General features: G+C 39.5%; 1 protein-coding gene across 1 annotated transcript; it reads right to left on the bottom strand.

Annotated features, from left to right (window-relative positions):
* Window positions 1-25,730: 25,730 nt before the first annotated feature.
* LOC136864963 (ankyrin repeat domain-containing protein 16) lies at window positions 25,731-85,298 on the bottom strand. Its single transcript, XM_067142371.2, has 5 exons — window positions 84,907-85,298; window positions 84,500-84,627; window positions 48,751-49,011; window positions 27,694-28,080; window positions 25,731-27,594 (listed from the first exon to the last, which is right to left on the bottom strand). Exons 1-5 carry the CDS (start codon window positions 85,119-85,121, stop codon window positions 27,518-27,520), a joined length of 1,068 nt encoding a protein of 355 aa, XP_066998472.2. The 5' UTR covers window positions 85,122-85,298; the 3' UTR covers window positions 25,731-27,517.
* Between the last annotated feature and the right edge of the window lie 58,881 nt (window positions 85,299-144,179).

The following is a 144,179-nucleotide window of genomic DNA, read 5'->3' as shown; positions in this document are numbered from 1 at the left end:
AAGGGCGTCCTTTTGCTTCATGACAACACTCGCCCACATGCGGCTCATCGAACCCAAGACCTCATCACATCATTTCGCTGGGAACAACTCGATCACCCTCCATACAGTCCCGATCTTGCGCCCAATGATCCGCTTGTTCGTGCATTTGAAGAAACATATTGCCGGCAAACACCACAACGACGATGATGGTGTCAAGATGGCCGTGTTGCAGCGGCTGACAAATCAGGCGGCCAACTTTTATGAGGATGGTATGAAAAACCTCGTTGTACGATATGAGAAGTGCCTCAATATTAGTGGGAATTATGTTGAAAAGTAGAGTAATGTACAGGCTTACATATAAAAATAAATTTGTTACAAAAATCTGTCTTGCATTTATTTCAAAACGGTACTTACTTAAAAAGCATGCCTCGTATTTAACATCATTTTCGAAGCATTTCACCATCAATCACTATCAGTAGTATTACCACTTTTAATCTTTTCAACTGATACATATCGGTGAATTACAATTTAATTTTATTGTAACTTTCATTATATTGCTGTTCATAGTGCGAATTCAACCTCACCTGTTTTTAAGTAAATAATCTTATATTTCTGTGAAATAATACTGATTCTTATTGAGATTGTTCTTTTTGTCTACTACTTTCTATACAAATAATGGCATTATTTTTAATACAATCAGCCTAGTCCACTACGTACTAAGGCAATAATTTAATTTGTTAGTTTCTTTTAATGTAATCTATATCAAAAATGATTCTTCTTCTCACTAATTGTACAAATTTACAATTATTATTTCATTATTATACTTGTTCGTGCTACTACTGTCCAACTAGCAATCAAATTTTAATTATGTTACTAAGGTATTCTGTCCAAGAGAAACAGTGCAGATCATTTTAAGTTGTTATACTTTACAGCAGTGCTAAACAGCAAAAGAAAGACTTAAGTTGATTTATTATTTGTACCTGCAAAATCATACTGTAATCTTTCTGTAGGCTGATTTTTCAAAACAAACGGGGAATAGTGGGGGACAACTACTGGGGGGGGGGGGGTGTGGGGTGGAGCAGGCCTTTCCTGTAGTTCCCTTGGGATTGCAGTGATTCCCCATGCTAGGGTATTCTAAAACCCGTCTTAAAGTTTGTGCAATACACACATTTCATTTAAATTAATTTTCTACAGTTGTCTTCCTATTTCGCAAGGCGTAACATCTGCTCGTACGACCGATGGCACGCCTACTACAGTAGTGGTAGGAATAGAAATAACCCATTGCTGCTGCTCCTCCACTACAACTTTACACCTCTGGAAACCAGGTTTAAATCCCCGCACCTGTCTCATTTTTGTAAATGAGTCAGTCTTCAATGAATTTGTACAACCATCAATGTTGCCACCATAGTATGTATACAGTAGATTTGTAAGTATATAAAAAGAACAGTTTTGTAACAAAGTAGCATACTTCCATATTTATCTGTATGCTTCCATACCTGGAATTCCAGGCGTAGAATACAATGGCAAATTTCATTAAATCCGTAGAATTATTGTATTTCCAAACAAAGATTTACCTAAAAATAAAAATTGTATTGCTATATATTACAAAAGTAAACTACTTTCCTCTTGTATGAAACAAATAAAATAAAATAGTAAAACCCTTAGCCAAGGGGGCGCAACCTTGGCACATCTCCTCCTCCTTTACATCCTTTTATCCACATCCTTCCTCATTCACGTCTCTCCAACCTGCCCGCATCTCTTGGCCAGAGAGAGGCCGTAACCCTCAAGGTGGGCCGCCCTGCCCCATCACTGTGAGGAAGTAAAATTTTGATGATGATCTCTACTATATGCAGTAGCTATCCGTCTTGGTAGGTGTGATGAGCCCAAATTGGCACACTGGGGCAAAATGCTGGCAACCCAAAAATGAATTAGCCAGAAAAATTTATAATTTCCAATAATGGACCATTTATATTGTAATTATGAATTTACTCATTCAGGACAAATATCTCAGGCTCCCTATGGGAATCAATATCTGTATCATCTGATGGTCTAGCAGTCATCAATTTTTGCAAAAGAGACGAAGTTTCTCATAGTGCACTGGCATTGCCTGTGGCTCCAACTAGCCTATGCAGTGGCCTCCACTACATATATAGTCGGTTTGTGGAAGCCGTTTGTTCCGTACTGCAGAAGTTCTAGAAACATCGCGATGCCCCGAAGAGTGGAAGCTTCTAGTTTCATGATGAGTTTACCACCATCATCAACTTCACCGAAATCGAGAGATATGGAAGCGGATAATATTAAGCAAACCAGAAAGATATCACCACAATTTGATAGCGAGAGGAAGAAGCTCTGTGCCGGTGCTACATCATCACCTTCTTCCACTCCACATATACCGGTACCTCTCCAAGTTCGATCCTTCACCAGCCTTCTGTTTCTTCGACTCCAGCCGAGTTAGGTATTTTACCTCTAACTTGGAAAAGGCCAATATTGTGACCCCTTTTCCATCTTCCTACACGCTCTCGATCCACGAGCAACACTTATATAATGTATATAAGAAAGTATTTATTATTTTGCCAACTATTCAATAGAATGCAAAATGTTAACATGAGTTAAAACATTGTTAAAACATAAATATAATCTCATTACGGTGTTTCCTTGGCATGCTTCATTTTTATCACAGGCTCATTCCAAGTAGTGCAAAATTGATGATGATGATGATGATGATTATGACGATGCTTGTTGTTTAAAGGGGCCTAACATCGAGGTCATCGGCCCCTAATGGTACGAAATGAGATGAAATGAAATGACAAATTAAAAGTCCAAAATCCTCCACTGACCAGAATTCAAAGCGTGAGGAAAAAGAATGAATGGATGAATATGAATTTAAAACGATCAGTGCCTCACATGCACAGAAGCTGGCACAAAACAATAGTATTACTGACCAAGGGACTGCTTCTATAACACGATGCTGAATCGATTATGCTTGTAGTCAAAACGGGTCCAAAATCCAGGTCATCGGCCCCTCATAACGGTACTTATCGCTAGGAAAATAGAACCATGTTATTTGTCATGTTGTGGTACTAATCAAAATTAACACAGATTTGAGGTATTCCACACATTATGGTACTACGCACAGGTAGTGTAATGCGCACATGTAACACAGACCAATGGTGTATCGCACATTGCGGCGCTATTTACAGGCAAAATCCCCTGGTAGTCCTCACATAGTGAGAACTAAGCATAGGCAAGGCAGAACCATGGTGTCGCGCATATAGCGGTACGAATCACAGGTACTGTAAGTCCATTATCCTGATTCACATACTGTCGCTACTAATCACAAACCTAGTGCGTACCTAACATAGTGGTACTACTCGCAAGTAAATGTGACCCATGGTGTACCCTGCATGATGGTACGAATTACAAGTAGCCTCATGGTTCTCATTTGACCATTCCTTGGTTGCCCCTTTAAGTCACCTCCTACGACAGGCAGGGGATACCGTGGGTGTATTCTTAGTCTGCGTCCCCTAACCACAAGGGGTTAGTGCAAAATTACAGCAGCCACTAACCACCATGTTAACAGGACACAAGAAAAACAGCACCAAAGCACAGGAGTGGACTGCAAAAATAAACAAGGCACCTTCCACGCAAGCCTGGCAACTGCAGTATATTTCAGTGCTCACCGCAGACATAATAATAATGTTATTTGCTTTACGTCCCACTAACTACTTTTTAAGGTCTTCGGAGACGCCGAGGTGCCGGAATTTAGTCCCGCAGGAGTTCTTTTACGTGCCAGTAAATCTACCGCCACAGGACTGTCGTATTTGAGCACCTTCAAATGCCACCGGACTGAGCCAGGATCGAACCTGCCAAGTTGGGGTTAGAAGGCCAGCGCCTTAACCGTCTGAGCCACTCAGCCCGGCACCACAGACAAACACATCTCTGGAGTCCAGAACGTGGTTGCAGATGCAATGTAGCACATAAGCGCCATTGATTCAACTACACACCTCAACTATGATACCATGGCTGATAAAAACAGAAAGATGATTTAAAACTGCTTAAGAAAAGTAACTCCTTGAAGATGACAAAACTTCACATGCCTGATACCGCTAAATTTATCTACTGTGATATATCAACTGGTCACTTTCATCGTTACATACCCCCAGACTTCTGCAAGACAGTATTTTCTAAAATGCATGGAATCCAGATGACAACGAACATGGTCACTGAAACATTCATTTGGCCAAACATTGGAAACGTTTGCTAGGCATGGGCTAGTGTGTGTTTGGAATGTCTTAAATGTCAAGTCAACAAGCACACGCAATCAGGCTCAATAGACTTTCCTGTATGTAATGAACGATTTTAACAGTTTTAATTACTGCGTTGATAGCGTGAAAGTTCCTTTTGGGGATCATTGTAAGTACCTAGGTGTTAATAAAAGGAAAGATTTTAATTGGGGTAATCACATAAATATTGTAAATAAAGGGTACAGATCTCTGTGCATGGTTATAAGGGTATTTAGAGGTTGTAGTAAGAATGCAAAGGAGAAGGCATATAAGTTTCTGGTAAGAACCCAACTAGCGTATGATTCCAGTGTATGGCACCCTAGCCAGGATTACTTGATTCAAGACCTGGAAAAAATCCAAAGAAAAGCAGCTCAATTTGATCTGGGTGATTTCCGGCAAAAGAGTAGCATTACAAAAATGTTGCAAAGTTTGTGCTGGGAAGACTTGGGAGAAAGGAGACGAGTTGCTCGACTAAGCGGTATATAATACCAATGTAGTTGGTCCGTTATTGGACATTATAATTTTTCCAGCTAATTCATTCTTGGTTTCCAGCATTTCACCCCAGTGTGCTAAGTTGGGCTTATCAGTTGGTACATAGCACGCCCACCATGACGCATGGCTAGTGCATACCGTGCAGGCTGTAGGTTCCGGCATAACTGATCACCGCAAGTTCATATGAAGCAGTATTACTCGAATTCTTGCTCTCTGTGGATTAACAAACAATTTTAAGATCACAGAAAACGCATATCCCATACCCTAAACATTCGTAAAATACGTTTGTACCAGAATCGAATATGTACCAACTGATGACTCCAACTTACTGTAGCACTCTGGGGCAAAACGCTGGCAACCAGGAATGAGTTAGCTGAAAAATGTATAATGTCCAATAACGGACCAACTAAACTGGTATTATATGTTTACTCATTTGGGACAAATATTTTGGATTCCCTATGGGAATCAACATCTATATCATAAGTGGTATGTTCCGAGCTGTCAGTGGAGAGATGGCCTGAAATGACATTAGTAGACGATTAACACTGAGTGGTGTATTTAAAAGTAGGAAAGATCACAGTATGAAGATAACGCTGGAATTCAAGAGAACAAACTGGGGCAAATATTTGTTTATAGGAAGGGGAGTCAGGGATTGGAATAACATACCAAGGGAGATGTTCAATAAATTTCCAATTTCTTTGCAATCATTTAAGAAAAGGCTAGGAAAACAACAGATTGGGAATCTGCCACCAGGGCGACTGCACTATGTTCAGATCAGTAGTGACTGATTCACGCACATCAACATGGGCATTGTTGGCCCCTTACAACCTTGCAGATTTTTCCGGTATCTCTTAACAGTTGCAGATGGGTTTACTGGCTGGTTGGAAGCAAAACTCTTGGAAGACCAAACGCAGAAACTGTAACAAGAACCTTAAGTTAGTGCTGGTTCTCAAGTTTTGCTATACCTGTCCACATCACAACAGATCGAAGTCGGCAATTTGAGAGCGAGCTCTGCAAAACCGTTGCTATGTACCGTATTTTCTTGCATAAGTAACGCCCTTGTATAATTTACGCATCCCGATATTTTGGGGACCAAAGTGGAGAAAAAGAAAGGTCCACGTATTTGACGCACCCACTCCGTCCCGAGGTCCTTCATACTTTCATTTACGTAATAATATCAATTTAAGTCTCACTGGCATCTCACACCGAAGTTTTCACATAACATTTCAAGCTACAAGGAGTTAACTGAAGTAAAAGCGAAAGATTCAACCCGCAACATATTCCCAATAATAAAATTACCTACAAATAACTGCCATCATTGTTGCCATTCAAATGCACCGTTTACTCAGTGACACCCAATGAGTCTCCGTCCACGCTGACCAAGTTCACCGTACCGAACCCGGGACTTCAACCAGACAACTTTCAGTTTGATGCCTATAGAACCTCATTTGGCTATGGAATATCTTCCCTGCCCCCTGTGATTATAAAATAAGATTAAACCACTCTGCATATTTCTGATATGTCAATGCTGCAATCGTCTTCCAACGATTAAAACAACGGGACGCACTTGGTGCTAGACATTGTTATATCCTTGCCCACCAAGCGGCTCTCTTGTAAATATGTATATAAACTGTAAATTCTCAACCGTTCAATTGGATAATGTAAATTTACTGTATAGTTACCAACCATTGACAGTAATTTTTGTTACAAACATTGACGCCGAGCACTATACCCTTTCTCCCCTGACTGTTATAATGTAAATAATTTGTAAAAACGTTATAATTTCCTATGAGTGCGTCAATTATTCTTCGGAGCACCACTGCTAGCTCTGCTAAAATTACCCAGTAATTTTACGCATTGGTGCCGACTACTTAGTCTATAAACTTATATTGTCAACTATCACAATTGTACAAGTGTTTCTCGTACTTAATTTTCCCATTGTAATGTACATTAATGTGTGCATGTTAAATACTAATCAGGTACCTGATTTTTGCCTTGAGGAGGTGATTTGACTGATGATGCCCTCAATGAAGGGCGAAACATGTCTCAAGTGAAATTAATAATAAATTCCTAAATGTATAAATGGGTGACAAAATAAACCATTTAGCATCCTACATTCAGTATATTCAATACGGATAACAATGATTTTTATCACTTGCAACGTGCTATCAGCCGGTAGGAAATACCACTACATAGTTCAGTGAGAGAGTCAGTGCAGAAGTGACTAGTGACGCTCTATTCGAGTCTGGTACAAACGTATTTTACGAATGTTTCGGGTATGCTATATGCGTTTTCTGTGAGCTCAAAATTGTTTGTTAATCCGCAGAGAGCAAGAGTTCAAGTAATAATGCATCATACAAACTGACGGTGATCAGTTACGCCGGAACCTACGGGCATAGAGCAGCGGGCCGCAAGTATTCAATGCCCGAATGCAGCGTGCGCTACCGTGGCAACAGGAAAGTGCACTTCAAGCGACCAACGAGTCTCTCAGAGCATTTTGTGGACCAAAAAGCGGCAAGTTTCCGAAAGTAGAGGAGGATCTGCTTCAATACATGATTTTGGTACTCAATGTTGGATATGCCTTTCTCACAAAATGCTGTATTTTAAAGAACGAGAAATAGCTGCTGTACATGGAATCAGCGTCTCGGATTTGAAGGTTAGCTGAGGCTGGATGATTAATTTTATGAAGAGAATTGGACTTTCTCTTTGATGAAGGACATTACCGGTATGCCAAAATTGGCCGAATTATTTCAACCAAAAAGTAATTGATTTTCATCGCTTTGTCATTGAGAAAAGTTAAGTGAAGAAATATTTGCTCTCCCGAATAGGAACCTCACAACAGATGCCAATCAGTTTCCATATGGAACAAAGTCGAACAAGCGATAAGAAAGGGAAATCAACGATGTACTGCAATGCTTGCTGTAACAGGTGATGGTAGAGAGCTTGCACCTTACTCTGTTCTAAAACGAAAAACAGTGCCTAAAGGAAAATATCTGTGGGTGATCCACGTTCGTATCAAACGTCACTTGTACAAGATTGGATACGGACAGTTTGGGAAAAACTAGCAGGGCCCCTCCTACGATGCCCGGCCCTTCCCAAGTCGGACAGTTTTCTTTCTTGCCGCTATGCCATTATTATGGACTTACATGAATTGTACTTTTATTAGTTCACAGGTCGTATTGCCAGTTAATAATGGGAAGAATATTTTCCAGCGTCGGTACTTCAAACTGATGTACCCTTTTTGACATTTCAGAAAAATCTCACGCCGGAATTTTATGTCCAAATGGTGATAACCGAAAATGAGTTGAACCGATTGTGTGTATATTATATTTGATGTATCTTTTAAATGTCAATGAATTGTAAGTCATTCTCTTAATATCCGAAATCCTTGAATAATTTATGCATCCAAAGTTTTCGCCTGTATTTTTCGTCAAAAAGTGCGTTAATTATGTGAGAAAATACGGTATTTAGGTTCTCAGAGCAAAATCACTAGCACCAACTACCCTCAGGCTAAGGGATTAATAGAACGTCTACACCAGATATTAAAAGCAGCATTTAAATGCCACCTGCTTAAATCACATTCTTGGGTGGTGTCACTTCACCTAGTCCTCCTAGGTAGCTGTATCGCAGTCAAAGAGGACTTGAGATGTTCGCCTGCCGAGTTAATCTACGGTACAACCATCTGACTTCTAGGTGAATTTCTATCCCTAGATCTGTTCCTACATCAAAAGATGGGAAGAGGAAAGTTTTGTCTCCCAGGATCTGATAAAATATGTTTACATGCGTATTTATACAAAAACGCTGCATCAACTCCACTACAACCAGCTTGCACAAGCCTCTACAAAGTGAAGAAGTGCATTCACAATTATTTTGAAGTTGTGGTCAATAGAAATGTTATAAAATCGATCGCTTGAAAACAGCCTTCATATGCAAGGAACATTTTTCAACACAGCACTTGCAGTCAGGCACAGATAAAAAACAACAAACAGATAATAATAATAATGATAATAATAATAATAATAATAATAATAATAATAATAATAATAATAATAATAATAATATTTGTTACGGTGATTTGGTGGATCAGCAGAGGTGAAAGAAGGTGCTGGGATGAATAGGTCTCAATATACGAAATTAAAGTTAATTTAAAATTTAACAAGGTTATATTTTCTTTTCAAGATCAAGAAATAACAAATATAACAGGTACACAGTAGCCTAGCAACAAAATAAGAATGTACAATTACAGTTTATTAATGTATATTGGGCTTCAAGTTCCAGAAACACAATCCCTGAGCGATGAGCCCAACTTTACTTATACACAAGGTTTTTATTTATTTATTTATTGTGCTTCAGACAGGTACAAACCTAATGATGTGAAACACATATACATATACTATTACATTAGATAAAAACAAATATTAAATTAAAATTATAATACCTCTTATGAAAGTCCTTGTAAAATAAAGTCATAAATGAAATAAAAAATACACTTTTCTTCAGTAACATAGTATTACAAATATTCAGTTACATAAGCGCATATTATAACAAGGTATTTAAAATATTACAATTAAAATTATTTACGAACTGCTTTAAAGCTGCATTAGTACTGTAATTATACATGATGGTAGTGATGTTATCGAAGATAATAATGATGATGAGCTAGATGGTATAACTAGAAACTAGAATATTAACTAAAGTTATGAGGCTAACAATGGGAATCAGCAAAGTGGGATTTTAACTTAGAACAGAAAACAATTAAGTTATTTGTTTACATTGTTTTACTATGGATGTGTATGTAGTTGCAAATATATCTATTCTATACTCATTGCTATATTTATTAAATATTTTCATTGAGTTTAACACTGGTGAATTATTATGTTGTTGGGTTCTTGATCTAGAGCAGTAGAAAGTAACATATTTCGGGCGTGTAGATGGATTAGGGACAGACAAGTTGAACAGAGAGAGCAAGTTAGAGCTACCAATAATATTGTTAAATAATTTGTAGACAAATAGAAGAACTGCAATTACTCGTCTTTTTGCTAAGGACTTATAGCCAAGTTGTTTCATTAAGACATCATACGAATCAAATTTAGGATAATTATTAGTTATTTTGTACGTAAGGTATCTAAGAAATTTGTTTTGCACCATTTCAACTTTGTTTTCATATAGTTTAAAGGTCGGATTCCAAATGGTTGGTGCATATTCCAGCCGACTTCTTACAAAGGAGTTGTATAATAGCTTTATTGCCTCGGGATTTGTGAAGTCACGTGTGCATCTCTTAATAAATCCTAATATTCTGTAAGCATCTGCAACTACTTCGTTTATGTGCAGAGAGAACGTCAATTCAGCGTCAAAATGCACGCCAAGATCCTTGATAAAATTCACTGATGACAGATTAGTATTCAAAATATTATATGAGTGACTAATTTTTATTTTTATTCCTGGAAAATACCATTACATGACACTTGTTAATGTTAAAATCTAACTTGTTAATAACGCTCCAATGTGATATGCTATTGAGGTCTTTCTGAAGAAATCTACAGTCCACCTGTGAACGAATGGTTCTGAAAATTTTTACATCGTCTGCGAATAGCAATATGTTTGAATACTGTACGCATTTAGGAAGATCATTGATAAGGAGTAAGAAGAGTAATGGTCCAAGATTTGAGCCCTGTGGGACACCAGATCGAGTATTGTAATACTCAGATTCAAATCCTTTATAAGACACAAATTGTTGTCTATCAGAGAGATATGATGCAAATAATTTTAATAAGCTGTGAGAGAGTCCATAATAAGCTAATTTATTTAAAAGTACATCGTGATCAACTTTATCGAATGCTTTTCTAAAATCTGTGAAAACTACATCCACTTGGCCTCCTGTATCCATGGCTGCCGACACTTCATGAGTGAACTCCAACAAATTTGTCGTTGTCGATTTCCCCGGTCTGAAGCCATGTTGGGTGTCACTGATGATAATTTCTACATGTTCGAACAGATGCCGATATAGGGTTTGTTCGTAGACTTTTGCTAATGCGGAAGAAATTGCAACGGGTCTGTAGTTATTAATTACTGACCTATCCCCGGATTTGTGAAGCGGACTAACTCGCGTTGTCTTCCACTTTGTAGGAAAAGTTCCAGTTTTTAGCGAAATGTTAAAAATAATTGAGAGAGGTTGTAATAAAATATCTCCACAGCCTTTAATTACATACGGAGGGATTAGATCTGGGCCTGCGGCTTTTTTAGGTTTCATCTTGCGTATTGCGTTTTGAATTTCGGTAGTACTAATTTCATTAACATTTAGTACATTCATCAATGGATCTATTTCCGTATTCTCATATTTCGGTAAATCATACCGCGCCCGTTTCTCTGAGTATACAGATGAGAATTAGCCTGCAAAACTGTCAGCAACAGATTTGTCGCTTATTAGTTCTTTTCCATTGTATTTCATTACACTGACATAGGGGTTCCTTTGCTTACTTTTAACGAATGCCCAAAAGTTCTTAGTATCTACGCCTATTTCGTGCTCTACCTGCCCGATATAGGCTTTATACGCGATGCTTATATCTTTCTTAACACTTCTTCTCAATTCTTTGAATTTCAAAAAATGGGAAGTCTGATTTTTCTGCCCTTCGCGCATTTTCCTGTGATGGTATGCTTTCCGCCTAATATTTCTTATTATCTCTTGCGTAAACCAGCAAGGGTATCGTTTCTTTTTCCTGACGGTTGCCGGAACACAGACATTTAAAACAGAATAAAATTTAGAATAAAATATATCTAGTGCCTGGTTTACATCAGTGTAATTTTCCAGAAAGCTCCAATCTATGTGTGAAAGTCCTCTGTATAACAATTCAAAATCTGCCTTGTTATAATTGTATACAATTTTATTTCCCGCATCATTACATTTTTCTCCCTTCTTTTGGTAACAAAAAGTAATGTTTAAGGCCGGATGATGTTTGTCCTCTGGTACGAGAGGATGAAAGTTTTGGTCGACAGTAATGTGAGTGATATTCGACAATACTAGGTCAAGCATTCTGCCATTGTTATTAACAACGCCGTTAACATTTCTTAATCCCATGAATTGTAAGAAATTATTCATGCGTACGGATGTACACGTTATATAGTTTTCTTCAATAATTTGTGGTAAATTAAAGTCTCCTAATATTACTAACTGTTTACTATTTAAAATAGGACTGGCTTCAATACCTTCGTAAAATTCATTATATGCAGCCAGTTTAGTACTAGGCGGAAAGTATACCACACAAATAAAGATACTATCAAGATTTTCCCTCAGAAGTTTAACACATACATGCTCAGCCGAAACATCTATGTCAACCTGTGAGGCCTTATATTTGTTGCTGACAGCCAGTACAACACCTCCGCCAAGTTCTTTACCTGTAGATATGTTATTACGATCGCATCGAAATACATTATATCTCTGATCAAAAAGCTCATAATTGCTAATAGAAGAATTTAGCCAGCTCTCCGTTAAAGCCAACAGATCGAAGTTCTCACCTAATAAGTTTGTATAAAATAAATCAAGCTTGGTCCTTAGACCTCTACAGTTTTGGTAATACACGTTTAATGACTTACTTCGAGAGAATTCTTCAAGTAATGCAGGGAGGAATGCCGGTAACTTTGAATAGAAGCCCTTGCAAAGTGAGAGTAAAGAAGATTAGGCCCGCTGCTCTCTGAACATACCGGACTCGGAGTACACTCACTTTCCTAATAATACAGACAATACAAAGGACATGAAACATAACTGAATTCATAGCTGGCATTTCTAATTCAACTTATTCAAGTCATCAGTTTCATTAATTACACATATCTTTGAACCTTCACTCTTTCTTAGTCGTATGATTCCATTTCTTACCCATAGATACCTGTAGTTGTGCTCCGTCTTGAATCTGCGAGCGAGTGCTAACAGCTTCCTCTTCTCCGGCGCCAGGCTTTCGTTCACATAAATGATGTTGTCGTCCGGAAGTCCTAGGTGTCGTGTTGATAGGTTGTATTTAACTCGCCTTCTCTGCATGAAGTTCTCCTTGTCGGAACGTCGAACAAACTTCACGATGATCCCACTGTGAGACTGGCCGGGTAGTCTAGGTAACCGGTGACAGGCATCAATCATAAGTTCTTCTATATGAAGGTCCAGAGCTCTCCCTATGCCCTTTAGAGTTTCCAGCACGTCTTCGTTGGCTTTCTCTGGAACACCAAATACTTCAAGTGTGTTCCTGCGAGAATATTGTTCAGACTCTCTTAATCGAGTACCGAGACTTTTCAACTGAGCTCTGAGATTAGAATTCTCGACCCGGATTGCTTCCGCCTGTTCACTAATTTTCCTAATAAGGTCGTCTTGCTCAGCAATAGACTTAGTTGCTGTCTGTCTTTTCATGGCAGAGATCTATAGACTTCCCTAGCTCACACCCTCTCTTCATTTGCTCAGATTTGAGTTCCCTTATTTCACTTTGCAGCTCTAGTAGCAACTTTACCACGTCCTCAATAGAATAGCACTGCTTTTGACTCGTACTTGCTCCACAACACTTGCCATTGTTCATTTCACTACATTTACCGTGAGCCCATTTTTCACATAGTCCACACTGTACTTTCTTCTTCTTGCCAAGCTCCTTGTCACACACAGCACAGGTTGCCATGTTCTTGTGTTTCGTTGGCTCCACAAAGAAATTATTAATAATAAATGAAACTGCCGTTCTTAACTAGTTCTAGTTACGTTTATACGTTCACGCTTGCAGTATTTCACATTTACACTGGTTGCACAGGATACGTATCTTTATGTTACACACGATATTACACAATGTTCAGGAGCCGATCATCACACCACTCTTACTCTGCCGCCATTTAACAAAGGGGCAGAAAACCCCAATCATGCCCAGGAGCACTTGCTCCCTATTACTCAGTAAAGCCTCCTCGAGGCACACAGAAACCAAATTTCGGAAATAGCAACCCGCTCTCAAGGTTCAAGCCTATCAAAGGCCACGCCAAACTCCACCTTCAAGCTGTCCTCTAAGCACATGAAAACAGGGGTAAAAATACCCAACCTACTGAGGCCTATTAAGTAAAGAAACAGGTCAATTACATGGCCTCCAAAATACCAACTTGAGAGGAGGCGAAACTGCACTCCTAATACATTTCTTTAAAAACCTATTTGGCACCAGGCCGCTTATGCAAGGGCTAATCCCATACTAAAGAGGTGACTTATATAAGAAAATCATTTATATTACATTAGGAAGGGAAGAAACGGTTGTGAAAATAAGTTCACCTCAAAGCAATAGGAGTGGGAGCTCGAGAGGTTAAGCACTCTCTATCCAAATATGTAGTTTGAAGAGATAGAATCTATCGAACCTGCCCCGAGAGTTAAACTGCTGAGCTAGCAAGAAAAGAAGTTACTAAAAGGCCATTACCTTATTGATGAACCGCTGCCCGAAGAAAAAGGCGCTTCCCGCCCCCTGCTACATCATTTACACAATGATAGATGTTACTGAAGTGGCGAGGAGACCAGAAAATCAGCAGTTTATATACCCTCGCGGAAGATTCGAGACGTTTCATGAATGATTACACCCGCCCACAAAATTTTATTGGTTACCGAACACAGTTACAGAGTAGGTTGGGGAAGAAAGCCCCGATTGGTCGAAAATTAATTTAAGAAATTAGGGATTGGCTAATTTCAAAACTGGCGGAACGAACGAATTAACACTGCCAACTCAAACAATGACAGAAAGAAATTTAGCAAAGAGCAAACTTATGACTACAAAATTTCTTCAAAGAAAGGTTCCTTCACTTTGCACTAGGGTGCACAATTGTAGTTCTTAAGTGGTGCCATCTAGAAGAGAATGTTCACACTTCTTGCTACAGAGAAAACAAATATAAATCGAAAGAGACACAGTTCAGAACTCTTCAAAATTTACAATAGCGACATCTTCTGAGAAACTTTAGAATTAACATGGTTGTTAAAGTTCAGGCTTCCTCCAGTAGAGGAATTTCAACAGGCGCAAATTTTGAATTAACGGCGTGGAGGTGTACCGCCCGGTACAATAATAATAATAATAATAATAATAATAATAATAATAATAATAATAATAATAATAATAATAATTGCATGTGGCCTCCGAAGAGGCCCGATTCAGGTCCTTAGATCTGACACCATATAGGCGACCTGGACGCCTATGACGATGGAGCCATACCTATGATGATTCTAATGATGAATATGCCACACTCACCCAACTGGAGAGCCTTCGGATTTAACCAATTAAGGTTAAAATCCCCAGCCTGACAAGGAATCAAACCCGGTACCATTTGGATCAAAGGCCAGCATGCTAACCATACAGCCATGGAGCCAGGCAAAAACAGACTACTATCCACTAACCCATGTACCTGTAGGAACTGAATATCCTTTGCAAAGAAATAGATTTTGTCAAACAGTTCACTTCCCTGAAGATTCGTGGACTCTCTTGGGGTCATTTAGGTGACGGAGTGCGTAGTGGAACTAGAACCTCGAAATATGCATAGAATAATAACACTGCCTACATCATGGAGCAAATGCCACTTTCATTGGTTTTATATAAATACTCGTGTTGTTCCTTTTTACCTTTAGAGTTCTGTGTAGGTGAGAAAAGGTAAACAAATAGTTCCACAACTCGTGTGCATCTTGTGGATAATTAAGTTTTTCCCCAAGAACACTGAAATATCATTTAGATGAAAATGAGGGGTTCTGGCTTTATTATTACGATGTCCCAACAAAATCCCAGAACAAGGTGTGGCTGTTTGAAGATGAGGGTACTCCTGTGACTGTGCGAAATTCAAGGTCATTGAAGAAAATTATGATTGCAGTATTCTTAACTAAACGGGGCATCCTGATTCGGGTTGTGCTAGAAGCACAAAGGACAGTTACTGCGAAGCGGTACAGTGAGACTTGTCTGCCTCAGGTCATCCAGGATCTCAAGCAGCTCCACCCAAGGTCACGGCTTAACACTTGGCTCTTGCATCACGACAATGCTCCAGCACATCGTGCTAATGTAACAATGGATTTTCTTGCCAGATCAGGGTGACTGTGCTCGATCACCCTCCATACAGTCCTGATCTTGCCCCAAGTGACTTCGCTCTCTTCCCAAAAGTGAAGCTGAAAGGGCGGCATTTTGCATCCGACGAGGAGCTTCTGGCAGCATGGGATCAAGAGTACGAAAATGTAACCGAAGAAAAGAGGCAGAGTTGGTTCAGTAACTGGTTTCAACGTATGAAGAAGTGTATTGAGTGTGGTGGAAATTATTTTGAAAAAGTCTAAAGCGTTCACTCACACTGCAAAACTTTCCTAGTGAGGTTTGTATTCGCAAAAATATCAAAGGATGGTTCTAACCACTTATGCGGATATCTTTATTCAACAGTTACTAAAGCTATGAAACTCAATAGCCCACCTCCAGAAGTAGAACTGATTGCAGTCACAGAAAGACAGCCAACCATGGGTGTTCAGCAAGTTTTAATAGCTGTTAATGTGTAACCAACTGTAGAGTTGAAACTGGTTTTCATACTATTGGAACAGGCTTCAAATATAGGTCACATTACCAGTCGGAATATAGCGGCAATACACACTAGATATCACAGAAGACCAGTTATCTGGGAGACAAAATCAAGAGACCATAATGGAGATCAAAGAGGAAGAAATTGGAAGACGCAGGAATTTCAGAGAAGAGGATACCGACGGATGTCATGAACCAAATCAGAAGAACATGAGCTATGGAGGAAAGAGATGACAAGGAAACCGATATCGTCATGGGTGATTTGGAGAATCATCATCAGTATGACTTAAGGAGAAGGGAATAATAGCCCCAGAAATGCGGGGAATGACACGACAGACATTGAAGAACATTGGAATGATTCCAAGAGCAATGCTGAAGGGCTGGCTGTTAAATGGACATTGTCAATTAATTAGAAGAAAGCTATACAGAAGGAAACTGAGACTGGTGTCGTGGGGCAGAAGGTCTTGAATATCAAGTCAACAGACGAGACAATATAGCAGAGTATCTTGACCCTAATGTGCCAGGATTTTCATATATAGGGAACCAGACTAACAAAAGCACAACACTAAATAATGGAAATCGTTAGATTTTGGGAGGTACGGACCAGACTGAAGATGGATGGACAATTGCCACTATTGATGCTTCGAATACGTGGACAGTGACAACCATTCAAATTTAAATACAAATAACGAACTCCCAATAATATACGTCAGCATAGCTAAGCTACCTGACAACTATCTCGTTGATATGGGAGCTAGTACAGTATAAATGTGGAATCTCAAACGTTAATAAATGAACTTCAGAAGACATCTAAAATTCACGTAATTTCAGTCGCATCAGTCAAAATTAGAGGTATCATAAACAACAAGGCTACGATATGCATGAACCACGCATTTGTAGCTACTGAAGTTGGAAACGATGTCATATCTAATCCATTCATTATAAGAGAACACAAATATAATTTGACAATTGGTTCAGGCTTCGTAAGTGAATATGGAGCAGTTACTGACATGGAACAAATATAATTAAATTTAAAACTAACTCGTATCAGCCGAAAATCAAGCTAAATTAACCAACGAATGCCGAGGAAGGAGAAAGGATTTGGATGGCAGGATCTTCAATGGATAGAGAATGGGAGGATATATCTCCAGATTGGAAGCACAATCAGGAAGTTATATTGGAAGAATTTGAGGGAATGATTTTTACATTAGAAGAGTATGGTGACATACCAAACTTCAGAGATAAAGTTAAAGAGAAGGTGTTGGAAGCAATGATAGGAGACTAAGACAGATCAAAATTGAGGGGTATTTTGTGTCATCAAAGTACAGTTTTCGCACCAAAACCTGGCAAAATTCCAAATTATCATTATCAGGGCTCGGATGTTTAGGAAAAGTCATATTTTTTCTTTGTCCCTATTTTGTTGCCTGATTGGATTTTGGTGCAATTCAGGTGATTATCGTCACAATCAAGTGATTTTTATTTGTCATATAAATGCATATTTTGGCTGTTTTTTGTCATAAGGTCATATTTTGATATATTGTCGTAGAAACGTCATATTTCTGTAATATTTCGGCGGTCTGACGACAGCTGTAGATGCGGAAAATCATCTTCAACTTATCGAATGCGAACTAGTGTTCACAAGACTGCTTCTCGGTATCACATCTGCAGTTAATACAAGTGGAATACCGTTTGTATAGAATGCAGGCCATAGACTTCACTGCACCTTTTACGCGATTTAAATATGCACCAATTACCTTGTGACATAGAAAGGAGCTTATGTTCTTACAAGAATGTGTTAAGTGATAATCGGGGGTCTTTCGCGCCTGATGATTTGAAGATGAATCTTCAATTCGACCAGCGAAGAAGAATGAAAAAGGTATGGCAGTTTGCACTATAGGCCCTGCCACCCTACCATAATGTATTGAAATACATCTACTTAATTCGTTTCGTGGTGCTCAATTTCAACTTTAACCCATTTAATAATATTAATGAAATCTGGGCTTGAACGTTCCAAAATATTTTAAAAAAATAGATTCATTTATAGTTTTCTCGTATTTCAAACCACCACTACAGGTGCAAACATGTTTTGACTTTTAAAATGTTGTGTGATCTGATGTTAGTACCGGTACTTTGTAGTAGTGGTGGGCAGTCTGAGACGAGGTCTCGAGATTTCTCGAGACTAGCGGAGGCACTATTTCTCGCGAGAAATTTCGAGAGATCTCGAGAGCGTTGTCCCCGCATTGTGCGGCGAGCAGCGTGTCGTAGGCCTACAGGTAGTCGGAGCTGAATGTTGTTTGTGCCGAGTATGCGAATAGTCAACCACGGGCCTTCTCAATTGCGTACATACGTGCAACAAGCGATTAGGGCGTTCACTTCTACGCAGGTCTATTTTGACGTAGTATAACATAATTATAAAGGATACGAATTCTGGCACTGTATGCACTGCTAGGTACTTGAATGAGTGGTTTAAGTACAGAACCTGACTGCTACTGTAGGTACATGTTCCTGGATACTAGAGGCGTGCATTATTCGAACTCGAGACGAGGCAACATGCGCCTTGCTACATATGCAACCACAATTACGCATGACTGGAACGTGTAATATAAAATGCTTCAGTTTGCTCCAATTCTTTCGACAGGTAGGTGTACATCGTTATCAGAACCCACATTCAATAACATATGACCACTGCTTGTGTTTACCGATATTTTGGTGACGAAGGAAATAATTCCTTACAATTTTATAGAGTATTCGCGTCATAATTAGGTACTTCGATACATGACGGTGCAATGTGAAATTGTGTCTAGTTGTACGCGAAAACTTGAAGATGTCCAAAACGCAACGTAAGTTGTCGATGTCTGTTATTTTGAAGAGATGTCACATAGCACAGCCCGCTGTGTTCCTTATTCAAAAGAAGTAAAATACGTCAGCAGAAATACTTCTGGGATGATCCGGCACTTACAAACGCATAATATGAATGAAGAGGAATCGTCACAGAACACCTCCCCGGTCTGGATCACAAGTAGCTACCCTGTCGACTAGTGATGGGCAGTCTGAGACGAGATCTCGAGATATTCCGAGACTAGCGCAGACACTATTTCTCGCGAGATATTTCGAGAGATCTCGAGAGCGTTGTCCCTGCATTGCGTGACGAGCAGCGTATCGTAGGCCTGCAGGTAGCCGGAGCTGAATGCTGTTTTCGTCGAGTATGCGAATAGCAAACCACGCACCTTCTCCATTTCGTTAGACTATAGCGTTCATTTCTGCCTAGGTCTATTTTGACGTAGTATAACATAATTATAAAGGATACGCATTCTAGCTTTGTATGCAGTGGTAAGTACACGAATGAATAGGGCAAGTACAGAAAATGACGGCTACAGTAGGTACACCTACCTGGATACTAGAGGCGTGCATTATTCGAACTCGAGACACGACAAGATGCGCCCTGCTGCATATGCAACCACCATTACGCATGAATAGAATGTGTAATCTAAAATGCTTCAGTTTGCTCCAATTCTTTCGACAGGTAGGTGTACATCGTAATCAGACCCCACATTCAATAACATATGACCACTGCTTGCGTTTACCGATATTTTGGTGACGAAGGAAATAATTCCTCACAATGTTATACAGGTTTTTTTTTTTGCTATTTGCTTTATGTCGCACCGACACAGATAGGTCTTATGGCGACGATGGGACAGGAAAGGCCTAGGAATGGGAAAGAAATGGCCATGACCTTAATTAAGGTACAGCCCCCCCTGCATTTGCCTGGTGCGAAAATGGGAAACTACGGAAAACCATCTTCAGGGCTGCCAACAGTGGGGTTCCAACCCACTATCTCCCGGATGCGAGCTCACAGCTGCGCGCTCCTAACCGCACGGCCAACTCGCCCGGTGTTATAGAGTATTCGCGTCATAATTAGGTACTTCGATATATGACGGTGCAATGTGAAATTGTGTCTAGTTATACGCGACAACTTGGAAGACGATGTCCGAAACGCAACGTACGTCGTGGATGTCGGTTATTTTGAAGAGATGTCACATAGCACTGCCCGCTGTGTTGCTTATTCAAAAGAAGTAAAATACGTCGGCAGAAATACTTCTGGGTTGATCCGACACTTAAAAGCACATATTATAAATGAAGAGGAATAGTCACAGAACACCTCCGGACGGTGTGAATCACAAGAAGCTACCCTGCCGACGATTGTGAGGCATCCAGGTAGGTTTGCATCCTAATAACAGTTATTACCGGTAATAAATTATACGGGTTATTCAGCTAAGAAGTCCACCTGACATAAATCGTGAACACTTTTGTAAATGGTATCAAGGAGCTCATAGTTCAACATGCAGTGCTTTCCTAGGCTTTTGACAAAATTTATTGTCACACACGTTTCCATATGAGAACTGATGATGATAACTATCAAGGTTATACTCGAAGTTACTGGGACGTCGCACAGCTCGCAGCATTCGAGAATCGGTCTCGAGAGCGTTGCCCATCAGCCCTGCTGAAAGAATTGGAGCAAAGCCTTGGTATTTTAGATTACACGTTCCACTCATGTGTAATAGGGGTTGCATACGTAGCAAGCACATCTTCCCCGTCTCAGGTATCCAAGTAGGTGTACATCCTATCTACAGTTATTCACAAATTATGCAAGGTTATTCAGCTAAGATGTCCACCACAAATAAGTCGTGAGCAATTTAAGATACTGACACTCTGTTTTCACTTTCGTTAATGGTATTAAGGGGCTCATAGTTGAACATGCAGGACTTTTCCAGGCTTTTGACAAAATGTATTGTCTCACACGTTTTCATATGAGAACGTAATTTCACGCAATTAATTGCCAATAATATACTATCATGATTACAGTCGTAGTTGCTGGTACGTCGCACAGCTTGCACTACAGGAGGATCGGTCTCGAGATTCTCGCGAGAGCGTTGCAAAACACTACTTCGTAGCTATGTATTCACAAATGTTATTTGCTTTACGTCCCACTAACTACTTTTACGGTTTTCGGAGACGCCGAGGTGCCGGAATTCAGTCCCGCAGGAGTTCTTTTACATCCCAGTAAATCTACCAACACGAGGCTGGCGTATTTGAGCACCTTCAAATATCACCGGACTGAGTCAGGATCGAACCTGCCAAGTTGGGGCCAGAAGGCCAGCGCCTCAACCGTCTGAGCCACTCAGCCCGGCACACAACTGTTCTATAAGTGAATCAAGAACAATAGACTGTGAATAACTGCTAAACATGTATATTCAGAAAATTAATATGAAAGTAAGAATAAAGAATTAAGTTAACAAATATGTATGAAAAGTGGTTCATGTTTGTGGGTTACTGTAGTCACGTCCTAGTTCGTGAACATGGTCAACGGCTGAGTGGCCCAGTAAGTGGTCCTGAGAGTCGGGATACCAGTTGCTATGGAATGGGTGTGGGCATCTCAGACATATTCCGAGTCGTGGCCCTCCTTGTGCTCAGGCGACTAGGACTATACAATTCACCGGTGGTCCATAACCCGTTAGAGGAGAGATCCTCACTTGGACTATGTGCAAGTAGGGTAGCATCCTGCTTCATGAATTTACCGAGCTCAGAACACTTTAAGCAAGCCTCGGACCTATGGGAGTAATGGAGTCCCACTCCCAATTGACAGGCGAGGGACTCCTTGGAAACAACGAAATGGAATTCGATAGGGAGCTGACAATATTAATGGGGCTTATGGAAGAAAGAAGGTAGAACTGGCTGAGTCAGCAAAGATGATGCATCTGGATGTGCTAGGAGTAAGTGATATTCGGGTAAGGGGAGATAATGAGGAAGAGATAGGAGATTATAAGGTGTACTTGACGGGTGTTAGAAAGGGAAGGGCAGAGTCTGGGGTAGGGCTCTTTATCAGGAATACCATTGTACGCAACATATTTTCTGTTAGGCACGTAAATGAGCGAATGATGTGGGCAGATTTGTCAGTGGGAGGAATTAGGACAAGAATTGTGTCCGTGTATTCACCATGTGAGGTTGCAGATGAGGATGAAGTTGACAAGTTTTATGAAGCATTGAGTGACATCGTGGTCAGGGTCAACAGCAAGGACAGAATAGTGCTAATGGGCGATTTCAATGCGAAAGTTGCGAATAGAACTGAAGGATACGAAAGGATGATTGGTAAATGTGGGGAAGATATGGAAGCTAATGGGAATGGGAAGCGTTTGCTGGACTTCTGTGCTAGTATGGGTTTAGCTGTTACGAATACATTCTTCAAGCACAAGGCTATTCACCGCTACACATGGGAGGCTAGGGGTACCAGATCCATAATAGACTATATCTTAACAGACTTTGAATTCAGGAAATCTGTTAGGAATGTACGAGTTTTTCGCGGATTTTTCGATGATGCAGACCATAATCTGATCTGTAGTGAACTAAGTATCTCTAGGCCTAGGGTAGAGAAAGTGAAATTTGTCTGCAAATGAATAAGGGGTAGAAAATCTCCAGGACGAGGAAATTAGACAGAAGTACATGGATATGATTAGTGAGAAGTTTCGAACAGTAGACAGTAAGCAGGTTCAGGATATAGAAAGTGAATGGGTGGCATACAGGGATGCTGTAGTAGAAACAGCAAGGGAATGCCTAGGAACAACTGTGTGTAAAGATGGGAAAAGGCGAACATCTTGGTGGAATGATGAAGTGAGAGCAGCCTGTAAACGTAAAAAGAAGGCTTATCAGAAATGGCTCCAAACAAGGGCCGAGGCCGACAAGGATTGGTACGTAGATGAAAGAAACAGAGCGAAACAAATAGTTGTTGAATCCAAAAAGAAGTCATGGGAAGATTTTGGTAATAACCTGGAAAGGCTAGGTCAAGCAGCAGGGAAACCTTTCTGGACAGTAATAAGGAATCTTAGGAAGGGAGGGAAAAAGGAAATGAACAGTGTTTTGAGTAATTCAGGTGAACTCATAATAGATCCCAGGGAATCACTGGAGAGGTGGAGGGAATATTTTGAACATCTTCTCAATGTAAAAAGAAATCATCATGGTGCTGTTGCAAGCAGCCAAGCTCATGGGGAGGAGGAAAATGATGTTGGTGAAATTATGCTTGAGGAAGTGGAAAGGATAGTAAATAAACTTCATTGTCATAAGGCAGCAGGAATAGATGAAATTAGACCTGAAATGGTGAAGTATAGTGGGAAGGCAGGGATGAAATGGCTTCATAGAGTAGTAAAATTAGCGTGGAGTATTGGTAAGGTACCTTCAGATTGGACAAAAGCAGTAAATGCACCTATCTATAAGCAAGGGAACAGGAAGGATTGCAACAACTATCGAGGTATCTCATTGATTAGTATACCAGGCAAAGTATTCACTGGCATCTTGGAAGGGAGGGTGCGATCAGTCGTTGAGAGGAAGTTGGATGAAAACCAGTGTGGTTTCAGACCACAGAGAGGCTGTCAGGATCAGATTTTCAGTATGCGCCAGGTAATTGAAAAATGCTACGAGAGGAATAGGCAGTTGTGTTTATGTTTCGTAGATCTAGAGAAAGCTTATGACAGGGTACCGAGGGAAAAGATGTTCGACATACTGGGGGGCTATGGAATTAAAGGCAGATTATTAAAAGCAATCAAAGGCGTTTATGTTGACAATTGGGCTTCAGTGAGAATTGATGGTAGAATGAGTTCTTGGTTCAGGGTACTTACAGGGGTTAGGCAATGCTGTAATCTTTCACCTTTGCTGTTTGTAGTTTACATGGATCGTCTGCTGAAAGGTATAAAATGGCAGGGAGGGATTCAGTTAGGTGGAAATGTAGTAAGCAGTCTGGCCTATGCTGATGACTTGGTCGTAATGGCAGATTGTGCCGAAAGCTTACAGTCTAATATCTTGGAACTTGAAAATAGGTGCAATGAGTATGGTATGAAAATTAGCCTCTCGAAGACTAAATTGATGTCAGTAGGTAAGAAATTCAACAGAATTGAATGTCAGATGGGTGATGCAAAGGTAGAACAGGTCGATAATTTCAAGTATTTAGGTTGTGTGTTCTCCCAGGATGGTAATATAGTTAGTGAGATTGAATCAAGGTGTAGTAAAGCTAATGCAGTGAGCTCGCAGTTGCGATCAGCAGTATTCTGTAAGAAGGAAGTCAGCTCCCAGACGAAACTATCTTTACATCGGTCTGTTTTCAGACCAACTTTGCTTTACAGGAGCGAACGCTGGGTGGACTCAGGATATCTTATTCATAAGTTAGAAGTAACAGACATGAAAGTAGCAAGAATGATTGCTGGTAAAAACAGGTGGGAACAATGGCAGGAGGGTACTCGGAATGAGGAGATAAAGGCTAATTTGGGAATGAACTCGATGGATGAAGCTGTACGCATAAACCGGCTTTGGTGGTGGGGTCATGTGAGGCGAATGGAGGAGGATAGGTTACCTAGGAGAATAATGGACTCTGTTATGGAGGGTAAGAGAAGTAGAGGGAGACCAAGACGAGGATGGTTAGACTCGGTTTCTAACGATTTAAAGATAAGAGGTATAGAACTAAATGAGGCCACAACACTAGCTGCAAATCGAGGATTGTGGCGGCGTTTAGTAAATTCTCAGAGGCTTGCAGACTGAACGCTGAAAGGCATAACAGTCTATAATGATAATGTATGTATGTATATGTATGAAAGGAATTGCCCTTTCGATTCATAACATACCTATTAAAAAATCTCCGTATTTCGATTAATCATTTTCCGGTCATATTTTGTAATTATTACGTCATATTTCTCCACTTTTGAGGTCATACTTGCTTGCTTGTTTCGGCTATTTTTAGGTCTTAAAGATCCGAGCCCTAATCATTATGCACTTATGGTAAACATGTGGGAACCAATTAACCAGTGACCATACCCTATCGCATGGAAATTTTATCCACAGGTCAGGACAGTAATTAAAAAAATTGAAGAAAATGGTCTTATTTCTAAAACACCAACATAGTTTCTAAACCCCTGGTCAATGTAGAAAAATCCAATGGAAGCCTACTTGTCACTTTAAATGCCAGAGCTATCAATCAGTGTCTAGTATCAGATAATGATCAACATCAGCCAATGAAGAATTTTTAATGAAGTTCCCATGGAAGTATTATTTTACAATAGTTAACTTTATTTTCATATCACCATATCCAACTAGCAGTAAAACTAAACTTCTAACCAGATTTCTGTTTGAACAGACATATGTATTTTATATATTGCTTTTTGGTTTAAAGACTACATTGATTAGAGGACTTGAAAGGAATTTAAGATAAGTAAAGGATTCTACTTTCAGATATGTCAATGATATTTTGATCGTGAGTGAAATGTTGGCAGAAGATTTTGAAACTCTAAACAAACTTTTGAAATTCTGAATAAAGCCAATTTCAAAGTTAATCTTGGTAAATCATATTGTTGACAACATAGTATTTTATTTCTGTACAGATCCATGCCATTCAGAATTTACGAAAACAAACAAAGGTCACTCATATACACTTCCTAGGGATGTGCAATTTCTTTTCTAGCCACTGCCCATCATATACAGATACTGTGGCACCACTCTGAAACTTACTCAAGAAAGAAAATAGAGAAGTGACAAAACTTGTGAGGAAGCATTTCACAGGATGAAGAAATTGTAAGCACAGCATCAAACTTGGATATCCTGATTACAGAAACAATTTATTGTACAAGTATATTCATAAAAATCACTAACATTAATATAAAATTCCTAAAAAATGCACCAAATAGTTGCAATTTTTCTTAACACAAGAATATCACAGATCTGTCTGATCACAGTTAGTTTAGTATACATAAATCACCTTGACTAATATGAGTGATGTTCCACCATTCAACATATTGTAAAATTATTAAATTAATTGGGCGAAGACTGGTTTTGACTTCCTTGGAGTCATCATCAGTTCTTGTTGAATATCAAATCAAGGGGAATCTGATAACAATCATCATTAGGGTTGCCTACATACAGCTCAATTGGTTAACGTAAGACATCATAATTAAAATTATATACATAACGGCGATTGCCTGAAAACACATCAATGGGTCGCAAAACATTACCTTGAATTGTAACGTACACATGGTGAGCAATACTTGGAACTTACAAAGTTCATAGGTCTGGCTTAGACTGTCGTGTGTTCATGGAACACGGAACACATATGCACTGGTTGAAAATATACACAAATCGACATGAAGCACTTATTATGATATGAAACACATGGCATTTTAAGAATGTTCTTGGACTTGATAGTCTTGTTTCTATCTAATTAATTTGGATGAAATATATATACATTGAAATGAAATGTACAAAAACAAACTACTTGGCACTTAAAAATTTCTTGAATTGGGTTTAAAAAACTGCCGTGTGTTCTTGTTTCAATCTATTGGAAACAAATGCACTACCGTAGATGAGAATATATACACTGACTGAAAATTTATACAAAGATATGAAACACATGGCACTTTAATGTTCTTGGATTTGGGAAAAAATACTGTCGTATGTTTGTATAACTCGGCATAGACTTATCGATCGGTCTTGCCACAATCATCTGAAAACATGTGAACCTTTTGAAACAAAACTTCATGACTAATTATACCACACAATGACGTGAAACGCTTGGTAATTTATGAAAGTTCTTGGATCTGGGCTAAAATACTGCATGTGTGTTTGAAGAATGCGGAATAGACTTGTTGGACCTTTCATCTACATGGATACATGAATCAGCTGAAATTATACACTGGCTTGAAATGCTTGGTATTTTAAGAAAGTTCTTGGATCTGATCTAAAATTATTGCTGTGTGTTTGTGGAAAACAGAACATAATTGTCGGACCTGTTTCAATCAACTTGAATATATGGCATAGTTGAAATGAAACACGTTTGACAATGAAACGTTCAGAAATTGCTGGTTTTAGTTTACGTAATCTTGCAGTGTTTTAGGATAGTATGGAATAAACTTATTGGTAGATTTAAACTGGTTGAAGAGCTGGGGGAATATCCTTCATTATGGAACACTTGCTTATGCAGATGTAACTGTTGTCAACTACTGTTCATGTGGAATGATGATGGTATGGCCTTGGCTTATGGAAACATGCATTCTTTTCATTTTCCTCAGACACCCGCCTTCAATGGTGGACATCCCTCAAACTCCATCATATTAGTTATACGTGAAAACCGAAATGAAAAATCATAACCTATGAATCACCTTGATGTCGAAATGCACCAAATTCGGTATTGTTTGCTATCACTGCAACACATTAGGTGAAGATATTCATTACTTCTTCAAATACGTATCTCAACTCTTCCTCTTCTACACCATACGATGCACCAGCAACTGTGAAATCAAGGAGGAGTATTAATTTAAGTTCAGATAAAGTTAAAGTTGTACAAGACTTCAGTATCAAGAAACATAAAGATCTTTGTTTAACAATACCTGTGCGCCCACGAGCAAGCAAATTCACATCAGCGCCTAAGTCTAGTAAAATCTTTGCAGTGGCTTTTTGATTAGCTCTAGAAGCACAGTGCAATGGGGTTACAGCTGTACCTTCAGCCTGAAGGTTGACGTTCATTCCACATTCTTGGATCAAAAATTTTACCATACTGTCATGGCCTGATTCAGCAGCCAAGTGTAAACAACTTAGGCCCATAGCATCTACTTGATTTACACATGCTCCTTTATTTATTAACAGACGAGCAATTTGCTCACATCCTCCAATCGCGGCATCAAGGAGAGGAGTTATACCACACATGTCCTTGTCATTAACACTAATGTGATAATTATTTACAAGCAATTCCACAGCCTTTACTTGAGAATTCAAAGCTGAAAGAAAAAGGAAAATAATATCATTAATTGCACAGATTAACATACTTTATTATGGTATAATACATAATTCAATTTGGACAGCTAACATATTGCATAATTCGAAGTATACTGTATATAGAAGTAAAAGGCTGGCATTTCAAAAACACGATATCTAAAATATGACAATTTTCAGGAATAGAGAGACTTATAAAAGGGTAGATATTCAGTAAGTGCAGCATAAGTTTTAAAGCATTATAATGGATTTTTTTTTTTGTTATTTGCTTTACGATGCACCGACACAGATAGGTCTTATGGTGATGATGGGACAGGAAAGGCCTAGGAATTTGAAGCGACTGTGGCCTTAATTAAGGTACAGCCCCAGCATTTGCCTGGTATGAAAATGGGAAAGCACAGAAAACCATCTTCAGGGCTGCCGACAGTGGGGTTCGAACCCACTATCTCCTGGAACCCACGCCCCTAACCGCATGGCAAACTCGCCTGGTTTATAATGGAATTTGAAATAGAACAAATCTTATGTGGAATAACTTGCAGAGGAGAGATGTGTTCACTGCAACAGCCAGGGACCCACAGACCAGCCCCCAGAAGTACATTTACTTTTAAAACCTAATTTAATTTAGCTCACGCCATTCTCCATTCCTGAAAAACACACTAACATTTTTAATTGGCTGTGATATAATCGGGCATGACATTATTCCCAGCAATAAAAAAAAAATACATTCCGACACGAAACCGTGCACAATACAAAGACAACTAAATGCAACCTGTAATCGCTCTATGGATTGCTAGAGGCCTAAAGCCATTTCGCAGCCCTAACCTGGAGCCTTATGTCCAGATCACCGTTGCTTGATCACAGTTCAATGATTTTGTCACTAACCGGACCTAACCAATCCAGACCAGTGGTTTTGTCACTAGCCAGACCTAATCAATCCAGACTAATGGTTTTGTCACTAAATGGATAGTTGTGTTCCAGGACAGTGAATTAAGTGTAAATGTACTGGGGAGTCCAGAAAGCTGTAGATGCTACTTGGGTGTTACAGCAGTTTAGTTTACATAATGATATTAATAATAATAATCATGTTTGTGGGTTACTGTAGTCACGTCCTAGTACGTGAACCATGGGCAACGGCTGAGTGGACTAGTAAGTGGTCCTGAGAGTCGGGATACCAGTTGCTATGGAATGGGAGTGGGCATCTCGGACATATTCTGAGTCATGGCCCTCCTTGTGCTCAGGCGGCTAGGACTATACAATTCACCAGTGGTCCATAACCCGTTAGAGGAGAGATCCTCACTTGGACTATGTGCAAGTAGGGTAGCATCCTGCTTCATGAATTTACCGAGCTCAGAACATTTTAAGCAAGTCTCGGACCTATGGGAGTAATGGAGTCCCACTCCCATTTGACAGGCGAGGGACTCCTTGGAAACAACTTGGCGAACGAAACGGAATTCGATAGGGAGCTATCAATATTAATGGGGCTTATGGAAGAAAGAAGGTAGAACTGGCTGAGTCAGCAAAGATGATGCATCTGGATGTGCTAGGAGTAAGTGATATTCAGGTAAGGGGAGATAATGAGGAAGAGATAGGAGATTATAAAGTGTACTTGACGGGTGTTAGAAAGGGAAAGGCAGAGTCTGGGGTAGGGCTCTTTATCAGGAATACCATTGCACGCAACATAGTTTCTGTTAGGTACGTAAATGAGCGAATGATGTGGGTAGATTTGTCAGTTGGAGGAATTAGGACAAGAATTGTGTCCGTGTATTCACCATGTGAGGTTGCAGATGAGGATGAAGTTGACAAGTTTTATGAAGCATTGAGTGACATCGTGGTCAGGGTCAACAGCAAGGATAGAATAGTGCTAATGGGCGATTTCAATGTGAGAGTTGGGAATAGAACTGAAGGATATGAAAAGGTGATTGGTAAATGTGGGGAGGATATGGAAGCTGATGGGAATGGGAAGCGTTTGCTGGACTTCTGTGCTAGTATGGGTTTAGCTGTTACGAATACATTCTTCAAGCACAAGGCTATTCACCGCTACACATGGGAGGCTAGGGGTACCAGATCCATAACAGACTATATCTTAACAGACTTTGAATTCAGGAAATCTGTTAGGAATGTACGAGTTTTTCGTGGATTTTTCGATGATACAGACCACTATCTGATCTGTAGTGAACTAAGTATCTCTAGGCCTAGGGTAGAGAAAGTGAAATCTGTCTCCAAACGAATAAGGGTTGAAAATCTCCAGGACGAGGAAATTAGACAGAAGTACATGGATATGATTAGTGAGAAGTTTCGAACAGTAGACAGTAAGCAGGTTCAGAATATAGAAAGTGAATGGGTGGCATACAGGGATGCTGTAGTAGAAACAGCAAGGGAATGCCTAGGAACAACTGTGTGTAAAGATGGGAAAAGGCGAACATCTTGGTGGAATGATGAAGTGAGAGCAGCCTGTAAACGTAAAAAGAAGGCTTATCAGAAATGGCTCCAAACAAGGACCGAGGCAGACGGGGATTTGTACGTAGATGAAAGAAACAGAGCGAAACAAATAGTTGTTGAATCCAAAAAGAAGTCATGGGAAGATTTTGGTAATAACCTGGAAAGGCTAGGTCACACAGCAGGGAAACCTTTCTGGACAGTAATAAAGAATCTTAGGAAGGGAGCAAAAAAGGAAATGAACAGTGTTTTCAGTAATTCAGGTGAACTCATAATAGATCCCAGGGAATCACTGGAGAGGTGGAGGGAATATTTTGAACATCTTCTCAATGTAAAAGGAAATCATCCTGGTGGTGTTGCAAACAGCCAAGCTCATGGGGAGGAGGAAAATGATGTTGGTGAAATTATGCTTGAGAAAGTGGAAAGGATGGTAAATAAACTCCATTGTCATAAGGCAGCAGAAATAGATGAAATTAGACCTGAAATGGTGAAGTATAGTGGGAAGGTAGGGATGAAATGGCTTCATAGAGTGGTAAAATTAGCGTGGAGTGTTGGTAAGGTACCTTCAGATCGGACAAAAGCAGTAATTGCACCTATCTATAAGCAAGGGAACAGGAAGGATTGCAACAACTATGGAGGTATCTCACTGATTAGTATACCAGGCAAAGTATCACGGGCATCTTGGAAGGGAGGGTGCGATCAGTCGTTGAGAGGAAGTTGGATGAAAACCAGTGTGGTTTCAGACCACAGAGAGGCTGTCAGGATCAGATTTTCAGTATACACCAGGTAATTGAAAGATGCTACGAGAAGAATAGGCAGTTGTGTTTATGTTTCGTAGATCTAGAGAAAGCATATGACAGGGTACCAAGGAAAAAGATGTTCACTATACTGGGGGACTATGAAATTGAAGGTAGATTATTAAAATCAATCAAAGGCATTTATGTTGACAATTGGGCTTTAGTGAGAATTGATGGTAGAATGAGTTCTTGGTTCAGGGTACTTACAGGGGTTAGACAAGGCTGTAATCTTTCACCTTTGCTGTTCATAGTTTACATGGATCACCTGCTGAAAAGTATAAAATGGCAGGGAGGAATTCAGTTAAGTGGAAATGTAGTAAGCAGCTTGGCCTATGCCGACGACTTGGTCTTAATGGCAGACTGTGCCGAAAGCCTGCAGTTTAATATCTTGGAACTTGAAAAGAGGTGCAATGAGTATGGTATGAAAATTATCCTCTCGAAGACTAAATTGATGTCAGTAGGTAAGAAATTCAACAGAACTGAATGTCAGATTGGCAATACAAAGCTAGAACAGGTCGATAATTTCAAGTATTTAGGTTGTGTGTTCTCCCAGGATGGTAATATAGTTAGTGAGATTGAATCAAAGTGTAGTAAAGCTAATGCAGTGAGCTCGCAGTTGCGATCAGCAGTATTCTGTAAGAAGGAAGTCAGCTCCCAGACGAAACTATCTTTACATCGGTCTGTTTTCAGACCAACTTTGCTTTACGGGAGTGAAAGCTGGGTGGACTCAGGATATCTTATTCATAAGTTAGAAGTAACAGGCATGAAAGTAGCAAGAGTGATTGCTGGTACAAGCAGGTGGGAACAATGGCAGGATGGTATTCGGAATGAGGAGATATAGACTAATTTAGGAATGAACTGTATGGATGAAGCTGTACGTATAAACCGGCTTCGGTGGTGGGGTCATGTGAGGCGAATGGAGGATAGGTTACCTAGGAGAATAATGGACTCTGCTATGGAGGATAAGAGAGGTAGAGGGAGACCAAGACGACGATGGTTAGAGTCGATTTCTAATGATTTAAAGATAAGAGGTATAGAACTAAATGAGGCCACAACACTAGTTGCAAATCGAGGATTGTGGCGACGTTTAGTAAATTCTCAGAGGCTTGCAGACTGAACGCTGAAAGGCATAACAGTCTATAATGATAATGTATGTATGTATGTATGTATGTATGTATGTATGTATGTATGTATGTATGATAAAAATAATGGATGTATGAGCATTACCCTGCGCAATGCAAGTTTAAAATGTATTTTTTAAGTTTGAGTCCTAGTTAGCTTGTGATCACGTTGTGGAGCTTGTGTTTGGTTGGTAGAAGTACTAACTTCAATGATAATTGGTACAATTACAAACTTCAATGATAAAATGCCACAGTACCATTTACTATTTCAGGGTATATCTATCAAATGGATTAGTAGAAAAATAATTATCAAACTACTCTACACCTCCCATTATTTTATTGTGTATCACCTGAATGTTCGGTTTTAATATGTCATGTTTCCCTTCTTTGAATTCACTTCCACCTATTGTATCACAGCACTACCTACTATAGCAGCATTTGCTATGTGAAGCCCAGCATAATTTCATCTTGTGTTATCCATGTTCTTGGTAAGTCTCCCACTGAGCGAGTTGGCCGTGCAGTTAGGGGTGCGCAGCTGTGAGGCTGCATTCGGGATATGGTGGGTTTAAACCCCACTATCAGCAGCCCTGAAGATGGTTTTCCGTGGTTTCCCATTTTCACACCAGGCAAATTCTGGAGCTGTACCTTAACTAAGGCCACGGCAGTTTCCTTCCCACTCCTAGCCCTTTCTTATCCCATCGTCGCCATTAGACCTGTCTGCGTCGGTGCGACGTAAAGCAGACAGAAAGAAAGGTAAGTCTCACCGCTTCATTTTCACTACCTTAGTACTTTCTAGTAGGCTCTTCTGATTGATCCTAACAGTGTCACAAGCACAAGTGCCAGTGCCTGAATCCAGTAAGTTGGTAAAAAGCTGTACTGTTGTATAAAAATTGTCCATGCAAAGAAATGTTCTTTATGTTTGAGACCAGACATCAGTTCCTTTACAACTTGCGAAGTCAGCTTATCACCTGGTGCTACCTGTAACTCACATTTACCAGTGTACATATTGTGTTTCAAAATATAACCTGTACGCGAGTTCCGTAATGACCAAAGTTTTTCTTCCCACTTAGATGTTGTTTTACTGGGTAGATATTGCCACAATGACAGCCAACCTTTAAATTTTAGCAGAGAAATCTTGCCCACACTCACAAATATCACTGTGACTGTCTTTGGTTAAGTCCATAAATGTTCTGATCTTTGAAAGGGAGTCATATCTGTCAAGACCTATCGTTATTTGATTAGCATTATAGTCGAAATGCAAATATGACCATCAGCAGGTATTGATTTAATGGAAGAACTTCAGAAATCCAGTAGTGGTTAGCCAAAAACTGTCTTGAAAATATGATTCAAGGGAGGGTTTGCTACATATTCCCTGCGGAACCTGTGTGCTGTCGACACGATTGGTGGCCTCATGGTTGCACCTTGCGCTCAAACCAATGCAGCAGCAGGAAGTGCCTGAAGTTATACCTTCTGTACTATAGTTGTAGTTACTAATATATCCTTCTGGGGATTACCCTGGACTAGATTTATGGAAATATACTAGGCAATGGATAGTCAACATTTTGGGAGGCCAGTCAAGGGGAGTGGATTACACTGAAAGTTGTGATTTACTGATATACTTAGTTTTGCCATCTACTGTCAGCGAGTCTGAGACTCAATGGTCACAAATTTGCAGAACTTTAGTTAGTCAGGCATAATTTCATGAAGTATCAATTGGGAGAGAAACGTGTCAAGAATGTCAATGAAAGTGCCAATAGTTGTTTTTCTATCTTTCTTTCTAATATGCCCTTACACAGCACAGATGAATTCGTCAATCACTAACGATGGTCACCCATTACATTTCTCACTGTGCGTATTGTTCTGCTTTTTGTTAAATTATTCCACTAATTTCTACACCATTGAAGAACTCATGAACTGTTCTCCAGGCAGCTCACCAATCTGATTGTGGAATTCAGCTGTGAATTTAAAATAAATAACCGACCAGACCACACTTCAACAATTGATGAATTTCTTCGTGTTCCTTATCTGTGTTGACACTATTCAATTCTCAAATGAAAGGATCTACCTGTTCAACACCTTATCTCATATACTGAGTTATTACTGGGAATACACATACTACCTTTCACAAGGGTACAGTGGGGAAGTGAGTAACATATTTAAAACTTATCCATAACAAACCTCATTTTTATTTACACAATACTTATACTCCCCTTTCTCTTATTTCTATACTCAACACTCTGGAATTGTCATCGGATTACACATGCTCCATATAAACACAACTGTCACCTGAGAGGAGTTTTCCTTTCAACATTTTACTCATATTAAAGAAAATTTTAATACCATAGTCAATTCGTACAATTGAATTGCTGTAAAATCATTTTACGATATCCGACAAGATTATACCGTATACGATTGTGTAATAATAATAATAATAATAATAATAATAATAATAATAATAATAATGTTATTTCCTTTACATCCCACTAGCTACTTTTACAGTCTTGGGAGACGCAGAGGTACCGGAAGTTAGTCACGCAGGAGTTCATTTATGTGCCAGTAAATCTATCGACACGAGGCTAACGTATTTGACCACCTTCAAATACCACCGGACTGAGCCAGGATTGAACCTGCCAAGTTGGAGTCAGAAGGCCAGCGTCTCAACCGCCTGAGCCACTCTGCCCGGCATATACAATTTTAATTCTAAGCGTGTGTTCAAATAGACAATAAGCTTGGTGCTCTTGGTACAATTAAGCTTAAAGACTTCATCACCTATGTAAGTAACTTTAAAGTCGTCTTTACAAGATCTGAATTCTAACGTGTGTCCACGTAGACTGCAATTTGGTGCTAGTGATAAAATTTGAGCAAAAGACAATATCCTTTAAAAAAACAAACATGTAATAATATTAAGTGATGTCCTTGTAATCTTATGCTCATCTTTCAAGGAGCTGAGGATGTCCACATAGGGGATGAAACATGCATTCTCAATATATGAGAGAAGTGCTGAACAGGTGGGCCCTCTCATTTGAGAATTAAAACACACTTCACACAGCTGATGCCTCGATTTTCTTGAACTACTTTGCAACCAAGATGGTGGCTTGTCATATTCATGTATCGGTTATCTTCGAGTAATACTTGTGTTGTATAAGCAATAAATTTCATGTTTGGGCCCATATTGATGGATATGACTGGCTTCTTACAAAAACTTTAGTTTATTATCCAACTAATCTATATAGTTTACTGTCAAACAGTACTAGTTTCGACCGTATATAGCGGTCATCCTCAGCTATTAATCATAAAATTAGAATTAAAACATAGTGATGTTATAAATGAAGAATGGGTGGCAGTGGCGTATGCTGGTATCAAGACGTGGGCTACCACTAGACTTAGGCTACCCCTTTTCGACAGTTGGTTTAGGGAACATCAAGCCTTAAGCATTTTGAGCTGCAGCCAACAGCCAACGTAGCAGCCCGCTGTGTTGTCAAGGCTGCTTCACAAGCTACTGCCCTGGCCTCTGCCACCGCCAATACTCAACAGCTGATCAATCGAGTTGGTAGAAGGTTTAGCAAATTGAAGTCCAGCTTTGAGGCTAAATGGATAGAATGCTTACCTTTGGTCCGACGGCCCCGGTTCAATTTTCAGAATCAACCCCCTCATACTGTTAATTCCCCTGGCTTGGGAACTGGGTGTTTATGACGTCTTCGCCATTCATTTTATCCTTATTAGGTCACCACCAAGCCTATGTAGATGCCATGCACCATTATTATTATTATTATTATTATTAGTATTAACATCATCATCATAATCGTTAACACGTTGGGTGCCACGTGCCGCCATATGGCGTCACGGTGGTCTACAAATTTGAGATGGCGTGACGCCATATGGCGGCACACCGTTCTTGAAATCAGAGTTGGCGTGACGCCATATGGCGGCACAGTTGAGTTTCAGACGATGCGCCGTAGATAATCAGCTGTGACATCTATGCGCGTAAAATTGGTACTACGTGAAGGGCGAACTTCAGGGTCTATTCCAGCTATGTATTTTTACTGTATGCCACCATGTGGCGCCACAGTATTCTTCCGAAGCCACTGACTGGCCAGTGGTCTTTGTCACAGGTGAAAGCGCGCCAGGCTTTGTTTATTCCTCGTTTACGTACGTATTATCACTCAGTTTATATAGTTGTGCAAAAATATAAAAAATTGAAGATATTGGTAATAATCTTACGAGGGAACACATACATGTGTTACACTCGGATTCGGTTGAAATTTGGTAGGAATATTCGTGGGAGGCAGTAGAATGCCAAGGTGAAAACTGCATGTACCCAGCGCAAGTTTAAACGCCAAAATTGAGCAAATAAATAGTCATAAAATTAGAAGTACCACGGGAGTATCGGGGTGTGGCGGAGAGGTAGGGAGGAGCGAAACATCGGACGTGAACCAACCGGGCTGCGTCGAGCTGCGCCAGCAGCCAGGTAGCGTACAGTTAGCGCGTTTCCCTTAACTTCCCGATCAGATGTGCAAAACGTAAATATGAATACAGCACATGAAACAAGTGTACAAAGGACGATGTTTGAACAACGATGCCAATAAGGTTTGAAAAATTACAACGAGTAACAAGAACTCGGGCATGCCGAGACGCATATTTTCATTGTTTAGAGTTATCAGAAAACTGTTCACAACAATATGTAATGCAATATAAGTACTTGTTTTGCATTTTACTAGGTTTTCATAAATATTGCGTTAATTTGAATTAGGAAATAAATATCCCGTATTGGAAATTCGTATTGAACATTCCATGTCAAAAAATTCTGTGACACCATATGGCGTCACGCTATATTTTATCTTTCCTAAAAATTGATGTGACACCATATGGCGTCACGCATGACCATGGTATGGTGAGATAAAATTTACTTAGTACATCATATAAATACATCCCAAGATTATATAAACAGTCTACAACGCGTACAATTGCTTTGGCACCAGCGGAATGCAATTCAAAAACATGCCTGGCACCAGTGGAATAGTGTGCTACAATCGGCTCGGCACTCAACGTGTTAAATAACAATGTTGAATTTTACAGCGGTCGTACCCATTGTTCAATGGTTAATTATCTTCCTCGGAAGATCAGTGGTGGTGTCCGACCCATGATCACGGGTTCGATTCCAACCAACAAAAGAGAACATTAAACCTGAAAGATTTTAGCAGATCTACCAATAAAAAGAAAACTATATTACTCCTATAACAGCAGCCCTGCAGTGTCTTCCTACAAGGATGTAGAAGTAAACGGGAGTGAAATACCAGCACTCCGTTATCTATATATTTAAGACAGAAGGATGAGGTGAGGAAGTATATACGATGAGTAACGCATGGCGATAGCAGTGGCGATCTGACGGACCGAAGCCTAGCACAGCTATCCTCCGCCGGTCCCCGCACCTGTAGGCAGACAGCAGCAAGCCGCGCGAGGCGAGTCGATGGGAAGTGGCGAGAGTCTGGGCTGCAATATCAGTCTCCGATGCCTTGTTCTCAGAAATACGCGCGACGTGTTTTCTCATTGCTTTCAAAGTTTGCAAATGGAACGTGTCAGATGCTTACAATATAATGTGCTTTAGATTTCCATCGCTCGCATTTGAGGTTTGGGCTTCACTGATAGCCTTGGTAGCCCTCAGTATACGCCAGTGATTGGTGGGGTTAAACCTCCTGAAGATAACCGCTATGTACGGTCAAAACTAGTACCGTTTGACAGTAAACTGTATTGATTAGGTGGATAATAAACTGAAGTTTTTTTGTAAAAAGTAAGTAATACTTGTGTTGTTTTTCTTCATCCATTCCATTTTCCAGATTCTTTCTGGGTAGGGTAGTGTACCAAAGCCCTCCACCTTACTCAATCTTTCCACCATTCCTCTTCTAGTACTTCATTGCTATCGACTCCTTTATTTGCAATACAGTCCACAACAGAGCTCCTCCATCTCATTCTACACCATCCCTTAGGCCTCTTTGCAGTCTCTGTATCCATGAAAGTTTTCTTTGGTATTCTCTCTCCTGGCATTCTCATCATGTGTCCAAACTATTTTAGCTTTGCCATATCAATCTCTTCTTGAAGTTTACACACTCCCACGCTTCTTCTTATTTCCTCGTTTTGTATTCTACCTCGTCTTGTCTTTCCCCGTACGCTCCCCAAGAACCTCATTTCAACTGCTTGTATCTTACTTTGGTTCCGCTTAGTCAACGTCCAGGCTGCTGAAGCATAGGTCAGTATAGGTTTATAATAGGATGAGCATAAAACCTTCTTGCCCTTCATTGGCAAATCTTTTTTCCATACAACGTCTGTCACACACTGGTAGAAACTTGCAGACTGCTGTATTCTTAAATCAATTTCTCCATCTAAATTTCCATCTTGTGACATGATGCTGCCATAATATTTAAAATTTTTCACTACTTCAAGAGGTTTACTATTTTTATCACTCCCCTGGATTTTCTGTTACCTCTCGTCATGATCAAAGTCTTTCTTTTCGCAGTACTAATTTTAATTCCAAAATCCCTTATCTCCTCATTCCATAAATCAACTTCAGTCTGTACTTCCTCTTCATTATCTCCCCAAACTTCAATGTCATCAGCAAAGAGCATAGCTCGCCCATCATCTTATCCTAGATATTATGTAGAATTCAATCCATAATGATAATGAAGAGTAAGGGAGACAATACACTTCCCTGTCTTAAGCCTGTATCAACTCTAAACCATTCAGTTTGACCCACTTTGGTCCTAACACAGTTTTTGCAATTTTGATATGCTATTACCATCCGCATTCTTTAATTCCCAATCTGTGCCTCTGTCAATGTTTTCCGTACCAAATTCCTTGGGACACCATCATATGCCTTTTCAATATCTTGAAACGTTACTACCATATCCTTTCCATACTCCCAATACATTTCCATCGTTTGACGCAATGTAAATATTGGGTCAAATGTGGATCTGCCTCTTCTGAATCCATACTGGTGTTCTGGCAATATTCCATCTACTTTGTCTCTTACTCATTTATCCAAGATTCTTTCAAGGATCTTAGCTGTATGATGTATCAGTGTCACTACTCTGTAATTTTCACATTGCCTCTTTGTCTCCTTTCTTGCAAATTGGTATAATGACCCCTTTCGTCCACTCTTTTCTCTCCATATCATTCTGAAGAGTTAATACAACTACTGCAGACCAACTGCTATGATCATTTCTAGTTATCGATAGTTAAATACGCCTGTTTGTAGTGATGTGGTTACAGTACTTTTAAGCTTAACAGTGCGCAAGATATAGTTTGGGAAAGAGTCCTAGTGGTTAATAAATTCTGTTTTTCTGACCTCAAGCTTCTCTCAATGGCTCGAGGTACTTGGCGTCACCACACCGAAGTGAAAGATGCATGTGCAGCCAAGGAAGGCTGGCTCGCCCACAGGTATTAGGCCCTGTACTAGCCGTCCTAATGCTAGCACTATCCAGGGATGCACAACTGAACCCAGAATCCAACCAAAGCAATCAAGATTTGACATTTTTCTATCAAAATATGAGTAACTTAGTATGTGTAACTTGCTTGCTGACTTTAATGCTGGACTAAGCGAAAGGATCTATGACTATTTGTATCAGCGAATGTTGGCTTAACGAAACAGTAGCTGATTTTGCAAGTTATGAATCTCATTATGAACTGTATTGGATTTCAGATTATAGAAGTTATAACATTAATTAAACCACCTTTCTCATTCGTATTTTACAGATGTGTGATTACTCTTATTTCTCGGATACATCTTGTGATGTTGAAAATGATTAATTTCATTGGGCTCCCCGTGTGTTCTGTGAAAGAGGAAATCCGATGAGAGAAGTGAGTGAAAAGAAGTTTAAACTGAGGGATCGCTTGGGAAAAGATACAGTGGAATAGCTAGAACTCAGGTTGCATGATATTCTAGTTAAACCTACCAAGAGAAACAAATCTTTGTCTCCAATGCACATGTTATTACTAACGTTGAGATTATTTGCCATGGGAAGTTTTCAGTTAGTCGTTGGTGATTTACTGCATGTAGACGTAGATACAGTCTGCAAAGCCATTCATCGTGTATCTAATCTTACTGCTGCACTGAAACACGAGTTTATCAAAATGCCTTCCAAACAAATTGACGTGAGGAAAATCATGCATGATATTTTCAATGTACACCACTTCCCTGGTGTTCTAGGCACTATAGATTGTACCCACATACCTACAATACCTCCTGGGGGTGATTACGCGGAAGTTTATAGGAATAGTCACGAGTAGTTTTCGTTAGATGTTCAAGTTATTTGTGATGGTCGGCTCAGGTCCCTAAATATCATAGCAAGATGGCTAGGATCTGATCACGACAGTAATATCTTCATTAATTTAAGAGTACATGCTCAGTTCGAAACAGGAGCCATTCCAGAAGGCATACTCCTTGGAGACAATGGCTATCAGTGTAGTCATTACCTGCTGACTACAGTACTCCACGCCGAAACAGCTGCAGAGCAACCTTATAACCGAGCCCATAAAGCAACCAGGTCAGCAATAGAAAGAACATTTGGGGCTGTGTAAAGACGATTCCCTTGTCTCAGTATGGGGCTGGGAGTGAAGTTACCTCAAGTTTTTTTTTTAGAATTGGCTTTATGTCACACCGACACAGATAGGTCTTATGCCGACGATGGGATAGGAAAGGCCTAGGAGTGGGAAGGAAGCAGCCGTGGCCATAATTAAGGTACAGCTCCAGAATTTGCCTGGTGTGAAAATGGGAAACCACGGAAAACCATCCTCAGGGCTGCCGACAGTGGGGCTCGAACCCACGATCTCCCCGATTCAGGCTCACAGCTGCGCTCCCCTAACCGTACGGCCACCTCGCCCAGTACGATTTCAACTAGGGCATCCTTGGCCTCCTTGAAAAAATCAGAACGGTCCTTTTTCTGCTTCATTTCAGTCATTTTTTCTTTCTTTCGGCACACAGAATACGAAGGAAAACAGATTCACACAGCTCAACGCGACTCTCGATACTCAGCTGTTTCTGCGCTGTTGCCAAGCACTCACATATGAACTGGGATCAAAATTGAACTTCGATTCGTTGATCTTAGATCATTTTCTGAACTTAAATTAAAACTGATCTCCAGTCAATGGCCCTTAATGTTGTAACTTCTACAGTAGCTGATACCGAAATATTAAAGGACAGTTACATTGTATTTCTTAAGGACAGAAATTCTGTGCCCACTTCAAAACTGGATGAGGGAGGTGTTTTACTGGCTCTGAAGCCTGACCTTGGACAAGTGTCGAAGCCTGAGCTTGCAGGGAATTGGGAGTGTCTAGTAGTGAAGGTCAACTTTCAACCCGGTTGCGCTGTCTTCAATGCGTGGTCTTAAAGACCTATGCCAAACACTGGGAAACATTACATCTGTTCTCAACTCATGGGACACTGTCATTGTGGGCGGCGATTTTAACAATTAACTTAGAAAACTTAAGAGTCATCAAAACTCCAACATACTATAAAAAAAGAGAAGTGAGGAGATATTCTTATTTCTAGAAATTATTAACGAATTCGGTCTCAGTCGGATCTGTGAATTTACTAGGAACAATAATTTTCTAGACAATTTTAATCTCTATCAAATTACTTGGAAGTAAATGCATCAAGCCCAAGTGCATCAAAACTGAAAATGTAATTCACTCAGATCATCAAGCCATTGGAATCTTCCTGCATATACCAAGAACATTTTGCTTCAAAGTGCAGTACAAAGTCATATTTGCATGGAAGAAAGGCAATTTTTCATTAATGAGGGACCTTTCATCCCTGTGCCCCAGGTATACGATTAAATAATCCCACTCTGTGGAGGAAGCCATTAGCACTTTTTATGACTTACTGTTCTCGGAACTAATTCACAAACTGAAGGCAAAGGAAATACCGAGAAGGAAATAGAAAAGATCAGGCCAAGAGTGCAACTACGTGCAGTTTTCCATATTACGAGGTGAATGTAAACAACTGCAGCGTGCTAAGTACAAGGACTATGTAAGTTCGGTAGAAAATGATATCATCACACGCCCTAAGCGCTTAGGGAATTTTATATAATAATAAAAGAAAATCTTCCTGTCTGCCTTCCACTAAGCTACTAAATGGAACCAGAAATCCATGAGAAAGATAAAATTCTCCATACAGTTGCGCAAACGTTCGCAAAGTATCATTCTTATTCTGAACTCTGCAATGCAACTTTTTGTCCCTCATTCACAATAGAACCAGTGTCTGTTCATTTTTCTAAATTTATTTTTTGCTATTGGTTTACGTCGCACCGACACAGATAGGTCTTATGGCAACGATGGGATAGGAAATGCCTTGGAATGGGAAGGAAGCGGTCGTGGCCTTAATTAAGGTACAGCCCCAGCATTTGCCTGGTGTGAAAATGGGAAACCACGGAAAACCATCTTCAGGGCTGCCGACAGTGGGATTCGAACCCACTATCTCCCAGATGCAAGCTCACAGCTGTGCGCTCCTAACCGCACGGCTTGTTCAAAATTCTGTAGCAGAATTGACAGGGATCCTGTCATCAGTAATATCAACAAATCGTGTGGGCCTGACGAGATACCTGGCATTGTCCTCTGTGAACGTGCTTTCCGATTGGCAATTCCACTATGTGAAATTATAAATAACTTTTGTGGGTGTTTTCCAGCTGAGTGAAAAAAAAAAAAAAGGGTTACGCCGGGCCAAGTGGCTCAGACGGTTGAGGCGCTGGCCTTCTGAGGCAGGTATGATCCTGGCTCAGACTGGTCGTATTTGAAGATGCTCAATTACATGAGGATCGTGTCAGTAGATTTACTAGCACATGAAAGAACTCCTGCGGGACTAAATTCTGGCACCTCAGAGTCTCCTTTAAAAAAGTAGTTAGTGGGAGGTAAAAAATAACTTAATGATTAAATATTAAAAATGGTTACGTAATCCCTACATTCAAGAAAGGTGATAACATGTTATTCGATAATTACAGACAATCTTGATTTATTAGTTTCATTTCCGTATTGATAGTTCACTTATGTATAGACAAGAAAAGGTTCCACCTTAACAACACAATTTTATTATTGTAAGAATTAGCTTACAGGACCGGTTTCGACTTTAAATAGTCATCATCAGCTGTACATGAATACCTTTACATATGTGTAAAGCATTAGTTAGTATGCCTTTTTCTAAAGGGAGATGCCATGGAGAAGCATCATGTCTAAGTGTCCAAATCGGGCATGTTGAGTGTAAAATGGTTATATATTATAATTCGGGTACTTAGGTATAGAGCTATCTCGTTAAGACTAGAATTTGTTTGTAGAACCTAACTTAAGCTTGAATCTAAATTACAAATACATTAAACACATTAAAATACACAGTACATGTTAAAATCACACATTAAAATACACAGTACATGTTAAAATCCTTTAAAATAATGAATATAAAACATTTCATAGAAATGAATATATGCATCTTGTGTGAATCTATGTTCTCGTTTTGAGTCCAATGTTGTAAATAAATCAGTGCTTGCAATGCTATAGTTCTCTTAGGAAGCTTTATTGTACATTTAAATGTCTCCACTTGTATGTGTGGTGAAGAGCCTCTATTGTTAACATAATTCAGTTATATAGACGGAGGTAAGTATGTGCAGGCTGTGAGTGGAATATTGTCTTTAAGTATTGGAGGAAGCTGTGGTCTTGGTTCTACGTAAGTATTTCTTGATGCAGAGTGGTGGCTCCTTCCTCGTCTATAACTGTACACTGATATATATTGTACCGGGAAATGATTGTAGGGTTTGAGCATGGGAAAGATCTCAGGTAGTGTCCGGTGTTTTTTGGAGCAGGTACAGAGACGGATAGACAGCCTCCGTGGCTCAGGCGGCAGCACGCCGGCCTCTTACCGCTGGGTTCCGTGGTTCAAATCCCGGTCACTCCATGTGAGATTTGTGCTGGACAAAGCGGAGGCAGGACAGGTTTTTCTCCGGGTACTCCGGTTTTCCCTGTCATAATTCATTCCAGCAACACTCTCCAATACATTTCATTTCATCTGTCATTCATTAATCATTGCCCCAGAGGAGTGCGACAGGCTTCGGCAGCTGGCACAATTCCTATCCTTGCCGCTAGATCGGGGCTTCATTCATTCCATTCCTGACCCAGTCGAATGACTGGAAACAGGCTGTGGATTTTCATTTTCACAGAGACGGATAGTATCGCAGGGCGAATAATAGATGGCATTTCTTTTTCCTATAAAATTTATTAATAATAGCCACAGATATATCACCCTGCACTTGCAACTCAACTTGGTAGTTAATATTGAAAAAGAAAAGATTTATGTTATGATTTTCTTGACGCCTGTTCGCTTGAGAATTTCAGAAATAATTATTATTGTTCTATAGATCATGAATAGCCTACAGTCTTTCTAATTTTAAATGCAAACACACACCAATATTGCTTAGCACCTCGGAAATTGTCAGTTCATCATTTAAGGTGCTGACCTACAGTTTTTCTAAATTTTGAAACACAAAATAAACACACACTTATCATGGAAAGTTTGATAAATTAAATATTTGAACTCTTGCAGTATGTCTTTCAGTTTGTTTAAATTGGAAAAAATGAAACGAATAAAGCACTTCAATTAATTAATGACTTAGAAAGGAATTTACAGCAAAATATGAATTTTTAACTGACGATGAAATCATGAATTAACATCCACATGCAGCACATGTAAGAACACTGTACTGAACAAAGTGCTTAGTAAAAAGTCAGTCAGTTGTGATTACTCACTCAGATTACTAGAAGATCTGCTAACTAATGTTGGAGTTGAGCTGTACGGTGTCTGGAACATTCCGCAGAGTGGGGATGAAGACTCAAACTCAGCACCGGCGATGTTCAGTGAAGATACCACATCAATCTCCCTCGTCGATGTCCCTCGATGGGTACCATAACTGAAGAAACCATGTAAATCACTCGCTGGAAGCGACGTTTAATGTAGCAGGATCTCGTAGCACTTTTGCCAAGATTTCCGTTGTTCTTGGAAGTAATGTCGGAACACGGAAAGTTCAATTGGCACTACTGAAAATATTATGGATGTTAATATCACACATCGTCGTAATGCACAGTTCTATTTTTACACTGATTTTACAGCATTAAATTAACATTCACAGTCCATGCTGCAGAAAACACAGTTTTTATATACACAGTTCGTAAGCACTTGAAAACGTGATCTATCACAGTCTCTGAACAAATATTATTAACAGATTAAGGCGGTTTTATAGTTGTATTCACACCACACTAGTCCGTACTATTTAATATTATTAAAAAATGTCCTTAATGTTCACTGGATTTCTCACCGTAGTGACCGAAAGATCGAGAAAGTGCACAATGAAAATAGTTAATCTTTGCCCTGTTCTGGGACGAATATCGAGTAAATACAATCTTGCACAGTTCGCTGTAAGGGATACATGTCTTAGAAGTGGTTTTAAATTACGATTTTGGTTTACCACACGCACTGATTTATGATATTAGCACAGTTTAGAATTATGTGGAACTAGTACAGTTCATGGTGTCGTATTTTAGTCAGTGAAATATTAAGACACTTCAATTGTTACTCCCTATTATAGCTTCACCTTTATAATAAATTTGCTAGTATTATACCATGCTAATTCACCTTGAAAAACGTCTAGAATCTTACAGTCGTCACGGCGCGGCGGAAACTTCACGTACGGTACGACGTCCTTTTACTATTACAACAGCGTTTGAGTACGGCCACTATTATGTCCTCGCGAATTGCGACGGTGCATACTTCCTACACACACTGTGCACACATGACTCTGTACACGGGACTGCACTGGCTATGGCCTTGGCCCAATGGCCTATATATACACATCAGGCGGGCAGCGCTTGGAATCAGGTGATAAGGGGCGAGTATTTCTCCCAAATTTTAAACTGTCATTATCTCGGAAACCACTGGATGGATTGATTTCAAATTTGCAGGGTTTTGTTTCCAGAACATTAGCTATAATTCAGCGTTGGTCTTGTGTTAATCAGCCCAGGCATTAAAAAGTTCATGAAATTAGCCAAGAAACTTCTGTAGGGGAAGTAGCTGCATGCGGCGGTCACGTCACTTGACCCTGCTTGACTTGCGTTCTTGCTCGTGTCGTGCAGTAGGTACGAGAACATTCTCTCACACAGCTGTTCACATATCGGAACTGAATTGTATGCTAGAAAATAAAATTTGTAATTTATATGTGCCACGGCCTATGCCTTCCTGGTACAATATTATCTGTGGAAGACGGGGAAAAAAATGTGAGTAGAGTTATAAGCTTAAGTTAGGTTCTACAAACAAATTCTAGTCTTAACGAGATAGCTCTCTATACCTAAGTACCCGAATTATAATATATAACCATTTTACACTCAACATGCCCAATTTGGACACTTAGACATGATGCTTCCGCATGGCATCTCCCTTTAGAAAAAGGCATACTAACTAATGTTTGACACATATGTAAAGGTATTCATGTACAGCTGATGATGACTAAAGTCGAAACTGGTCCTGTAAGCTAATTCTTACAATAATAAAATTGTATTGATAAGGTGGAACCTTTTCTTGTCTATAGATAAAATTACAGACCAGTAGTGCTTCCTTTACTTTTACCAAATATGGCAGGCAAAGTCATATAGAATCACCTGTATGACTCTCTTAATCAGTACATAGACCCATCACAGCAGGGATTCATTAAAAGCACGTCAATTGGTACCAATCTGGCAGTTTATTTACCTTCAATTTCAGATGCATTGGAAACAAGTAAACAGGTTGATGTGGTATATACTTATTTCTTCTAAGCCTTAGACTCGTTACAACACAAAGCCTTGTTGAGGAAGTTGTCACGTGTGGAGTGTCCAGGAGTATTTTTCAATGGCTGAAGAGTTACTTGACAAAACAAACATTTTGACCACTAACCCCTACCAACTTTCATCTGGCGTCCCAAAGCGATCACTGTTAGAGCCTCTTCTATTTGTTTTGTTTCTAAATGACATTACTTCTTGCTTAGACCAGCGAATATCTCTTGTACGCCGATGACTTAAAACTATACAGAATCATAGAAGAAGACAGTGACGGTGACTATCTACAAGAAGATTTGAAGCGAATATGCGAGTGGAGTGATAAGTGGTCCCTCAGAGTAAATAAAGTTAAGTGTAGTGTCATGTGAATTAACAGCTATGTTTTACAGATATAAAATCAGCAGAGAATGCTTAAATCGTGTGGAGTTTAATGACCTAGGTGTAATTCTGAGCAACAGGAATAGCTTATCCTTTGAGACACACATTGATAATATAATTAAAAAATAAGCTTTCAGACTACTCGGGTTTATCAAAAGAAATTTAAGGATTTCAGTAATATTGCATATGTCAAAATACTGTTATGTTCACTGGTGAGATCCTCTCGAGTATGGTTGCGAGGTGTGGCTACCATATCAGAAGGGTCACATATACCATCTCAAGAGAGTTCAGATAAGGTTCATGAAGTGGATTAGTTTTGGATTCATGGGCACGCCACCCTCTTCAAGCACGTATGAAGAATTTGTAAACATTTTTGGAATGAATATGCTCACAACGCACCGAAAATGAGCGAACACAATGTTAGCAACAAAATGTTTGAAGAGTAAAGTGGACTGTCTGGCTATACTGGTGTTGATTCTGCTTCATGTTCCAAGCAAGCGAACAAGGCAGAAATGTACATTCCACCCGCCTATATATAGGACGGTTGCACACCAAAATTCTTGGTTCATACAAGCCATTAGGACGATAAATCAGCTGGAAGGGACACTTGATATTTTTCATGACCCTTCCACTGCAATACGGAAAGCCCTTCTCAGGGGTGAAACGTGGTAATTGTGTAAATTATGTGTGAATTATTATGTGAATAGTCCGTAGTATGTATCAAATCTGTAGAAAATCTGTGAAGATCTGTGTAATTTCTTTGTTATTGCAGTTATTTAATTTTCTATTACATCATCTGTAACTGGGTTACCCAGTAGATGATAAATAAATATATTCTATTCACACTATGCAACATCTGCACTGCCATTGTGCTCCAAGCAACATTTCTGCCTAGCCAATGAGTCAAACAACTGAAGAGTGCATGTTCACCCTCACGATCACAGCAATACCAAAAGCAATAAAAGTTCGATATGCTTCCCCCGCCCTCTCTCACTCTACTTACCTATCTCAGCCAAACACATTCATTCTACAAAGTTGATACACTTAGATTTGGCACATACTGTAAATAAAGGAAGTGGGCCTATATGTACTGATCTGTTATTACCTGCAATGTGCAGCAATGTTCGACCATTCTTTGTCACAGCAGAAACATCCGCCTCCTTGGATATCAGAAGGGATATTACTTCCGTATCTCCTTCTCGTACAGCTATATGGAGAGGTGTCCACCCATCTTTATTACTCAGTTTGATATTCGCTCCACTTTTCAGCAGCACTTTAATAGTGTTGACAGCAGGTTTTCCTATTTTGGTGCAGGCTAACATAAGTGGTGTCCAATCCCCTTTTTTCAGAGAGTCAATTTTTGCTCCTGAAAGAAATTTTAAATATTTTTAAACAAACACGTACTTAGATCATATCACAAGTAATCACAAAAGGTTGCCATTATGAAAAGATGATGATGCTTGTTGTTTAAATGGGCCTAACATCCAGGTCATCGGCCTGTAATGATACGAAATGAGACAAAATGTAATGACAAATTAAAAGTCCAAAATCCTCCACTGACCAGAATTCAAAACGCGAGGAAGAAGAATGAATGGATATGAATTTAAAACAATCAGTGGATCCGACCCCCAATGCCTCACAGTCACAGAAACTGTTGTAAAACAATAGTATTACTGACCAAGGGACTGCATCTATAGCATAATAATGAACTGATGATGCTTGTAGTCTAAAGGTGTCCAAAATCCAAGTCATCGGTCCCTCATAATGGTACTTATCGCTAGGAAAATGGAACCATGTTATTTATCATGTTGCGGTACTAATCCAAAATAGCATACACTCGCGGTATTCCACAAATTATGGTACTAATCACAGGTAATGAAATTCACACATGTAATACAGACCTATGGCGTTTCGCACACTGCGGTGCCATTTACAGGCAACGCAAACCTATGGTGTTCATCGCATATGTGTACTAACAACAGGGACTTGCACTATCCTGTGGTGTTCCTCATATAGTGGGTACTAATCATAGGCAAGCCAGAACCATGGTGTCGCTCCTAAAGTGGTACTAATCACAGGTACTGTAAAAGCTGACCATGCACTCTGTTGCTACCAATCACAAACCTATTTTGTACCTAACACAGTGGTACTACGTGCAAGTACAAGCAACCCATGGTGTTCCCCGTGTGGTGGTACTAATCACAAGTAGTTTCATGGTTCTAGTACAATCATCCCTTGGTCGCCCCTTATGACAGGCAGGGGATAACGTGGGTGTATTCTTCGTCTGCGTCCCCCACCCACAGGGGGTTGTGTGTTTGGTCCACGAGAGGTACTTTATTTCCCTCAAGTCGGCCAGCAAGCTGGTTAGGACGCCTCTATCTGCCACCTGGGATGCGCCAATGGGAAGTATCACCTTTCCTCCTGCTACGCCAGCGTAGTAGGTTCGTGGCATTATGAAGAGATCTGGAAATTAAAATAACTGTGATGTCAAGTGAGAAGTTTTCTTTGAAATTTTGTCCATGGTAGAGCATTCTAACCCAAATAAAAAACTCCAGTTCAATTCCTAGTTAGTACAAACTCAAGTATCCTGCCAATCTGTAGTCCATTTACCAAAAACTGAATTATTTCCATTACCAATACATTTTTTTTGCTGAGCTGAGTGGCTCAGACGGTTGAGGCGCTGGCCTTCTGAACCCAACTTGGCAGGTTCGATCCTGGCTCAGTCCGGTGGTATTTGAAGGTGCTCAAATACGTCAGCCTCGTGTTGGTAGATTTACTGGCACGTAAAAGAACTCCTGCGGGACAAAATTCCGGCACCTCGGTGTCTCCGAAAACCGTAAAAGAGTAGTTAGTGGGACGTAAAACAAATAACATTTTTTTTTTTTTTTTTGTTCATGCAAGCACCTAACAACAGAAATATTTTCAGCCCAACCTAGAATACTCTGATACAAAATGTATATGTGAATGTTTTTTTCCTTCTGCTTCCACATGGAAATGAATAACTGTCTTCTTTCCTAGAGTTTGTCCCATCATACAGGGTCCATTTGCTTTGCTATGCCTCTTCTATTTAGTTCCACATGCAATATCCTCAGGAATGAAGTCAACATACTCCAAGTCTGCCATTAAAATGTCCTCCCAATGTTTTATTGGTCTTCTGGATGGTTAGCTCTTTCTGGGTTGAGTTGGAGGATTGTTATCATTGCTTCTTATAACATGACCTCATCACACAGTCAAACCTCCCTCATTTTTTTCTGCCAATGGGATTATACAAAGTTCTTTTTTATTCACATTGCTGTTTGTCACAAAGTTATAGTTGGGGACAAAACATGACGAACTCGCCTCACACCACTGCCCTCCAGCGGCAGCCCGGTGTCTATTAGAGGCTAATAGGATTTACTACGTCTGCCGTTGTGAGAGTTGCCAAATTGTCTACCTCATTAGCACCAAACGAGCCAGAGCAGGAATAAAACATTTTTATGGAATCTATTTGTCATTTCGATGTAAATTGATGTGTAATAGTGTTATAATTTATATTGTAATTGATGTGTGTTTGACATACTGGAAAGTTTTTATTGCATTTAACTAAGTCGACACTGGAAAATATGGCTTCATTCTTAACAAAAAATTTTAAAAAATTCATTCATGAACACAATTCAATGATGAAATCATGCATTTACAAAATATAGGATAACTCTATAAAGATTTGTGGTAAAAAAGTAAGCAATTATACAACTTAGGCAAGGTAAGATACATGTTTGTCCTAGACTATATAACTCTGTTAATGTCTAGGACAAAAATAAACAAATTTAATTAATTCATTCATTCATGGTGTGGGTTACTGTAGTCACGTCCTAGTTTGCGAACCATAGGCAACGGCTGATTGGCGTAGTAAGTGGTCCTGAGAGTCGGGATACCAATTGCAGCGGAATGGGAGTGAGCATCTCGGACATATTCTGAGTCGTGACTTCCTTGTGCTCAGGCAGCTAGGACTGTACAATCCACCGGTAGTCCCTGACGCGTTAGAGGAGAGATCCTCACTTGGACTATATGTAAGTAGGGTATCATCCTGCTTCATGAATTTACCGAGCTCAGAACATTCTTTTTTTTTTCTTTTGTTAGGGGCTTTACGTCGCACCGACACAGATAGCTCTTATGGCAACGATGGGATAGGAAAGGCCTAGGAGTTGGAAGGAAGCGGCCGTGGCCTTAATTAAGGTACAGCCCCAGCATTTGCCCGGTGTGAAAATGGGAAACCACGGAAAACCATTTTCAGGGCTGCCGATAGTGGGATTCGAACCTACTATCTCCCGGATGCAAGTTCACAGCCGCGCGCCTCTACACGCACGGCCAACTCGCCCGGTCAGAACATTTTAAGCAAGCCTGTGACCTATGGGAGTAACGGAGTCCCACTCCCATTTGACAGGCGAGGGAATCCTTGGAAAAACTTGGTGAACGAAATGGAATTCAATGGGGAGCTATCAATAATTATGTTGCTTATGGAAGAAAGAAAGAAGAACTGGCTGAGTCAGCTGCGCCCTGGTGGGGGTGTGATAAGCGTCATGCAATTGTAATTATGATGAATTATTGAGGAATATATATTTCATTTTCAGAATAAATAGTATCTTACTGTACATACAGTAAGAATAGGCCAGGCCGAGATGGCAGGTTTCACCATACCACAGACTGTTGTCTCCATTGAGATTAACAAACACAATGAGTGACAGAATTAGAATTCTCAGAAATTGTGACAACGAGGAACGAGTGAGGATAACTTGTTGCCAAAGTTTTCATAGCCCCGGGCAGTCTTGGTAGTAGCAACAGCGAAGGGAGCCGGGTGCAAATTTCTGAGAAATGATGGCCGGGTATCTCCATGTAACTAGCGGGAGTTGAACGCGGGGTTGGCACTGGAAGAAAAAAATATGAGCCTTCCCGGTCACGTGGTTATGGTGGACCAATGGTAAAATTCACTTGACCAAAGCAAGGCGACAACTTCGTATTGTAAGAAGCACTAGCGAGGCTAACTCCGTGGATTAAACTGATAGAAGGAAGTGAAGTATCGATTCAGAATAAAGTGGAATTTAGGAGCCTTACTATACCATAAAACTTATAAAAAGTTAATAATTGCGGGAGATTGCATGGTGTAATTCTGAGAATTCATGGACGCTATTCGTTGATTGGCTGAAGGCAAAGGAAGCCACAAAAGAGCGCGAAATCCCGAGCTGGGATACGGCAGCTAAATTCGCGAATATATCCATTACCAGCGAACAATAATAGTTGAGAATTGGTATAGAGCATTTGAGAACATAATTACATCATTGGATCATATATTAAAGCCACGGGCCAAACCGCAAAGTGTCGTATGAAGATATCGGGACTGCGGGTCCCAAGATGAACTCCGTTGAACTCGGAAGAGAGGGGATACAAGTATAAATATGAGGTCGTGGACAAGGACTGACAACTACTTCTGACAAAGTATTCGAGCGGTCACCACGCCAGTGGTGCGTAACTACTTTTGACAGTGTGTTCGAGCTGATAGCACGCCCGGGGTGCGCAAGTACTTCTGACAAAGTGTTCGGGCGGTCACCACGCCAGTGGTGCGCATCTACTTTTGACAAAGCGTTCGAGCCGTGATTACGCCAGTGGTGAGTAACTACTTCTGATATTTTGTTCGAGCCGTGATTACGCCAGGGGTACGTGTGTACTTACTCGTGGAGGAGGGTTCGAAGTATTATATTGTGACATAGTACAGTGATTCAGGACGTGATGTAGCTCATATTACAGTCTTGAGCAGTATACTAGTATGAAGTGTTTCAAATAGACAGGACTCAGTAAAGCATAACTTATGGAGTGTGAGATTCTACCAACAGATTAGGAAGTGCGTTACATGAGAACGGTCACGAGTGTTTATGTCACCTATTAAACAGTCGATTCTAAACTGATACCTGGTCAGCTACACGAACGTGAGACGGGAAATTCAAGTGCGCGCACGGGCCGTTGTAAAGGGAATCCCGAGGTATCCCATGTTCCTAGTGTCCGGGAAAGGAATGAAGAATGTACATCTACATTAAGTGGGCTAGATACAAGGCCGAGAGTGTAAAATTTGTGAGTAGAATTTAGGGTGGAAATTATTCCAAAGTGCAACAGTTAATTTATTTGTTTTTATTCAAAATGTGTAAAGTTGAAAAGGGTCAAGGATTAATTCTTCAAGCTGGCATGAATACCAGTGGAATGCATTGCTAAAAACCGGAGGGGCTATGGCTTCTCGTCCAGTTTTAGCAGACTACAATGGCAGAGATGAGTAGCCTTTTAACATATTTGTAGATTGCTATCGTTAGGGGGAGGAAATCATATTATTTTATCATGGTAACTTGATTGTATAAATTCAAAGATAGATAGACAAAGGGACAAATTAATATGTACATGATTAGATCGAGCACTCATCATAATTTTGATTATAAAATAGAGTATAGTAGTGTTGAGTTGTTCATTCAAGTGCTTGAGTTGTTTGATATGATATGGAGCACGTTTCACGTAAAGATAATGTTAATATTCATTTAGAAGTGCTTCCAAAGTGTTTTTCCGTTATCGGAACTTTTATAGATATTAAGGCATGTTGTTAAGATAATCCAGAGGTAGGATTGCCAAGTGATTTAAATTGTTGTGGGACGGAATGAAGTCCATTGATTTGTTTGTAAATATCGTGAAGTTCGCCAGTGGACAAAATAATAATAATAATCTGTACAAGTGTCGAAGTAGTACATTAAAATTTGGTAATGTGTAAAGGCGTGTTTAATAATAATCTTTGAGAATAAAGGCACGGGCCTAGTTGGATAGAATGATTGCAAATTGAAGTAATTTAAATGTGGAGATCGCATGTGCCGTGAATAATTATAATTTGTGCAGTGAATCCGGTTTTAACACTAATTTTTGATTTAACGTTTTTTTGGACTCCATAATAATCATAAAATAATTTTGGTAGAAACGAGATAGGCACTTTTATAATATGGTCACGCTATGTTTGAGATCCAGAGGGATTTGAGCCAAAAGTTGAGATTTGGAGTTTTGTGGGACAGAAATCCGGCCCGAAATGAAAGTGAATTGTACTGATGTTGATGAAGAAATAGATGGATCTTAAGGCCCACATAGAGGTTGTATTTATATACCGGTGTCTTGAGTGGCAGAATAGAGTCCACACACTGAGGGTTAATTAGTGAAAATGTTTTGAAGAGTTCCAATGGACAAATGGACTTCAAAATGGGAAAGGAAGGAATAATTTAACACTTGCAGAGATTGGAGGTATTTGCCCAACTGCGAGGTGTTATGAAATTTGAGAATTGTCTTAGGAGCATATGGTCGCCATGAACTGACAACAGTACGAAAATAAGGTTGCGGGTTCGAACACTATTATGTCCCGACCAATGTGAATTCGGATCTTGGTGATTTCTGTTTGGGAGAGAACGTATGTGACTAAATTATAAAGATGGGGAATAAAAATAAAGATTCTCGAAAGAATAATAATACTATTAATAATAATAATAATAATAATAATAATAATATTCCAAGTAAATCATATCTGGATTGATTAGTGCCAAAATAAATCGGAATTGTAAAAGGGGTTATGCGTTATACATATTAAGAGTGGACTACCGTGTAACAGGCGAAATTAAATTTTTTTAAATTAATAATAATAATAAATATAAAAAACTACTTTTTTTGAAGAGGAAGAAGAATTTACTTTTTTTTTAATATTTTGGACATAATAATGATGTTGGGAGTTGAAATGAAAAATTTGAGATTTTTAACTAATAATAATAATAATAATAATAATAATGAGAATATTTGAAGAAGGAGAAGAAGAATAATCAAAGAAGCTACTTTTATTTATTTCAGATGAAAATAAAAATCGCGAAAAGTTGAAATATTATTCCGAGGATGATTACGGGTTACGATAATCATGATCTCCACAGATAATAATAATAATAATAATATTTAATAAAATATTTTTTTTATTTTATTTATTTTTCTTATTATTCGGATGATGATGGATGATACTAGGGAAGTCAGCTGGCGAATTAACGTAATAATGTCAATTGGTTGTAAATAATAAGCTAAGTTAATATGTGTAAAATGAAGGCAAATCCCTACATCTGGACCATTAAGTTAGAGTCCCTTTGTCGTATTCCTTCAACTAACGATTAGCATATCTTGGTTAGGAACCCGGGGAGAGTTTGTAGTTTCCCGGGTTGGTCTCACCTCAATCAAAGTGGAGGCGATAACATGGTCCATGTGATCGCGCCTACTTAGCCAACAGGTATTTGGTCCATGATCAAATATGGTCATGGTGTTAACGAAGGTAAATCTGATACCTTCAGACATCAACGGTTCTACCACCCAAATGGAAGGGTGGTCAAAGGTGATAAATATTATGTAATCATTTTTCAGGAATAATTTGCCAAATTACCGGCAAATCAAGGGTCAACAGATTTTGATTGTGTGTAAAATTTCATTTGTTTACTTAAATAAAATGCTCCTTTAGCATTTGCAAGGAAACAGTTCCAGGTTCTCGTTCTTGTAGAATAGTAAACCCTTGGTGACCGTTTAAATATCCGTCCCCATTCCTAGGATGGAGCCTTCATAATTTCCCTTTGATCTGAATATATATAATTTGTGTGTTTTATGATGAGCCTTAAAGTTAAAAATTAGAGTGTCCCGTTCAACCCTGTAGTACTGATTGGATGGCGTCCTTACATTTAGTTTGAGATCTTATATCTCAAAATATTTTTTTATTGAGTATTAGTTGCGATGAATTCGGACCGTAACACTCCCTGAGATAAATGCTGGTTGGGACTCAGGCTTTGAGCGGGTACACAGCAAAGAGGATGCATCTGATGACTGTGCTAGGAGTAAATGATATTTGGGCAAGGGGAGATAACGAGGAAGAGATAGGGGATTATAAATAGTACTTCACTATTTATACAATGACTTCACTGGTGTTAAAAATGGAAGGGCAGAGTGTTGGGTAGGACTGTTCATCCGGAATACTACTGCACACAACATAGTTTCTGTAAGGCACATAAATCAGTGGATGATGTGGGTAGATTTGACAGTTGGATGAATTAGGACAAGAATTGTCTCAGTGTATTATCCATGTGAGGATGAAGTTGACACTTTTTATGAAGCATTGTGTGACATCATACTCAGGGTCAATAACAAGGATAGGATAGTGCTTATGGGTGATTTCAATGAGAGATGGAAATAGAACTGAAGGATACAAAAGGGTGATTGGTAAATGAGGGGAAGATATGGAAGCTAATAGGAATGGGAAGCGTTTGCTGGACTTCTGTGCTAGTATGGGTTTAGCAGTTACGAATACATTCTTCAAGCATGAGGCTATTCACCGCTACACATGGGGGTGGGGGGGAATGGAGGTACCAGATCCATAATAGACTATATCTTAACTGACTTCAAATTCAGGAAATCTGTTAGGAATGTACAGGTTTCCTGGGAATTCCTTGATGATACAGACCACTACCTGATCTGTAGTAAACTAAGTATCTCTAGAGCTAGGATAGAGAAAGTGAAATCTGTCTGCAAACAAATAAGGGTAGAAAATCTCCAGGACGATGAAACTAAACAGAAGTACATGAATATGATTAGTGAAAAGTTCTGGACAGTGGACAGTAAGCAGGTTCAGGATATAGAAAGAGAATGGGTGGCATACAGGGATGCTGTGGTAGAAACAGCAAGGGAATGCCTAGGAACAACTGTGTGTAAAGATCGAATAAAGCGAACAGCTTTATTGGAATGATGAAGTGAGAGCAGCTTGTAAACGTGAAAAGGAGGCTTAATACAAATGGCTTAAAACAAGGACTGATGTGGGCCAGAAATTGTACGTAGATAAAGGAAACAGAGCGAAACAAACAGTACTTGAATCCAAAAATAATTTGTGGGAAGATTTTGGTAATAACCTGGAAAGGCTAGGTCAAGCAGCAGGAAAACCTTTCTGGAGAGTAATAAAGAATCTTAGGAAGGGAGGAAAAAAAGGAAATGAACAGTGTTTTGGGTATTCAGGTGAAATAATAGATCCCAGGGAATCACTGGACAGGTGGAGGGATTATTTTGAAAATCTTCTCAGCGTAAAAGGAAATCTTCCTGGTGGTGTCGTGAACAACCAAGCTCATTGGGAGGAGGAAAATGATGTTGGTGAAATTAGGCTTAAGGAAGTTGAAAAGGTGGTAAATAAACTGCAATGTCATAAAGCAGCAGGAACAGACAAAATTAGACCTGAAATGGTGTGAAGTACAGTGGGAAGGCTCGGATGAAATGGCTTTATGAAGTAATAAGATTAGCATGGAGTGTTGGTGTTCGGCTCCATGGCTAAATGGATACTGTGCTGGCCTTTGGTCGCAGGGGTTCCAGGTTCAATTTCGCTGGCACGGGGCTGGGTCGTCTTCATCATCATTTCATCTTCATCACGACAAGTAGGACGCCTACGGGCATCAAATCAAAAGACCTGCACCTGGCAAGCCGAACATGTCCTCGGACACTCCCGGCACTGTGTTGGTAAGGTATCTTCAGATTGGACTAAAGCAGTAAATGCACCTATCTACGAGCAAGGGAACAGGAAGGATTGCAACAACTATCGAGGTATCTCATTGATTAGCAGACCAGGCAAAGTATTGACTGGTATTTTGGAAGGGAAGGTGCATCCAGTGGTTGAGAGAAAGTTTGATAAAAACCAGGGTGGTTTCAGACCACAGAGGGGCTGTCAGGATCAGTTTTTCAGTATGTGCCAGGCAACTGAAAAATGCTACGAGAGGAATAGACAGTTTTGTTTATGTTTCTTAGTTCTAGAGAAAACATATGACAGGGTACCGAGGGAAAAGATATTCGCCATACTGAGGGACTATGGGATTAGGGGTAGATTACTAAAATCAATCAAAGGATTTTATGTTGACAATTGGACTGCAGTGTGAATAAATGGTAGAATGAGTTCCTGGTGCAGAGTACTTACAGGGGTTACACAAGGCTGTAATGTTTCACCTTTGTTGTTCATAGTTTACATGGATCATCTGCTGATAGGTATAAAGTGGCAGGGAGGGATTCAGTTAGATGGAAATGTAGTAAGCGGTCTGGCCTATGCTGATGACTTGGTCTTAATGAGAGATTGTGCCAAAAGCTTGTAGTCTAATATCTAGAAATTTGAAAATAGGTGCAATGAGTATGGTATGAAAAGTAGCCTTTCGAAGACTAAATTGATGTCAGTAGGTATGAAATCCAACAGGACTGAATGTAAGATTGGTGATGCAAAGTTGGAATAGGTAGATAATTTCAAGTATTTAGGATGTGTGTTCTCCCACGATGGTAATATAGAAGCGAGATTGAATCAAGGTGCAGTAAAGCTAATGCAGTGAGCTTGCAGTTGCAATCAACAGTATTCCATAGGAAGGAAGTCAACTTCCGGATGAAACTATCTTTAAATCGGTCTGTTTTCAGATCAACTTTGCTTTAGGGGAGTGAAAGTTGGGTGCACTCAGGATATCTTACTCATAAGTTAGAAGTAACAGACATGAAAGTAGTGAGAATGATTGCTGGTACAAACAGGTGGGAACAATGACAGGAGGGTACCCAGAATGAGGCGATAAAGGCTGTTAGAAAAGGACTCAATGGATGAATCTGTACGCATAAGACAGCTTCGGTGGTGGGGTCATGTGATACGAATAGAGGACGATAGGTTACCTAAGAGAATAATGGACTGTGTTATGGAGGTTAACCCATTCGCCTCACGTTTAAATACCATAGGAGTTCACTAAGAAATCACATTTAAATACCGCTCTGCGGCCGTCGTCATCACACTATTATTTAGAAAATCATACAAAACCAACCAGTAAATATTCCCTTCTGAAAATTTGCATGCATGATAAAGAAGTAATAAACTTACCAATGCCGCTATTTTAGTACGTCTGCTGGGTGTGGTACATCTCAAAACATTCTTCTAAGTGAAGAGCGACGCCACACTTTTTGCACTGCCAGCAACTTTCGCTTCTTTTACCCCGGCTGTAGCACACAACACACCTTCTTGTGACTTTTGATTTCTTCTCTGTAGGGGCAATACGCATGGGAAAGTGGGCCCATGATTTACCTTGTAATCTGGTTGGGGTGATGCTCGCTGAAGGTCGACCTCGAACCGAGTACTCCGGCAACTGAACAGTCTCTAGTAGCTGCTGCGCAATGCTAGTTCGGAAGTCCGTGTAGCTCGTCTTTCTGTTAGCAGCGATCTTGTGATACACAGTGAAGGAATTGAAAATACACATATCTAGGAGGTAAAAGAATATTTTCCTATATCCTTTCACTGTGCGTCGCATGACGGGGAACAGAGCTGTAACCTGATCCTGAAGGTCAACACCACCCATCCCCTTCTGGTATTCAAGGCCACACTTGGGCTTTATCACTTCTTCCCTTGGGGTTTGTCCTCTCTTTCGCCTGAGTTTGCCTGTCCCTGTCATGTCAGCTGATTTGTGTTTAGTGGTGAGAAAGCAAACATCCTTGTTATCTTTCCACTTCACACACAACATACTGTTGGCAGCCCACGTCACATACTCTCCACGTTTTACTTTCTTCTTACCGATATCGCGAGGCATGTCTTTTCGGTTCTGTCTAACAGTTCCAATTACATTCATCTGCTTGTCGTGTAGCCTTTTGAATAAATCTGGGGAAGAATACCAGTTATCTAAAAACAATGTATGTCCTCGGCCTAACAAGGGTTCACACATGTTGAGCACGACGTTTGTACTCGCTGGCAGACTTGGATCCGTTACATCATCACCTACATAAATTTTGAAAGACAGACAGTAGCCAGAACTTGATTCACAAATTTTGTAAATTTTTATTCCAAACCTAGAACGTTCAGACCTATTACAATGGACATATGAAAGGCGGCCTCTGAATTTCATTAGACTTTCATCTAGAGCAATGTCTTGTGAAGGTAAATATAATTCTGAAAATTTGGAGCAGAAATGTTGTATTATAGGCCTAATCTTTCTTAGTTTGTCACTACTATCGACTTGTTCATCGTCAACAAAATGTAAAAATCGTGAAATTATAATAAATCTTTCCCTGCTCATGGTTTCACGAAAAATAGGAGTGTTTATACACTTGTTTTTACTCCAGTATAACTGTATTCTTGACTTTCGCACTTGTGACATTAGTATAACTAACGCAAAATATGCCCTAATTTCGTCGGGTGTAGTCTCAAACCATTTGTCATCGTCTTTCAACTTTTTTCTGTCAGGATTGCTCAACTGTTTTGCTGCATATGAATTTATCTCGACAGATATATTGTCAAACAAAGGGTTCATGTATTCACAAAACACTGAGAGTTCAGATAGTGGCTGCGTATCAAACTTTTTCAATAAATTTTCACTAACCCCACTGTATTCACTAAACTTATGTACAACAGGTTTATTGTCACTTTTTGTCCAGTTCCAGTCAGTCAAGTTAGTCTGTGCCGAGGTACAAGCTCGTTTCGAAAGACTCGGCACACCGTCGTTATTTGCTTCACTTTCCGTGTCATCAGAACTATTATACGCATCACTAGTACTCGAACTAAGGACTTCAGGGTCTATTTCGTCGTCACAAACATCACTGCCTTCAATATCACTCTCTAAAACACTATCTATTAGCTTCCGTATTCCTTCTTCATCAACACCAGCATATCTGCTTGACGCCATGATGGCAACTGACAAGAGCGAAATTATGTGAAAAAAGATTCTCTTATCTCTTGTTCCGGAAGTGCGCGAGAACCTGGTGAAAGGGAAAAAACCTAAGCCACATGTGTAAACTTCAGCTCAGAATGCATACAAGTGGCGTCTGTGGGTTATTGACTGAACTATATGGATTGATGTACAGCTGTGCATCGCCGCGAGCAGAGCTCGTCATTTGATTCATATGCCACGAGTAACTATGACGAGCTAGGGCCGTCAAATGATGAGATTGGGTTAAGAGAAGTAGAGGGAGACCAAGACAACGATGGTTAGACTCAGTTTCTAACAATTTAAAGATAAGAGGAATAGAACTAAATGAGACCACAGCACTAGTTGCAAATAGAGGATTGTGGGGACGTTTAGTAAATTCACAGAGGAATGCAGACTGAACACTGAAAGGCGTAAAGGTCTATAATGATCTATGTATGTATGTAAGCATATATAAACAAACACATAAATAAATGTTAAAAACCTATAATTTAGAAATTGGGTTGAAATAGTTAATAAGTTTAATTGTAATGTTTAGTGTAGTTATAAGGAAAAGAATGCATGAATCAAAACAAATTTTGGATTACAACAAATTATTATTCCCTCCTCAGTTTCAGGTGATCCGAAACTGAGGGATGGGAGTATTCTATTCTACTACTACTAATCTATACATATTGTCGTTGCCGGGAACAAACCTCCTATGTGCAATATAACAAATTTTTCAGGAGAGACAAAAAACTATTTCATATAAAAATACTTACCTTCATGATTATCGAAGAAATCTAGTTCCCTTCTGTACCTGTCTTTTTATAACCCTGTACTGTTTAACTGCAGTAATATTAATTATTTGACCACATATTTAATTTTTGTTCATTACGTTGACACATAGGAGGTTATGGTTTCCACAAAATTACACATAGGAGATTTTGCTTTAAGAATGAAGCTTTTATTATATTGAAGTTTTACTCAAACACATGAATCATTACAGTTTATTCAGCTGAATTTTATTACATCAATGCTTCCTAATTGTATTTTATTAAATTTATACTGTGCAAATTGATCACTGTCCTCTTCTGGGAACTTTTCACTTGTCCGGCTTTACAGAGAGATTATCATAGAAAGAGTGGTCAAGCTCAATTACCTGCTTCAGTTCCTGCAAATGAGTGAACTTAGATATTGTGATTGGCAATTGTGCAGTGTACAAACTGCGTGGTTCACCAATCGGAGAACTCATTCTCCTCCTCTGTGGAGGTTCTTCCCACTCTGCTGTGTGCTCCAGTTTGTAATTTATTCTTCCATCAGGTAAGAACTGCAGATGACGGATATCTGTCACTACAAGGTCGCCAGATTTTCTTCCAGGCCGTAACGAAGGGAGGTTTGATTTATGCTCAAAATCCTTAAAGAAACTGAAGTCGACAGTTTTCACATTGTATGGTTTCGTGGGTCTGGCTTGCCTCATTCTTGCTATATAATCCATGGGTGAATTAATTGGTGGAGAGAAGTAGCACTCTAGAGTGGCATGAACACTATCACATTCCATCATAGTGTGCCCCCTTTCCAAATACAGTTGTTCCACGGTGATGTTCTTAGATCTAGCGGCATTACTTAAGGCGCTAAAACCTTGTTCCTATTCTGATAATTACAGCCATCAGAAATTAAGGTAACCTTGTTGGTTGGAGGTGGCAAATTTTCAATAAAATTAACTATGCATGGTGTTAATTCATTTGCACTTACACCACCATTGCCCTCGTGCCATACATAAAGTGTAACATCACCGTTTCTTAGATCATAAATTGTGAAATTGTGTACTTGAAGTTTCTGTCTGTAGTATGTCTTGGATGCTAGCAACTTAGGGCACAAAAGAACACTTTGAAGATCGATTGTTACCACAACATTATAATCAGTACTGGCCTCCTTAGCTTTATTCTTCGCTTCCCGAGACTCGTCTTTCCTTAGGAGGTGTTTTTGATATTCTTCTTCTTCTACTTGACCAACTTCATATGCACAGCAAATATCGCACTGGTCTTTTTAGGCAGATGAATATCAATTTTGTCTTCTCCCAACGTATCCATGAAAAGGGTTCTACAGCTCAGAGATTTATTGTTTTCGCGACACGCCATTCCTTGTAGATTGAAAACATATGTAATTTTGATCGAAAAGTTGGCTCAACGTATACCTTTTTTTGTGGACTTTCGACAACAATGGCTGGGAACTTTAGGTAAAACTCCAAGCCACTCACGAATTGTCTTCTTGTCTTCAATTTTCTTTTTCTTGATGGACATAGGTACATCCTGCTTTTCTAGAGCATGTTTCTTCAATGGACTGCCTTGGGCATCGGTGTATGAATTATCTGCTCCCTTACCAGTAGAAGTTGAAATATGTTCGATGTTGTTTACATGTGTCCATCTCTTGTAACTGTCCTCACCAATTCCCAAAGTGTTTATGAAAAATGTTCGGCAAAGATGCACACTTTCTCCATCAGGTTTAGTTAAATGTATATCATGACCTACGTTCTTTCTTTTGATGTTGCCTGCAGTTTCTTTGCGCCTCCTGAGAACATTCCTAGTGGTGACAAGCCCTCTGATATATGCCTTCTTTTCAGCCCAGGATGGAATCTGCCAGAAATCTTTGAACAATTGACATCGGTGCTCCTCGTTGATTGTACCGCAAAGGAATGTCTTCTGAGTCCACTTTATAAGTTCTTTATGTTTGCATCTGTTACCTAATTTTCTTGCCTGTTTTGTGATTATTTTAGACTTTTGCTGTAAGCCTAAGTAAGGCTTGTCAAAGATTCTATTTGAACGGGAATTTTCTTTTGCTTTGCGGTTGAGTCTCTTCTCTGCGCTTACATTTCGTATATCAGGATTACCAACAGACATTTCGGAATGGTCCAGCGCCTCACAGTTTTCGTACCTTCGTTAGATGTATCTTCGGTCTCTGGTGCACCTCTTTTTTTATGAGAGTTCAGTATATTTTGGAGATCATCTTCTTCTACATTCCACTTAATGGAAGACATGTCTTGTAGATCTTCTAAATCTGAAATAAATGATTTAATATTAGAACATAGTTTTTATCCTTCATGTGGCTTCATTTGTCAACGTCATAGATTTTACACTAACTGCTTTGTACCCGTATTAGTCACACCTTTTAAGTTTAAGTAGAAGGCTTGTAAAACTTCAAACATACCTATTATAGGGCAGGCGATTTCCATTGCCACCACATTTCTTGCTGGGCTAGTAAAGTCATTATCAGTCATCGACGCTATGGATGCAGAAAGTTCTTCTAGATGAAAGGGAAATGAGGATTATTTGGTTGATAAATTTTAGAGGCCACATGGCTATTTGTTTACCAATAATGTAACATTTATATTGAACATAGTTTCTATGATATCCATGCGTTTCAAGTTGGTAGTGTAATTCATACGTACCTGCTGCAGAACTTGTAACATCCATTATGTCGTCCAACATTTCTTCTATGGTAGGGGTGTCGTAATTTCCATAGTGATTTGTCTCTGTTGTGGGTTTTACAAATGCACCTGTGGTATATTAAAGAAAATATAACGATCATACTACTGTCATCTTACAATCCATAGTAGTTATTTAAATGTGCATACAGTTGCGATAGCCCTTGTGTTTTTGGTATTTTAAGGTTTGTAATGCATCATGCATTCATTACTGTTTATTGACTTACCTTTGTCCGATTGATCATCTTTTGTAGCTATCTCCAATGCCATTTGTAGAATCTTCTTTCCACGGCTGAACATTTCTCTTCACAATAAAGTTCCTGCAGCAATAATAGTAGAAGTGGCAGAAAAAGACCTGATGTCTACTTGTTCAATCTGGTGCCATGCAGAGTAAACAAACCCTATAGAGTTGTCATTGTCGAGCAGAAGGCGGGAAGGTATAACACTAACGTGCTCGACTCAACACATAGGAGATATTTTCCGGTAGCATGAACAGTGTGGACCGAGGTATAATACTCCTGTGTCCTTCAAGCACATAGGAGATTTTCCCCATCAATAAAAATGCTAAGCCACATAGGAGGTACAATATTTTGTGGAATTTAACCCATTTAGTATTTTCTTACACAGTGGAGGTTTTACCACTTCGTAGGGGCAGCAATTCTGAATCTCTTGGTGCTAAAATCTCATTTTCACAAATTCCGACACATAGGAGGTTTGTTCCCAGCAACGACGATATACAAATATCAGTTAAAGTGTCCACATATCACAAACATATTTTCCTATTGGTGTATGTGGAATTTATTATAATTCTGTTTGTAGCAGTACCCTATAAAACTAATTATTAGGGTTGAAGTTTGGGATAGGTTTACCAGAAATTTAATGTGGAGAATGTGAAGATTCTTGGGGGTAAATTAAATTATAACAACCACTGGAATTTACAGTAACCCTAAGCAAATAATTCAACTTAGGCCTCACAGTACCATATAACTGAACATTGTCAAGAGCAGTTAAATAAATAAATAAATAAATAAATAAATAAATGAAATCACAGACAATTCAGTGAAGTAGGAAGAGAACTACTGTATAATATAATGACATGTTCTTCAAAGCTGTAATCTAAAACACTTAATTTTTACACCCACCCGGGTAACTGCCACCTCAGCTACAACGATAGACAACATTTGTATTAATTTCCATTGTTCTAAAATGCAAGCATCCAATATAAATTTTGGATTATCAGATCATCATGCTCAAATTTTACAACTAGAATTTGAGAATGCTAGCAAGCATTCAACCAAAATAAAGCAAGCACAATTAACTCGTTTTTTCTCTGCAGCTGCATGTGGCAGTTTCAGTTTCATTGAAAGCCTTAAACTTCAGACCTGGACTCCAATAACATTCGGTCATAGCATTGACCAAAAGTATAGAACCTTTTTAAGCATTTTTTTAACGGAATTTGAATTACACTTTCCAAAAAAACTTGCAGTAATTAATGAATCTTCAAAAAAGCCATGGATCACGAAGGGTATACGGATCTCAAGTCAAAAATGTAAATTACTAAGTAGATTAGCACAGCAGAGTTGTGACCAGGTTTTTTGTAAGTATGTTAAAAACTACAAATCAGTCTATCGAAGAGTTCTTAGGATGGCTAAGATAATGCACAATAACAAGAAAGTTACAGAGTCGTGCAATAAATCACGAACCATATGGAAGGTAATCAAGGGAGAAACCAACAGACATGCAGTTGGAAATAAAGTTGCTGCCATAAAAAATGATAAGGGAATACAAATGAATGACCCTCATCATTTGGGTAATTATATAAATGATTTCTTTCTATCCCTACCATACAAATTTGAAAATGCAAATAAATCAGATGTATTACCAGAACTCCCAACCTTTGTGCAAAACTCTATGCAGTTAACTCCAGTAACAGAACTGGAAGTTTTTAAAATCATACAATCTTTGAAGAACAAAACTTCCACAGGTGTAGATGAAGTTCCCACTAAACTCATTAAGAAATGTGCTCCCTATCTGGTACAGCCTTTAACTTATCTCATCAATGAATCATTTTCTAGTGGTCAGTTCCCTAATCTCCTAAAAAATAGCTAAAGTTATCCCAGTCTTTAAAAGTGGAAACTTACACGATTTACATAACTACAGACCAATATCAATACTTACTGTTATTTCAAAAATATTTGAATGTGCTATGAAAGATCGGCTTACTAAATTTTTAATCAAATATAACTTGTTAAATAATGCACAACATGGGTTCAGAGCTGGCAGAAGTACTTTGTCTGCTTTATCACATTTTACACAGTTGGTCGTAAATGCTCTTGACAATGATGAAACTGTGATAGGACTATTTCTTGACCTTTCAAAGGCATTTGATACTGTTGATCATGAAATATTGTTGCACAAATTATATCAGATTGGAGTTAGAGGAATTGTTAATGACTGGTTTAGATCATACCTGAATAAACGATCCCAGTTTGTTGAAATTATACATTGTAACAGTAAAGGGCATAATGAGACATATCACTCTCAGGTAAAAAGCATAGACTTAGGTATTCCGCAGGGTAGTATTTTGGGGGCTGTTCTTTTCTTGATCTATGTGAATGATCTTCCTCACAATAATCAAGTAGAAACAGCAGTTCTGTATGCTGATGATACAAACATAATTATTAATAATCCTGACCCTACGTCTATAGAAACTACAGCAAATACAGTCCTGTCTAGGTCAGAATCATGGTTCAGGAAAAACAAATTAACATTGAACTTTAAAAAGACCCAATACATGGAATTCAAGGCATCTAACTACCATGACAAAACTGCAAAAAAACACAACCTTATATTAAATGCAAATGCAATTGAAAATACGTTGACCACAAAATTTTTAGGTGTCCATATAGATGAAAAATTAAGATGGGATTGTCATATTAAAAAAATAGGGAAGTCTCTGAGTTCTGTTTGTTTTGCCTTAAGGATTTTGTCTAATAGTTGTAGTGAAGAATATGTTAGAATGGCATATTTTGGATATTTCCATTCTGTCATCACTTATGCTATTGGTCTCTGGGGCTGTTACAAATCAAATCTTGATGTTATTTTTCGAATACAGAAACGAGCTATCAGAATTATATTGAGACGTAACAGGTTAGATCATTGCAGACCATTATTCAAGAGACTAAGAATACTCCCAGTACCAAGTATATACATCATGCAATGCATTCTACACGTGAAAAAAAATATTGATCACTTCAGAAAGAATTTTGACAATCACAATTACCAGACGCGAACAAGAAATAATATTTTTATCGAACACAAGAGTAAAACCATTGCCTTGAGACATGTAGACTCTGTTGGAATCAGATTGTATAATAAGCTTCCAAATACGATTAAAGATATTAGTCCCGTCAGTTCATTTACCACAGCTTTAAAAAATCTCCTGCTGAGTAGCTGCTTCTACAGTACAGAAGAATACATGATGAAGTGCTGGTAATGATGCTACTACTTATTAACTTGTAATCTAGTATATAGCCTTAAAAATATGTTAATGTCACATTGACTATGTTCACATTATTAACACCACACCAATATATTTTTATTTTGTCTTGTAAATATTGGTTATTAATATTATTTAAAAAAATTAAGATGTGCTGTCCTAACATTGAGGTATGTGGTGTTTCTGTTCTTCTTCTTTTTCAAAATGTTCATTGTTGTGCATATATTATTGTTAGTATTAGGAAATCACTTGACAACTCCTATACTGTTGGCATATTTCAAAATATGTAATTGTACAGTCTATGGAAGCTAAATAAATGAATGAATGAATGAATGGACAAAGCTTTTATGGCCATCTTGAAAAGTCAAAGAGTTGTCTTTCAGACCAACAGGCTATGGATTGATTAAGAAAGATGTTAACTTTCTGCATAAAACTATTTTCATGTTTTTATACTTGTAATGAACTTAATACTAATTGTTACAATTATTGCTATATTTTATTGCAGTACTGAGACAGACGATAACAAATAGTCTCAGTACTGCAAAAAGCACAGCTAGGCACTAAAGCGTGAATAAAGGGACACATTCATTCACAAATGTTACAGTAAAACAACACACCAGCACCTAAGTATCATCTATTGGTGTCCCTTTTAACCACGCTTCAATAACAAATCAGCGTATTCCATGGTGAGGATCAGTGAAGACTACTAGTGTGATGTAGATCACAAACATTCAATACACAATCTTTTAATAAAGTAGTGGTTTCTCAACTAAACTGAAAGTACAACAAGAAAAAAACATTGCAAATTTAAACCTCTAACATCATAAATTTCAAATAGGACATTTAAATTTAGAAAAATAACTTAGCACTAAATAGTGTTGGTAAAATCTGGGAACTAATTGAGATATTTAGCCCTACTTGGAGGTCCCCCTTTGCTTGTCCCCAGACCAATGGTTTTTCCACTAGCTGGACCTAACCAAACCGGACCAGCGCTTTCCGTGCTTGCTGGGCGTACTTTACACTCATCAAGTTTTGGCCACGTCACGTCAGCCACATCATATCGGATCATTAACATCTCTTTTATGAACCAGCTAGTGAAGTCTTAACCCAATTTAGTGCCTGCAGATCGCGTTTCATCGTCTCAAACAGGCAAATACACCAGACCATTAATTTATACATTTGGCTGCCGCTGCACTTCCCTTCGAATTATCCACCATGATTGCAAAACTCAACCATTTAAACACGTCATACACGACGCCATACAGATGCACAAACAGCAACTGCGGAGCCCGTGCTCGTCTGTGCCGGCGGATCCTGGACTTATACTGTAAATTATAATGTTCCAAGAATTCAATAAAATTAGGATGATTCTGCTTGAAATCTAACAAAAATTGAGTAACCTTAACGTTGCAACTACAGCACACAGCCATATCACACCAACAAAGCAAACAAAAACCAACTTACCTCAGCGCTGCTAGTGGAAAACCTAGGTATTAAACAAAAGACAGACTTCGCCTGTATGCGTGCGCCGTATAGTGGTGCCTGGTGGTACTCATATTGCAGGGCGAACTCTATATCTACACCAAATAATATTCTACAATACCTGAAGTAGCACACAGGATAGATCCCTCCTCAACAATTGCCAGGGACCCACGTACCTGCTCCAAAATGAATTCTTACCTTTATAGAAGAATTAAAACCGAACAGCCTGAAAGTACAAAATGAGACTATTTTCTTTGTTGCTATTTGTCAGCTGTGATCATCTGTTGTGTAGCCACAGGGTTACCACATTCGGTGAAAGTCAGAAAAGTGTGGAGTTTGAAACAGACATGGAGGCTCCAGTAGATTGTGCTCACAGCCAGCACATTGTGTGTCTGTGCTAATAGAGTTAAGTCATTCATCATCAAATCACATTTTGTCCAGTTTCCAAAACAATTTCTGTCACAAAACAGTGTCCTTTTGGGGCCTCACTCCCCTTAAAAAGTTCTTTCCGGTGGCCACAGCGAATAGAATTCAATTACGAAAGTTGGACAAAGACTTCAGCCTATCGCACAGTTCGACTGAAAACTACTTTTTTTAGCGCTACACTTAGACACTTTAAACACCTTATGTTAATTTAGCTGATAGTGCCTGAAAACAAATTCTCAGGATCAATGAACGTTAAGTTATGCCGTTATTAACTATTTAAATGTGACAGTACATGATTATTAATGAACAGGCTTTTTTCAGTAATAATAAACCTATCTTAATTATCCATATTACTGAGTATAACTACTTACGAATGAATTATGAATCTCTGCTCATAATATTTTAACTAATCCTGTTCAAAGTGAATTGTAGTTCTGACGTACGCATACTGATTAGAAAAGTATATGCATATACCGAATTTAAGTGAGTGTACCTCATTCGTTTAACTTAGTGCTGCTGACCAGTGTACAGTTCATTAATGCAATGCCGTATACCGCACTACGGTTCGCCAAATTGAGCCGCAAATCGCTCAACTAAACAAAGATCTCACCGAAGGCAAGTGATGATCTGCAGAATACACATGAGTTAGAAACAATACGTTTACACGGAAGGTAATTAGAGTTTGAAAACTCAGAAGTCACTACTTAAAACACACTCTCGAGGAAGGACATTCACTTGCAACAAATGCTAAAGACATTTTATTGTTGTTTGTATTGGCGCAATAACGTCATATATTAGGAACCCCGAGAATTTTCTGGATAATAGCGCATAGATAAGAATAGTTCAATTATAAGTTATATGGTCAAATATACGTGTTCATAGTATGGCTAATAATCCTTCCAATAATAATTTCGTGTGGCTATTTCTAGCCGAGTGCAGCCCTTGTAAGGCAGACCCTCCAGTGAGGGTGGGCGGCATCTGCCATGCGTAGGCAACTGCGTGTTATTGTGGTGGAGGATAGTGTTATGTGTGGTGTGTGAGTTGCAGGGATGTTGGGGACAGCACAAACACCCAACCCCCGGGCCATTGGAATTAACCAATGAAGGTTAAAATCCCCGACCCGGCCGGGAATCGAACCCGGGACCCTCTGAACCGAAGGCCAGTACGCTGACCATTCAGCCAACGAGTCAGACATCCTTCCAATGAACAACAATCACACGGTGTTCAATGCACAAACTGTGGAAAATATTATCGATCTGATAGGGGGTGTAAGCATACACATTAGCACAGCTCACCCTACAGTGCACAGAGATACCCTGGTCAAGAAGCAGAGTAAAATCAGTATTTTACAAAATTCCCTAGAGAATCGGCAGTCCAATGATACCACAACCAACACCGCCACTACTCCACCTTCGAATATGGACAAGTATAACCACGATCTGATTTAACAGAAATCAAAGTTTTCTGAAAACCTAACAGACGACAACTTTGACAATGCTGTTAATGACTTTGTCCAATTCTTAGCTTCAGTACCACACATTCTCCCCGGACCGAAACACCCCGCTCAGAAATACTATGAACTGAGGAGAAAAGGTCAACTTAATTCTGCCCAACGTTCATATAGGACCTCTTCGAACCCTGGAAGATCAACGAAACGGGGAAGAAAGAAGAGAAGAATACATGTATGAAATAACCCAGTTCTACTACTGCAATCAGCGGCGAAAAGTCATACGAAACGTGTTTACAAACGAACAACCAATTTGCAGGCTGAAAGAAGAAGTATGGCACACACTTTTTCGGACATATTTTCTAGACCGAACAACCACAAAAGACCATAATACCCTCAAAAAGGCACAGAGTAAACTCATGGAGACAAACAACTTATAAAATCTGGTCATAACTAAAGAAGACATTGTTCAGGCAACACAGAAAAATCAAGATAGACACTGCAAGCGGTCCTGACCACGTAATCGTCCGAGCTATTAAAAACAGCACGATTTCAGAGATAATCGCAATCATCGCCACTAGAATGCTAACAACAGGGTTAGTACCATCGATTTTCAAGAAAGCCCATACAATTCTGGTTCATAAAGGAGGTGATATAAATGATCCCAGCAACTGGCGTCCAATTACTATATGCTCAGTTATTAGACGAGTCATCGAGAAATTTCTTAATAAACAGCTTCAGAACTACATTGTGTTTCATGACAGTCAAAGGGGTTTCACCAATACACCCGGTACTTACATAAATACCTCAATTTTGGAAGCCGTTTTACAGAACACCAGGCAAGAAAAGAACGATGCATGCATTATATTTCTGGACATTCGAAAAGCTTTTGATAACGTTGGACATGCGCACCACCAGAGCACATTGGAGTTGGTTGAAGTGCCCGAAAAACTGACGAGGCTGCTAATTGCACTACAAGACGGAAACGTTACACAGATGCAGACCCAAAAACAGGGAACAAAACCCATTTAAATCAATCGCAGTTTGCTTCAAGTCTCCCTTATGTCACCAGCACTATTTAACATCGCTACCAATCATATTGTGGAAGAACTATCTGAAGATTCTTTAGCAGGGAATTACGGTTACTTGATTGCAAACGAGCAGCCTAACCTCACCATAATGTGTTTCGCCGATAATACAGTAATATTTGGGAAAAACACCGAATCTGCTGCTGAACTAGCCAGGATCGCCATAGAAAGATTAAAGGAACTCGGCCTGGACATTAGCACTTCAAAATCAGCTTGTCTCTCTATCAAGAAAGGTCAGCTAATGGAGGAGAATATCATCATAAATGACAACTATGAAAATAAATCACAGTGCAACGGAAGTGCGATTCGTTACTTAGGTGTGAACTTCATTAATGAACTTAAACTGGATCCACAAGCCATACTTGACAAGACGTGAAACAAGACTGACACCCTTGTTAGCTCACCATTGCTGCAATCCGGCCAGAAATTTTGAATTGTTCAATATCACCTACTCTTATTTACTACACTAAACAAGATCCCCCAAACTTTTCTATCAGATGCGGATAAAATATTAAAGAGTGGAACTAAAGAATTATTACAACTACCAGCAGACATTCCGGATCACATGATGTACACCGAAAGGAAGTATAAAGGCCTCAGTTTGTTTCGCGCCACTTGGGAAGCCAAACTATAGCATATTAACATCTGTAATAAATTAACGCTTGCAAATAACGGTTACATTAATGCAACTAGAAACTTGGAGCAAGAACGTACAATTTGTTTGCAAGATCTAGGCATAGAAATGAATAATCAAGTTATGTCCAAGAACAGCCATCTTCCCAATGTAAGGAAGGTTCGACAGATACGAGACAGAGAAGTTCAGTCATGAATGAAGCTGCCGCACAAAGGAAAGGGCGTTGGACTCTTCCAGGAATACATGCCAGGGAACAAATAGATAAGAGATCACCGAGGCTTATCCTGTGCGAAACAGAGAGAGGCCATCAAAATGACAGCTAATGTGTGCGCCGTTTGCTCTGTGCCGAGAAGGTCCCAGGACAACACCCATTGTCGGCGTTGCCACAGAGAGCACTATACTCTTGCCCATATCCTGGGTGCCTGTCCTCACGGGAAGGTATTGAGAAATTCCCGCCATAATACAATTCGACACATGATTGCGACCTCGCTGAGGGATCGCGGTTTCACGGTGCACAAAGAGGTTTCTGGTTTAGCTACCAGTGGGGGTAACAGGCGCACTGACATGATAGCCTTTCAACCAGCTAGCAAGCAAGGACTAATCTTAGATCCCACAATACGCTTCGAGTCGCACATTGGCCAGGCCAAAGAGGTGGACGCCGAGAAGAAGTAGATTTACCAGCCTACTGTGAACTACTGTAAGGACTTATATCACCTAGACAATATTTCCATCCATAGACTCAAGATCGGAGCTCGAGGCACAATCCCTATATTTCTTGTAAAGGAATGGGATTCTATCGGTCTCAACCGGACATGACTTCACGACACTGCTATCACCGCAACACGAGGTTCAGTAACCATACTCCGCAACCATCTATATAACATTTGAAGAACCATACATCATACCATATTCCAAATTCGTTCCAAACTTATTCGTGAGCCTTGTGACGGGTACTGTATGTAAGCTTTGGGAAGGCATTCTTTCTGATTATATTAGACATGTTTGTGAAATTAATAACTGGTTTGATAGAAGGCAGTTCGGTTTTAGGAAAGGTTATTCCACTGAAGCTAACTTGTAGGATTCCAACAAAATATAGCAGATATCTTGGATTCAGGAGGTCAAATGGACTATATTGCGATTGACCCGTCTAAAGCACTTGATAGGGTGGATCATGGGAGACTACTGGCAAAAATGAGTGCAATTGGACTAGACAAAAGAGTGACTGAATGGGTTGCTATATTTCTAGAAAATAAATCTTAGAGAATTAGAGTAGGTGAAGCTTTATATGACCCTGTAATAATTAAGAAGGGAATTCCTCAAAGCAGTATTAATGGACCTTTATGTTTTCTTATATATATATAAATGATGCGAGTAAAGGAGTGGAATCAAAGGTAAGGCTTTTTGCGGATGATGTTATTTCTCTATAGAGTAATAAATAAGTTATAAGACTGTGAGCAATTGCAACGTTGTGAGATGGACAGCAGGCAACGGTATGTTGATAAACGGGGTTAAAAGTCAGGTTGTGAGTTTCACAAACAGGAGAAGTCCTCTCAGTTTTAATTACTGAGTTGATGAGGTGAAAGTTCTTTTTGGGGATCATTGTAAGTATCTAGGTGTTAATATAAAAAAGATCTTCATTGGGGTAATCACATAAATGGGATTGTAAATAAAGGGTACATGGTTATGAGGGTGTTTAGAGGTTGTAGTAAGGATGTAAAGGAGAGGGCATATAAGTCTCTGGTAAGACCCCAACTAGAGTATGGTTCCAGTGTATGGGACCCTCACCAGGATTACCCGATTCAAGAACTGGAAAAAATCCAAAGAAAAGCAGCTCGATTTGTTCTGGGTGATTTCCAACAAAAGAGTAACGTTACAAAAATTTGCAAAGTTTGGGTGGGGAAGAATTGAGGGAAAGAAGAAGAAAAGCTGCTCGACTAAGTGGTATGTGGAAATTCTAAGTTCCCATGGAGGGAATTAGATATTTTTCCACCAATAGAGCATGTCAAAAAGACAGATCAGATGAAAGGCTTTTCAGGCGTTTGCTCTATTAACCAGCGTTTTGTCTTAGCTCTGACAGTAGACTCATCAGAATGGGATGTGTCAGACCCTACCCAGCGTTGATAGAGCAAACGCCTGAAAAGCCTTACTTCTGATCTGTTTTTTGACAGGCTCTATTGGTGGAAAATTCTCTAATTCCCTCCATGGGAACTTAGAATTTCCATTCGGAATTGCTAGGTGGGCAATAATTCCATTGTGTAGATTTATCTCCCGAATGCAGTTATCAGACTGTGTCTCTTATAATGGGCTTCTGATAAGTTCACCTGCATACACCCCAGCGTCAGTGGGTAGGGCCTGACACATCCCACTCTGATGAGTCTAGTGTCAGACCTAAGACGAAACGCTGGTTGATAGAGCAAACGCCTGAAAAGCCTTACATCTGATCTGTGAAGTGGTATGTTCTGAGCTGTCAGCGGAGAGATGGCATGGAATGGCATTAGTAGACGAATAAGTTTGAGTGGCATTTATAAAAGTAGGAAAGATCACAATATGAAGATAGTATTGATTGATTTCTACCTGGCACATTAACTAACTTAGAAGACAAAATACTGTGTAGTTGATATACTTTGTCCTTGTGGCAGCCTCCTCATGGGGGAAGTTCTATCAATTAAATTAATAAAATAACACCAGGTTTCCTATCACTGACTTTGAAGTCAGGAGCACAAGCTATCATGTAGCAGTTGGTGGGGAGTGACTGAGGTGTGATCCTAACATACAGTGGATACCCTCCTAACTAGTAACTGACATGGTCAGTACTGGATCGTAGGCTGGATAACAAAATGGATGCCGGTAGTTGAACCGATAATATTAAAATTAATTTTCCCACAAATGTATAGTAGGTCACTCCTAAGATGTTTTACTATGTTTCAAACAGTAAGGTCTTATTATGAAATAAGATTGTTTAATTACAGTAATCTACAGTACTACCAATTATTTAAATATGGAAAATTAATATACGAGTGGAGTGGCCGTGGCCATGGAGCCAAGGACTGGATTCAGGAGACAAGTGGGTTTGAATACCACTGTCTGCTGTTCTGAGAATGGTATACTGTGGTTTCCCAGTTTAATTTCCAAACAAATGCCAGGAAAGTTCCAGTTCATAGACCACAGCCGATTCTTACAACCGCCTTACCCAGATTCATTCACCCTCATTCACTGCATCTTCATTAGCTCCTCAGCTGAGGAAGTTATCAGGTGGGGCAGCTGGCCAGAACATTATGCCATAAATTTCAACTCACCTTGTCCCTGACCCTGTATCAGGAATCAGGCCTAAGGGGTAGACGTACAGAATATAAGGTACAATAATTACATAGTCTACGTACCAACATGATTATCTACCATGATACAAAATATCTATTAGATCCAGTTCATTGTCCAACAGTTGTATATTTCACTTCGTGACACAATCCACTCATTAATTTAAAATTAAAATCTATCATTGAACTATTAAAAACTAACTTATAATACCAATAAAATGTAGTTAACACATTCAATTGAATTTACCTAAATCAATGTGTAGGTCTAATTATTTTTTGTCCAGGTTTTTTTAAAGATGTCATGTGTCATTCACATAAATATAACATCTGTAACAGGTGATTCTCTTTGCTGTTCAACAAATTCCTCTGGCAATTGAAGAGCTTTCTTTGCCTCTTCATGACTCATCTTGATAGTGTCCTCTTATTCCTCGTTCTTTTCTCCTTTGACTTATTTTTCCTCTACTTCGTTCAGCAGGCCTTTTAACATTGGTAGGAATGATGTCATCTTCGATATTTCAGCCAATGCTCGTGATAGTAGGCGCAGGGGCTATGGGTAATAGCGCCTGCACAATTACTTAAAGTTATATAAGTAAATATTAAAACTATATTCCGCGTACCCCAGCATTAGTGCCACGGGGCACCACTCGCTAACATCTAAGTGTGGAATGACTGTCGTCGTTTGTTTACTTCTTGCAGGCGAAGTGGTCAGGCGGTGCATAAGGCTGGCCACCTGTCTAGTTAGGAACTTTATTTTTAGATTTGCTTTACCTCAAACTGACACAGACAGGTCCTATGGCGACAATGGAACAGGAAAGGCCTAGGAGTGAGAAGGAAACGACCGTGTCCTTAATTAAGGTACAGCCCCAGCATTTGCCTGGTGTGAAAATGGGAAACCACAAAAAACCATCTTCAGGGTTGCCGACAGTGGGATTTGAACCCACTATCTCCCGGACGCAAGGTCACAGCTGCACGCCCCTAACCGCACAGCCAACTCACCTCGTTAGTTAGGAATTAAGATAAGCACTAATTCTAAGTGGCCAAGTGGTAGAACACTGAATTACACACTTCTTCTTGCTGTACGGACAGTATGCATCGTGGCAATAGCAAAAAAGCCTCTCGAAGGGAGTGTGGCCTCTAAAGTGGCCACTGTTCTCACGACAGAGATTGGCTTAGGCAGCGCATTCTATGTGGGCTATATAGTGAAAAGTTGAATGACACCTCTTTTCTTGCTTTACTGCTCTTATGAGAGAGATTGGTCTAAGGCAATAGCAGTGCATTCTATGTGGGTTAGTGCAGTGCATTCGATGTCCCAAGTCCCCGCTAATAACCGTTCATTGTTGACGAATGAAGTAGCTGCCTGTGGTGGATGTGCTATTAATGTCAGAAGTTGTGCACACGATTATAAGACAAACTTCAATGATTTAGATAAGTTGTAAAGTCACAACCTGCTTACAAGTAAGAGTGTGCGAGATATGTGGCCAGGATGTTAAATTGTTTGTGAATAACAATCGTAATCCTATATACTTTGTGTCGTCATCGAAAGGAAATGTGGTTGATTTGAGAGTGCACAAAAATACTTTCTTTGAACTTGTAAAAAATAAGTTATTTTGCAGTTCTGGGGTGTATTTTACTGAAACCCCTGGGTCCTATTGTGAAGCTTGAGTTGGGCTTAACTGATGAAACTATTGTCGATTGGTCCAACTTTTTTTAATAACATAGATACTGCCACATGTATTTCCAATTCAGTGTTCAAAATCAAGTTTAACAGCTGGTATTTTACCAATTTGATTCTCAGATATGTTTTGGATATGTTATCATAATTACAGTTGGCCACCTGAAATATTTTGAAATGTATAAAACATCATATTACTGTAAATGTATTTCCAAATGGATTTAAGGATATGTTAAATGGTTGATGATGACCCAACTGTCGGGTTGAAACTAGTCCCATGTTTATAAATAGTTTATAAAATAAATTGGTATTGATTTCGTGGAACCAAAACCTTTGGTATAGTGGTGCAGCATCTGTCGGGCAGTTTGCGTAGCCTCATCGAGGGCAATAAGAAAAAATAAGTGGGCCTGATATCATTGTTGAAATAGGGATGAACTGAAACAATACCGACAGACGTCTCACGAGTGGTACCTGGTACGCGCTTGTCGATCATCATTTGTTCCTCTATGTTTTTAATGGAAGTTGCCTAGTTAATTGATGAAGTTAAAGTTTTAATTTATCACAATGGCAGAAAAAAAACAAGAAAACTGTTTTGCCTGACTACTGTACTATTCCAATGTTCCAAAATCGTATTAAAATCAATTCAATCAATCAATCATATTCATACCTTTAATTTACTAAGGAGGAGCCCTTTTGTACAAAGTGGTTGCATGTGCTTCATAGACAGGACCTAACAAATAAAAGTGTCTCTCTTAATATCAAGGTGTCCTCGGAAGCATTTTGTAGTTAAATATTTTGTCATTACTGAAATGAGTGAATGAGATAATTAATTGTAATTAAGAAATAATTTTAAAAATAAATTAGTGACGTTCTGATTAGTTAATATGACCAGGCCATTTCAATCATTTTAGCTGGGCTGAGTAGCTCGGATTGTAGAGCGCCGGCCATCCAAGACCAACTTGGCAGGTTCAATCCTGGCTCACTCCGGTGGTATTTGAAGGTGCTCAAATACGTCATCCTTGTGTTGATTTACTGGCACGTAAAATAACTCCTGCGGGACCAAATTCCGGCACCCCGGCATCTCCGAAAACCCGTAAAAGTAGTAAGTGGGATGTAAAAACAATAACATTCTTCATTATTATTCAATGAGCCTGTGTGCCGGCCTCTCACCGCTGGGTTCTGTGGTTCAAATCCCAGTCACTCCATGTGAGATTTGTGCTGGACAAAGCGGAGGCGGGACAGGTTCATCTCCAGGTACTCCGGTTTTCCCTGTCATCTTTCATTCTAGCATCACCCTCCAATTTCAGTTCAACTGTCAGCCATTAGTCATTGGCCCAGGAGTGTGACAGGCTTCGGCAGCCGGCACAATTCCTATCCTTGCCGCTAGACGGGGTCTTCATTCCATTCCCGACCTGGTCGAATGACTGGTAACAGGCTGAGGATTTTCATTTTCAGTATTATTCAATAATTTTGGTGAAAGACTAAGACTTACGAGAGCGCTGTAGCTTAGTTTTTTTTCATGAAAAACCATTGGATTGGGATCAAGAAAAGGGGGTCTGGGAGTGTAAGCCCAAAAATTAGGGCCACAAAATGGCTGTTAGGCTTCTAGCATTCCATATGGTGATAGCAGCACATTTGAAACGCTGAGGTAATTTACCATGCCGTCTAGTGACAAAGCTAATGGTCTGGATTGGTTAGGTCCAGCTAGTGACAAAACCGTTGGTCTGGATTGGTTGGGTTCGGCTAATGACATAACCATTGACCTGGATTGGTCAGGTCTGGCTTGTGGAAAAACCATCGCTCAGGATTGGTTAGGTTATTGACAAAACTACTGGACTGGGATCAAGCAAAGGAAGTCTGGGCGCTTAAGCCCCCAGGTTAGGGCCACAAAGCAGCTATTAGGCCCCTAGTATTTTGTACAGACAGCAGCACATTCTATATTGGATAGTGGCAAAAAAGGTGACGCTGACACAGCCGTTTGTTACATGACAAAATAATAATTTGTTCTGGGTAGGTAGGATCCCGAAAAGACGTTGCTCGCAGTCATTAAAGAGTGGGTGTTGCCAGGCACAATCATTATTTCCGTTGGTGGAGGGAGTACGACTGCATGGAAAACGAAGGATTCAATCACTCCATTCAATTCATTGATAGCAGCAGGAGTGCCAATGAACAGACCGCCATTACATACGGTACACAAAATATAGAGAACGGGAGGCATTGAAAGCATGGGTCCTACTCCATTCCTAGCTTTGGGAGAAAGGAGAATCACTCTGCCGGCTACTTGGCAGAATTCCTGTTCAGGACCAACTTTCCCACTGACACGAACGTGCGCAAATTTTTGCTCGATTCTCCCCAACATTAAGGTAAGTTCAATAGAAAATTAATGCTGTTCTGTATTGTACACTGTTTTGTCACAGATTACATTTAGTTGTGTTTTTACTGTGCGGGGATTGGTAAAGGAATGAATTTCAATTGACTGCTGGGAATGACGTCATATATGATTGTATCTCAGCCAATGGAAATGCTACAGAGGGTTTGAGCAATGAATAATGGCGTGTGATAAATTATATTTATTATAAAACTTATGCTACACACACACACACTGAATAATTTTTACCATGATTAAAGACTGGATAGTGCCATGCACAATTATTATATCTGATTGTTGGAAGGCGTACGACTGTCTGGGGCACGAGGGATCCATGCATCTTCATGTGAATCACTCAATTCAGGAAACAAGGTTAGAATTCGCCGGCACAGCTATGACGACATACTTACGGGACCTCCTGGGTAGGAGGGGTTTCGGGTGGGGAGAAATTAAAACATACTGAAGAAATTTCGCCTTTACTTTCTATCTCTTCACCTTCATTCAACTCCCGCCAGTACTTCACCGGCGTCCATTTAACCTAATTTATACGTACTTATTCCACTTACATATTCGCATACTATACTAATTTTACTTACCTGTTATAAATTCCTGGCGATAGGCCGTCTTGAACCAGCGATCTTCAACTCCGTAGTCCATTAGCTTATCCACTCAGCAAACATGTTACTTGATAGTTTCATGTGTAAACGATGTATATATAGTACATTACCAGTAAAAGAGATGGCAACGCAAAGTAATTAATATTTATCCCAAAAGATAATTCCGTCTTCTCTCTCTCAACTGTTACCAACTTAACTTCTACGAGTAACAAAAATACATCCAACTCAAACCACGGGTTTCATTACCGGCAGTGTGATTACTGTTTGAAGAGGGAGTACAACCAACAGACGAAAACAAACCAGTCGTGTGTCGTGTCTCCAGCTATGTTATAGTCGCGATTACTGTCTTAAGAGGAAGTAGGCCTACAACTAGACGAAAGCAATCGAGTTGTGTGTCCAGCTCTGTCACAGTCATGATTATTGTTTTATTAGTACAACTAGCCAAAACAATTAAGACACCTGTTCGGTGCTGTATCCATACTAGTAATTATTATTTTAAGAGGGAGTGCACCTGCGTAAACACAAGAAGTCCACCTTCTGTCCACTCCTCTGTCAACTTATGGTGAGTACCCATATATTCATATCCCGCCTCAGTGATTTCAGTATACTCGTATGTAGTGTTGCCTTCCCATTCGTGATGTGATCACCAAAAGTGTACTTCCAACAACAGTTGCTGAATTAGCAAAGCTGTCGCACCTAACCTGTCACTACCAGTGGTTTTCTGTGGATCACAACCTAACCTGTCACTATCAGTGGTTTTCGGTGGATCACCCCGTTCAATTAGCAATGCTGTCGCACCTAACCAAACCTAACCTAACGTGTCACTACCAGTGGTTTTCGGTGGATCACAGCCTAACCTGTCACTATCAGTGGTTTTTGGTGGATCAGTCTGATAACTGTATACAGGAGATAAAAATCCACAATGGAATTAATGCCCGCCTAGCAATTCCATTGTGGAGTTTTATCTCCCGTATGCAGTTGTCACACTGTGCCTCTTATAGGCCCTAATAGGCTTCTGATAAGTTCACCTGCATACACCCCAGCGTCAGTGGGTAGAGTCTGACACATCCCACTCTGATGAGTCTACTGTCAGAGCTAAGACAAAACGCTGGTTAATAGAGCAAATGCCTGAAAAGCCATACATCTGATTTTTTATATGCTCTATTGGTGGAAAAATATCTAATTCCCTCCTTGGGAACTTAGAAATTTAATTCGGAATTGCTAGGCGGGCATTAATTCCATTGTGGAGTTTTATCTCCCGTATGCAGTTATCAGACTGTGCCTCTTATAATGGGCTTCCGATAAGTTCACCTGCATACACCCCAGCGAGCGTCAGTGGGTAGGGTCTGACACATCCCACTCTGTACTGTCAGAGCTAAGACGAAACGCTGGTTAATAGAGCAAATGCCTGAAAAGCCATACATCTAATTTTTGATCTGAAATTAAGAAATACCGTCGTTATTATAGAAATACATAAGGCTTGTTGACATGAGTCCTTTATGTTGTATTCCGCTGCTGGTGCCATCTTTTGTTAATTTCACGAGGTCCAGGGCTAGCACCGAGGAATGGGAGTGCTATGTCTGTGGATTCTCATTATCTTAGTCCATATGACTACAGTGGCCAGTTCAAACAGCAAAATGGAGGCCAACAGCATTCACGATGTTATTTCGTTCTTCAATGAGGCAAAAGGCCATGTTATAGTGATGTGGCTGGAACTCTACGGAAAAGCAACTACAGACGCATTCAACAACTTGGTGCTGCACATTACAGAGAAATATCGCAGATGCCACAAAAATGATTTTTGTTGAAAGAAAAATAGCATGATCCCTGGACCAATAAATATTTTTTATTTTTGTTCGAACGAAAATAGCATGATCCCTGGACCAATAAATCACTAGTCCACAGAATTCTTCTTATGTACATTGGCCATAGCTTTTTTTTTTAATATCTTGCATATCGCGATACAAAGAAGCAAAGAACTTCAGTGAACACAGACATCACACAAGAAATTGTAGAAAGTGTAAGACAAAAGACATACGTGTGTTACTATGAGCGCAGCACCAAAAAAGGTACTTGTAAAGTAGTAAACTAGGTGTACATAATATTCTCCAAAAATAAAATATTTCTTAATTTGCCGCAGATTTTAGACTTCAACTGTGTAAAAGCAATTATTATGTTCCATTTGTGACAAATTTTACAGTGACATTTCGTAGACAGGATTGCGCGACATAACCTATCCAGCCCAATGGTCTTGTCACTAGCTGGATCTAACCACTACAGCCCAATGGTTTCTGTCAGTAGCTGAACCTAACCAATTCAGACCAATGGCTTTTGTCACTAGCCAGACCTAACCAATCCAGACTCAAGGCTGTGACACTAGCCGGACCTAACCAATCCAGACCAATGGTTTTGTCACTAACCAGACCTAACCAATGGCTTTGACACTAGTCAGACCTAAACAACCCAGACCAATAGTGTTGTCACGTGGGATACTAGAGGCCTCGGGGCCACTTCGCGACTCTAACCTGGGGACTTAAGCCCCCAGACCCAGTTTACTTGCGCCCAGCCCAATGGTCTTGTCATTAGCCAGACCTAACCAATCCAGCCCAATGTCTTGTCATGAGCCAGAACTAACCTATCGAGACCAATGGCCTTGTCACTACATATTCTTAGGTTGGCAGCTTTGTGTAGGTGGTTCAGACGTCATTAAACCTGTATCATGTTGTTCACGTAACATCTGTTGCACATCTGAGGCGCGCCATGTCGTTTGTTTAATGTCTGCGACATTGTGCGAGCCGTGCCATACACGGCCCGCATGCGGGAGAATTACCACTACATTAAGGTAGTTTTATAAAAAAATATTGCTGTCTTGTATTCTACATTCTACATATGTTCTAGGCCTATTTACTTGTGCTTTTATTCTGTGTGGGTTGGTAATGGAATCTAATTCTCATCATTGCTGGAAATGAAGTCGCATCCCATTTCGCACTGGCCAACACCAATGCTAGTAGCCATTTGTCTTTAACTTTACAGGACCTTTAGTGCGATACTACCCTCCCAGGTAATATCGAAGATTCAACTGTTAGTACTCACCTTGACGGATTAGATACTCCACCATAGTTGGAAAACATGCCTGTGCAGCTTCATGAAGACATGTTCTCCCATGAATATCACTGACTTCCAAACTGAACTTGGGAGTGTTCCACTCCTCGCAAAGAAGTCTGCAAATGAAATAAAGATGGAAGTCAAATACAATGAAAACCAAAGATGATCTATACAAAGTTGGGCCTAAGATAACCTAGTCTACCAAATTCAGTAACAAATAGGTTACAAGTAATAAAATAATATACCCGAGGATTTAATGAAAAAATTAAAATGCCCCCAACCAGTGACAGACCATACCACCTTTATGTCCTAAACAACAACTAAGTTAGCAAAACAGCGTAATATTAGGGCTTATACACAGAGATCGACAGCAATTGAACATATAAGCAACGCACCTCATTATTTCGAAGTGCCCAGCTCTTGCACAAGCATGCAACGGAGTTCGGCCGGATTTCTTCTGGATACAGTTCATCCAATACCGACCTTCTTCTTTTAGACAGCGCAATACGTCATTTAACAACAATGGATTGTTGTTAAGGATAGCTACAAATATGTCTTTTTCCGGGATACCACACAACTTCTCGTACGGATCTTCATCCAACAGGTCCATATTTACGGCGAGGCAAGATAACGTAGATATTACCTTAATCTATTTTGCAAAATCGCACATTCAACGGCTAAACTCAAAGAGCCCGCACTGCCTCCCGATGCCCACCAGCAACGAGAACGAACATCTTCTTCTTCTCCTCGGTATTTTCTTGGGCGCTGCTAAAAAGCCATTACCCAGTCGCAACACTTATTTATCACAAATCTTCAAGAGAAACAGACTGAGTTTTAATTATGACGGATAGAGTTGATCAACACTTGTAAAAACACTCAAGAAACACTAGGGTTACAGGTCGAGAACGTGACGTCTTCATAGGTTACAACAAAGAGATTGAGTTACAGTTATGTACAGAAGGATGCGAGTTAATAAGCTCATAAGATTCACTAGTCAAAAGAAGTTAGAGTTTAATGTTACAATTATCCAAAAATTCTTGAATAGCAAGAACAAGTGAAGTTGTAGGCAAACACAATAGAGACAATACGCGACACATACGGATTTCGCCTTGCTAAAATGGGAGACAATTCAACGGTGGCGCTCCTAGTGACTTGACCTAAAACAATCGCGCTAAATTCAAATATCAATGGAAATGTATATACGGAAATTGAGAAATAAATTACGTCCAGAAAATAAGTATTATTGAGATGTTAACTTCGAAGTTGCTAAAGCAATTATGGATAAATGAATGAAGAATTATTTAAAAGGTTATTATTCAAAGAGTGAAATTAAACATATAAACGAGATGTGAAATGGACTGCTGTGAAATGGCTTGATATTTCATTTATGCATTACTTTTTTAGCTTTAGCATTCCTGCCTGAACTCTTACGGTTGGATTTGCCTTTTTTCTCATTTAAAAACATTGTATCATCACATTAAGACACTTGTCAATAAAAAATATACACATATGGTGCAATGAAGTAACATTTAATAGCTGGACAATTTTCATCTTATCATGAAGCCTACTAAAAGAAAGAAAATCTATAAAATCCCGGCTTTAATCTGAGGAGAGGGATAAAAAAAAGAAAAGTATGAAAATATTGTCGATAGTGATGAATATTTATGTACAATTAGAGTAAAAATGTAACATAACCCTTGGCTATATAGTCGAGGATTTTTAAAGTCGCTGGCCTGGAAATGATCTGAATAGATCTTATAATTCTTATATAAGCGTAACGTCTCTTCTTTCTCGTATACCTTATCCAAATCACTTCTGCGACATTTCAAAACCCACAGATCACACCTTCAACAACACATCGGTATTGAAGGTTAACTGCTGCACTATACAATAAAATATGCGTATTATATTTTAAGCCAGTTAAAATATGGGTCGAGCAGATCAGAAGATTATGAAACACTGGAAGAATATATATATGCAAACACAATATTATTTACATTTTCTTGTCACGACGGAACCTGAAGAACGACCGCGCATTCTTCTCTACTTCATAGTTACTGCAGCCAAACCCAGTACATACCTTTCCCCTCATGTTGAGAGGAGATATCAAGGAATGACACACGCTACTATTTAATTATGTCAACTCACTGAAAACGCATAAATAACACCAAAAACATCACACAAAAATGCACGTGATCTTATGAGAGAATCAGTAGTTTTCAGGTCTACTCGCTAGAGAGAGCTCCAATAGCTGTCCCTCGATATCTCGCTCAGTGTCGCGTATTGTCTCTACTATCTCTACTGTATTTGGCGTAGGCTGTTGAACGAGGGGAGTGGCTGTTGTGGGTACTTGTATGTTTCGCGAGCGTGAAGTGTGGAAAAAGCGTTTTCTATGTAGGGCGAAATGGGAACATTGAAAGAATATGTGATTAATGTCGGCCATACTATTATTACATGAACACATGGGTGAATCCACTAACTTTAATTTGAATTTATAAGCCGGAGTCAGAGCGTGATTAAAGCGTAATCGGATAAGTGTTGTAATATGTCTGCGTGAATATTTTGTGGTTGAAAACCAAGGGTGACTAGCAATACTTGGTTGCAGCTGATAGTAATATTTTCCTTTGAGTTTCGCCGATTGTGTCAAATTGTGCTGCCAATTTTGTTGAACAGCAAGGTTAATAATAGGCGTGAAATCTGTGTAGGGAAGGGCTATGGAAGCATTGATTCCGGTTCCGCATGCAGCCATTTTATCAGCCTGATCATTACCTGCGTTGTTCGAATGATCTTTTATCCATGTTAGAGTTATATCAGCACCATTTTCATCGAGTTAAAATAAAAGGCGTCGAATATTGCAGATATACCAATTTGTATAGGACTTGTGTGGCATTAAACCTTGAAGTACACTTAAGGAGTCGGTAAAAATGATCGCTTTGGAGATATGATTATTTTTTATGTATATCAAAGCTTGTCGTATAGCGAAAGCCTCGGCAGTAAAGATTGAGGCATAGTTTGGAAGTGGGCATTGCTCACGGACGTGTAACTGCGGAATGTAATATGCGGCTCCCGTGCCTACATTTTGTTTGGATCCGTCTGTATATATTATGAGAGTAGGATTTAGATCGTTTGTTGCCATTTTAAGTGTTAGTTGAGGTACTTCAGAAAGTTGCATTGTGCTGCTATTAAAGGAAATGTGCTGAGGCACTACAATATTTAGTTTGTAGTGCATAATATTGTATGGCATTGCATTGAATGGAAGCGAAATATTTTGTTGAATGCCAGTATGATATTGTCGCATCAAGTTGAATGCTCTAACAAAGCTGGAGTTCGTGATTGCTGTTGAGAACGTTGACGATATTTCTCCATTAATTGTAGTTTGGGTAGAATAGGATGTCTAGCTAGCGCCATTCGGGACAATAAAAATGTAGAAGCTAAATACAAACGGCGATAGTGGAGAGGCATGTCACATGTTTCAACAAGTAACGCATTAGTTGGGGTAGAGGATAAAGCACCTATACATAATCGGAATGCTCGATGTTGAATCACGTTGAGCTTGTGAATAAGAGTGGAGGATGCGATATCAAAATAAAAGGATCCATAATCTAAAAGCGAGCGTATTGTATGCCGATAAAGTAATAAAGCCGTTACGGGATCAGCACCCCAGTTTCGTCGAATTGTTAACTTCAATATATTGGTAATTTTTTGAGTCTTTTTCGAAAGGTATTCAAAATGGGGTTTCCAGGACAGTTTATTATCTAAAAATATACCAAGATACTTGTGCACCCGGACGATCGGAATTGTAATATTTGCAATTCAGAAAGAGTCTGTATTATACTTGCGTTTATGCGTGAAAATCATGGCCACATTTTTACTAGAGGAAAGTTCCAAACCATGCTCGTTTAGCCATGCTTTAGCAGCAGTTAATGCTCGAGTGATATGAGTTCTGCAGACTTCCAGACTTTCATGAGAAGAATAAATGGCCATATCATCCGCATAAAGTAATATTCTTGCATCGCGAAGTACGACACATTATAAATCCTGTAAGTATAGAGCAAATAATAGGCCACTTAAAATGTCGCCCTGAGGCAATCCATTACACGCGTATCGTACATTAGACGTAGAGGTTTGGCATGTGATTTCCATTCGCCAAAAATATAAAAGATGTTGGAGTATTTTAATAAAATTAGCATGGAAGTGTAAGTTATGAAGTTTCGACAGTAACATGTGTATGGGCACGTTGTCATAGGCAGCTTTGATATCAAGGAAAGCAGCAATTGTTCCATGTTTGCGTTGTTTTACTAGTAGCAAATCCGTTAATAATATATTAATTGGATCCGCTGTGCTTCTCCCTTTTATAAAGGCATATTGATAGACCGGTAAAAAATTGTGATAAGCTAGATACCATAAAAGCCTTTCCAAAAGAATACTGAGGAAGACCTTCCTTAAACATGATCCTAAAACGATTCCTCTATATTCGATGAGATTGGTAGTCGAGAGTTTTGGTTTCGGTAGGGGCACAAGCGTAAATGTATTCCATGCAGAAGGAGGAGCATCTGAGTTTAGTATTTTATTGTAATACGCTACGATTATTGCATGTGCATGATAAGGAATATGGGAGGGCATTTTATAGGTAATATAGTCCGGTCCAGGAGCAGAAGTAGGTTTCTTTTGGAGGATGTTAAAAAATTCTGGGTAAGATATAGGTTGGGAGAGTGCGAGAAATTTATCTGAAAGAGGCATTGTAGTATACTGCTGAAATTCTTGAACAACGAAATCCGGAGTTAGTGTGTCGTAAAATTGGGAGATGCTTTCGAAGTGTGGTTGGTCGAGTTTATTGCAACCCGTAGTAGCTAGTTTTTTATAGCAGCCCAAATATCCTTAATACAGGTGTTTCTATGGAGGGAGTTAATAAAACATTTCCAAGATTCTCTTCGTCTTTCGTTGAATACTTGTCTCAGGTGGGCAGTGTACTTTTTATATTGCAAATAATTAGCTGGTGTGAAATTTTGATTTAAATTTCTAAGCAGGCTGCGTCTGCGTTTCACCATAGCAGCGCATTGCTTATTCCACCAGTAAATATTAAGTCGTCTAGTAGTATTGTTATATTTACGATAATGAAAAGGGTGATATATATCTAGGTAGTTTTGAATATGTTGATATAAGGAAGTATAGACAGAAGCTGTTTGTGAGGCAAATTTAATGCGATTTGAAATATAATCATGAAAGAGGCCAAAATCAACATCTTGCAGATTCCGAGTTCTACGCTGAGGTTTTAAAACTATGTTCTGCGAACGAAGTTGTGTAATAATGTCAATAATGATAGGAAAGTGATCACTTAGGTGAGTGTCTTTGTGCGTGTACCACATTGATTTATGGACGATATTTTCGGAACAAATTGATAGATCGACTGTACTATTAGGGTGCCCGGGTGGAGATAGCCGCGTAGGGGAGCCATCATTTAAAATAAACATATGGTTATTTAAGACTGTATTAAGAATATGACGCCCTTTGTTGTGATATCGACACATCCCCAGTCAGTGTGATGTCCGTTTAGATCACCTACTATTAGTAAACTGTCTCGGGCTGAAAACTGTGAAAAATAGTGATGCCATTGAAAGGCGTTGCCTTGTATGGAAGGCGGGCAGTAGAGGTTCACGATAAGGAAATGTTGTACTCTCACAGCCAAGGAGTATGTGGTACGAATCGTGTAAGGTAGCAAGACGTTAGTATATGGTATTTGCGACGCAATTGAAGTGAGTACCCCACCGTAGCCACAATCATCGAGTCGTTCAACATTATAAACCTGGACTGAAAAGGTGGAGTCAGGTTTTAACCATGACTCTTGTAATGTAATAATATGGGGATGATATTCTTGGATGAGAAGTATTAATTCATGCTTTTTGGGAGTAATACTTCTACTGTTCCATTGCAGTATGCGCATCCTCCTCTACTAAAAACTGACTAACCTTGTTAAAGAGGATTTTTAATAAATGGGCCCATTGGGGCTGTTCACCCAGGACGTCTGCTAATCGCTTGAAGTCTTGCAGTATTTCTCCTTGAACATTATTTGTTAATCGCGGGAGTATAGGTCGATCAGATGAAGTCTGAGGACCTTCTGACGGGGAAGCCGTGCTAGTTGACTGTTCCACTTGCACCTTTGGCGGTTGAGTCTGTGAAATAGATACCCATGGAGCATGGTCCAAAATAGGATTGCGTAAGATCGCGTGATAGCCTGCTCTATCAAAGCCTGGCAGGGGAGGTGATCGAAGTGGTCTTTGAATTACTTCAGTGAATTTCCTTTTACGAGGAGTCTGACGTGGAGACGTCGAATTGCTTGTACTAAGCTGTGGAAATAGATGTGGGACACTAAGAGGGGAAAATCCTGTCGGATGGAGTTTTTCTTGTGCTTCCTGGAAGGAAATATTGCCCACACACATCATGCGGCTGATTGCGATTTGTTGCTGATGAACTTCACATCGATCGGATCCTACACCGTGATTTAGCCCACAATATAGGCATTTACGTATTACATCAGAACATGTGTGAGTTTCATGATTCTTAGAGCAATTACCGTATCTCGGGTATTTTGTTCTGCAGTTTTTGGCTGTATGCCCATATCGTTGACAATTCCCGCAGATAATAGGGCGAAAAATAAACGCCTGAACCTCTAGTATTACATGAAAAATAGTAACAAATTCGGGTAAAGCTTGGCATTTGAAGGTTAATTTTATCGTTCCCGTAGGAACAAAGTTAGTTTCTCCATCACCTGTCACACTTCGGTTGAGCCGTTGGGCTTTAACTATAGGAACGGGGGATTCAATGTACTGGACATTGTCCTCCTCAGTTAATTTCTTATCAACTCTCCGAATTAATCCAATGCGATACAAGTTGGATTCCGGAATGAAAGCTTTAAGTTTATGAGAGCTCAAAATGGGGTGTTTGAGATAAAGGTTGGCATTGTTAGCTGAGTCAAATAGAATTTGAATATGCTTTGCACCATTCGGTTTGATAGATTTCATACCGACAATTTTACTATCGTGGAAGAGCCGACCAAGCGCCATGGGATGAATATTTCCAGTGTTTTTCTCATCAGCTGACTCAACATAGATTACGTACGGACCGCGGTGTCCTGAATAGTAGTAAATCGGATTAGTTAGAACAATCTCATCAGAGTGTGTATTGGATAAAGAGTTTTCACCACCGGTAGCAGGAGTGATGACACTATTAGTGGTTGACCACACTGTTTCTTCATGATCAATATCACTAGAAATGTCCATGTCCGGTGAACGGTTAGTACCGCCACCCCCACTATCGAAGAGAGCCATACATATACTGTAACGCTTGCACTATAGAATACTGCACTTGTCGCACACGAACCAAGTAGGAAAGTAGAACCGCACACTACCACTGTTCGAAGCGAACAGAGATAAGATGCTAACTAAGCACTTAAAAGACCCTGTAGGGGTGTCATTTCTATGAACGTAGTGAACGAACAAATAAATGTAGTATAATTACAACTGTATGTGAGTGGCATCAAGAAAATGATTAATAAGAGTGATTATATGTGGTGATGGTTCAAACACCAATACTGAAACACGTGTTGGCAGAGGTTCGTGGAGACTTATTAATTTCTGAATTAGTAATCGTTGTTGTAAGGCATTTTGTGGACACTGGAAAAACAGGTGATCACTATATCCAGTTCTGTGGCCACAAGTACAAGATGGATGATTAGAAATATGAAACCGATATTTGTAGGCTGGGGTTAAGGAGTGATTAAAACGTAATCGTATGATATTGATAATGTGCCGACGCGTGTACTTACCTGTGAAAAACCATGGTTGTATCGGGATATTGGGCTGTAATTGATAATAGTATTTTCCGTTCTTACCTGCAGGAAGTCGCCATAATGTGTGCCAAGCTTGATTAGCGTCTTGCTTAATGCGAGAAAAGAAATCAGAAATCGGAATTTTGATTTGTAGTGGGTTTGAGGTATCATGACTTGCCTCCTTGGCTGCAGAATCGGCTTGATCATTACCAAAATTATTAGTATGCCAACGTCATATAGACGCCTGACTTCTCAAGTTGATAAAGCAAGTATTTAACCTCGCATAAGTACATATTGTGGGATTGTGAAAAGGACTGTAGAGCCTGGAGAACAGTTTGAGAATAGGTAAAGATATTTATCTTCCGGAAACGAAGACGTTGGACATATAATAATGCTTGATAGATCGCATATAGTTCTGCTGTGAATATAGTTATAATATTCGGTAGAGGATATTTAAAACTTATGTGTGCTTGAGAGTCAGAGAAAGCTGCTCCTACTCCAATAGGGGATTTTGCCCCATCGGTAAATATATTATAATCTTGTGGGTTTAATGATCCTTCAAATTTTTTGTGAATGAGCTTAGTAGATTCTGTCCCACGGGAAGACTGGGCTGATGGGAAGGAAGAAGGTATAATTAGTGACGGTTTGAAAGTGAGAATATCATAATTGTATGAATACATAAGTTAGCGAGGTGTTCTTAGGGTCGAGTCTTGAATATTCTGCATGTCAACATATGCCATATATATCGCTGGGTATCGTCTATTTGTTGGGGGACGCTGCTCGTAATATTCATACAATAATTTCAATTTAGGAATTATAATGGAATTTGATCGAGCTATATGTTTGAGAATAATTTTTTTGCTAGTTTTAACCTACGTATGTGAAGGGGTGGTTGGGTGGCTTCAACTAACAGAGCATTAGTAGGTGTAGTCATGAGAGCACCAATACTTATGCGTAAGGCGGAATGTTGTATTCTATCTAATTTTAAGAGAGTTTGTTTAGGTGATAAGTCAATTATATGCGCATTGTATCCAATGTAGATCGAATTGTAGCTCGATACAACTGTAAAGCTGAGGAAGGGTCAGCTCCCCAATTACACCTAGTTACTGTTTTCAGGATGTTAAGATAACCTTCTGACTTCCGATATAACCGCTGAAGCTGAAAATTCCAATTTAGATTTTGATCCAGACAAATACCTAAATACGAGTGTTGGGGGGCAAAGGGGATACTATAGCCATCAAAATTGAAAGGACTTTTATCAAACACGCGCTTGGTAGTGAAAACCATTGCTGCACACTTAGGAAGTGAAAGGTGGAGACCATGGGAAGTTAGCCACTGAAAAACGAGACACATGACTTGCGATATTGTTTTCCTACAGTCGTCAATGTTAGTATGAGAAAAATAAATTACATAGTCATCGGCAAAAGCTAATATACGTGTGTAAGGGGTTACAATAGATTCTAGTTCTTTCATATATAAAGCGAATAATATTCCACTCAATACGGACCCCTGTGGTAAGCCATGTGATGTTTGACGACTGTCGATTTGGTATTGAGAAGATTTTAGTGTTATTTGTACGGTTTGTGAATAATTGGTGCAAAATATATAAAATTAAAGGGAAATCCATGACTAGATAATTTTGCCCATAAAATATGCAGTAAAACTGAATCGTAAGCGCCTTTGATGTCCAAGAAAATAGCGATAGTAGTTTGCTTCCTCCATCTAGCTAATAAGATATCAAGGATCAATATTATGATAGGATATTGTGAACTGCGTCCTCGCATAAAGTCAAATTGATACTTAGGGAACATGTTATACTCCAACGTCCACACGAGTCTTCGAAGTAAAATTTTGCAAAATGTTTTGCGGATACATGAACCTAAAACTATTCCACGAAAATTTTCTGGAACGTTTGGACGTTTATAGGGTTTTAATATTGGAGTTATAAAAAAGTATTCCATTGCGTTGGCACTTGAACGGAATGGAGGATATCATTATAATACTGCATTAATAAAACCGTAATGGCATCCGGTCCTGGTGATGAACTATTTACATAGGATATTACTGTTTGAAGTTCATTATAGGTTATTGGTTGTAGCAATGTAGGAAATCGACGAGGATCATGAGCTGACGAGGATATAAATGGGGGTATTGCCGAGGCCGGAGTGATCGACTGTAGAAATTCTTCTAATACCGTGCGAGGAAAAGAATATTGGGTTTGATATTGGAACGTCCATGTAATCATACGAATTGCGTTCCATAATTGTGCAGAAGGTAGGTGAGGGGATAAGAGGAGAGAAATGTTTGCCATGCCTTACGTTTCTTGGAATTAAAAATTAGTTTCGTTTTCGCGATATGCTTACGTAGTTGCAGATAATTATATTGAGTCATGGACTTACGATATACTTTGAATAACAGTTTGCGCCGAGATATAAGTTCGTGGCAGTCTTTATCCCACCATTTGATTGCGGTAACTGGGGGAGGTCTAAATGTCTTGATGGGTCTGCAAGGGTGTAAGGTATTTAAATAGTGGGTCAAATAGGCAAATAAGGACGGAAAAGTTATGTTGTTACCAAGCTCACGTTGCAGAACTTGAGTAACGTATTCATGATAAGCTTTGGGATTAAAATTTTTATATGAGCGGACTGTTTGCAATGATAATGATGTCGGGACACATTTACTAAGACCATACGTGATGATGATAGGGAAATGATCACTAGTGTGAGTATCTGCCAAAGTATGCCATGTGGTAACTGGAACCATGTTCGTACGGCAAAGTGTTAGATCGACCGCACTGGGTGGGGAACCGGGAGGTGAAATACGAGTTGGAGAGCCGTCATTTAGAATTAAAAAATCGTGTCTATTGGACATTAATAATAAATTTAACCCCTTTTGCTGTATCTGTTGAACTTCCCCATTCGATTGATGACAATTGAAGTCGCCTACAACGAAGATGTGTTAAAATTGCTCAAATTGAGCAAAAAATTGCGCCCATTGTCCTTGGGTAATATATATATTTGCGAAGGACAATATATGTTTAGAAAACAAATATTATTATAAATAAGTCCTACTGCATAAGTGTGTGGTATAGAATATTGAATAGATAACGTTGTATAACTTAAATAATTCTGAATGCACGTGGCTACCCCGTCATAACCGTCACCATCGTGTCTTATTATCTGATAGCCAAATAATCGAAACCGAGTGTGAGGTTTAAACCACGTTTCTTGTAAAAATTTGAGATTAGCCTGAGTCTCGTGTATTAGTAATTGTAATTCATGTCGCTTGGAAATGAGACTTCTACTGTTCCATTGAAGTAGTCTGATCATGAACTGATAGTCATGATATGATCCCTTAATTTATAAAGTACATTACTAAATTGGGGTTCGTGAACCAAGTGTTGTATTAACAATACCAGGATACGTTATATTTCTTGGTGAAGGTATTCCTTCGTTGGAGTATAATTTTGGGCCTGAGAGGCTGAAATATTTCTCTGCCCTCGGTGTTGGGGCGTAGGTTGAGTATGCAACACTGGTTCAGCTGCCACTGATGTACTCGGTAGCTGAGTTAGTCGCTCTGAAGGTACATTTTCGTTACGGAGAATGGCTAAATAACCCTGTTTGTCATAACCTGGCTCAGGTGCTGAGGGCTGAGATTGCAGAACAAAGTGAGTAAATTTTCGCTTCAGTGGATTTTCAATCGGAGGTGATCTATTCTCTAGCGATAATGGGAGAAACTGGTTCGGTTGTTGGTCTGGGTAATAAATCGGAAGTGCCACCCGAGTTTTGCCTCAGGAAATGAATTCCGTACTCATGAGTTTTTTCATTCGAACTTGGTATTTATGCTCGGGACAGTCAAGTGATCCCGTGAGATGGTCTTTTTTGCAATAGGCACATTGAATAAATTGTTCAGTACACTCGTTAGTTGCGTGTAACTGTGAACATTTACCACATCGGGAATTTTTTGCTTGACATTGCTTTACGGTGTGGCCATATCGTTGACACTTTCTGCAACGAATAGGTGAAAAGATGAAAGGTTCTACATTCATATATACTTTATACAAAGCCACCTGTTGAGGAAGCGTTTGTGAACGAAAAATAATCTTAACAGAGCCGGTAGGAAGATACGTTGTTACACCATCCTGTACGACTTTGCGATTAAGCCGCTGAACGGACTTAATCGGTACTACATTATCCAGATGGTTGAGGATTTCCTCATGTGAAAAGTCCTTATCAACACCACGTATTATTTCCACTCGTAATTCCTGTGATGAGGGAATATACGCCTTGATTTTTAATTTTTGTAATATAGGGTTACGCAAAAACGCATTAGCTTGCATGGCAGTACGAAAGGTCACTTGTATCCTGTTTCTGCCCTTTCGTTGAATTGATTTGACGCTTAAGTCCTGTTCATAAAAACGGCGACAAAGGGCCATGGGGTGTAAACCACCGACATTCTTATCTACAGTGGATTCTACGAAAACTACATGTGGACCATGATGGAATTTATTATAATACTCAGGTGCAGTAACCACTTGCTGTACTGTTGATTGTTGATCGGGCTGGCCTTCAGTAGAACGCAGTTGAGTTCCTATAGCTGGACTTCGTTGATCACTATTGAATGAATTGGGTAGCGGAGGTTGCTCAGAATCGGAAGATTTATCAGAGATGGCATCCTCCTCTATTTGAACTTCAGTTTCTCGCTCCACTAATATCTTATCACCCGATACTGGCGATGGCCCTTCACTGGAGGCAGCCATGGCCTACCGTCCACTCTCTACACACACACAAAAGGAAAACTAGTCACCAACGCCATACACAAATAAGACTCACTCACGAGCTATCGTACAGCACGGCGAACAAACACGAACTGCCAAAATCAAACAACGGCACTCATCGAACTACTTCTTCTGCTCTTACTGAAATTTGAATGGGCTTGTAAGTTTTCACCCAGTTCCAATACAAGTATTAAACACTATACGACACCATCAGCCACAATACACGATGGTTCTTCTCCTTCTTGAAATGATATGGGCTCGTTATGTCACCCAGATACAATACTTATAAATAATTGCACCATTTCTACACTCGCACAAAATTCCTATAAATTAGGACACCACTCAAGATAAACCGAATGACAAAGACTTGCAGATTGGGTTAAGCATAGAGTGCAGTTCTTCGTTTCTTCTCTCTTGATGCTTATGGACTCTTTTACTGTCGTCCAGCCACTATGCGAATAATAAAACAAATCACACACAAGATAGAGCCTCGAAAGCATAGGATATGTGAAGTTTGCACATATGAATGGAAGGGTTTAAAACTGATGTCCTTGAAATCAGTCCAGGTATTCACAGTTCACACACGAAAAAATCTTGCACTGAGTTCACAATGGAAACCGGAAACATAGCCACCGAATGTAGATAAGAGAAGTAAGAAGAGGACAAAAACATCAATCACTTGTAAATGTGATCGAGCCGTGGACATGTCACACAAATTCCCGTAAGAAACGAAAAGTTTTTGAAGGTAGGGTGACAGGTGTAGAGGGGATCGCTCATGAGACTGTTGAATGACTACAACTATGTGGTAAGGAGGGTGGCCTTGTGGAGTAAGCAAATAAGCCAAAAGGGGAGGCAGACATAGGAAAAAGCACAGGGACACAAAGGTGTTAATTTCACGCCGAAATGACTCATCTTGGCGTCTTTTTACTACACAAACACGACCGGGTCTACAATTGGGAGAGAAAAACATGTAGGACAGATTTATGATGGGATAAAATAATAATAAAAAATAATAAAAAATAAAACTAATAGGAGGGTAAACATTGAAGGATTGAGGAAGAAAATGAGATAAATACCGGAGAGTGTAGTGTATTGCGACCTTACCACCCACGCCATTACCCCATAGAACCACATGACAGCATGATAATCCCCATAATACCGGGCTACCGCCATATAGCACCATACGCCAAGGCGTTCGATGGTATGGGACCTCTTTAGTCTAGAGTCAAATGCCACCTCATCTAGGAAAAACGAAATAAAGATACTCTTCAAAATTATGGGTGAGCAAATGCTCTTTCGACCGTGCAAGGATCAACTGCACCCCTCCGTTCCATAAAATAAACCAACGCCCTCACAGGGCCACGGTGCGTTCGCGACAATATATCAAAATATAAAACATAACTAGCTTTAAGGCATAAATGAACGGAAGGAAATTTATGATGCAAAGTTTTCCGGCAAAATGACAGGCAAACAAAAGTTTAATTACCTATTTATTAATCCTTGATAAACCATAATTAATTAAAATTTACCCTGAATAATTATAATATAATCATTATAGAATATACAATGTCCGATGGACTAAATACAAAATTTTGAAATATCGAAGTTGATTTCTCCACTCCCTCTTTCTGACATGACGATAAGTATTACATTAAAATTGGTATAACATATATTTTTTAAAATCGGAAATATCCTTGTAAATGCGACGGTTATCATTACAAACTTTCTTCACTATCAGAAGGTCAATTATCTATACAACAAAAAAATTGAAGATAACTTGGAGTGGCAGCCTAGCTAAATTAATTATACTACAAAATAAGTAAACAAAAGAATAAGTGAATACTAGTCGAATAAAATCATAATCATAAAAACTGAGTGATGTCTGGTCCAGAAATCGAACCCACATCACAGTGAATCCAATGACAAAATAACGAGATACAGCTCGTCTTGTTATCCAAATAAAAATGTAAAACACAAATTAAAGAGCGTATTTAAAAATATGTACACATATTTTAAAAGGAACTATAAACAAAATACGCATGCAACTGGCCGTATCATGATAAAGAAAAACAAATTGAGTGAAAAAGAAAATCCAAGGTCTGCCTCAGAGTTCGAACCGATGATGACCAGGATGGCATCGACAAACGGGTCTATAAAAACTCCCTTTCTCAGTTAATCACAAGGTCAACCAATCAATAATAATACTGGCGTTCCAGTTATTTAATTATTATTGTAGAATTAAACGTGAACAAGAATCCTTTAAAATATAATCGGTTTTATGCGGACTTCCCTGCATTCAGTCTTAGTGGACAGGCTTTAGCAATACACCTGGCCGTGACCCTTTACGAAGGGACGAGCTCACTCATTCCCTTCTACATCATAAATTCTACAACGTCCAGCCAGGGCAAGTACTGGCCGGGCGTGACAGACCAAGTCTTGTCAACAGCTCAAGGCGAGACCAAATCGTCTCCCTTAGAATCCATCATTGGTTAATAATCTCATTTCAACTGATATCCTCATATCATATTCCAAAGCTCTACTGGCTAATTAATTCACTGCCCTATCACAATTCTTTAATTCAATATCAAGCCACTATTCGTCTTCTCAATTTCACATCCATAGACTTAGAATGACCGGGTTCACATGCATCCGATTACAGAAAATATCACAGCCTAGGCTTTCCTACAGTTTAAACGCAGACAAAAAAATCAAATATTGTGACCGCCGTGATTTACGAGCGAGGAGGGGAGAGACTTGTGAGAGTAGGTCCATGCACAAGCGAAGAAGTTGGTCGTGCTAACAGTCTGCTTTTCCTTTGAGAAGTAAAGACAGTAGAGTTCTGTAATTACCACATATGCCGTAAGCCATGAACCACGAAGCAATGTAGATGTTTTTGTTGTATGACAGTGTTCACATGATTAGGGTAAATTAGGGTTTGATTGCAGGATCTTTGATGGGGACGAACATAGTCTCCAGTTCGAACCTTGATTGCACAAAAACAGAACGGCTGCTCGCACAAGTAGCGGATACTACGAGATGAAATACAGCCATTGATATTTTGTGATGGTGTATAATATATGTGAAAGAAACAGAGCGAAACAAATAATTGTTGAATCCAAAAAGAAGTCATGGGAAGATTTTGGTAACAACCTGGAAAGGCTAGGTCAAGCAGCAGGGAAACCTTTCTGGACAGTAGTAAAGAATCTTAGGAAGGAAGGGAAAAAGGAAAATGAACAGTGTTTTGAGTAATTCAGGTGAACTCATAATAGATCCCAGGGAATCACTGGAGAGGTGGAGGGAATATTTTGAACATCTTCTCAATGTAAAAGGAAATCATCCTGGTGGTGTTGTGAACAGCGAAGCTCAAGGGGAGGAGGAAAATGATGTTGGTGAAATTATGCTTGAGGAAGTGGAAAGGATGGTAAATAAACTCCATTGTCATAAAGCAGCAGGAATAGATGAAATTAGACCTGAAATGGTGAAGTATAGTGGGAAGGCAGGGATGAAATGGCTTCATAGAGTAGTAAAATTAGCGTGGAGTGTTGGTAAGGTACCTTCAGATTGGACAAAAGCAGTAATTGCACCTATCTATAAGCAAGGGAACAGGAAAGATTGCAACAACTATCGAGGTATCTCACTGATTAGTATACCAGGCAAAGTATTCACTGGCATCTTGGAAGGGAGGGTGCGATCAGTCGTTGAAAGGAAGTTGGATGAAAACCAGTGTGGTTTCAGACCACAGAGAGGCTGTCAGGATCAGATTTTCAGTATGCGCCAGGTAATTGAAAAATGCTACGAGAGGAATAGGCAGTTGTGTTTATGTTTCGTAGATCTGGAGAAAGCATATGACAGGGCACAGAGGGAAAAGATGTTCGCCATACTGGGGGACTATGGAATTAAAGGCAGATTATTAAAATCAATCAAAGGCATTTATGTTGACAATTGGGCTTCAGTGAGAATTGATGGCAGAATGAGTTCTTGGTTCAGGGTACTTAGAGGGGTTAGACAAGGCTGTAATCTTTCACCTTTGCTGTTTGTAGTTTACATGGATCATCTGCTGAAAGGTATAAAATGGCAGGGAGGGATTCAATTAGGTGGAAATGTATTAAGCAGTCTGGCCTATGCTGACGACTTGGTCTTAATGGCAGATTGTGCCGAAAGCCTACAGTCTAATATCGTGGAACTTGAAAATAGGTGCAATGAGTATGGTATGAAAATTAGCCTCTCGAAGACTAAATTGATGTCAGTAGGTAAGAAATTCAACAGAATTGAATGTCAGATTGGTGATACAAAGCTAGAACAGGTCGATAATTTCAAGTATTTAGGTTGTGTGTTCTCCCAGGGTGGTAATATAGTAAGTGAGATTGAATCAAGGTGCCGTAAAGCTAATGCAGAGAGCTCGCAGCTGCGATCGACTGTATTCTGTAAGAAGGAAGTCAGCTCCCAGACAAAACTATCTTTACATCGGTCTGTTTTCAGACCAACTTTGCTTTACGGGAGCGAAAGCTGGGTGGACTCAGGATATCTTATTCATAAGTTAGAAGTAACAGACATGAAAGTAGCAAGAATGATTGCTGGTACAAACAGGTGGGAACAATGGCAGGAGGGCACGCGGAATGAAGAAATAAAGGCTAATTTAGGAATGAACTCGATGGATGAAGCTGTACGCATAAACCGGCTTCGGTGGTGGGGTCATGTGAGGCGAATGGAGGAGGATAGGTTACCTAGGAGAATAATGGACTATGCTATGGAGGGTAAGAGAAGTAGAGGTAGACCAAGACGACGATGGTTAGACTCGGTTTCTAACGATTTAAAGATAAGAGGTATAGAACTAAATGAGGCCACAACACTAGTTGCAAATCGAGGATTGTGGCGACGTTTAGTAAATTCACAGAGGCTTGCAGACTGAACGCTGAAAGGCATAACAGTCTATAATGATAATGTATGTATGTATGTATGTATGTATGTATGTATGTATGTATGTATGTATGTATGTATGTATGTATTTATGTATGTATGTATGTATGTATGTATGTATGTATGTATGTATGTATAATATATGTTTCTTTTCAGGGTGTAATCTTGTTTTGTGTTAAGTACTGTTCTGCGCGAATTTAGACGTCGTGAAATTTCACTGATAGTTGTTGTAAGTGACGAGTTCGTTGTCAAGCCTGTGTTCGTTTAATTTTTATTTCATTTTTCTTCTAATTCGTGGAGACGTGTAACCTTATTTTACTTTTCCATGGTGTAAGTAAAGCATATGATTATTTCTCCAGGATACTTTTATTCATGTATAGATATTTGGTGGCGGTAGATGTAAGATAGACGACCACTCTGAGGTGTAACTGGGTTAGTGTATGTAAAATTTAACTTAGTGATGTGGGATTCGGCCCCAGGGGATACTGGCAATTGGAGGGAAATGGCTCGTAATTGTAACTGTAAATAGGTAATATTTGTTAATTTTTGTTTTTGTGTAACACTCAACAGTTTTAATATTCAACGGATGATAGACAACAAAAACCAGAGGTAGAAATGTAGTATGTCTACGAGCATGGTCATCCCTCGGGGATGTGTATTTTTTTTGTATTATGTCAAATTAGGTATCCATCAGATTGTTGGTTCGGATGGAAGTTTTTCTTTCATTTGAAATATTATTAGGAACTGTGGTCATCCACATACATATTCTTTTGGAATGTGGATGAAGTTAGCCGATGGATGGTAGCACGGATTTTTCCGTTGCTAAGTAATTGTATTTAGTTTGTCAAATTTATCTTAATTTACCAAGGTTGTCATGTTGTTTGTATAGATTTCAACGAGCGCCTTAGTAAAATGGGAAAAATTATTTGTGCCTATCTCTACCGAAAAACAAGCATCCAAAAACCTCTTCCGTTCATTGTAGGCCTTTAATATAGTTTACGTTTGATAGCCTCTACATGCCGCGAACGGTCTTCGACCCTGAGGAGTCCGTTTTCAGACCTCAGGAACGGGAGAGTAGCATTGACCTTGCTGTGCTGTATGGTCGATGACTTCTCATGTGAGTGGATTAAATATACAATCCCAATGAGGGGAAATCGGCACAGGCCGAAAAGGTCCCTTGACTATCGACTTCCATGGGGCATGGTCCCATGTGTTCGTGACCCGAAAGGGTTGGTTTGTTGTCACATGGCCCCATGAGTCATGGGGGACGGTGGGAAAGGTTCCAATATGGATTTAAACATATCCTCCCTCATGGCACTACAGCCCTTGAAGGGCCTTGGCCTACCAAGCGACCGCTGCTCAGCCCGAAGGCCTGCAGATTACGAGATGTCGTGTGGTCAGCACGACGAATCCTCTCGGCCGTTATTCTTGGCTTTCTAGACCGGGGCCGCTATCTCACCGTCAGATAGCTCCTCAATTCTAATCACGTAGGCTGAGTGGACCTCGAACCAGCCCACAGGTCCAGGTAAAAATCCCTGACCTGGCCGGGAATCGAACCCGGGACCTCCGGGTAAGAGGCAAGCACGCTACCCCTACACCACGGGGCCGGCATTTAAACATATCCATATTGTTATCTCATATACAAAAAGGGAAATATTTGACATTAAAGGAAAACACTAATCTCAATGGGAGGGCGTTTGTTCGTTGTCCAGGCTTGTCACAAGTTACGCATATAATTATACAGCCATCTACATATTATTATCATGCAAATTACGTGAAAATAAGAGTGCCTTCCTATCTTCATGGTGTAAGCCGATAGTTCATTTTGAAGACATTATCACCATGCATTACCACAATAGGCTTGACTATCCCGTAAATAAAATATATACATCACGGTTTGAAATTATCAATAATACAATCTACATTTTCTTCACCTAATTTAAGCACTCTCAGACTAACTAATATTTTTCCACAAAATCACGTACATGCATTACATTAGATATATTTTTCAGGCTCATGTAATAGACTTTTAATTCCATCTAGATGAATATAAACGATATGAAGACCACTCACAAGTTCTCTCTCTAATTCAAGAATACATGCAATTTACATTTCTAAGCTTATTTATGTGATCTGCATATTATATAACCGTGCATTTATTTAGATGAAATTTTATATTTTTGTACTTATCACTATGTCGCGAAATACATGGTTCAGGCCTAGGAAAAGGCCCTTATCGTTGTTTAAGCTCTCATGGCGCTGACGTTGGTCACAAGTTCGTATCCACTGCTATTTCTGCTGAGCACGTTCATAATCCCGGGTCCTCTTCTGCACTAAAACAACTTTAATGATGTTAACATATGTTGTGTCACTTTTAAAAATATACTGTAACACAGTTCTTGCGGTCACGTTACTTAAGCACTTTTATATTATCATTTGTACGACATTTCAGTAGTTTGAAGATGCAAAATGTATCTTTTCATCCTCAAATACAGGTGAGGTCAGAACACCGGCGAACCGTGGGTCTGCCTTGAATCGCGTCAAGTGGCTACTGTGTCAACATGGCTGCCCTTTTTATAACCTAAGCCCTACACGCACAATAGACGGCGGTCATTCCCCCACCATTTTGAAAATTAATAGTTCTACATGTCGTATGACATCGGTAAAGCGCTCAAATGTGTAACTCGGACTCTTAAGTAGTCTTGTTATGAGCGTAACCTGCATTGATCGGCCGTTTGTTTATATTTTATTATCAAAATAATGCCTTTACAGAATCCTCCGTGAAACTTCTGCGTACATAGTGAGCGTGCTGACGCTATGGTTGTTATATAATTCATTGATCGCGTAATTTTCCACATGTTAACATTTTATAAACAACTGGAATTTTGGCAGAGGTCTATTATGAAACCATATGACATCCCGAGGTTTCCCATACTAATTGTTATGCATATCTCGAAATCATACCATACACATGAAGCTTGCAAGTTGGCATCGCCGCGTTCGGCCAGCTTTTCAGCGGGTGGAGGTCCCAGTATTGATTTTCTTTCCTTGTCATTTTTTGTCTCTCTCTCTCTATCTGGGGATTCTTTCAGTTGCGACGGAGTCGTGTTTACCAAGTTAGAAGGGTTGTGTAAGCATGTGCAACCTAATGCAACTTTCTGTAATATGTACAAGGGAGCTTAACAAAAGTTTTTCCCTGACTAAAATAAATAAATAAATAAATAAATAAATAAATAAATAAATAAATAAATAAATAAATAAATAAATAAATAAATAAATAAATAAATAAATAAATAAATAAATAAATAAATAAATAAATAAATAAATAAATAAACAAATAAATAAATATGTACATGACCGATACGGTCACATCATAGATAAAAATACTAACTTAAAACAATAACACGCGATGTTTGATCTAGTTGACAAAAGAATAACGCACCGGAAATACGTATGATAGTGTTTGAAGCACGAGTATTGGGAGTGACAAAAGACAGTAGCTATGTTCAGTAGCCAGCAGGACATTAGCAGCAGGAGTAAAGTCTAACGGAAAGCAGAAGAAAAATAAGACCAAAAAATGAGTGAATAAACTTACACGCGAGTGAAATAGGTCAGTAAAATAGTCTTGAACGAAGAATGGTTATAGAACCAATTGAATATCATCAAGAAATTGATTAATAACTGCAATGATATCAGGTGTTAGATCAGATCATATACAAGAAAGGCTAGTAGGAAAGGGAATCCATACAAGCAAATACAGTAGAGATAATACGCGACACTTACGGATTTAGATTTGCTAAAATGGGAGACAATTCGACGGTGACGCTCCTAGTGACTTGACCTGAACAAATCGCGCTAAATTCAATTATCAATGGAAATGTATATACCGAAATGGACAAATAAATTACGTCTAGAAAGAAAGTGTTATTGAGATATTACTTCGAAGTTGCTAAAGCAATTCTGGATAAATGAATTAAGAATTATTTAAAAGGTTATTATTCAAAGACTTAAATTAGACATATAAACAAGAAGTGAAATGGACTGGTGTGAAATGGCTTGATCTTTCATTTATGCATTACTTTTTTAGCTTTAGCATTCCTGCCTCAACTCTTACGGTTGGATTTGTCTTTTTTCTCATTTAAAAACATTGTATCATCACATTAAGACACTTATCAATAAAAAAATCGGCACATTCCTTACACATATGATGCAATGAATTAACATTTAATAGCTGGACAATTTTCCTCTTAGCATGAAGCCTACTAACAGAAAGATATTCCTTACACATATGATGCAATGAATTAACATTTAATAATAATCATAATAATGTTTGTTTTACGTCCCACTAACTACCCTTTTACGGTTTTCGGAGACAATGAGGTACCGGAATTTAGTCCCGCAGGAGTTCTTTAACGTGCCAATAAATCTACCGACAAGAGGCTGACGTATTTGAGCACCTTCAAATACCACCTGACTGAGCCAGGATCGAACCTGCCAAGTTGGGGTCAGAAGGCCAGCGCCTTAACCGTCTGAGCCACTGAGCCCGGCGAATTAACATTTAATAGCTGGACAATTTTCCTCCTAACATGAAACCTACTAACAGAAAATAATCTATAAAATCCCGGCTTTAATCTGAGAAGAGGGATAAAGAAAGAAAAGTACGAAAATGTTGTTGATAGTGATGCTTTAAGGAATATTTACGTACAATTAGAGCAAATTGTAACATACCCTTGGCTGTAGTGTCGAGGATTTCTAAAATCGCTGGCCTGGAAATGATCTGAACGGATCTTATAATTCTTATATAAGCGCAACGTCCCTTCTTTCTTGTACACCTTATCCAAATCGCTCCTGTGACATTTCAAAACCCACAGATCACACCTACAACAACACATCTGTATTGAAGGTTAACTGCTGCAGTATACAATAAAATATGCGTATTACATTTTATGCCAGTTAAAATATGGGTCGAGCAGGTCAGAAGATTATGAAGTACTATAAAAATCGCTGCCACTGGAAGAATATATATGCAAACACAGTATTACTTACATGTTCTTGTCACGAGGGAACCTGAAGAACGTCCGCGCATTTTTTTCTACTTCGTAATTACTGCCGGCAAACACAGCACATACCTTTCCCCTCATGTTGAGAGGAGATATCAAGGAATGACACACACCACTATTTATTTATGTCAACTCACTGAAAACGCATAAATAACACCAAAAACTTCACACAAAAATACACGTGCTCTTATGAGAGAATCAGTACTGTTCAGGTCTATCCGCTAGAGTGAGCTCCAGTAGCTGTCCCTCGATATCTCGCTCAGTGTCGCGTATTATCTCTACTGTATTTGATACAAGTGTTATATATACGCCATTTCTTTCAAGGTGATGTAGTAGAGATTTGACAGTATATATATATTAAGGAGGGAGTAAATGATGATAAGGCCTGTAAAACACTTTTAGCATCTGTATAGATGGTAGCTTTTGGAAAGGAATGTTGTTGTATGTAAATTAAAGCCTGTTGTATGGCAAATAGCTCGGCAGAAAGTATAGACAAAGTAGTCGGAAAGTGAAATTCCTCTACCGTGCTGGAGTCGCTAATAACGAAAGCAGCAATAACTCCTTGAGAATGTTTTGCTCCGTCGGTGTTGATATCGACACCTCTAGCAGAGGAGGTTATGCGTAGTTTTTTCGACGTGGGAAAGGGAACATCAGAAGTAGATGACGATCCTGAGAATAAAGATTTTTGAGAGAAGATGCTATTGGATGTGTAGTGTAGGTTAGTAAATGGAATGGAGTACATGGGTGGTGTAGGAGTGCTGAGAATCGAGGTGCGGGATTTGTTTAAAGTAATATAAGCAGTATACATAGCTGGAAATCGTCCTGAACGAGGGGGATATTGGTGATAGTAGTCCTGTAATAGCTGTAACTTTGGAATTCAAGGAGAAGACGAAAAGGCGAGCCTTTAAAGCAGATATTTTTGTGCAAGTATTAGACGTCTAATCACAAGTGGGAATTCACTTGTTTCTACTAGAGTAGAACGCAGCCCGGAAGGCGGTTTCGTTGAGCAGAGAGAGACAGAAGTATGAGATGCGGTGATGCCAATGTGGCTACTCATAACAGCATGTATGTGTAAACATTTTTTCATCCAGTTATATCTTTAATTCCAAAGCGATGACCTATATTTTTTTGGGCTTAAATGTTTCCTAAATGTCCAAATTAATTTTAAACATCAAACCCCGCGAAATTGTTGAGGAAAATTTTCGAGACATTAAGAAAGGTAAATATAAGGTGAGAGAAATTAAAGGCGAAGGGCAGAGAGCATAACAATATGAATGTGTAAACATTTTTTCATCCAGTTATATCTTGAATTCCAAAGCGATGACTTATATGTTTTGTGGGCTTAAAAGTTTCGTGAAAGTCCAAATTAATTTTTAACATCAAACCCCGAGAAAGTGTCGAGTGAAATTTTTGAGATATTAAAGAAGTTAAATGGAAGTTGAGAGAAATGAAGGCGAAATGCAGAGAGCATAACAGCATGAATGTGTAAACATTTTTCTTCCAGTTATATCTTGAATTCCAAGGCGATGACCTATATTTTTGTGGGCTTAAACGTTTTCTAAAAGTCCGAATTTATTTTTAATATCAAACTCCACGAAAGTGTTGAGGAAAATTTTCTAGATATTAAGGAAGGTAAATGGATGGTCAAGATTCAATGCCGTAGGATATTCGCCATTTTTATACATATCAAATATTGTTGTACGCAGAACATTTTTATTGAAATCATCGAGGACCGTCACTGGCTTCTTCCTCTAAGGGTTCTTCTCTGGCGACCTGAACACCGCATTATTTTTATTTCCGAAGCTTGTTTTATCCTCTGTACTGTTTGCAGGCCGATACCACACGCGTGTGCTGTCTTCTTTTGAAGCGTGGCAACATGGCGTTCCTCACCTTCTCCGCCTATGAACGCTTGCTGCATGCTTACCAAATATAAATACACTTTAAATACTATTTCCCTCGCCTGTCGACGGACTACTTGTCTTTTTGCTCTTCCTGAATCTATCGTACACATGCAAATAGGTTCCTAAATTCGTTGATTATGATATTTACAAATAAAACTCTAAACATTCACTCGTGACCCACACAAACAGGCACCTCTTACTGAAATGATTCTATTGGCTCAGCGGAAAGCACGTCATACTACAAAGCGCGCGAATGTTACTGCGCAACCCTCTTCAAACCGCCTTCCGGGCTGCGTTCTACTCTAGTAATGCGCTAGTAGGAGTAGTTGTAAGAGCTCCAATACAAAGACCCCATGCTGTATGATGCAGATTGAAATCTCCGAAGATATTTGATAGATGATTGAATTGTTGGAAAAATTGAGACCAATTCGAGCCCGAAATATGAACGTCAGGAGGACAATAAATGTTAATAAGGTTAATAAGGTGGAGTTGTCTATAAGAAATGCAGACAATAAAGATATGAGGGATGTAATAATGTATGGGTAATGATTGGTATGATATAGAAGAATGAATAAAAAAGGCAGCCCCTCCATACCCTGGGCCATTATGTCGTACTTGATTATATGCCGGAATCGTAAAGGTTGTTTGCTCTGGAAACCATGTTTCCTGTAACGCAAGAATATGCGCACGGGTTTCGTTAATAATTCATTGAATGTGACTCCTTTTATTATGGACACTCCTAGCGTTCCATTGGACTATATTGATCATACAAAGTAAAAATATCGCATAGTCGGTCTCGCAGTTGATACATAGCATGCTGGATAGAGGGGTGACCACCTATAGCTTGGAGTAGAAGGAAAATAATGTTATGGATATCTTTCTGAAGGTTGGCCTTTCGGCGATAAACGGGATGTTGTGTATGTTCAGAAGGTAGAATGGGGAAAATGACATTTGCTGTAGAAGTCGAGGGTTATGACTGTAGGAGGGGGGGAGCAGTGACCCTCACAGGCGCAGTAAGTGAATTAGGTGAATCTCGATGAATAGCCATATATGCAGCTCGATCGCACCCCGGTTGGGGTTGAGGTCTTGTTGATTGCGTAATAATCTGAGTAAACTTACGTTTTCTCGGATTTTCAACGGGGGGTGAGTAATGTTCACTAGCGAGGGATGGAAAATGTTGCGGATGTTGAGCAGAGCAATATGTCGGGGGTGAAACTTTTGATTTTGTTTCAAGGAAAGATATATGCTCAGTGCTCATTATTTTCTTAACAAGTTTTTGATGTTTGTGCTCAGGGCATGTATCATGTCCTGTTTGATGATTTCCGTTACAATGTGTACATTTGGTAATCTGTTCGGTACACTTATCTGTGGCATGCTCCAAAGAGCATTTGCCGCAGCGGAACGCCTGTGTCCGACACTGTCGGACAGTGTGGCCATAGCGTTGACATTTCTTGCAAATAATGTGATTGAAAATAAAAGGTTCAACATCAAGAAATACACTGTAAAGTGATACATAACGTGGAAGATGTTGTGAGGGGAAGACTACTTTGACCGATCCAGTGGGGATGTATTCAATAACTTCATTGACAACAGCTTTACGTTGTAAACGCTGGACAGATTTGAGCGTATAATCAGATTTTAAATGTTGGAGGATAGACCCCTCAGTCAAGTTCTTATCTAGCCCTCGTATAAAACCAACACGCAAAATGCTGGAGCTGGGTATATATGCTCGAGCACGAATAGTTTCCAGTAACGGATGACATAAATTCATTCGCTTGAACGGCATAATTGAATTCGACTTGAAGACGATTTCTGCCTTTACGTGTTATGGATTTTACTGGTAAATTCCTGTCATAAAAAGGCGCCCTAAGGTCATAGGGTGTAGTTGTACGACATTTTTGTCTGCTACGGATTCAAACAAAACAATATATGGTCCAGAATGTTCCCGGGTATACACGTCCTGACTAACCGGAGGTGGTGGCTTTTGACTACTCTGTGTTGCTTGTTTGACATGTATTGGATCTTGAGTACGCTGATCGTTAGATTGATTATGTAGAGAATCATCTTCCATTTCCACTTCAACTTCATTATCAATCGTTAACTGAGAATCGTCCAAAAGGTCCTCCCCTCCACTGGAGGCAGCCATCATACGGAACCTTCACAAGAAACGAAGCACGAATTAACACTACACTACCACCAAGTAAACAATTCACACACTGTACAACCTAACCGGTTCGTAGCACAACGAAGACGAGAGAGTGCAGTTGACACACAGAATGTTTCCAGAGCACGTGAAATAGCTCACCAGAAAACGTAGCACATAGACAATTGATGGTGATAATACACGATGGTGTTTATAATCTCAGGACAAAAATTTCCATATGTGAAAAAGCATATTAACATCTGGATAAAGGATGTATAAGAGATCCCTCAATAGTATGTAGGAGAGATGTTACTACACAAAATTTACTATAACGCAATAACCTCGAATAGTAGTGAGAAGCAACAAATAGTCATAAGGGAAAATAAACATAGGAAAAAGCACATGGACACATGGTTCTAATCTTCACGCCGAAGTGATCCATCTCGGCGTCTTCTTCCCAGACGAGCGGAACCGGACAATTGGCAAGAAAGATAAGACATGTATCAATGACATTATAGGAGTTCATTTTGGGGATTGGAGAATACCGCTAGGAGGGATTACATTGAAGGAGAAATCAAGGAATATGTGAAAGATACCTGAAGAACTTGTTATTAAGGTCGACATCGTAACCTAAACCCGTAACATGTGACATCTGGACTGACAGAAGAAGTACTCACCAAAACACTAGTAGTAGAAATGACAAAAGACAGTAGCAATGCAAGTAGAGGCGAAGTAGCTGCAGGAGCTACGGAGAAGAAATAACCTAAACAAAGGCAGCATTTGCGGAGAAGCGAATAGTGTTCAAGAACAAGGCTACATGTGAGAAAATTAACAGATTAGAATTACTTATAGCGTAATTTTAGCTTCATCCAGAAACCTATTTAATTTCAGTCGCTTTGAGATCACAAATAACTTACGCCTTCAAATATCATAGGACTCTTTCTTCAGCACAGTTCCATAGTCTATAACTTAAGAGGAGTATTTTTAATTTGAGACCACCCTGCGACCACTACGGGTTGTACCCATGGGGAATGTTATCAGGTGAAGAGTCTTTGGAAACTAAGGGGTCCTCACGTGTGTCTATCTCCAGAGGGTACAGTCATTCAATAGGCCTTATCAGTGTTCCATCTTTCAGTCTTAACTTGGCTACCCGAGATACACCGTCCTTGCCAGGAAAGAGCGACACTATTCTTGCTAGTGGCCACTCCACACTATTTTGTTGCTCGCAACAGACCAGAACCACATCACCTTCCTTCAAAGTCAATGTCCCTTTACCTTTGAGGCGCTGGATCAGCTGGGACTGATATTCCTTCCTAAAGCGTTGTTTCAGTCCTTGCATCAGGTGTTGTCGGTAGCGCAGGCGCGCCTAGAACTTCTCCTTCTCGAGATGATCAATATATTGTACAAAACCCTCTCCAACAGCGTTAGGAAACGTTGATGGTGACAAAGGATTTAAATACTCAGGATATTCTGATATATAAATCAGTGGGCGTCCATTAATAATGGCCTGTACATCACAAAGCGAAGTCAGTAATTCTTCATAAATGAGTACAGACTTTCCAAGTATTCGTCTCAACAATTCTCTAATGGAACCGACCAGACGTTCCCACCATCTTCCCCACCGACTTGCAGTGGGGGGATTGAACTAAAACTCTATTTCTTGAAACCTAAATAGTTGTTGAAGTTCTTGGAGATCTAGGCCTTTTAATGCATTCGAAGCCCAAACAAAATTAGTACCATTGTCAGAATAGATAACGGATGGACGGCCCCTTCTAGCGATAAATCTTCTCAATGAAGGGATGAAAGCTTCGGTACTTAATGATGAAACTAACCCCAAATGGATCGCCCGGAAGGCGGCACAGGTGTAGAGAACAATCCATACCTTAGAATTACCTCTCAGAATTAACGGTCCTGCCATGCCAATGCCAACCACTTCAAAAACATTGGAATCCTTTACTCGATAATTAGATAGATCTGTAAAACAATTGAAAGAAGATCGAGGACCATATAATTCGGAATATTCAACGGAACGTCAAAGTGACTGCCGACAAAGGGTTCTATGAAAAAACGCTTTGACGGAAAGCAACCTATTATTTCTGCGTCATGTTGGTAGTGGGTGTCTTACTAAACGATAAGCTGAGCTTGGTCAATAAAGCGATTAATTACATTAATGATGGACGTAGAAGGCTGATGAAGTAAACATGATATACTGGTTGGAAACGGAATGCGCAATTGTAGTAACTTTCGCACAAAAATTTTGCGAGGGACATCATAAAATTTACAGTGAAATAATATGATTTGCATCACTCGCAACCTCACCGCATTGAAACGTGGCGGAGTGTGGAGATGAAATCAGTGTTTATATTGTGGTGTGAGTGCGTGATTAAATCTTAATCGGATAATATTTGTTATACGTTGACGGTTATAATGCCCTGTGAAATATCAAGGTTTAGTCGTGACAGAGGATTGAAGTTCATAATAATATCGTCCCTTGTGTTTGACAGTGGATTGCCAAATATCATTCCACTACGTATTGCTATCTTGTTTAAGTAAGGTTAGTAAATCACTGAACGGGTGGCCGATGTCAATTACTACATCTGTATCTAAGGCCGCTTCTTTTGCCAATTGATCAACAGTAGTATTACCTAAAATACCACCGAGCTCGATAGCTGCAGTCGCTTAAGTGCGGTTAGTATCCAGTAATCGGGAGGTAGTGGGTTCGAATCCCACTGTCGGCAGCCCTGAAGATGGTTTTCCGTGGTTTCCCATTTTCACACCAGGCAAATGCCGGGGCTGTACCTTAATTAAGGCCACGGCCGCTTCCTTCCACTTCCTAGGCATTTCCTATCCCATCGTCGCCATAAGAAATATCTGTGTCGGTGCGACGTAAAGCAAATAGCAAAAAAAAAAAAACTAAAATACCTTTATGCCCAGGAATCCAAACTAATGTAATATATTGCCCATCCATTTCCAGGACATAAATTATTTTTTCAAATTATAAACATACCAACTGAGAGATGTATTAAAAGAAGTTAACGACTGGAGGGCGCTCATCGAGTCAGTATAAATGGCACTCCCTTTGTGAGGGGAATCTTTAAGAAATAAGAGAGCCTGCCGAATAGCAAAAATTTCTGCTGTAAAAATAGACATTGTCAATGGTAATGACAATTTATCCGAGATTGCAGGTTGGGGAATGTAAATGGCAGATCCTATTCCTGTCCTAGTTTTAGATCCTTCAGTATAAATGTCAAGTCCAATACCCAAATTGGATAATCGAAGGCGCTTAATAGTTGCCAAGGCAGTTTGATGCATAGTTATACCATTATTGAAGGAGTTTATAGAAAGGATAATGATTTATGGTTTGTAATATAATATATCGAGTGGAAAAGCTAGATGGGGTAGGGTGATACTTTGAATACTCGAATTTATATAGGGCAAAATTTGCTTATATGCCGTAACCAAGGCGGGCGGTGACATAGTTCGCTTGATATGTCGTTGTAAATATTCAAATAAGAACTGGATTTTGGGGATGGGGATGATCACACTTCGTGCCATAGACACTTTAGTAGGTATTTTTTGCTATTAGTAATCTTCTTATGTGCAATGGTTGCTCGCCAGCTTCTACTAGTAACGCGTTTGTTGGGGTTGTTTTTAGGGCCCCCAGGCAAGGGCGGAGGCATTATATTGGATGAGATCTAAGGTTCGTAACTGGGTCCCAGAAGAAGTGTCAACATGTTGACCGCCATAATCTAATCGCGCCCGAACTGTAGCTTTATGGAATGATAAAGCGACAACTGGGTCTTCTCCCCATTGCCGCCTTACGACTGATTTAAGAATATGACATAATTATTCGTTTATTGTTTTAGCTTCCGAAAATGAGTTTTCCGTGGTAATTTATGATAAATAATTATGCCTAATAATTATGAACGTTGTGAATATGATTTACAAGTGAATCCATCATAATAGGGGACGTATCATACTATCTATGATGTGTAAAGGTCATGGCTGAACATTTATCAGGCGAGAGTTGAAAACCATTATCCAAAAACCAGGCATTAACTTCTTTCAAGGTGGTCATTATATTGTGCCTCCATGTATCTATGTTTGCATGGCTGGTGTAAATAAGTACATCATCTGCAAAGGTGATGATTCTAGCCGTTCTGGTAACCAATTGTTCCTAGTCCTGTAAGTATAATGCAAGGAATAGACCACTGCCATATAACCTTGGAATTTGTAGTGACATTTAAATCGGAAATGAAGGATTGGCATGCTTCTCTTAGATTATTATTAAAAACTTGTCTCATGGTGGCAGTAGGTTTTTTGTGGTGTTAAGGCACAAGGATATACCTTAAAAAGATGCTTTCTCATCATAAGCAAATTTGGCATTGATTATTCCACCAATGTATTTTAGCTACGGTATAAACGCCACTCAAACTTATTCGTCTACTAATGTCATTCCACGCCATCTCTCCGCTGACGGCTCGGAACATACCACTTAGTCGAGCAGCTCTTCTTCTTTCTCTCAATTCTTCCCAACCCAAACTTGGCAACATTTTTGTAACGCTACTCTTTTGTCGGAAATCGCCCAGAACAAATCGAGCTGCTTTTCTTTGGATTTTTCCCATTCTTGAATCAGGTAATCCTAGTGAGGGTCCCATACACTGGAACCATACTCTAGTTGGGGTCTTACCAGAGACTTATATGCCTTCTCCTTTACATCCTTACTACAATCCTTACTACAACTCCTTAAACCGCAGTGGTACGTATAAGTTACGAAATTTGTTTGGAAGGGTAATAGGGAGGTACATTCAGGGAAACAGGGTGGCCTAGAGAGCGGTGATAAGGGAACAGGGAACTGGAAATCAAGTGGGGATGACATAAAATTGTTAGTGTTGAACTGTAGAAGTATTGTAAAGAAAGGAATAGAATTAAGTAATTGAATAGATATGTATTTACCAGATATTGTAATAGGAGTTGAATCATGGCAGAGAAATGATATAATGGATGCAGAAATTTTCTCACGGAACTGGAGTGTGTATCGTAGAGATAGGATAGGAATGGTGGGAGGGGGAGTATTCAGTCTGGTGAAAGAAGAATTTGTAAGCTACGAAAAAGTTAAAGATGAGACACATGACATTCTAGGTGTAAGGCTCATTTCTAAAGATAATAGGCAACTTGATATATTTGGAGTGTACAGACCGGGAAAGGGTAGCACTGACGCGGATTCGGAATTATTTGATAGGATAGTCAGCTATGTGGGAAACGACATGGAAAGAAATGTGATTGTAGCGGGAGATCTGAATTTGCCAGATGTCAATTGGGAAGGAAATGCGAACGACAGGAAGCATGACCAACAAATGGCAAATAAGTTAATATGGGAAGGACAGCTGATTCAAAAAAGTGATGGAACAACCAGAGGGAAGAATATCCTGGATGTGGTGCTGATAAAACCAGATGAGCTCTATAGGGAAACTGAAGTAATAGACGGTATTAGTGATCATGAAGCTGTTTTTGTCGTAGTCAAAAATAATTGTGATAGAAAGGAAGGTCTTAAAAGTAGGACTATTAGGCAATGCCATATGGCTGATAAAGCAGGCATGAGGCAGTTTCTAAAAAGTAACTATGATCGGTGGAAAACGGTAAATAAAAATGTAAACAGACTCTGGGATGGGTTTAAAGAAATTGTTGAGGAATGCAAAAACAGGTTTGTACCTTTAAGGGAGGTAAGGAATGGTAAAGACCCACCTTATTATAATAGAGAAATAAAGAGACTAAGAAGGAGGTGCAGACTGGAAAGAAATAGAGTTAGAAATGGCTGTGGAAGTAAGGAGAAATTGAAGGAACTTACTAGAAAATTGAATCTAGCAAAGAAGGCAGCTAAGGATAACATGATGGCAAGCATAATTGGCAGTCATACGAATTTTAGTGAAAAATGGAAGGGTATGTATAGGTATTTTAAGGCAGAAACAGGTTCCAAAAAGGACATTCCAGGAATAATTAATGAACAAGGGGAGTGTGTATGTGAGGATCTTCAAAAGGCAGAAGTATTCAGTCAGCAGAATGTAAAGATTGTTGGTTACAAGAAAAATGTCGAGATAGAGGAGGAGACTAAGGCCAATGAAGTATTAAAATTTACATATGATAACAATGACATTTACAAAAAGATACAAAAGTTGAAAACTAGAAAAGCGGCTGAAATTGATCAGATTTCTGGGGATATACTAAAGACAATGGGTTAGGATATAGTACCATATCTGAGGTATTTATTTGATTATTGTTTGGTCGGAGGAGCTATACCAGATGAATGGAGAGTTGCTATTGTAGCCCCTGTGCATAAAGGAAAGGGTGATAGACATAAAGCTGAAAATTACAGGCTAGTAAGTTTGACATGCGTTGTATGTAAGCTTTGGGAAAACATTCTTTCTGATTATATTAGACATGTTTGTGAAATTAATAACTGGTTCGATAGAAGGCAGTTCGGTTTTAGGAAAGATTATTCCACTGAAGCTCAACTTGTAGGATTCCAGCAAGATACAGCAGATATCATGGATTCTGGAGGTCAAATGGACTGTATCGCGATTGACCTGTCTATAGCATTTGATAGGGTGGATCATGGGAGACTACTGGCAAAAATGAGTGCAATTGGACTAGACAAAAGAGTGACTGATTGGGTTGCTATATTTCTAGATCTCAGAGAATTAGATTAGGTGAAGCTTTATCTGACCCTGTAATAATTGAGAGGGGAATTCCTCAAGGCACTATTATCGGACCTTTATGTTTTCTTATATATAAATGATATGAGTAAAGGAGTGGAATCGGAGGTAAGGCTTTTTGCGGATGATTTTATTCTGTATGGAGTAATAAATAATTTACAAGATTCTGAGCAACTGCAACGTGACCTCGATAATGTTGTGAGATGGACAGCAGGCAATGGTATGTTGATAAACGGGGTTAAAAGTCAGGTTGTGAGTTTCACAAATAGAAAAAGTCCTCTCAGTCTTAATTACTGCGTTGATGGGGTGAAAGTTCTTGTTGGGGATCATTGTAAGTATCTAGGTGTTAATATACGGAAAAACCTTCATTGGGGTAATCACAAAATGGGATTGTAAATAAAGGGTACAGATCTCTGCACAGGGTTATGAGGGTGTTTAGGGGTTGTAGTACCGGGCGAGTTGGCCGTGCGCGTAGAGGCGCGCGGCTATGAGCTTGCATCCGGGAGATAGTAGGTTCGAATCCCACTATCGGCAGCCCTGAAGATGGTTTTCCGTGGTTTCCCATTTTCACACCAGGCAAACGCTGGGGCTGTACCTTAATTAAGACCACGGCCGCTTCCTTCCAACTCCTAGGCCCTTCCTATCCCATCGTCGCCATAAGACCTATCTGTGTCGGTGCGACGAAAACCCCCTCGCAAAAAAGGGGTTGTAGTAAGGATGTAAAGGAGAGGGCATATAAGTCTCTTGTAAGACCCCAACTAGAGTATGGTTCCAGTGTATGGAACCCTCACCAGGATTACCTGATTCAAGAATTGGAAAAAATCCAAAGAAAAGCAGCTCGATTTGTTCTGGACGATTTCCGACAAAAGAGTAGCGTTACAAAAATGTTGCCAAGTTTAGGTTGGGAAGAATTGAGAAAAAGAAGAAGAGCTGCTCGACTAAGAGGTATGTTCCGAGCTGTCAGCGGAGAGATGTCGTGGAATGACATTAGTAGACGAATAAGTTTGAGTGGCGTTTATAAAAGTAGGAAAGATCACAATATGAAGATAAAGTTGGAATTCAAGAGGACAAACTGGGGCAAATATTCATTTGTAGGAAGGGGAGTTAGGGATTGGAATAACTTACCAAAGGAGACGTTTAATAAATTTCCAATTTCTTTGAAATCATTTAGGAAAAGTCTAGGAAAACAACAGATAGTGAATCTGCCACCTGGGCGACTTCTCTAAATGCAGATCAGTATTGATTGTTTGTTTCCTATTACAATATCTGGTAAATGTATATCTATTAAATTACTTAATTCTATTCCTTTCTTTACAATACTTCTACAGTTCAACACTAACAATTTTATGTCATCCCGACTTGATTTCCAGTTCCCTGTTCCCTTATCACCGCTCCCTAGGCCACCCTGTTTCCCTGGGTTACAGGTTTGTAACATCGTTCTTGACTGCTACAAGAAATATTTATACTCATAGCCTTGCATCTTGTATATCAGTACATTGTTTAAGAACAAGCAGTTTGTCTCCAAGAAATAAGTAGTCTTCAAGCACTTTGTCCATAATGTTTCACAACCTCGCCAATATCCACATTGATATCTGTGTGTACTGCCATGAGGGAAAGAGCCGTCAGCTTTTCCTCACCGGTTTTACTCCTTAAATATGTCTTTACCCTCTTCAGGGTGGAGAAGCTTCTCTCCACAGATACTGTAGTTACTGGAATAACGGCCAGGATCATAACAGGGGTAGCAATGTTTGGAAGAGAGGTCTTGTCGATTTATTTTAGAACTTCAATCACAGTCTTTGATTGATTTTCTGATGAGATTGTGCAATTCCTCTTCCACAAACGCCACTCCGCCTCCAGAATGTCTTTATTTGCATTTTCAAGATCGCTTTCGTAAAATTCAATCGCCTTCACAATGTCACCAAAATCTTTCTTAACCGCATATTTTGGCAAAAGACATTCCAAACCGAGTAAAGTTTCAACACGCAGAGCGACTGCTTGGTAGACTGATTCCCTGTGGGTGTGTAACCCTCAAGTTTAGTCTCGTTCTATGGTTTGCAACCCTGGACCAAGTGCTAGTATGCGGTAGTCTGTGCCAGTGGCGTATTTATGGGGGACAGTACTTTCATTTGTGTAAGGTTCATCCCAAATACTGGTTCTTAACAGACACCGGAGCGTGTGAAGTTCATCCCACAGGAGAATTTTTAACGTGACAGAAGCCAATGACACGGAGCTGTTGCAATTAAAACACCATTTTAACCGCCACCGACCCAAGCCTGGATTTGAACCTGCAAACTCGGACTAAGAAGGACAGCGACTCATCCAACTGAGCCACATGAAAAGGAGGCGTTTGTAATTATTGTTATAAATAGGTACAGTTATAATTTTAAGACGGTTTTATAAGTAGTATTTATTCAGACGTACATTTTCCAACTGTCCTAAATGCACGAGACCGGACGGAAGAATTAGCTGGAAGCTAAGGAGCCTTGTAACGATGTGACTTGAGGTATCCTGCATTCGATTCCTGCACTGACAATGTTAAGAAAGGAATGGGATGGGGATGATACAGCCTTGTTTTCGGTTACAATAGAATTGGCTTTGAGTCTCCCGTCTCAAAATATCTACGACACACTTCGCCTTCACGGGACGTAGGCCAAAGTAGTTCCTTTTTTAAAAAGACAAATTAATTAAATGTAGATTCTACTTCCTCACAAAAGAAGAACTATATTATTAATTTTACGATCAGTATCAATAATGCAGCCGCTTTATGTTAACAGTACAGAAGTTATGATTTCGATTGTTGGATTGTTGCTACATCGTAGCAATCAAAACCACCAATATTTATTAAAGATCCGTCACCGCACTCGGCAGGACCGGCTTTCTCTGGCTTTCTCTTCATATCACCCTCTCGAGGTAAAATCGTATCCACGCTACTGGCCTGGATTTTTACCCCACCCACTGAGTACTCCACTGAATCCACTCACAATTTAAGGTACAAGGTAAGCCCGAAGAATGGTTGGATACTCAAAATACACCACCATAAATGATGCCATAATGATTCATAAGTACATACTTTAAAAACAGCAAGCTTAAAAATCGTGGGATTTTAAAAATCATAATCATTAACGACAGGATCTACGGTTGTAAGTAGACTCCTGATAAACAGAACGTGACTTTTAACGTTAAGAATTTCATATTTAGGTTCCGTATTGAAACAAGACTTACATCAAAGAAAGGACAATAAGTTCCACCTTTTCAATATTATATATTGTGTGAAAGTTTTACATTACAGTTAAAATATCACAACTTCTGTACATTCGGTACCGGTTTCGACAGATTCCCTGTCATCATCAGCCGAGAATAATTAAACAAAGACAAGTATAGATCATGATTCTTATGGTGTGATTACAATGGTGGATTAAAATATACATTATATGATTAAAATAGTATATATATATATAAATTAAAGGTAAGTAAAATGGGAATGGTCATTATTCTATGAGGTGTACACCTTAATATTTCTAATTAAAAGGTTAATTTGTTAAAATAAATTTTGTTCTTGTAATATATACTTAGGGCCTATAGTGAAATTTGAATGTAGGCTTAAATATGTAATATTTTAACTTTTTGACCAGTCAATTCATTGAAGTTATGTAGCCATGTTTGACACATTAAAAAGGTAAACAAACATTTAGTCGAATTGTACATATTTTATGTGGAACACCATTCGACTAAATGTTTGTTTACCTTTTTAATGTGTCAAACATGGCTACATAACTTCAATGAATTGACTGGTCAAAAAGTTAAAATATTACATATTTAAGCCTACATTCAAATTTCACTATAGGCCCTAATTATATATTACAAGAACAAAATTTCTTTTAACAAATTAACCTTTTAATTTGAAATATTAAGGTGTACACCTCATAGAATAATGACCATTCCCATTTTACTTACCTTTAATTTGTGTATATATATATGTATATATACTATTTTAATCATATAATGTATATTTTTAATCCACCATTGTAATCAAACCATAAGAATCATGATCTATACTTGTCTTTGTTTAATTATTCTCGGCTGATGATGACAGGGAATCTGTCGAAACCGGTACCGAATGTACAGAAGTTGTGATATTTTAACTGTAATGTAAAACGTTCACACAATATATAGTATTGAAAAGGTGGAACTTACTGTCCTTTCTTTGATGTAGAACGTGACTTCCCATTTCAAAAAGTTTGCATGCATCGACTGCGATTCAAACCTCGGCCGTTTTGAAGAGAACATACAACCATTGGTACTGAGCTATCACGCCCGCCGATTACGAAATAGTTACTCGCACTTTAATGGTGCTATTTGAAGCTCTAATCAGTCCCCGGGCATCTGACAAAACAGACAGGCCTACCTATAGAACTTACGCACACATCTCCGATCATACCTTGCTATTACATGCTAGTGCTGCTGTTAGAATACAATACTTTCTCATAACTTACCGGCGATGTACATAGTTTTGGCTTCTTTATGACAAATCGGTCCATCTTCAAAAATGTGCAGCTCACAATCCCGCCACAGTCATCCTAACACTGTAAGTTAAATACAGCACATCTCTCAAGTACAGTACAACCCGACAATGGTGACAACGTGACATTGTTGTTTCCAAGAACCGAGTTTATACAAAAGCTGACACGATGTTGTGTAACGGCCACTCACCTAATTACGGCCGCTGTTCTCTCGTCCTCCGTTTGTCTTGCTCTACACGCCGCTACTACACTCATGTAATCGGCCTTATACATTCACTGCTGCCTCGCTTATCGCCCGACCTGCTGGACATCTCGCTGTATACTGTACTACCACTGGGTTACAACACTATCTGATGTTTCTCGAAGCCATGTGCGTTTCCTTCACGAACTTTCTGTTGCCCAAAAAATTCGTCCCCCGATCCCTCGGTCTTCAGTCCAGCGCTGATACCGAGTGAGGTTGGAGGGTCGTCCAACGGGTTCCCAGTATTCCGCTGAGAAACTCTACTTCATTTTCTACTAGATTAGATGAGCAACAGAGTGTCTTATTAATTATTAATATTATTATTATTATTTTCCCAGTGGAGTTTGGCAATCAGGGCCTAACTTTACCTCCGTCCGCCTCTATGGCCAGTTTCAGTTTACATTAATGTTTCTAACAAAATAATGGCATCAAGATAATTGAATAGACTCAAGAGGTTTGAATGATTGAATATGAGGCCTGGACTTAGCAACCGTACTATGGTCTGACTTTGTACTCTGCATCTTAAGGTGCTTGGGCGACTCCCACATTTGTGATCACGTCCTCCTCCCTCCCGTTGCCCTCCTTTTTCTTCCCTCTATTTTAAAACTGTGTTCATTAATCTCGTTCTGCGGAGGCTTGAAGTCTGCTATGTCCATTTGAATTGCCTCACCTAATATAAAATTTTGTAAATGGTCTAGGGGTTTCTCGTATATACATTATTTCTATTCAAAACATTGTTCTTATACTTTACCATGCTGTGTGAGTTTTGCTCTGGTTATCTTTCAAGTAGAAAGAATATATAGTCTTGGTTAAACTCTAATATTCTTCTTCTTATTCCCTCCACTGACCTCTCATTGGTCCCAGCCTGTTTCTTATTTTATAGCCTGCTAATGTATCTGTAAATAATTATTATGTCAAATGGATTACTACCTTCTACGAATTGCTACATATGGATACATGTTTGGTTCCATACACCCCCACAATCGTAACAGTTGTAAGCTTGCAACTGTTTCTGGCCGCGGCCCCCGTTATCTCGGTGGTCACGTTCCGGCCCCCTACAGATTAATCCCTTGCTAATTGCCCTTCTCCTCATCTTTTGGCATTTGTCAACACGCAGTTATATTCCCAATACTGAGTTTTTACAGGTGAATATCCCCGCGCATCACAATGCTAAGTGCTTTCCTTCCATTCAAGCTTCTTCAAGCAGTACAGATATGGAGAATTATGTACCGGTATGGCCCTACTGAGCCTTGCTAGTAGATCCGTTGTTGCTACGTTAATTTAACATCACGGCGTAAGCTCTTAATTTGTTCGTAGCGTACGTAAAACAACGGCTGATCCTAGCACTAGTTTCAGAAAATCGTTTGGGGCCCGCCCCCCGCCCCTGCCGCGCTGGCTACGCCAGTGAATTGAGGTTTAAATGCTCAACCCAGCCAGGAATCGATTCGGGCAAAAGGCCAGCATGCTTACCATGAAGCATGAAATAATAATAATTGTTACGGAGATACCGTGGTGGACAGAGGTGAAAGAAGGTGAGGGCATGAATGGATCCATCTACTACAATCAAAAGGTTAATTAAAAGATTTAAAATCAGAGTTATATTTCTTTTCTACTGGTTTTTAAAGCTAAATTTCAACAAAACACGTCGCTCAGCGACAGAACAAGTTTCCAGGTACAGTAATTTAAGTACAAAGTAGTAGAAATCAGAACATCAACAAAATTTGCCAATTAACCACCAGAGCTTAAAGCTCCCAATTTTACAAATATTACTCCAGAACCATTGCTTCATACACTCAAGAGTCAAGGAGACAGGTCTCCCAATTTCATTTACAGAGTATATTAACACCTCTACAAGAATAGAAAGAGCATCTATGCTCTATCAATTGTCTAGGAGGCTGAGCTCCGATCCTTATACCATTACTGCCCTTTCAAGACCATCTTCAACAACCAGAGCATCTTTCTTCACTGAAATTTACATTTTCAAGGCCTCTCGAGGCACAACCTACATTTAATAATTCAAATAGAATTCACTGTCTTAAACTCTCAACACTCTAACCACTTAACATGAGCACGCGTCTGTAAAAGACTCTCCCCGTGGCTAAATGATGATATTAGAGCAATGATGGCTAAGCGGGATGCAGCTCATAGGAAATATAAACATTACCCGACAGAGGAAAACTTTATCTATTACAAACGACTACGTATATAAAACGACTCAGACAGTAAGAAACACTCGACTACGGTACGCCCATGACCTTATAAAACCTGACGTAAGACCCGCTACTTTATGGAAGTCAATCCGCCATTTTGGACTAAATAAACCGGACAAGGTAGACGATTTAGAAGTTTCTCTTGATGAACTGAATAATCACTTCGTATCCTCCCATGTACAATTAAACGAAGCAAAAGAAAATATTTTGTGTGCAAATTACAACACACCACCTGTAGGCAGAGACAAATTTTATTTTAGTTATGTCTCACCCCTTCAAGTGAAAGCGGCTATCATGCGAATTAAAACTAAATCCACAGGGGTGGACAATATATGTATTATAATGCTAAAGAAAATTGTCGACGCTATTATTCCAGTATTGACATTCATATACAATTTCTCCCTTCAAATTAGTGTATTTCCAACTGTCTGGAAAATGGCCTTGGTGCATCCTTTACCAAAGATAAAATCTCCTAGACTAAACAGTGACTACAGACCTATAAATATACTGTCAATAGTAGCCAAGGGACTCGAACACATAGTGCATAATCAAATCACCAACTATATCAACGACCACGACATATTAGACCCACACCAGTCAGGTTTCCGACGCAATCACAGTACATGTACTGCCTTACTAAGCGTGACTGACGATATAAGACTGGCTATTGACGAGCAAAAACTGACTATCCTAGTATTATTGGACTTCAGCAAAGCATTTGACTCTGTAGACCATGAGTTGCTCCTATCCAAACTTTATCACCTAGGGTTCTCCTACAGTACTCTGAGATGGTTGGGAGCTTATTTACACGAACGTCAACAACGTGTCACCAATCAAGGTGCGTTTTCTTCGTGGCAATATGTAAAAAGAGGTGTCCCACAAGGGTCAACCCTTGCTCCTTTGCTATTTTCTGTCTATATCAACGACCTAGCTAATCAGCTGACACATTGTAAACGTCACATCTATGCTGACGACGTACAATTGTACATCCATGCAAAACCAACAGACGTTTTGACAGCAATCGAGAAAATTAACATGGATCTAGAGGCCATAAGTAAACGGTCTTACCAGCATGGACTTATTTTGAACCCAAAAAAGTCCCAAACTATAGTAATTGCCCACCCAAGACTTATTTCCGACAATTTCCGCATGTCCATCTCCGACGTACAACTTCAAAATCAAGTTTTTCCCTTTTGCAAGAGCGTAAAAAATCTCGGAGTAACCATTGACCAGCACCTCTCGTGGACGGATCAGGTAATATCTGTGAGTAGACGAGTTTTTGCTACGTTGCACACATTAAACAATTTCAAATTTACTTTTCCATTCAGTTTAAAGAAGAAACTAGTTGAAACCCTCGTTCTTCCAATATTCGATTATTGTGACGTAGTATACAAAGATGTGAAAACCGAGCTTCGAGATAAACTACAACGTGCACAGAATGCCTGTGTAAGATTTATATGTAATCTGAAATTTTCAGATCATGTTACCCAGTCTTACGTCGACCTCGGATGGCTACGCTTTGAAGACAGACGCAAGCTGCATACCCTGACTTCATTGCACCGAATCCTTACCTTACAATCCCCATCTTACCTGTATGAACGATTCCATAGCCATTCTGAACACCATGATAAAAACACCAGAGCGCTGAGCTCGTCACTGCTCGCTATTCCTAAGCATAAATCCTCAACCTACAACAATTCCTTCACTGTTGTGGCCAGCCGTGAATGGAACTTTCTTCCGCAGGAGGTCAGAGGGATATCAAACCACGGAAGATTTAAAAGTATGTGTTCAAAATATCTCTATGAAACGAGCACGTAGTGCGACAGTCTTCTTCTTCTTATTCTTCTTCTAATGGCCATTCTTCGTCTTCTTATTCTTCTTCTTCTTCCTCTTCTTATTATCATTATTGATTATTATTATTCAGTAGTGTTAGAAAGTACTCAGCTGTGGTTTTCCTGCATAGTTATCCTTATCCCTATCCCCATTTTGCAATGTTTTTCACCCACAGTAAACACATGAAAACTGAACATTCGTCAATGTGATATACTTCTGGAATTGGACAAATTAATTGTAAATATTAGTAGGTTTATCTATATTATTATTATTATTATTATTATTATTATTATGATTATTATTAGTATTATTATTATTATTATTGAATTTGTAATTCGTTCTTTGTTGTATGTTAATTTCTTCGCAGGAAGCAAAATGTTAATTTATATTGTGTATTATGATAGTTATTTTTATGTACAGCAGGATAGCATAGTACCGTAGTAATTTGTTTCAGTCTCTTTTTTCATTTATTCAGTATGTTATATATTTTTATGTTAATTATGTATTTCACTGGTTAAGTGTAAGACAGGGACACGTGTCCCTAACTTTGCCAGTTAAAATAAATCATGTCATGTCATGTCATGTCATGTCATTCTACTGGGCCTTGGTGGGAAGAGATAAAACACAGGTTCAAGTTACTGGCCCAAAAATCAAAATGATGTGGAGGCGGGCATTTGCACCCCTTGAAGCTTACACTCAGAAATTTAAAACCCTAGTTGTGCTCATTGCCCGACCTTGCAGAGGCTAATCCTGTACTACTGACGTGACTAGAAGGAGAAAATTAAAGTTACACACTGAAAACGGTTAAAAAATCATAGTCACCTCGAAGTCAAGTTGATATGGAACTTGAGAGGGTGTCACACTCTCTATTCCCGAATTTAAGCTAAGTGCTTTTAGGGTTGTTTGAAATTTACAGTAGAAATTTAATTTTAGAAGATTGGAAATTTAAAGTTACATTATTAATGATAGGAAACTTTCCCCTAGAGCTAGATTTCAGAGGTTATCATCTAGTTATTAAACAGCTGCCATTACCTTACTGCGCTGGACTGCTCGACGAAGGGCGGGCGAGACGCCCCCGCCTCCACTCCACACACTCAGAAACTGGACGATCAAGAAGACAAGGTAGCTCGAAAAATTGCCAGGTTTTATACCCGAGAGGAAGGTTCGAGAGAGTTCTGGGTTAAGGCCCGACATACCCTCAATTTTTGTTGGATAATCAAATAAGACGAAGACAAACATAATTAGTGGAAAAATACACATTAAAATTTCTTATTGGTTAATTTTGAATTTGGCGGAAAGAGATCGAAGTGTTGACAACTGTGATACACAAAAAACAAAGACAAATCAACTCAGTTTAGGAAACCTTAAAATAACAAATTACTTTCTTGTCTTAATCGTTCCTCTTCACACTAGAGGGCATAACATACGTTTTTTGTAGAGACATCTGTGAGGAAACGTCCAAACGTTTTGCGCAAGTTGTTGCAAGTTTATATGGAAGATGGCATTTTTCAAGGCGCTTCATTTGAATGAACAGGGCAGGTGTGCCCTCGCGGTACAATAATAATAATAATAATAATAATAATAATAATAATAATAATAATAATAATAATAATAATAATAATAATAATAATAATAATAATAATAATTGTTGTTACGGAGTTTTTGGTGGACAGAGGTGAAAGAAGGTGCGGGTATGAATGGGTCCATCTAGTACAATCAGAAGATTAATTAGAAGCTTTAAAATTCAAAGTTATATATTTTTCCTTTTTTTCTTTTCAATGCAACATATTAACAAAGCCAGTCACTCAGCGACGGGACAAAATTTCAGATACAGTAGTTTACATAGGAGGCGGGAGAAATCACAGAATTATCAAAATTTGACAATTACTCATCTGATCTTTAAGCTCCAATTTTACAAATATTATTTGAGCACCATTGCTCCGTACACACAAAACACTAGGAGACAGGTCTCCCACACTCCTTTAGAGAGTTTTAGTAACACTGCTACAAAATAAAGAGCATCAATGGTCTATGAATATCTAGGAGACTGCGCTCCCAACCTTATACCATTACAACCCGAGCATCTTTGCTCACTGAAAATTTAGAGTTTCCAGGCCTCTAGAGGCACAACCCACATTTAATAGTTCAAACAGATTTCACTGTCTTCAACACTCAACAGTTTAACCACTTAACAGAAATAACTAGGTTTTACAGGAGTATAGAATACTCATTCTACCGGACCTTGGTGGAAAGAAGAAAACACAGGTTAAAGTTACTGACCCAAAAATCAAAATGATGTGGAGGCAGACACTTTCATTCCTTGAAACTGACACTTAAAATTTTACAACCCTAGTTGGGCTTACTGCCCGACGTTACAGAGGCTAATGCCATACTACCGAGGTGACTAGATGGAAAACATTTAAGTTATAAGGCTACAGATAGGAAACGGTAACAAAAACTTAGTCACCTCAAAAACAAATTGATGGGGAACTCGAGGGGGTAACACACTCTCTATTCCCGAATTTCGGCTAAGTTTACAGGCTAGATTAGAGATTTACATTTGAAGAAGTTTACATTATTGGAGATTGGAAACTTGAAGTTACATTCTTAAAGACTTTCGATATTCAGTAATTAACAGCAGCTTTTATCCTGTTAGGGGTTGTAGGATAAAAAAATAGAGCACGACTAAGTAGTATTGTAGTGTAGTCGTATATTAATTACCTTATTGTTGTGTACTATCCCAGACAATATATCCCTCCGTTCATTTATTTTTTTGCAAATAAGTTATTTTATTTTTTAATTTAAAAATTTTCCCCCGTAAAGAATGGCTAAGGAGCGCGAATGTACTTATTGTGGGTGTGGTGAGGCATTGAGGGGTATGAGGGAGGAGTTGGAAAGTTTGAGGGAGATAATTAGGATTCTCACAGAAGACAGGAAGGAAGATAGGACTCTCTCAAACAATGTACAGGTTACAGTAGGTGTACAAGAGGGAGGGGAAGGAAAGGGAGGAGTTGTAGAAGACAGGTGGTCAAATGTTCTAAGGGGAAGGAGATTGCAGGCCAAGGGCTCTATTCAGGATCAGAATTCAGGACAGGTGTCTGTGCGAAATCGGTACGAGTCACTCCAGGTAGAACAACAGAGGGAAGATGAGGGACAGGGAACTGTTGCTGAGATGCGTGGAAGTAGGAGGAAGGGAAAAGGTAGGAAAGGGAAATGTAGAGTAGAGGATAGGAAAAGACAGGTGGAACAGGGTCATGGGAAGGAGAAAAGGGAGGAGGAAGTAGCTTCTGAAGCTATCAGGAAAGATAGGGCTGACCAGGAGGGGAGGGGATCAAATGAGGTGGGTAGGGTTGAGGCTCTGGTCATGGGGGATTCCATCGTTAGACACGTGGGGAAAGTGTGTGGAGGAAAGGGAACCAGGGTAGAATGTTATCCAGGAATTAGGTTGAGGCAGATGTTGAGGAAAGTAGAAGAGAGGGAGGAGGGGAAGGAGAAGGTGGTAGTGTTTCACGTTGGTACCAACAACGTAAGGCAAGCTGATATAAGTACCAACATAGTTGGAGATGTGTGGGATCTGGTAAATGCAGCACGGGTAAAGTTTAAGAAAGCGGAGATTGTTATTAGTGGAATACTGTGTAGGAGGGATACTGACTAGAGGGTGATTGGGGATTTAAATGAGACTATGGAGTGGGTATGTGGGAAACTGGGAGTGAAATTTCTAGATCCTAATGGGTGGGTAGGAGATAGGGATCTGCGCTCGGATGGCCTTCATTGAAGCCGCAGTGGTAGGTATAAGTTAGGAAATTTGTTTGGAAGGGTAATAGGGAGGTACATTCAGGGAAACGGGATGGCCTAGGGAGCGGTGATAAGGGAACAGGGAACTGGAAATCAAGTAGGGATGACATAAAATTGTTAGTGCTGAACTGTAGAAGTATTGTAAAGAAAGGAATAGAATTAAGTAATTTAATAGATATATATTTACCAGATATTGTAATAGGAGTTGAATCATGGCTGAGAAATGATATAATGGATGCAGAAATTTTCTCACGGCACTGGCGTGTGTATCGTAGAGGTAGGATAGGAACGGTGGGAGGGGGAGTTTTCATTCTGGTGAAAGAAGAATTTGTAAGCTACGAAAAAGTTAAAGATGAGACACATGACATTCTAGGTGTAAGGCTCATTTCTAAAGATAATAGGCAACTTGATATATTTGGAGTGTACAGATCGGGAAAGGGTAGCACTGATGCAGATTCGGAATTATTTGATAGGATAGTCAGCTATGTGGGAAACGACATGGAAAGAAATGTGATTGTAGCGGGAGATCTGAATTTGCCAGATGTCAATTGGGAAGGAAATGCGAACGACAGGAAGCATGACCAACAAATGGCAAATAAGTTAATATGGGAAGGACAGCTGATTCAGAAAGTGATGGAACCAACCAGAGGGAAAAATATTTTGGATGTGGTGCTGATAAAACCAGATGAGCTCTATAGGGAAACTGAAGTAATAGATGGTATTAGTGATCATGAAGCTGCTTTTGTGGTAGTTAAAAATAAATGTGATAGAAAGGAAGGTCTTAAAAGTAGGACTGTTAGGCAGTACCATATGGCTGACAAAGCAGGTATGAGGGTTCTCCAAAACGCAGAAGTATTCAGTCAGCAGTATGTAAAGATCGTTGGTTACAAGGATAATGTCGAGATAGAGGAAGAGACTAAGGCCAAAGAAGTAATAAAATTTACATATGATAACAATGACATTATCTGTGGAAAACGGTAAAAAAAATGAAAACAGACTCTGGGATGGGTTTAAAGAAATTGTTGAGGAATGCGAAAACAGGTTTGTACCTTTAAGGGTGGTAAGGAATGGTAAAGACCCACCTTATTATAATAGAGAAATAAAGAGACTAAGAAGGAGGTGCAGACTGGAAAGAAATAGAGTTAGAAATGGCTGTGGAAGTAAGGAGAAATTGAAGGAACTTACTAGAAAATTGAATCTAGCAAAGAAGGCAGCTAAGGATAACATGATGGCAAGCATAATTGGCAGTCATACGAATTTTAGTGAAAAATGGAAGGGTATGTATAGGTATTTTAAGGCAGAAACAGGTTCCAAGAAGGACATTCCAGGAATAATTAATGAACAAGGGGAGTGTGTATGTGAGGATCTCCAAAACGCAGAAGTATTCAGTCAGCAGTATGTAAAGATTGTTGGTTACAAGGATAATGTCGAGATAGAGGAAGAGACTAAGGCCAAAGAAGTAATAAAATTTACATATGATAACAATGACATTTACAATAAGATACAAAATTTGAAAACTATAAAAGCGGCTGGAATTGATCAGATTTCTGGGGATATACTAAAGACAATGGGTTGGGATATAGTACCATATCTGAAGTACTTATTTGATTATTGTTTGGCCGAAGGAGCTATACCAGATGAATGGAGAGTTGCTATAGTAGCCCCTGTGTATAAAGGAAAGGGTGATAGACATAAAGCTGAAAATTACAGGCCAGTAAGTTTAACATGCATTGTATGTAAGCTTTGGGAAGGCATTCTTTCTGATTATATTAGACATGTTTGTGAAATTAATAACTGGTTCGATAGAAGGCAATTCGGTTTTAGGAAAGGTTATTCCACTGAAGCTCAACTTGTAGGATTCCAGCAAGATATAGCAGATATCTTGGATTCTGGAGGTCAAATGGACTGTATCGCGATTGACATGTCTAAAGCATTTGATAGGGTGGATCATGGGAGACTACTGGCAAAAATGAGTGCAATTGGACTAGACAAAAGAGTGACTGAATGGGTTGCTATATTTCTAGAAAATAGATCTCAGAGAATTAGGGTAGGTGAAGCTTTATCTGACCCTGTAATAATTAAGAGGGGAGTTCCTCAGGGCAGTGTTATCGGACCTTTATGTTTTCTTATATATATAAATGATATGAGTAAAGGAGTGGAATCGAAGGTAAGGCTTTTTGTGGATGATGTTATTCTCTATAGAGTGATAAATAAGTTACAAGATTGTGAGCAACTGCAACGTGACCTCGAAAATATTGTGAGATGGACAGCAGGCAATGGTATGTTGATAAACGGGGCTAAAAGTCAGGTTGTGAGTTTCACAAATAGGAAAAGTCCTCTCAGTTTTAATTACCGCGTTGATGGGGTGAAAGTTCCTTTTGGGGATCATTGTAAGTATCTAGGTGTTAATATAAGGAAAGATCTTCACTGGGGTAATCACATAAATGGGATTGTAAATAAAGGGTACCGATCTTTGCACATGGTTATGAGGGTGTTTAGGAGTTGTAGTAAGGATGTAAAGGAGAGGGCATATAAGTCTCTGGTAAGACCCCAACTAGAGTATGGTTCCAGTGTATGGGACCCTCACCAGGATTACCTGATTCAAGAACTGGAAAAAATCCAAAGAAAAGCAGCTCGATTTGTTCTGGGTGATTTCCGACAAAAGAGTAGCGTTACAAAAATGTTGCAATGTTTGGGTTGGGAAGAATTGAGAGAAAGAAGAGAGCTGCTCGACTAAGTGGTATGTTCCGAGCTGTCAGCGGAGAGATGGCGTGGAATGACATTAGTAGACGAATAGGTTTGAATGGCGTCTATAAAAGTAGGAAAGATCACAATATGAAGATAAAGTTGGAATTCAAGAGGACAAACTGGGGCAAATATTCATTTATAGGAAGGGGAGTTAGGGATTGGAATAACTTACCAAGGGAGATGTTCAATAAATTTCCAATTTCTTTGAAATCATTTCGGAAAAGGCTAGGAAAGCAACAGATAGGGAATCTGCCACCTGGGCGACTGCCCTAAATGCAGATCAGTATTGAATGATTGATTGAAACCTTCCCTTCGGGTTAGCTTTCAGAGGCTATCACCTAGTTAGTACATGGCTGCCATTACCTTATTGCACTGGACGCTCGATGAAGGGTGGAACGCCACCGCCTCCACTATTGGCACACATTCAGTCCACTGGACGATCAAGAAGACAAGGTTGCTCGAAAAGTTGCCAAATTTTATACCCGAGAGGAAGGTTCGGGAGAGATTTGGACTAATGCCCGACACCCCCAAATTTTTATTGGATAATTAAATTTGTAGAAGAAAACGCTGATTGGTTGAAAATTAAATACAGGAAATTTCCTATTGGCCACTTTTGAAGTTGGCGGAAGGAGGTCAAAGTGTTGAAAACTTTAACATACCAAAAACAAAAGACAATCAACTCAGTGTAGTAAACCTAGCAATACAAAATTACTATATCACTTTAGTAGCGACATTTGTTGATCAAAGTCCGAACTTCTTGCTCTAGTTGTTTCAAGTTTTAAAAGTAAGATGTCATTTCACAAGGCGCTTGATTTAAATGAACGGGGCAGGTGTACTCTCGCGGTACAATAATGATAATCAGGCTGATTTGATCCTCAACAGCTCCGCCATCAGCTGGCATAGTTGGCCTATGTGTCACTGAAGAGGCATTCTAGGGAAAAGAGAAGTGAGGCAATTTTCCGTTGCTTTGCTCGCTGAGCCCAAAGTTGCCCTTTCATATCAGTTTGCTAAGCCCACTGAAATGCACGCACCAATCGACCCTATGAGTGACATTTTCACACCATTGATAACAGGGACTGTCTGCGTAAGGAATGACATTGCTAGAATCGCTCACATCCCTGTCACGTTCATATCGTCAAAGCCAAGGATGTCGTGCACCCAGGAAACTGCGTTCTGTAGGGTACTTTCGTCCTATCCTACCAACTACTTTTACGGTTTCCAGAGACGCCAAGGTGGCGGAATCTTGTCCCGCAGGTGTTCTTTTACGTACCGAAAAATCTACTGACACAAGGCCGACGTATTTGAGCACCTTCAAATACCACTGGACTAAGTCAGGATCGAACCTGTCATCTTGGGCTCAGAAAGCCAGCACCCTGCTGCCTGAGCCACTCAGTCGGGCAGAATAACGTTTATCACCTTCCACTGTCTCGTCACTTCCTTATTTTTCAAAGGTAACCTACAAGAAAAATGTAGGTCTGCTGTATATACATGCCACATTCTGTTAAAAACACAGACAACATAACTCTGCTTATCATAACAACAACAAACTATATAGGCCTACTTTAGTAAAAAAAATACTTGAGGCTGTCCGTTCCAAAAACACGTCTTATCCACTTCTGAAAAATGTGAGTTAAATGTAGCATTGCTTCCTTGGTTTAGTTTGTTATAGTTCTATCAGTAATGTAGGCGTCAAAACTTGCATTTTGCCATGTAAATCTGTCACCATATTTAGGCTCTTGTTCCATAACTAGCCTTACCCATGGCGCTTGTCGTTCCACAACTCGTCTTATGCAATCAACCTACAGAAAATGACAATTTCAGCACGTGACTTTACGCTACAGTTTACCCGCAGTTTACTTCCGATGTTCTTGAATTAAGTTAGTAATTCATGCAGTTTTGTGCTCCGAATACAGTGTATTAGGATCATCATCATCATCATCCTTTTATGTATTAGTCCTATAGAAGAACTGTTACGGTCTATACAGAAGATTTACCTTTTTACGCCATCTCTTCCTGGGCCGTCCCAGAGATCTCTTCCCACCGGGGCAGTAGTTTATGACTGCTTTGGGGATCCTGCTTCTGTACATCCTGTTTAGGTGTTCTAGCCAATTTATCTGGTATTCATAGATGTATTCCAATATAGGTCTGCTTTTAAGATTATTCAGCACATCTATAGCCTATTTCTTTTGTGTTCCCACTTAGCAGTGGCGGTTTCTGGTATAGCGCAATGGAGCAATGAACCTCCAGTTTATATCAAATTTTATTCAACTACTTAATATTCATAACTCCCTTGTCAATCTCGAAGCTCTTGCTTAGCCCATCTATCCGTAATATACTCGTACTGGCTTTCAATTCATGTGAACTGCGCACGTTCCGTGGCTGGATGCTTGTCTGGAATGAACCCCCTTGGAAGGCGACTTCTCTGTCCGTACCTGGGCGAAGGGAGTGGCGAGGTGCTGGGGGGACATCGGCCGGCACGTAGACAAGACCAGGATATCGCAGAAACAGATATCCGTGGTTTACGCATGCGCAATATGCCACTCTCTCTAGTCATGTTGTCGGGGGTGTTGGGGCAAGGTCTGTCTAGACTGACCTTGTGTTGGAGTAAGTATGTGCCTGCCATCTGTTGCCCTTACAGGAATTCAACTACGTAGCAGAAAATAGTGCACATAATTAGCGCTAGTGTTGAAGAGCATCATTACTGCCAGCAGTCACATTAAACTGCCAAAGTCCAATTGATGTATTTTCCCAAATACATCAATATTTACTAAACATCTGTTCATTTGCCTTCTTTGGAATTATTACTTTTTGGAGAGAAAATTAACTTAAAAATCACCGAGGCAAAGAGTAGCGGGAATGTAATACCAAAGGAAACGCTAATTGCCTAGCCACAGGAGTTCTTAAAATTAAGTTAGGCCTACCAACATTGCGAACATATTTCCCTAAAGTTTACTCTGTTTTTCAAGTGTGATGCTAGTGTTTACATCAGTTTGCGATAGTTATCATAATTCCTAATATTATTGTACGCTGTGCAAGCGTGTGAGTGTTTTTTGCACTGTTGTGCCGTTCAGAAACTTAATTTTTAGGACATAAAGAAGTTACAATATTTTCTCCGTGTGTGTATTTTTGTGCACTGTAGTTGCGTCCATAATTTTTGTTCCCGGGAAAGATAAGGAGCTACATAATGAGTTTGAACAGTGATATGATACTTAAGAAGACAAACTTTTCTTCTCCCTCCCTCTCTCTCTCTCTCTCTCTCTTAAGCGTAAACTTACGATTAAAATTAAGGAGGCCGCACGCCCAATGCCTGATCTTGATATAACGAGGCATCCTAAAAGTAAAAGTAATGAAATCGTGCGTAAATTCAGAATGGATTTATACCGTATAAAATAATCGAGTGGATCTGTGGGTGCGAAATTACTAACATGTTGATTTGTTTTCTTTTTTTATGATTCATGAGTGATGAAAGCGAAGGGACTTGGACCAAAGTCGGAGGGGTAGATATAGAATATTTGTTCAAAAAATAATAAAGAAACACATAAGTTCTAAATCTCATATGCTTGCCCAGTTACAATTCGATCTCCTGGGGAGACACTATAACCGTCAGTAATTTGACTGTGCTTACAGGCAGTCTGTGGAAGGAGACAAGGACCAAGTACGGAAAAATCGTTATGTGATGTGTACAGTTCTGTGGCGCGTTTGAGATGGCATTGCGCGGGCATGACGAAACAAGTGAATCATCGAATCCTGGCATATTTCGAGGCCTCGTCAATTTTAGTTCTGAAATTGACGTTGCATTAAGAGACCATCTGTCCAAAGCTACTGTTTTCAAAGGCACCTCGAAAGACATTCAGAATGATTTGCTTTCGTGCATGTATGAAATCTGCCGTGAGAAGAAAAAAAGATATCACCACAGCGCATTTAATTTCGGTAATCGCAGATGAGACCACCGATATATCAACTACAGTACAATTTGTTATCGTTCTTCCCAACGGTAAGCCAGTTGAAAGATTCTGGGGTTTCCTCTCACCCTCTTGTCATGATGCTAAGACAATAGCAGTGTGTTTAAAATTTTCTTTGAGGGAAGTTGTGGATAATAGAAATAAGTTGATTTCACAAGGTTACGATGGAACAAATGTAATGAGTGGTCACAATTCAGGGTGAAAGTTCTCATCAGGGAAGATTTTAGGCATGCACATTATGTGCATCGTTATGCCCATTCTCTGAACTTAGTCATGGCACAGGTGACAGGGGGGAGAGGAGATATTGAGGGGGAGATTTTTCTTTCTGTTGAACCCCCAGTGACGAAAGTCACGCGCCGCCACTGCCACTTAGTGAATCCTGCTGTTCGCCGCATGTATTTCATTCAGTAGCGGCTCGCTCTAAAGGGCAGAGGGGCACGTGCCCCTCCAGCTAAGTAACTGTTATTGCATGGCTTCACAAGTACTGGTAATTTTAATGATGATACATTCAGTTTTGATATTAGGTGCTGCATGCAGCTAGTGCGTCAATATTTTCCTCAGACACTTTGCTTCCTCCGGCGGGCTCTTCGCTGGCCGGTCATGCTGGCCTCGTGCCCTTACCTGTTTACACTTTCTTAGGCAATTTTCGTTGGCGCATGCGTAGAACTAACTCTTTTTTTAACATGCACTGAATGGGAGATGCCTACGATTCCGAAAATACGCGAAGGCTTATCGCGCCGAGCTGAACATCCGTTTCAAATTCGTGTTCCAAGTCTGCTATCTGCGGTCTGATAAACGTGCTGTACTGGCTGATGAAATTAGTAAGTATCCTATCTCGTAATAGTTAGCGTGGTGTCGTTAAAAGCAAATCTGTCCTTTGTTGTGTGCGGATGAATAGAATCCCTATGAAGAGTCGCATAAGGTATATTACATAGGCTACGTACAACGAATTCTGAGAGTAATATTTTAAGTAGACCTTTTCTTCAACTGTCCCTAACGGAAAAAGACTGAGATAAAGACACTCTGCCCACCAACACCTCATTTACAATTAGAACAAGTCGAATACTATAAAGGGCGCGAGTATCGATGTAGATTCCAGCCAGGGGTGTATACAGAATACGAGTGGCTGTGTGGCAGTGATTCAAGGAATGCGTTTTTCAGTTTTCTGTGCATATTATTCGGACATGACCTAGCTTGGACGAAAACTGGAGTGACAAATTTCAAACACTTGAAAGAAAAATTAAAAAGCATCGAAGTTCCTACCAGCATATCAGTTCATGGAATTAGCTGTTCTACGGAAAGTTAATATAGTGACTCAACTGGATTCTGCTTATTGCCAATCCATTAACAAATACAATGCTCAACTTAGGAAAACAGGCACATATTACGCAGAATTATTCTGTGCATAAAATTCTGTGACATACTTGAAATGGCACTCCGTGGCCATGATGAGACAGGAAATTCTCTAAATCCTGGAATTTTCAAAGGTCTCATCAATTTTACAGCTGAAATAGACGTTGATATGAAAGAGCACCTGGCCAAAGCTTCTTTATTTAAAAGTACGTCGAAGACCATTCAGAACGAGCTTCTCGACTGTATTGTGAATGAGTGTAGGGAACAAATTTCTTCAGAAATTGGGGAATCCCAATTCGTTGTAATAGAAGCAGATGAAACAACGGATATTTCAAACAAATGCAAATTGGTAATTGTTTATCGATATGCTTTAGAGGGTCACGTTCATGAAAGGTTTTAGGGGTTCATGAATCCAACTGACAGGACAGCGGTTGGACTGAGTCAATTTCTGTTAGAACAAATGAGCGGAAGGACAGCGGGTGTGCAGGCGAAATTGAAAGTGCACTACACCAACGCACATTTCATTCATTGATATGGACACCAACTAAATTTGGCCATTGCAGAAGGCTTGTTTGTACAATTCCCAAGTCAAACTAACCTGTCCACAATCCCAACTTTTTTCCAACTCGTCTTATAGAAGTGACCTCTTGAATGAAGAGTAGACTCCCTCGGGCAATCACTACTCGCTGGAACTACAATATTCGTACGGTAAATGTAGTTTACGAGAATAGAGAGAAACTGAGTGCTTTCGTAGAAGAGAAGAAGAAGGGAAGGCGTCTATTATCGTAAGTGAAGCCAGTTGACTGTGCCGTGCTCTTGAGGATACCATACTCATGTTCTGGTTGTCTGTTTTTCACAAATTAATGCTGTATGTTGACATACTGTACAATCAGCTACAAAAAGAGAAACAGATTCAGTCCAAATACAAAAGGCTATTTGTGACTTCACAAAGTGTGTAACACAACAACGTGAAGATACAATTGCATGTGATCTCACGAACTAAAATAATAATTCCGATGAAAACGTAGAGTAGGTAAGTGACACAAGGACCATTGCAACGAAAGAAGTCTGTGACGTTGTAATGAACCAGATGCATGCTAGGTTTGCATTTACTGGGTATATTGAAGCTGCAACATTACTGTACTCCGATTCATTTGACAAATTCTCTATAAACTTTCCAGAAAATGTGTTAAATTCTTCTATGTTACATTATCCACTGTTGCAGAAAGAAAGACTAAAGACGGTATTAGAAATGATTTATAAACGGACAGATTTCAGGCAAGTCAAAGGAGCTCTATCACTCCTCGCTTTTATTTTAGAAAATAACCTGAAATCAACGTTCAAAGAAACGCTAAAGCTTCTCACGATAATTGTGACAACAACCATGTCCACAGCCGAAGCAGAGCGCTGTTTTTCGACACGGGCTCGTATTAAGACTTTTCTACGGAATGCAATGTCCGAAGAACGACTGTCTGCTTCGGCAATGATTTGTGTTGCAAAAGACGATATTTACGATATGCCTAACTTTGACGATAAAGTCATTTCTAAGTTTGTGGATTTACGGCATAGAAGAATGGCATTCGTGTTTAAATAAAGCAACTATACTGTTATCGTCGAACAATGCACAGACCCTAACGTATTCTTAATTTGTGTGGCCAGGGCGAGTAGAATGTACTTCATTCGTCCTGTAGACTCAGTAGTAGGCCTATCAGCCAGTACAGTAATTTGAATGGACTCAAGGATTAAGCGGCCATCCAACGGTAGTTCGATAGTGTATATAGCACTGTGAACGTATTTCAGTCACTGAATGACAGTAGGTACATTTAAACAGTTCAAGATACTTGGGTGGATCGCCGCCTTCTTCGAATGGACACCAACATTTCATTCCACATTTTCTCTTAAAAAGAAGAAGATGACAGTGAAGTAGGTGAGTAATGATCAAGTATTTAACATTGTATGATGTGTATTTGTTTATTGTGTGTGTTTAGTAAGAATGTAAATTTGTGAAAAAGTAGTGCCCCTCCACCAGTCCCCCTCAGCAGCCGCTGTTGATTTCATTTCAGCTGTAGTTATTCTTCTCTCATCGCATTTCCTCAGGGTCCACGCTTCACTTCCACAGCAAAGTACAGGTCTTACCAAGGTTTCGTAGATCCTTGTGCGGGTGTGTTTTTGAACTAATGATGGTCTAAAAACTTTATTAATGATTCCCAAACATCTCTTGAATTTGGAGATTTTCTTGGGTATGTCCAGTTCTTCAAAGAAAGACAGTTTGTAGCCGAGGTATTTAAAATGATTTACTCTTTCCAAAATGTTGTTATTTAAGCAGATCTTGCTTCTTACTGGTTCCTTGCCACAGAAAGTCATTATCATCGTTTTCTCAGGGGATATTTCCATTGAGTACTTTTCTGAGACCAGGTTTAGGTAATACGTTGAACGCTGCATTACGATGACGGAGAATATTAATCCTGTTGTGGAAGGTAAAGTTTGAAGAACGAAGAGTGGTCCTGATTCCTGTAAAAAAAAAAATTAAAAAAAACTAAAGAGAAAAGAGAGAGGGGGCTATGAATGTTACATCCTAATACTTTAGCTGAGAGCTGCCACCTTTAAAATACAGTTCAGTGAAACCTCATTAGACTAATACGTTTCCACCAAAGACAGTTTTATCGTCTGTACTTGAAGTACGGTATTTTAATTTTGTCTTCACTAGTTAATGATTGTATATTTTTTTTCTACATCTCAAGTTTCCCATCAGAACGCTGAATGCACAAACCCAAGGACACAAAGGGTTAAGGCTGAGTAGCCCAGGCAATAGAACGCTGGCCTTCCGACCTCAACGTGGCGGGTTCGATCCCGGCTCAGTCCAGTGGTATTTGAAGGTGCCCAAATACATCAGCCTCGTGTCCGTAAATTTACCGGCACTTTAAAGAACTTACACGGGACAACGACGTCTCCGAAGACCGTAAAAGTAGTTGGTGGGACGTAAAACTAATAACATTATCATTACAAAGGTTACAATATTAGCGAACTCGACGAACTTGTAGGTCGAGCTACTTATTACCTCGTAACTTTCACCCGTCCCAATGCAGATGTAAACAATGGTAAACAAAAGTTATTTGGGATGGATCTCAAGAGGATGGATCAGATTTGAGAGTGTAATGCATTATTAACGTGATTTAAAAAACGAAGAGGTGTTTTATTGTTTAATTTGGTTCTATTGTGAATGCAGTAGCCTATAATAGAAGTTTTCTCCGAGTACTGAGTGTCAATCGGTCGATCGATAAGATATAAAAGTGATAAATCCACTGGAATGTTTAGTTTATCAGTGAACATCATTAGGAGAACTATGTATTATTGTACTGAAATTAAATGAAATGGGGTATGGCTTTTAGTCCCGGGAGTGTCCGAGGACAAGTTCGGCTCTCCAGATGCAAGTCTTTTGATTTGACGCCCGTAGGCCACCTACGCTTCGTGATGAGGATGAAATTATGATGAAGACGACACATACACCCAGCCCCCGTGCCAGCGAAATTAACCAATTATGGTTAAAATTCTCGACCCTGCCGGTAATCGAAGCCGGGACCCCTGAGACCAAAGGCCACACGTGGACTATTACTATACTAGTGTTTTATTATTTGTCCGACTCTTTGGCTGAATGGTCAGCGGACAGAGGGTCCCGGGTTCGATTTCCGGCCAGGTCGGAGATTTCAACCTTCATTTGTTAATTCCAATGGCTCGGGGCCTGGGTATTTGTGCTGTCCCCAACATCCCTGCAACTCACACACCACGCATAGCACTATTCTTCACCACAATAACAAGCAGTTACCTACACATGGCAGATGCCGCCCACCCTCATCGGAGGGTCTGCCTTACAAGGGCTGCACACAGCTAGAAATAGCCACACGAAATTATTATTATTATTATTATTATTATTATTATTATTATTATTATTATTATTATTATTATTATTATTATTATTATTATATTCACAATTTTTGCTCGTTTTTAAAACCAGCTGAGCAAAGTAAAAATATTTGATTTTCTCACTGGATGGTCCAAAACTCCAAAATAAAAATTTATTTTATTGCCATTCTTTTAATTATAACATATTTATAATTCTTCACTAAGACGACAATCGGACCTTAGAATTGAATCCTTTTTAATACAATGAAATAAGTGAGAACTATAATACGGTACGAAAATTACACGTGTTTTACTTTTCATGAAAAATCACTTATGGTGGATAAGACGAGTTTTGGAACGGGCCACCTCATGTGAAATATGATAGACCCCAACATTCTTTGTGTTTTATTCTTCGGTTTGTGCAGTTGCATGCCACTCACAAAGACGGCACAATTTATGCAATTAATTTATTTGATTTGATCTATAAAATGTAACGCACTATGAGCAGATGGAACTATAATTATGAAGGCCGTTTGGACTATTGCGTTACTATTTCGCCTTGACATTATCCAAAGCGCTGTAGGAGACATGCCAGCCACTCTATAGTATTATTTCTAGCTCGTTAAGTTTCCCACGCACGGAAGGTGTTCTTCACCCTCATTGAAGAGTTTGCCTTACTACGAGGGCTGTACCAGGCTAATGAGAGCCACAGAACATTGTTATTATACTATTGATATATCTTAATTAAGTAATAATAATAATGCTATTGGCTTTGCGTTCCACTAAATACGTTTTCGCTTTTCGGAGACGCCGAGGTACCAGAACTTTGTCCCGCAGGAATTTCTTTTACGTGCCAGTAAATCTACTGACACGAGGCTGACGTATTTGAGCACCTTCAGATACCACCGTACTAAGCCAGGATCGAGCCTGCCAAGCTGGGGTCAGAAGGCCAGCACTCAACCGTCTGAGCCACTCAGCCCGGCTCTTAATTAAGTCAATTGTAACTAAAAATGAACTTCGTGGTCGTTTTTGGAGCTCTGGAGAACAATAAACAAAGTATAAACAGGCACCGGTATTTGGATATAGGCCTACGATATCTAGTCATCAGTCATGTTTTAAACTGTTAACGTTCTCCAGTCATCTCAGTCCGGCTCCATGGCTAAATGGTTAGCATGCTGCCCTTTGGTCCACGGGATCCCGGGTTCGATTCCCACTCGGGTCGGAAGTTTTAACTCTAAGTTAATTTCTCTGGCTCGGAGGTTCGGTATATGTGGATTCTTCAGCATTATAATTCGTCTTCACAGACGCGCAGGTCGCCTATACTGCGTCAACTCGAAAAACCTGCACCAGGCTTCTCCGGAGGCCACACGCCATTATTATTATTATTATTATTATTATTATTATTATTATTATTATTATTATTATTATTATTCTTGCGTTCCGGCCTTCTAAGGACCACGTTACAATTTCAATTGTTCCTCCTTAGTTCTTTCCTTTTCTTCCAGTATTCTTTCATTGTTTCACTGTGTTTCTTTTTCCTGTCTTCAGTCCACTTTGTGCCTGTTTTCTTTTCCTTCCTCCCTTGGAATCCTTCTATTATTATTATTATTATTATTATTATTATTATTATTATTATTATTATTATTATTTTCTCAAATCATCTATCTATGTTTCTGCGTTCCGTGCTTGCATGCTTGTGACCGTTCGTCCTACTTGTAGTTCACTAGTTGTCAGTTATTTGGGATCTTTCCTATTTAGTTCTTTGACGAA

Source organism: Anabrus simplex, chromosome 2 (genome assembly GCF_040414725.1).
Source record: "Anabrus simplex isolate iqAnaSimp1 chromosome 2, ASM4041472v1, whole genome shotgun sequence".
NCBI lineage: Eukaryota > Metazoa > Arthropoda > Insecta > Orthoptera > Tettigoniidae > Anabrus > Anabrus simplex.
Note: the sequence above shows the minus strand (reverse complement) of the source record. Positions and strands in the feature narration are given on the sequence as shown.

Excerpts from the sequence above, each read along its gene's own strand:
- LOC136864963 (XM_067142371.2), bottom strand. The coding sequence starts at position 85,121 with ATGGACCTGTTGGATGAAGATCCGTACGAGAAGTTGTGTGGTATCCCG. Across the intron at positions 28,081-48,750 it reads AACATTGCTGCACATTGCAG|CTTTGAATTCTCAAGTAAAG; the intron begins GTAATAACAGAT and ends TTTTTCTTTCAG. Across the intron at positions 27,595-27,693 it reads GCTTGCTCGTGGGCGCACAG|TTGCTGGTGCATCGTATGGT; the intron begins GTATTGTTAAAC and ends TTGATTTCACAG.